This window comes from Mchenga conophoros, linkage group LG3 (genome assembly GCF_057382185.1).
Source record: "Mchenga conophoros isolate Kocher_MC1m ecotype Shallow Benthic linkage group LG3, M_conophoros_male_GT1.1, whole genome shotgun sequence".
NCBI lineage: Eukaryota > Metazoa > Chordata > Actinopteri > Cichliformes > Cichlidae > Mchenga > Mchenga conophoros.
The window spans coordinates 34,355,726-34,499,904 of record NC_140528.1 but is presented as its reverse complement, the minus strand read 5'-3'; the positions used below and the strand labels follow the sequence as shown (position 1 = coordinate 34,499,904).

At 42.1% G+C, this 144,179-nt stretch overlaps 3 protein-coding genes and 1 long non-coding RNA gene across 5 annotated transcripts in view; 2 read left to right on the top strand and 2 right to left on the bottom strand.

The window, feature by feature from the left end:
• The window catches only part of LOC146578319 (butyrophilin-like protein 2), a 71,281-nt gene extending 14,964 nt beyond the window's left edge, over positions 1 to 56,317 (bottom strand). Inside the window, exons 1-4 of one of the 2 annotated variants that reach the window (XM_085258410.1) lie at positions 55,946 to 56,317; positions 52,114 to 52,446; positions 37,366 to 37,710; positions 30,033 to 30,359 (exon numbers count right to left, since the gene is read on the bottom strand). In XM_085258410.1, coding sequence (XP_085114536.1) covers positions 30,033 to 30,359; positions 37,366 to 37,710; positions 52,114 to 52,446; positions 55,946 to 56,300 — 1,360 coding nt within the window. In that variant the 5' untranslated portion in view covers positions 56,301 to 56,317. Of the gene's footprint in view, positions 1 to 30,032; positions 30,360 to 37,365; positions 37,711 to 52,113; positions 52,490 to 55,945 lie in introns of those variants that run through there. The other variant, XM_085258419.1, reaches the window with a different exon arrangement.
• LOC146578321 (uncharacterized) lies at positions 14,633 to 17,113 on the top strand. The gene is made up of 3 exons (XR_014890123.1): positions 14,633 to 14,801; positions 15,924 to 15,952; positions 16,381 to 17,113. It is a non-coding gene; the product is annotated as an uncharacterized LOC146578321 (long non-coding RNA).
• Positions 21,282 to 26,522, top strand: LOC146578320 (uncharacterized). The gene is made up of 4 exons (XM_085258277.1): positions 21,282 to 24,119; positions 25,681 to 25,797; positions 25,914 to 26,017; positions 26,120 to 26,522. Exons 1-2 carry the CDS (start codon positions 21,327 to 21,329, stop codon positions 25,699 to 25,701), a joined length of 2,814 nt encoding a protein of 937 aa, XP_085114403.1. The 5' UTR covers positions 21,282 to 21,326; the 3' UTR covers positions 25,702 to 25,797; positions 25,914 to 26,017; positions 26,120 to 26,522.
• Positions 56,318 to 68,410: 12,093 nt separating the features above from the next.
• LOC146578318 (uncharacterized) lies at positions 68,411 to 118,881 on the bottom strand. Its single transcript, XM_085267801.1, has 14 exons — positions 118,765 to 118,881; positions 118,431 to 118,557; positions 113,576 to 113,672; positions 113,336 to 113,469; positions 112,467 to 112,805; positions 111,425 to 111,526; positions 104,298 to 104,624; positions 100,717 to 101,046; positions 96,609 to 96,935; positions 95,874 to 96,203; positions 69,882 to 70,217; positions 69,141 to 69,272; positions 68,946 to 69,032; positions 68,411 to 68,433 (listed from the first exon to the last, which is right to left on the bottom strand). The coding sequence occupies exons 1-14, from the start codon at positions 118,879 to 118,881 to the stop codon at positions 68,411 to 68,413; spliced, it is 2,808 nt and encodes a 935-aa protein (XP_085123927.1).
• Positions 118,882 to 144,179: the final 25,298 nt, after the last annotated feature.

Below are 144,179 nucleotides of genomic sequence, written 5' to 3'. Positions count from 1 at the left end.
TTTGTTTCGGCCTGACTTTTCTGTTCATTTTAAGCAGCAAAAGTGAGGCGCATGTCTGTGTACGTGTGTATGGAGCCATTGGGTGCAGTCACTATAGCAACCAGGCTCACACCTGCCTGCTTAACGAGCTCTGCCTGCCACTGTACCAAGATTCATCTTAAGCACTTCTCTTTCAACTGCTGCTGTGTCCACAGTGTTACAGCCATCATTTTACCCTCAAATTGTCGCCATTATTGTTCTCTTTCCAACACCGTATCTTTCAAAGCTCAGGCATTTAAACTTTTTAAACTGTGTGGATCAAAGTGGAGGGATCACATTTGAGTCATTCAGTGATTCAAAGAATATGACCTTTTAATATTCATTCAGATGTTTTCTGACTCTAAATGTTCTTTTCTCATTTCTTAGGGTTTTCTAATTTACATTTAAAACATTTTCAGTTTTTTTCCAACTCCTTCTTCTGTGTAACCTTTAGCTTTTAGCAGTTCAGCACCTTTGTTTTCATGTTAAATTCGGGGTTTTTTTGGTTTTTTTTAATCTCATTCAATATTTTTAACTCAAAATTCAGCAATTAATTCATTTCAGTGCATACATTCAGATTCAAGCATTCACACTGCAGTTTCTTCAGAAAATGCACTTTCTAGTTATTATTATTATTCTAGTTGCTTCCGTACACTTTTTGGCACTTAACTACTTCCACAATTTTCAGCCGATTTTCACCGTTCAAATTTTAAACTATTCTGCTATTTCTGCTAATTTACGCTACGATTTTTGCTATTTTTAACTATTATACTTTTTAAAATATTAAGCTTTTTTCCTTTAATTTGTCCCATTGAAATGAATGGGAAACTTCTGCAATTCTGCTAAAATTTGCTTGTTTTTGAAACTTAACTACTTCCTCATATTTTCACCTAGAACAACCATTCAAACTTTAAAATGTTCACAAATTATTGGGCTATTCAGGTATGATTCAGCTTTTTCAAATGTTTTACTGTTTTACTTTTATGCCTCTTAAAGTTTTGAGTTGCAAAATTGTGATTTTTCACAAAATACATGCGTTGTTATGGTTGCTATGCTCTTGGCTTCCAGTGTGCCACTGAAGGTTTTGCAATTTTCACTTCATGTCCGAACAACTTCTTGCTACTTGCTCAATTTTCACTCAACTTCCACAAATTATACATCAAAACGTAGGTATTTTTGCTGGCTTTCAGAAAATGTCACTATCATTGTTGTGGGATTTATAGAATTTTTGCAAATCTCCTCAGACCAACACAAGGTCTCAAAACTCTCCATATAAAGTCAATGGAGAGCTTGTTCAAAATCATCGCTGGATTTCTGTAATGAGAGGCATATTCGAATCGTCATATCTCCTTAACGAAGCGACTTTAAGACATGAGGCTTGTCCCCGAATATCTTCAGACACCCCTGACGCTCACAATTCAAGAATTTCTTTCTCACCTATTACCGTTCTGAAATGAGTTGGACTTGTTTGAGGGTAGGAAATTCGTCCTTCGCTCAGATTTCTTCAGATTTAAAACTCTGGAAATGAACCACTTTTTTCTCTCGTCATAATTTTTTTTTGGATTTCCACAGAGACCTGAAAATTTCCATGACTGTTCACCAAAGCCTGCTGTCTCTTACGGTGAAAGAATGATATCGATACTCCAAATAGATTTCGAGTTACAAAGCGTTGTTTGAGGGCAAGTCAAGGCAGTTTTTGCTTCGCTCTACTCAGTTATGGTGCATTACAAGTCAAATATCTTTAATAATTCATATTTTAATGATAAATTGTAAACACTGGAAAATTCCCCCATCTCTTCTGAACAAAACGGTGTAAGAATGACCGCTCTAGCCCCTACGGTTTGGGAATTATGGTCATTTGTTTGAGGGGAGTCCTCACTATGAGAAATAGGCTGCAATAATCCTGTGCCTCTCTGTGCTGCGTGTGTAAAAAGAGGCACATGTTTTGGCGGGAAAAAGTACACAGGCTCTCTGATTGGTGGATTCAAATTCAGCAGCTCCCAGGCTGACCTAGAAACTTACTTCTCTCTCCCTGTGCATTTTTTTGCTGATTTTTTCATTTAACGAGTATATTTGAGGGACCCTCAGCATGTTCAGCATTTTTTCAGCTGTCCATTTTGCTTTTCCAATTTTTCTGTTTAACTGATTACTATTGTGCTAAATCATACTATTTCTGCTAAATTACAGTATTTCTGCTTTTTATACTATTTGTGCTAAAACATAGTATTTCTACTAAATGTAGTATTTATGCTTAATCATACTATTTCTGCTTTTTATGGGATTTGTGCCTAATATAGTATTTCTGCTTTTTATAGGATTTTTGCTCAAACATAATATTTCTACTAAATGTAGTGTTTATGCTTAATCATCCTATTTCTGCTTTTTATAGGATTTGTGCTTAATATAGTATTTCTGCTAAATTATAGTATTTCTGCTTTTTATAGTATTTGTGCTAAAACATAGTATTTCTACTAAATGTAGTATTTATGCTTAATCATAGTATTTCTATATATTTCTATATATTTCTGCCAGGTCCCCAGGCAGCCAATCCTCTGTGAGGACTGAGAAATTCAAATTTTCAAATCAGGGCCTGCACGGTTTCCCAGCCAATCATATATGTGTCCTGAGGCATTCAAATTTGCATATTGGGGCCTTCATGGCTTCTAAGCCAGCCAATCATATCTGAGGGCTGAGGAATTCAAATCCACAAATCAGGGCCTACACAGCTTCCCAGCCAGCCAATCATGTATGTGGGCTCCAGGTATTCAAATTTGCATATTGGGGAATTCGTGGCTTCTAAGTCAACAAGTCATCCATGTCATATATCTCTAAAAATTCATATTTTAATGATAAATTGTCAACACTTGAAGATTCCCCCATCTCTTCTGAACAAAACGGTGTAAGAATGACCGCTCTAGCCCCTATGGTTAGGAAATTATGGTCATTTGTTTGAGGGGAATCCTCACTATGTGAAATAAACTGAAAGAAGCAGGTCTATGTCTCTGTGCTGCGTGTGTAAAAAGATGCACCTGTTTTGGCGGGAAAACGTAAACAGCCTCTCTGATTGGTGGATTCAAATTCAGCAGCTCCCAGGCTGACCTAGAAACTTAGTCCTCTCTCCCTGTGTGTGTGTGTGTGTGTGTGTGTGTGTGTGTGTGTGTGTGTGTGTGTGTTTAGTGGGAGAGAGAGGACCCTGCCCTTATTTGGCAGCATGTCATTGTAGGATTTAAATTGAACATAGTTAGACTGGTTGACTGGATTAGAGCCTGTGTTTGTGTGTCCCTCTGTGCATTTGTGTTTCAATAAGTTATTACTATTCTGCTAAATCATAGTATTTCTGGTACTTTTCGGTACTTGTGCTAAATACAGTATTTCTGCTAAATCATACTATTTCTGCTTTTCATAGGATTTATGCCTAATATAGTATTTCTGCTAAATTATAGTATTTCTGCTTTTTATAGGATTTGTGCCTAACATAGTATTTCTGCTAAATTATAGTATTTCTGCTTTTTATAGGATTTGTGCCTAACATAGTATTTCTGCTAAATTATAGTATTTCTGCTTTTTATACTATTTGTTCTAAATTATAGTATTTCTGCTTTTTATAGGATTTGTGCTTAATATAGTATTTCTGCTAAATTATAGTTTTTCTTCTTTTTATAGTATTTGTGCTAAAACATAGTATTTCTACTAAATGTAGTATTTATGCTTAATAATAGTATTTCTATATATTTCTGCCAGGTCCCCAGGCAGCCAATCCTCTGTGAGGACTGAGACATTCAAATTTTCAAATCAGGGCCTGCACAGTTTCCCAGCCAATCAAATAAGTGTCCTGAGGCATTCAAATTTGCATATTAGGGCCTTCGTGGCTTCTAAGCCAGCCAATCATATCTGAGGGCTGAGGAATTCAAATCCACAAATCAGGGCCTGCACGGCTTCCCAGCCAGCCAATCACATATGTGGTCTCAGGCATTCAAATTTGCATATTGGGGAATTCGTGGCTTCTAAGTCAACAAGTCATCCATGTCATATATCTCTAAAAATTCATATTTTAATATTAAATTGTCAACACTTGAAGATTCCCCCATCTCTTCTGAACAAAACGGTGTAAGAATGACCGTTCTAGCCCCTACGGTTAGGAAATTACGTTCATTTGTTTGAGGGGAGTCGTCACTATGAGAAATAGACTGCAAAAATCCTGTGTCTCTCTGTGCTGCTGCGTGTGTAAACAGATGCACCTGTTTTGGTGGGGAAAAGTGCACAGCCTCTCTGATTGGTGGATTCAAATTCACCAGCTCCCAGGCTGACCTAGAAACTTACTTCTCTCTCCCTGTGTGTGTGTGTGTGTGTGTGTGTGTGTGTGTGTGTGTGTGTGTGTGTGTGTGTGTGTGTGTTTGTTTGTGTGTGTGTGTGACAGAGAGAGAGAGAGAAAGCCTTTTAATGGGATGATCCCATTGTAAGATTCAAATTCAATATATTTAGACTGGTTGACTGAATTGGATCTTGTGTGTGTGTCTCTCTGTGCATGTGTGTTTCCTCATGTGTACATATTTGTAATTGTGTGGCAGTCATAAATTTTTTTGCTGATTTTTGTCATTTAACAAGTATATTTGAGGGAACCTCAGCATGTTCAGCATTTTTTCAGCTGTCCATTTTGCTTTTCCAATTTTTCTGTTTAACTTATTACTATTGTGCTAAATCACACTATTTCTGCTATTTTATAAGATTTGTGCTTAATATACTATTTCTGCTTTTATAGGATTTGTGCTTAATATAGTATTTCTGCTTTTTATGGGATTTGTGCTAAAACAAAGTATTTCTACTAAATGTAGTATTTATGCTTAATCATACCATTTCTGCTTTTTTTAGGATTTGTGCTTAATATAGTATTTCTGCTAAATTATAGTATTTCTGCCAAATTATAATATTTGTGCTAAAACATAGTCTTAATTTAAAATTACAATATTCATAGTTCATCACAGTGTCTCTGGTAAATCACAATATTTCTGCTCTGTTGTACTATTTTTCTAAATCATAGTGTTTCTGTAATGTTTATGTATTTTTGGCTAAATATATTCTTTCTGTTATCTTATACTATTTCTCCTAAATTCTTGTATTTTTGAGAAGTTATCATGTTTCTGGTAAGTTACAATATTTCTGCTAAATTCTGCTATGCTATTGTATCTCTGCCAAGTATTATGTTTCCTCTAAGATATTGCAGTTCTGCTAAGTTATTCCATTTTAGCAAACTTCTTTTGCTTCTGCAAAGTTTTTACAATTTCTGCAACTTTTCAGCTTTTTCAGCTACTTTTTGCATACAGCTTCAGCTTTAAGCATCCACACTGCATTTTCGCAGGAAATGCAAATTTTTCTAGTTATTATTATATTTTATTCTGTATTCCGTACGTTTTTTGTAATCCTACTCCTTCAAAACCGTTCAACTTAGAAAAACCATTCCAACACCGTTAGATTCCTATTCTTTTGGACAACACTGCTTCCATTTTTCATATTTTTAACATTTATATTTTTAATTTTATTCAACTTTATTCAACAAAAATTTATAATGTATTTCAATGGGGAGACCCTTCAAATCCTCATTCAACTTACTCATTTTTAAACTCTTACTACTTCCACATACATTGACATAGAGCCACCATTCAAACTTTAAAACGAAGACAAGACATTCAACTATTCAACTTGCATTTATCTTTTAAATATCTATTATACTTTTTCTTCAGTTCCAGTTTAAGTTTCATGATGTTTTTTCACCCGTTTCAGAGTTTATAATGGGTGTGTATGGGACGGAATGTTGGGGCTAGAGTGAGACAGCTCAACTGCTAGAGTGAGAGGAGCAAAAAAATTAATCTTAAAATCTTTTTTAAAACTGCTGCTGTGTCCACAGCGTTTGCTCTACAGGTATGATTTTACCCTCAAAACGTAGCCATCGCTGTCCTCTTTCATCCAATGTGTTTACTATTGTACTAGGTGTTATGGTTCTTTCATAAATGTCACCAATGCACAGCCTCCTCCCTCCAACTCTTCCATAGACTCTAATGTTAAAATGGCTCAGAAGGTTCGTTTGAAAATCAGAAGAGCATGGTGTCTTTACACTGTCACCACGTCCATATAATAAACTCCACAGGCATGAAAACTGAGAATTCAGTAGACTAGAAGCTGCTGTCGCTCACGGTGAAAGAATTTCGTCAATACGACTTGTACTTTTCATATGGGAACGATTTGTTTCGGCCTGACTTTTCTGTTCATTTTAAGCAGCAAAAGTGAGGTGCATGTCTGTGTGCGTGTGTATGGAGCCATTGGGTGCAGTCACTATAGCAACCAGGCTCACACCTGCCTGCTTAACGAGCTCTGCCTGCCACTGTACCAAGATTCATCTTAAACACTTCTCTTTCAACTGCTGCTGTGTCCACAGTGTTACAGCCATCATTTTACCCTCAAATTGTCGCCATTATTGTTCTCTTTCCAACACCGTATCTTTCAAAGCTCAGGCATTTAAACTTTTTAAACTGTGTGGATCAAAGTGGAGGGATCACATTTGAGTCATTCAGTGATTCAAAGAATATGACCTTTTAATATTCATTCAGATGTTTTCTGACTCTAAATGTTCTTTTCTCATTTCTTAGGGTTTTCTAATTTACATTTAAAACATTTTCAGTTTTTTTCCAACTCCTTCTTCTGTGTAACCTTCAGCTTTTAGCAGTTCAGCACCTTTGTTTTCAGGTTAAATTCTTTTTTTTTGTTGTTTTTTTTTAATCTCATTCAATATTTTTAACTCAAAATTCAGCAATTAATTCATTTCAGTGCATACATTCAGATTCAAGCATTCACACTGCAGTTTCTTCAGAAAATGCACCTTCTAGTTATTAGTGTGAATGCTTGAAAAGCATTCACAGTATTGTTGTTGTAATCTTTATTATTATTATTATATTTTATTCTGTATTCCGTACGTTTTTTGTAATCCTACTCCTTCAAAACCGTTCAACTTAGAAAAACCATTCCAACACCGTTAGATTCCTATTCTTTTGGACAACACTGCTTCCATTTTTCATATTTTTAACATTTATATTTTTAATTTTATTCAACTTTATTCAACAAAAATTTATAATGTATTTCAATGGGGAGACCCTTCAAATCCTCATTCAACTTACTCATTTTTAAACTCTTACTACTTCCACATACATTGACATAGAGCCACCATTCAAACTTTAAAACGAAGACAAGACATTCAACTATTCAACTTGCATTTATCTTTTCAATATCTATTATGCTTTGTCTTCAGTTCCAGTTTAAGTTTCATGATGTTTTTTCACCCGTTTCAGAGTTTATAATGGGTGTGTATGGGACGGAATGTTGGGGCTAGAGTGAGGCAGCTCAACTGCTAGAGTGAGAGGAGCAAAAAAATTAATCTTAAAATCTTTTTTAAAACTGCTGCTGTGTCCACAGCGTTTGCTCTACAGGTATGATTTTACCCTCAAAACGTAGCCATGGCTGTCCTCTTTCATCCAATGTGTTTACTATTGTACTAGGTGTTATGGTTCTTTCATAAATGTCACCAATGCACAGCCTCCTCCCTCCAACTCTTCCATAGACTCTAATGTTAAAATGGCTCAGAAGGTTCGTTTGAAAATCAGAAGAGCATGGTGTCTTTCCACTGTCACCACGTCCATATAATAAGCTCCACAGACATGAAAACTGAGAATTAGGTAGACTAGACATTGCTGTCGCTCACAGTGAAAGAATTTTGTCAATACGACTTTTACTTTTCATTTGGGAACGATTTGTTTCGGCCTGACTTTTCTGTTCATTTTAAGCAGCAAAAGTGAGGCGCATGTCTGTGTACGTGTGTATGGAGCCATTGGGTGCGGTCACTATAGCAACCAGGCTCACACCTGCCTGCTTAACGAGCTCTGCCTGCCACTGTACCAAGATTCATCTTAAACACTTCTCTTTCAACTGCTGCTGTGTCCACAGTGTTTGCTCTACAGCCATCATTTTACCCTCAAATTGTCGCCATCGTTGTTCTCTTTCCAACATCTTGTCTTTCAAAGCTCAGAGATGTAAACTTTTTAAACTGTGTGGGTCCAAGTGGAGGGATCACATTTTCTTCATTCAGTGATTCAAAGAATATGACCTTTTAATATTCTTTCAGATGTTTTCTGACTCTAAATGTTCTTTTCTCATTTCTTAGGGTTTTCTAATTTACAATTAAAACATTTTCAGCTTTTTTCCAACTTCTTCTTCTGTGTAACCTTCAGCTTTTAGCAGTTCAGCACTGTTGTTTTCAGGTTAAATTCGGGGTTTTTTTTTTTATCTCATTCAAGATTTTTAACTCAAAATTCAGCAATTAATTCATTTCAGTCCATACATTCAGATTCAAGCATTCACACTGCAGTTTCTTCAGAAAATGCACTTTCTAGTTAGTGTGAATGCTTGAAAAGCATTCACAGTATTGTTCTTCTAATCTTTATTCTATTTTATTATATTTTATTATTATGGATTCCGTACGTTTTTTGTAATCTATCTCCTTCAAAACCGTTCAACTTAGAAAAACCATTCAAACACCATTAGATTCCTATTCTTTTGGACATGACTGCTTCTATTTTTCTCATTTTTAACATTTATATTTTTAATTTTATTCAACTTTTTTCAACAAAAATTTCCCATGTATTTCAATGGGGAGACCCTTCAAATTCTCATTCAACTTCCTCCTCTTTAAACTGTATCTACTTCCACATACATTGACATAGAGCCACCATTCAAACTTTAAAACGAAGACAAGACATTCAACTATTCAACTTGTATTTATCTTTTCAATATCTATTATACTTTTTCTTCAGTTCCAGTTTAAGTTTCATGATGTTTTTTCACCCGTTTCAAAGTTTATAATGGGTGTGTATGGGACGGAATGTTGGGGCTAGAGTGAGGCAGCTCAACTGCTAGAGTGAGAGGAGCAAAAAAATTAATCTTAAAATCTTTTTTAAAACTGCTGCTGTGTCCGCAGCGTTTGCTCTACAGGTATGATTTTACCCTCAAAACGTAGCCATGGCTGTCCTCTTTCATCCAATGTGTTTACTATTGTACTAGGTGTTATGGTTCTTTCATAAATGTCACCAATGCACAGCCTCCTCCCTCCAACTCTTCCATAGACTCTAATGTTAAAATGGCTCAGAAGGTTCGTTTGAAAATCAGAAGAGCATGGTGTCTTTCCACTGTCACCACGTCCATATAATAAGCTCCACAGGCATGAAAACTGAGAATTAGGTAGACTAGACATTGCTGTCGCTCACGGTGAAAGAATTTTGTCAATACGACTTTTACTTTTCATTTGGGAGCGATTTGTTTCGGCCTGACTTTTCTGTTCATTTTAAGCAGCAAAAGTGAGGCGCATGTCTGTGTACGTGTGTATGGAGCCATTGGGTGCGGTCACTATAGCAACCAGGCTCACACCTGCCTGCTTAACGAGCTCTGCCTGCCACTGTACCAAGATTCATCTTAAGCACTTCTCTTTCAACTGCTGCTGTGTCCACAGTGTTACAGCCATCATTTTACCCTCAAATTGTCGCCATTATTGTTCTCTTTCCAACACCGTATCTTTCAAAGCTCAGGCATTTAAACTTTTTAAACTGTGTGGATCAAAGTGGAGGGATCACATTTTAGTCATTCAGTGATTCAAAGAATATGACCTTTTAATATTCATTCAGATGTTTTCTGACTCTAAATGTTCTTTTCTCATTTCTTAGGGTTTTCTAATTTACATTTAAAACATTTTCAGTTTTTTTCCAACTTCTTCTTCTGTGTAACCTTCAGCTTTTAGCAGTTCAGCACCTTTGTTTTCAGGTTAAATTCGGTTGTTTTTTTGTTTTTTGTTTTTTATCTCATTCAATATTTTTAACTCAAAATTCAGCAATTAATTCATTTCAGTGCATACATTCAGATTCAAGCATTCACACTGCAGTTTCTTCAGAAAATGCACTTTCTAGTTATTATATTTTATTTTTCCGTACGTTTTTTGTAAGCCTACTCCTTCAAAACCGTTCAACTTAGAAAAACCATTCAAACACCGTTAGATTCCTATTATTTTGGACAACACTGCTTCTATTTTTCATATTTTTAACATTTATATTTTTAATTTTATTCAACTTTATTCAACAAAAATTTATAATGTATTTCAATGGGGAGACCCTTCAAATCCTCATTCAACTTACTCATTTTTAAACTCTTACTACTTCCACATACATTGACATAGAGCCACCATTCAAACTTTAAAACGAAGACAAGACATTCAACTATTCAACTTGTATTTATCTTTTCAATATCTATTATACTTTTTCTTCAGTTCCAGTTTAAGTTTCATGATGTTTTTTCACCCGTTTCAGAGTTTATAATGGGTGTGTATGGGACGGAATGTTGGGGCTAGAGTGAGGCAGCTCAACTGCTAGAGTGAGAGGAGCAAAAAAATTAATCTTAAAATCTTTTTTAAAACTGCTGCTGTGTCCGCAGCGTTTGCTCTACAGGTATGATTTTACCCTCAAAACGTAGCCATGGCTGTCCTCTTTCATCCAATGTGTTTACTATTGTACTAGGTGTTATGGTTCTTTCATAAATGTCACCAATGCACAGCCTCCTCCCTCCAACTCTTCCATAGACTCTAATGTTAAAATGGCTCAGAAGGTTCGTTTGAAAATCAGAAGAGCATGGTGTCTTTCCACTGTCACCACGTCCATATAATAAGCTCCACAGGCATGAAAACTGAGAATTAGGTAGACTAGACATTGCTGTCGCTCACGGTGAAAGAATTTTGTCAATACGACTTTTACTTTTCATTTGGGAGCGATTTGTTTCGGCCTGACTTTTCTGTTCATTTTAAGCAGCAAAAGTGAGGCGCATGTCTGTGTACGTGTGTATGGAGCCATTGGGTGCGGTCACTATAGCAACCAGGCTCACACCTGCCTGCTTAACGAGCTCTGCCTGCCACTGTACCAAGATTCATCTTAAGCACTTCTCTTTCAACTGCTGCTGTGTCCACAGTGTTACAGCCATCATTTTACCCTCAAATTGTCGCCATTATTGTTCTCTTTCCAACACCGTATCTTTCAAAGCTCAGGCATTTAAACTTTTTAAACTGTGTGGATCAAAGTGGAGGGATCACATTTTAGTCATTCAGTGATTCAAAGAATATGACCTTTTAATATTCATTCAGATGTTTTCTGACTCTAAATGTTCTTTTCTCATTTCTTAGGGTTTTCTAATTTACATTTAAAACATTTTCAGTTTTTTTCCAACTTCTTCTTCTGTGTAACCTTCAGCTTTTAGCAGTTCAGCACCTTTGTTTTCAGGTTAAATTCGGTTGTTTTTTTGTTTTTTGTTTTTTATCTCATTCAATATTTTTAACTCAAAATTCAGCAATTAATTCATTTCAGTGCATACATTCAGATTCAAGCATTCACACTGCAGTTTCTTCAGAAAATGCACTTTCTAGTTATTAGTGTGAATGCTTGAAAAGCATTCACAGTATTGTTCTTCAAATCTTTATTATTATATATTCCGTACGTTTTTTGGCATCTAACTCCTTCAAAACCGTTCAACTTAGAAAAACCATTCAAACACCGTTAGATTCCTCTTCTTTTGGACATGACTGCTTCTACTTTTCTCATTTTTAACATTTATATTTTTAATTTTATTCAACTTTATTCAACAAAAATTTATAATGTATTTCAATGGGGAGACCCTTCAAATCCTCATTCAACTTACTCATTTTTAAACTCTTACTACTTCCACATACATTGACATAGAGCCACCATTCAAACTTTAAAACGAAGACAAGACATTCAACTATTCAACTTGTATTTATCTTTTCAATATCTATTATACTTTTTCTTCAGTTCCAGTTTAAGTTTCATGATGTTTTTTCACCCGTTTCAGAGTTTATAATGGGTGTGTATGGGACGGAATGTTGGGGCTAGAGTGAGGCAGCTCAACTGCTAGAGTGAGAGGAGCAAAAAAATTAATCTTAAAATCTTTTTTAAAACTGCTGCTGTGTCCGCAGCGTTTGCTCTACAGGTATGATTTTACCCTCAAAACGTAGCCATGGCTGTCCTCTTTCATCCAATGTGTTTACTATTGTACTAGGTGTTATGGTTCTTTCATAAATGTCACCAATGCACAGCCTCCTCCCTCCAACTCTTCCATAGACTCTAATGTTAAAATGGCTCAGAAGGTTCGTTTGAAAATCAGAAGAGCATGGTGTCTTTCCACTGTCACCACGTCCATATAATAAGCTCCACAGGCATGAAAACTGAGAATTAGGTAGACTAGACATTGCTGTCGCTCACGGTGAAAGAATTTTGTCAATACGACTTTTACTTTTCATTTGGGAGCGATTTGTTTCGGCCTGACTTTTCTGTTCATTTTAAGCAGCAAAAGTGAGGCGCATGTCTGTGTACGTGTGTATGGAGCCATTGGGTGCGGTCACTATAGCAACCAGGCTCACACCTGCCTGCTTAACGAGCTCTGCCTGCCACTGTACCAAGATTCATCTTAAGCACTTCTCTTTCAACTGCTGCTGTGTCCACAGTGTTACAGCCATCATTTTACCCTCAAATTGTCGCCATTATTGTTCTCTTTCCAACACCGTATCTTTCAAAGCTCAGGCATTTAAACTTTTTAAACTGTGTGGATCAAAGTGGAGGGATCACATTTTAGTCATTCAGTGATTCAAAGAATATGACCTTTTAATATTCATTCAGATGTTTTCTGACTCTAAATGTTCTTTTCTCATTTCTTAGGGTTTTCTAATTTACATTTAAAACATTTTCAGTTTTTTTCCAACTTCTTCTTCTGTGTAACCTTCAGCTTTTAGCAGTTCAGCACCTTTGTTTTCAGGTTAAATTCGGTTGTTTTTTTGTTTTTTGTTTTTTATCTCATTCAATATTTTTAACTCAAAATTCAGCAATTAATTCATTTCAGTGCATACATTCAGATTCAAGCATTCACACTGCAGTTTCTTCAGAAAATGCACTTTCTAGTTATTAGTGTGAATGCTTGAAAAGCATTCACAGTATTGTTCTTCAAATCTTTATTATTATATATTCCGTACGTTTTTTGGCATCTAACTCCTTCAAAACCGTTCAACTTAGAAAAACCATTCAAACACCGTTAGATTCCTCTTCTTTTGGACATGACTGCTTCTACTTTTCTCATTTTTAACATTTATATTTTTAATTTTATTCAACTTTATTCAACAAAAATTTCCCATGTATTTCAATGGGGAGACCCTTCAAATTCTCATTCAACTTACTCATTTTTAAACTCTTACTACTTCCACATACATTGACATAGAGCCACCATTCAAACTTTAAAACGAAGACAAGACATTCAACTATTCAACTTGTATTTATCTTTTCAATATCTATTATACTTTTTCTTCAGTTCCAGTTTAAGTTTCATGATGTTTTTTCACCCGTTTCAAAATTTATAATGGGTGTGTATGGGACGGAATGTTGGGGCTAGAGTGAGACAGCTCAACTGCTAGAGTGAGAGGAGCAAAAAAATTAATCTTAAAATCTTTTTTAAAACTGCTGCTGTGTCCGCAGCGTTTGCTCTACAGGTATGATTTTACCCTCAAAACGTAGCCATGGCTGTCCTCTTTCATCCAATGTGTTTACTATTGTACTAGGTGTTATGGTTCTTTCATAAATGTCACCAATGCACAGCCTCCTCCCTCCAACTCTTCCATAGACTCTAATGTTAAAATGTCTCAGAAGGTTCGTTTGAAAATCAGAAGAGCATGGTGTCTTTCCACTGTCACCGCGTCCATATAATAAGCTCCACAGGCATGAAAACTGAGAATTAGGTAGACTAGACATTGCTGTCGCTCACGGTGAAAGAATTTTGTCAATACGACTTTTACTTTTCATTTGGGAGCGATTTGTTTCGGCCTGACTTTTCTGTTCATTTTAAGCAGCAAAAGTGAGGTGCATGTCTGTGTCCGTGTGTATGGAGCCCTTGGGTGCAGTCACTATAGCAACCAGGCTCACACCTGCCTGCTGAACGAGCTCTCTCTCTCTCTGCCAAGATTAAATCAAAAATGTGTGTTATATCTAAGCAGTTGTAGTAAGATTAACTTTTTCAATAGGTACAATAAGACAGGTTTGACAGGCTTTTGCCACAGATTAACAGTATGTCAGTAGTTAGTATAGGCTAACTGAATAGTGCCCTGAATTATTGCCCTGTTAAATTCAAGTTGATTGTGTATTGGTGGACTTGTCTTCTCCACACAGGTTTTTCAGATCTGGGCAGTTTGAGTCAGTTGATGACTTTAAAATAATCTTTTCTGACTGGATAATTAAAGCTCACAGCATCTACCTGTCTGTAGTGTATTTTCCCACATTTTAAATAATCTAATCTCATTTAATGTCTCTGTTTTTAGTCTGTATAGTTTATCTCCCCACAAATACGCTCAAAGTAGTCTTAAAATAAAATCCATAAAACAGTTCAAGATGATGACTTTTTATTTGCTCATTTAATGCCAGTTGCCCTCTTTCCTGAGTATAAGCGAATGAGTGACATAAAGACAAAAAGTACCAATTTGTATGCTGGTGAGTCTTGTGTATTTTTTTCTCTGTCTCTCTATGACAGAGAAATATATATGCTCATTATTGATGTTCAAACTGATGCTCAAATTTCCAAGCACCACCTGAACGCCTCATCGGTCTTTAACTAATCACTACACCAACGGTTGTCATTCCGCTTTGCTCTCTGCTGTGGTAAGTACAATACATTCAGTACAGCACTGTTTTAATTTTATGATGGTAAAAATACATGTTTGACATTTAAACTCACATATCAAGTCTTTTTAAAGTTCAACAGAGTTCAAAGAATAAAGAAAGCAAAAAAAGAATAACCTTTGCTACCATTTATATAGGTTTATGACTTTTGCTGTTAGCAGCAGTGCTAACGCTAGCTTCAATGCTAATGCTAGCTATAGTGCTAACATTAGCCTTAGCAGTTGTTAACTGACAAAAAGAATATTCTTGTGATATTCCTGTGATATTTATTGGCGGTCAGTGAGACAAAAGTAACAAATGAGATTTATTATTGCCATTGTGGCTCAGTTTTAACAGTAAGAGTACTTCATGACTTTTGCTGTTAGTAGCAGGAATGCTAACGCTAGCTTCAATGCTAACGCTAGCTTCAATGCTAATGCTAGCTATAGTGCTAACACTAGCCTTAGCAGTTGTTAACTGACAAAAAGAATATTCCTGTGATATTCCTGTGATATTTATTGGCGGTCAGTGAGACAAAAGTAACAAATGAGATTTATTATTGCCATTGTGCCTCAGTTTTAACAGTAAGAGTACTTCATGACTTTTGCTGTTAGTAGCAGTGCTAATGCTAGCTTCGATGCTAATGCTAGCATCAATGCTAACGCTAGCTATAGTGCCAACACTAGCCTTAGCAGTTTTTAACTGACAAAAAGAATATTCCTGTGATATTCCTGTGATATTTATTGGCGGTCAGTGAGAAAAAAGTAACAAATGAGCTTTATTATTGCCATTGTGCCTCAGTTTTAACAGTAAGAGTGCTAGTTCTACCAGCAGTGCTAACACTAACTGAAGTGCTAACGCTAGCAGGAATGCTAGCGTTAGCAGCGATGCTAAGGCTAGTAACAGTCTAACAGTAGCCTTATATAAGTACTTAAATAAATACTTCAGTTAATTAGTTTGAATTATAAAATGGCTGCTGTATCAGCTGGTGTGCTATATTACTCTATAATTACCCTGCTGACTATAAGTTCAGTATATCATGTCGTGTGGGCTTTGTTTTTTTGTTAGTCTGATAACACTGTACAGACAACTAACATGTTATTTCTTGTCTTACACTTTCAGGAACTTGACTCACATCTGTGCTTTGCCTGGTAGGTGTGCACATACTGTTAGAGAAGTACACCAAAATTTTAAAAAAAGAGTCTGACTAATATAAGCTTTAAAGTGATGGGTTCAAACTTTGTGCTAGACCTTTTAAACACATTTTTATAATAAATACACATAAGTTCAGCTTAACAATTGGGCTAAAATATTTTTTTCGTACATTTTTGCACATTACATGTGATTAGTTAACAATTCACTCAATCATATTTGTATTTAAAAATATTATTGCTGAATTTAATTAAATATTTATTCTTTTAAAAAGTGCCAAATTGTGCAACTTTTTGCACATGGCAGCCGACAACAGTTTAGCTTGAATATTTGTTTTGTCCTTTTTCAGTAGTCACAATTAGTTCATACAATTACCATGTGATATAATTTTATTAAAATTATTTTTTTTCTTGTTTTTTGTTCACAGTGTGCAGAAGAAGAACAAGGACCAGATCTCCAGTCTTCTATCTCACATCCCAACCCCCCAACCCCTCTATCTTCTGTCCTACTCCACCTGTTGTCTCTGCCTTCTTTCCATCTGTATTTCACCCTGTGGTTTGTGAGAAATTTTGCCAAACCAAGAATCTTATTGCGGTTTGATTTAAAGCCGTGTCTCTCCTGCTCTGTCTGTTCTCTCTGCTAAATTTTCTCTCTACCTGTTTTTCACTCTTTGGCTTGCTGCTGAAAAATGCACAAGCCAATAAAACAATAAAGAGTGCATATTTTGCCTCAACCTGAGAACAAACTGAACAAACAAAGAAAACTCTGCGGTTTGATTTAAAGCCGTGTCTCTCCTGCTCTGTCTGTTCTCTCTGCTAAATTTTCTCTCTACCTGTTTTTCACTCTTGGCTTGCTGCTGAAAAATGCCAAGCCATTAAAGCAATAAAGAGTGCATATTGCCTCTACCTGAGAACAAACTGAACAAATAAAGAAAACTCTAATTCACGGTTTGATTGTGATTTCCCAGCCGTGTTTCTCCTGCTCTGTCTGTTCTCTCTTCTAAATTTTCTCTCTAGCTGTTTTTCACTTTGCGCTTGCTGCTAAGTTGTGCCAAGCCAATAAAGAGAGTGCATATTATTCTCTCGACTGACAAACTGTCAAACAAACAAAGACATCTGTTTCTGAGAAATAAAAACTGAAATATAAAGACAAAGAAAACATCTCCTGCTCTGTGCCACTCTTATTTTATAAACATATTTTCTAAAGACTAAGAGAAACACTTGTGTAAAAATGCCAAGGAAGCAGAAAAAGTCACAAGCTGCAAAACAACGCTGGAAGAAGTTCCATGAGTTTCATGAAGTACCAACATGTGAACAAGCTGAGTGTGATTTTCCTCAGAGCTCTGCAGAAGACTTTGTGTCTGCAAAGACCAATGCTGATGGTGTCAAACAGGCAGGTCAACATGTTCCTGCACATGTACAACAGGTATCCTATGCAGATGCTGTAAAGATTGGATTGCAGCATGAATTTAATGATCATCAGGTAAACCATAGAGACCAACCTGAGGTGTCAAGTGCCCCACAGGTGGGTTATGCTGATATTGTAAAAAGAGGCCGTCACAGTGATGTGGCAGGACCATCTCATGCAGAAAGAGTGAACTTTGAAAACCAGCCCTCTGTTACACATATCTGTGCATCTCACAGCCAGGCTCATCCCAAATATGGAGACTCCAGAAACAAGCAGTGCACATGTAACTCACTCACATTTCTTGCTTTCCTTCATGAGAATGATAACATGACTACAGCTGACCTTAATCTGGTCTTGGATAAAGGTGATGTGATGTACAAAGAGGCCAAGAAAAGATTTCCTAAAAATATTCATTTGGCTACCGATGAGCTGCCAGACAAAGTTGATGCTCACAGGTCTATGTATCATGTCGACATGACACAGCCTTCCCGGTATGGGACATTTGAAGAACCTCCAGAGGAGGCAGTAGATACCTTTCTCAGCTTAGAAGCAGGACTGAGCTGCCTGTTGTCAGATGTGCAGTATGCCTTACTGATTATGAGTGGATTGTGTATCGCAGTGTTCAGATCCACATCGGGCAAATATGGTTTCTTTGATCCACACTCCAGAACAGCCAGTGGTCTTCCTCTAGCACTATGGTCACGTGATCGTGGTACGGCTGTGATGGTGAAATTCACACTCCTCAGTGACATGATTAAGAGACTCCAGGATTCTTATGAAATGATGGAGATATCACCTTCTTGTAACTATGAACTGAAGCCTGTGCAGTTCTACAGTATGAGCACAGTCAACCTGAGTGATACTATCACAGACACAGTCTGCAGACCAACAGCTGCCACTGCTGTGGCACCTACTCACTCTGATACAACTGTTGATGAAGCAAACTCCTCTTCTCCAAGGAGAAACACAACCACTGATCTTACTGAGATCTCTCCAATGTCTGTTTGTACACCACTGGAGAAACAACAAGAAGTCCGTATGACTCAGTTCACATCACACGAAGCTCCTCAAAATGAATTTACTTTTATAACTACCAAAGAACTATCAAGTGACTTTAATTTCCTTCCATCAAATGATGTTTTTTCCTGTCAGTCAAGGACTGCAATAAAAAATGGTGCTAACTGTGATCTTTCTGATACAGTTATACAAAAAATCTATAAACTGACAAAAGTTAATAAACAGCAAAGGCGCAAAATGAAAAGAAGATTAATGGCATCAGACAAACCAAGAAATCAGAGAAAAGAAAACCAAAAAAGGAAAGAACGACAAAAGTACGCTTCAAATAAAGATTACAAAGAAAAGAAGAAATCTTCTACAAGCGAATCATATAAAAACAATCCTGAAGTTAGACAGAAACATCAACAATATATTAAAAGACGTTACTGTGACAATGCTGAATTTAGACAAAAACAAAAAAACTATATCACTAAAAGGTATCAAGAGAGCCCAGATTTCAGAGAGAGACAGAGATCTCGAGTGACTCAGCGTTATGCACGTGATAACGCATTCAGAGTAAGACACAGACAACTAATGAAACAACTAATGCGAGACAGGTATCAAAGTAATCTTGCCTTCAGGATTATGCACAATATGAGATGTGCAATGAAAATAAAAAGGAAATACAGATGGGTGAACAGACAAACCCAAGAGAGTGACAACAGTGTGATTAACGAGGCCATATCTGTGTTCAAATCACAAATCAAAGCTGGACCATCATACCCATGTACTGTATGTTTCAAGGCTTCATTTCCAAACCAAGTACGACCCTGCAGAAGGTCAAATTATGTCAAAAACCCACATGTAGTTACAACATGTTTGACAGGAAAGTTTGTTCATGTTTGTGATGAAAACTGCAGAAATGAGCAGTGCAATGTTCCCGATGAGAGAAAGAGAGAGTGGATTTGTCACACCTGCCACGATCATCTTAAAAATGGATCCATGCCAGCACTTGCTGTTGCCAATAAGTTGGATCTTGCTGATATTCCAGCTGAACTGTCTGATCTCAACATACTGGAGAGACATCTCATAGCCAAGTGCATACCATTTGCCAAGATCATTCCTCTTCCCAAAGGCAGACAAAGAGCAATTAGAGGAAATGTGGTCTGTGTCCCATCAGAGGTACAGGAAACTGTTGAAACACTACCTCGATTGAGAATTAATTCTCAGGTCATGAGAGTAAAACTGAAGAGACGCTTGTCTTACAAAGGTCATCAGCTGTTTCAGACTGTAAGCTGGTCTAAACTTGTGCAAGCACTGCATAAACTCAAGCAGATTCATCCACAGTATAAGGATGTGAGCATCAGAGATGATGCTGAGCTGTGTGATCCAACTCTTCCTGATGAAGATGATGAGGATGATGATGATGAAAACATGAATGAGGACGATTATGATGAGGCTGATTTAATGGAAATTGACAGCTGTGAGAAAAATGCACTGAGTGAAGCACAAAATATAAATGAACAGGACATTGACATGTTACCCTGTGATGGTGAACAATCGCATGAACAGATGAGAGATGATTCAGAGCAAGCAGATGGACTGACTAATGGTGGTTTTGCACTCGAGTCCTGTTTGCAGCCCCCTGATGTGGCTGAGGAGATATTATGTTTCAGTGAAGGAATCTACTCTGTTGCTCCTGCAGAGAGAAACAATCCAATAAGTTTTTTCAAAACACCTAAACTGGAGGCCATGGCCTTCCCTGTGCAGTTTCCTACAGGTCAAAACACACTTGATGAAAGAAGGCTGATCAAAGTATCCCCCAGTGGGTATTTCAAATCAAGACTTTTCTGCATTGATGATCGTTTTGCCAAAGACACAAACTATTTGTTCTTTGCACAGTTTGTGACTGAAATACACTTGGCTACATCCAGCATGACAGTACAGTTAAGGAAGGCAAAGCCTCTGACCAGAGATGGTAGAAAAATAACCTCAGGCATGTTACAAGATAAACATGAGGTGGAGAAACTGGTGCGAAATAAAGATGCAGTGAGATTCATGCAGCCTCTGAGAGGAACCCCAGCCTATTGGGAGAAAACAACAAGAGATCTTTTTGCCATGATCAGACAGTTGGGAACTCCCACGTTCTTTTGCACATTTTCAGCTGCTGAAATGCGCTGGCCTGAAGTGATCGAGGCAATAACAAGGCAGCAAGGTGAACAAGTGAATTTTGAAGGACTCGACTGGTCAGCAAAGTGTGACATCCTGAGAAGCAATCCTGTCACAACAATGCGCATGTTTGACAAGAGAGTTGAAGCATTATTCAGAGATTTACTCTTATCTCCCGCAGAGCCACTTGGCAAAGTCATTGACTACTTTTACAGAGTTGAGTTTCAGCACAGAGGAAGCCCACACATACACTGCCTCCTGTGGGTAGAAGGTGCTCCTGTGTTTGAGGAGGATGATGAGCAAACTGTTCTTGATTTTATAAACAAATACATCACAGCTCAGCTGCCTGATCCACATAAACAACCTGAACTGTACAAAAAAGTAACAGAAGTGCAAAAACACAGTAAGAACCACACAAAGACGTGCTTTAGGAGTTTAAGCTCCGGGTGCCGTTTTGGTTTTCCCAAACCACCCTGCAATGAGACAATGATCACAAGACCCAGTGAGGATGATGCACTGGAAGTAGAAACGGCAAAGAACAAGCTCAGACCACTGAACCAGCTGCTGAATGAACCTGAAACTGCTTCCATGAGTTTAGAGCAGCTCTTGGCAAGATGCAACTTGACACATGCAGAATATCAGAGATACCTGAATAAAATGAACACAAGGAGTACGATCATACTAAAGCGTGATCCAAAAGACTCTTGGATAAATGGCTATAATCCACATCTGCTTGAAGCCTGGAACAATAATATCGACATAAGCTTTGTTTTAGATGCTTTTGGTGCTGCAAATTATTTAATGAAATATATATCAAAAAAAGAGGGCGGGCTATCTGAGTACCTGAAAACTGTCATTGAGAACTCCCATAAGGACAGTGTAAATGAGTGCGATGAAATGAGAGCCGTCATGCAGGCATATTCAAAGAAGCGAGAGATCAGTGCACAAGAATGTGTTGCTCGTGCATGTGGTCTTCACATGAAGCAATGTTCACGTGCTGTAATATTCATACCAACTGATGATAATCCTGTGAAAATGAGTCGTCCCCTGTCAGTTCTGGACAACACAACACCTGAATCTTCCAATGTTTGGATGACATCTTTGAATGACAAATACAAAGCCAGACCTGAAACACCAGAGTATGAGGAGATGTGCATGGCAGACTTTGCTGCTACTTGCAGGATTGTCTATGGCCAACAGAAAAAAGGTAAAGATGTTTTGCCCCTTCTCAATGAGATGGGGTTTGTGCAAAGGCGCAAAAACAATAAGCCTGCTATCATCAGATTTCACCGCTGCTCACAAGAAAAACATCCAGAGCAATATTACGGAAGACTGCTTAAACTGTACCTTCCTCATCGTTCAGACCACGAACTGAAAACACCATCTTTGCCAACCTATCAGGCTTTCTATGGTGCTGGCTGTGTACAGCTACCAGGTACTGATCGTCTTGAGTACGTGCAACACATTGTCAAAAGAAATAGAGAAAAATATGAGAAAAACAGTGAGGAGATCGAGAGCGCTGTTGAGGAATATGAGCAGAACAGAGGTGTGACTGACGAATGGTGTAATCTGGCACCTGAATCAGATCTCGTAAGGTTGCCACTTGTTGAACAAGAAAGAGAGCGAGACAATGAAAATGAACAGGAAGATGTGCCCGACTACAGCCGTCAGGCTGATGCTTCAACAGAAGTCAGAGCCATCAGGGAACCCCCTGCTATTGATCCCACATTGTTACGTCAGATGTTTCAAAATCTGAATAAGAAGCAAGCCTGCATATTTTATGCAGTTAGAGACTGGTGCATTAAAAGAGTCTGTGCTCTAAATCCAGAGCAGTTTTTCTTTTATATTAATGGTGGTGCTGGAACAGGAAAATCACATCTTATCAAATGCATCTACTCAGAAGCATCTAAGATACTGAGCAAAGTGCCCAGATATGCAGACGACGTTGACATATCAAAACCCACTGTCCTGTTAACTGCTTTCACTGGGACTGCAGCATTTAACATTTCTGGAACAACACTGCATTCTCTTCTCAAGCTGCCTAGAAGCTTAAAACCTCCCATTCAGGGACTTGGCAATCAGCTGGATGAAGTCAGATCAGAACTTATGAATGCTGAAATAATCGTCATTGACGAAGTGTCTATGGTGTCAAGACATCTGTTTGCATATGTAGATGCAAGACTCAAACAGATCAAAGGGACTCGGAGACCCTTTGGAGGCATGTCAGTCATTGCTGTCGGAGACTTCTATCAGCTACCCCCAGTGCGACAGTCTAAACCTCTCTGTGTGCACAACCCATCCGAGATCGACCTGTGGCGGGAGCATTTTCAGATGATCACTCTGACCGAGATTATGCGTCAGAAAGATGATGTTGTCTTTGCAGAGATGCTGAACAGAATTCGTGTAAAAGGAAAGTTGGATGAGCTTTGCGAAGCAGATAGAGATTTGTTGTTACAGGCCATAACTGAACCAGCCCATTGTCCGACTGATGCATTGCACATTTTTGCAACTAATAAAGAAGTGGATGCACACAACTCTGCAACACTGGCTCTGCTCCACACTCATGTCATTGACATCGATGCAGATGATTTTAGAAAAGATCCTAGAACTGGCAGAATGGCACTTCAAGACAGACCATTCAAAGGAGGTAAAAACGAGTTACCAGACACACTGAAAGTTGCAGAAGGAGCTCGTGTCATGCTCACCAGAAACATTGACATACAAAATGGTTTGGTTAATGGAGCTTTTGGAAAACTACTTAGAGTAGTTTACTCTGAAAACGACCAACACATCATCAAGCTTGGACTTAAAATGGATAATGAGACATCTGGAAAGAATAACCGCACACCAGCAGACGACATGGTGTACATTGAGAGAGCAGAGGAGAATCTGAAGCAGAAAGGAGTGGTACGAAGACAGTTCCCAGTGAAGCTGGCCTTTGCATGTACAATACATAAGGTACAGGGTATGACAACTACATCAGCTGTTGTCTCTCTTAAGAGCATTTTTGAGCCCGGCATGGCCTACGTAGCTGTCAGTAGAGTGACGTCTCTCAGTGGACTGTATCTTCTTGATATGGAGGAGAAAAAAATATTCACCAACCCAGAAATCACTGCAGCACTTGAGAACATGAGACAAGCCAACCTTGATGACATGATGCCTCTTCTACACGTGAGACAAACCCTCAGCAGGTCAGAGGTTTTCACCATTGTTCATCATAATACAGAGGGACTGCCAGCTCACATTAATGACATCAAAAGTCACCATGAATTGTGTCTAGCAGATGTTTTGTGCCTAACAGAAACACACCTGCGGGGCTCTTTTGTCGCAGAGAGTCTCCACTTGGAAAATTATAATTTGTTCAAACGCAACAGACACCTGTCCTACACAAACTTTCCCCAGATGGCTAACAGAAGTGGTGGTGGAGTTGCTGTTTATGTGAAAAGTGACATTCAAGTGCATGAAAAACAGTACATCCATAATGTAACTGACCTTGAATTTCTGGCTTTAAAGGTTGAAGCACCAGTCAGTGCTCTGATTGCAGTTGTATACAGACCTCCAGACTACACTCTGAGGCCATTCCTGAAAAACCTGGTAAGCCTATTAGACTCATTGGAGATCATGGACTGTCATCCCATCATAGTTTGTGGTGATTTTAATGAGAATGTTTTATCCAGTGCAAACAAACCAATCATGGAGTTGTTTGAGTCTAGGGGATACGCACAGGTCATCACTGCCCCTACCACAGAGAAGAACACACTGCTTGACCTTATTTTCATTTCTCAGTCAGATCGATGTCTCCATTCTGGAGTCATGAAGACCTACCATAGTTACCATGACCCAGTATACTGTGTATTGTCCTGTGATGATTCATGATCTAGATCTTTGAATACAGTAAGTAATTTCTATATTTTTGAATGACTTAAGAAAGTAGAGCGCTATTTAAAAGTTGACGCCCTGCATTGCAGTATAATGTTTGAATTGTTTACATAAAATACAATTACATGAATTAAGTAATGATATCAGTAAAAGATGACAATTTTATTTATTACAGAAAATCTAAAATTCACTAACAGTAACCTATAAATGTCAGAAAAATCAAATATAGCAGTTTAAAATGAATAGTGTAGGCATATCCTCTCTGCAGCCAGGCTTCAACATCCTGCCAGGCTGCCCCAGTCTCACTGTGGCTGGGAGGGAGGGAGGGTGGACCAGAGGATTGCCCACACAACACATAAATGTTCAACAGCTTCTTCATTGTTTCTGAGAGAACAATAATGACTAAAGGTTGCTTTTTAAAAAAACAAACAAACAAACAAACCTAATTACAGCAATAATGACAGTTAAGCCACTTTATGTGTGCCTCTATTTTGAAATACTATTTACAAAAATATTATTATTTTGGTTTGTTATAAACTTTAAACTTTTTCAAAAGTACACAATTATATTTTTGGACCAATTTTACTATGAAACATAAATTTTTATGAGCTTTTATCATGTTTCTGGCCAGTGCAATCATCAGGGTGGGTCTGGGTTGATAACTGCACATTTCTGGCCAGAAATGTTTCAGCAGTGTTACATATGTAGTGCATATGTTACACTTGCTTTCTGTTACCAGCTGATACCCTACATTTGTATAGACATTTGATGGTGTGAGGTTGGGGAGTTGAGTGGGAGGGGGGGAGGGGGGGGGGAGGGTACGGTGGGAGTTGAGGGGGGGGGGGGGGTTTCCTTTCCTGTTAGGTTTCCTTTTTTTTTTCTTTTTTTTTTTTTAAGCAAGACACAGTCCTCCTGTGTCTTCTCCAATCTTCACATGTAAAATCCAACAATGTGAAGCACATAGCAGCTAGAAACTGTAATGCCACAGATCAGAGAAACTTCATCATCACCATCTTCATCGCCATACGATCAGAGCGTGAGACTTCACATCTGGAGCACAGGAGAGATTCTGTGATAAGTCTTCCTTCTAGCTTGTCCCACAAGCAGTCGGTGAGATTTACTAACAACAAAAAGGGTTAATGACATTATTTCCATGAAAACATGTATTCATTCTTTGTGAAGTGTTTAAATTGTGTTTTCACTTGACCTTAGGAGTGTTAGAGTGTATTGTAATGTCTGTACTCAGGTGTTTCCCTCTGTGATCCATCCCCTTCAGAGCCGAGACACTCAGGACTGAACAGACTGCACAGTTTCTGTGACTGAGCCTCCAAAACACCTTCTTTGAAACCACTCATGATAGAAGGGCTTCATATTTGCAGCAGCACTACTACAGGTATTCAGTTTATTACAGGATGTGTTTGTTTCTTAGGACCAGCTCTGAGTGCACACTACCTAACATATACACCTTTCTGTTTATTACAAACCAACTACTCTGGATCATACGGCCAGTTGGCAGGAATGTTGCTGCAGGAAAACATCCCTGGAGATCACCATCATTGTCAGACTGACTGTGCCTCCTCTGTGCAGTGTCAAGATCCTCCCTAAATGAGTGTGTAAGTTAACATTTTCATTATTTTATTCCCTTTGACAAGACAAGTATCACTGATATTTACATTTACAACTACATATTCCTGTTTTCTGCTCTTCTTTTAAAGTCCTCAGCTATCCTGCTTCTGTGCTGCTTGCCACACATCAAACACTGGCCGGATGACAGGGAGGATCCACTCTGAAGTCACTGGACATGATGAGGATCATATGGGACTTCATAGTTTCACAGAAACGTTGTGCTCTGTGATTACAGGTTTTAAATGGACATAATGACTGCCTCTCTCTGATCAACAGGCTAAAGGATTGTTGTCATTGTTAGTGCTCTGTACAATGTATGCTTATTTAGTATTTCATCACAGAGCAAACCTTTATTTATTTAACATATTTTTATTTTGTTTTAATGTTGAATTAACTGTGGGGATTTTTTTAAGTGGGCACTCGGGATGTCATATGGCCAGAAATGTGGTAACTGGAATTCAACGTTATGGAAGAAAAAATCTGCTAAGAACAAAACACACACAAAACCCCCCAAGAAAATTCAAATTCATTCCATGTAATCCAATCTAAAACATTTTAAACTGCTGAACAGCAACACAAACAGTGTTAAAAAACAGTGTTAACAGAATGATTATGATGATTTTGTACCAAAGTTTCAGGTCACATGGCACACCTAGTGTGTAGTGTGGGGTATCAGCTGGTAAGTATAGGTTTTTTTTTCATATTTGTGTACTTAGAGTTTAGATAGATAAAGCCTTGTGTATAATAATTAGTCATAACCACAACTCAAAGTCAGGGACTAACTAATTTTGGGACTTTGTGTCTGAGCCCAGGTTAAAACAATGTGTAAAAAAGCATTTAGTGGCATGGCTGAACAATGCTGTATGGATACTTATTTATCCATGTTCACAAAAAGGACTAATGTGTTTATTTGATTATTTGCACGTGTTAAACTGTGTCACCACCTTAGGCTTTCATTTGAGTTTACTCAAAAATCTCTATACAGTTCTCTTTTACCACTGTGTGGACTCTGTTTACATTAAAACATAAAGAAGAATGAGTAATAAAAAGATGTGTAGACAGATTAAGTAGGACGATAGAAACAGCTGTTCAGCCATGTTCTAAGAAACCAACACAATTTAAAGGTTCAGGATTGTGGTTTTAAAAGTTGAATTTTCATGTATTTCATATCTTGCTTATTATTTTTTATTTAGTTATTTAATTTAGTTATTTTTATTTATTCTACTAGTCCTTTTCAGAAAGAAGCTGTAAAATATGACTTAAGATTTTTTTTTTATTTTCTATGACATACAAAACAAATTGATGTATGTAATACTATTAAACATGATATACACATGTGTATATGTCTGAAAAACATTATGCTGTATATTAAAGTTTGCATTTTCTCCAGAATTTTTGTTCATCTTTTAAGTTCATTTCAGTTAGAAGAATTTGAACTTTTAATATTCATTCAGAGATTTTCTGACTCTAAATTTTCTTTTGTCATTACTCATTTTTTTATTATTTACATTTTAAACATGTTTAGCTTTTTTCCAACTTCTTCTTCTGTGTAACCTTCAGCTTTTAGCAGTTCAGCACCTTTGTTTTCAGGTTAAATTCGGTTTTTTTTTTTTTTTTTTTTAAATCTCATTCAATATTTTTAACTCAAAATTCAGCAATTAATTCATTTCAGTGCATACATTCAGATTCAAGCATTCACACTGCAGTTTCTTCAGAAAATGCACTTTCTAGTTGTAACAGCACTGCAGCTGGAACTGCTGACGGGGCTGGAGATGAACTGGATTCTGATTTCAGGGACAGTTTTGGCTTTCAGTCGTCATCAAAACACTTTGTTTCATTCATGTTGCTCTGAAGCTTTCCTTTCTTCTCATTGACGTGTTATGAACCAATCACAGCCCTTTCCTTTACAGCGCTCTGCTTTCACCCCTCCCTGAAAGCCCAAATTCACTCTGTTTAGTTCAGCTGGAGCCGAGATGACACAGAGAGCCTTTGGTCCATGAGATCTATCTAGGAGACATCAGTAACATCAGCTTTGTGTCAGCCGTCCTGTAGAACGCTTCCATACAGCTGCTTCTGTCTCTGAGTATCTCTCAGCTTCAGCTGGGACTCCACCCAGGTGTTGGTTGGTTGTTGGCACAGAGCTGCTGCAGTGACTCACAGCTGCTTTCATCCAGTTTAGATTCAATGGTGACTTTAAGCGTGTTTCATGTATGAAAGCCAATAAAGACAGAATGAGTGGTCAGAGGTGTCTCCAGTCTCCCGGCTGGAGCGGCTCCGCCGCCTTCTTCCGGGGCACAGGAACGGGCACCGGGCCCTGCAGAGCCCCAGCGGCTCCCACGCGAGGTGTGGGGACAGGCGCTGTGGCAGGCTGCGTACTAGCTGGTCGCAACCTGGGGGCCGGCACAGGCGCCTGCACGGACTGGATGTCCTCCACTCCAGCGCCATTGGGGAGCGCCGGTGGGGGTGGCGGTGGTGTCGGGCAGGACCGCATCAGCGCCGCCAGATTCTCCATCCTCTGCAGGTGGCGTTCAGTCTGGTCCTGCAGCTCTTCACGCCTGCGGCGCCACACCGCCGCCTGCTCCTGCTGCGTGGCCGCCAGCTCGGCCACCATTCTCGCCAGCTCCCCCCTCTGCTGGCCCACTCCTGGCTCTGCCGTGCCTCCCGTCCTGGGTTTCGGCACCACTGTAAACATACACGGCAGACCCAGTGGCATTTTGATGCTTTTTATTGAATCTTTGACGGTTGCTGTCAGATACTCAGATACAATACTCAGAGCTGCAGCTCTCCCGCTGCCCGCTCAACACCATCACAACAACCCAATCACAGGACCCAGTACAATATTTAATTCGGCGGGGCGTGATTGCGGATGCCGTGCAGGTGCGTCCGCCTCCTCTGCACGGCACCGCAGGCCACGCCCCGCCACATGACCTTTCTGTGTTTGGAGCAAGAGATGAAAGATTGGCATAGTTCAAATTATATATGTTCTGTTATGTGTATATTCAGATGGATGTGTTGGTTTATTTCATTTAATCCTTTATGTTTATCTTAGTGAAGCTGTTGCTGTATATATTTATATACTCATGGCAACTTGTTTGTTACTACAGACTGCTGGCAACACTGAGCATCTAGGTGGCAATAAAACAGCTGGTGGTGACAATCCAGCAAAGTGGAAGCCTGTTGTCCTCCTTCCTGTATCCTGACCGATACACCTTCTTGTTAGCTGCTGAACCTTAAAGAACTAGCCCTCACCAAGTGCTCCTCAACACTGTGGGACGTGTGAGGCTGACATTAATATGTCTTAAAGTGGGAGATGAAGAAATGACTCCAGGGCCCAAATCATGGAGACAAACATCAGTCCACACTTCACTTTGTTTCCTGTCTCTAAAGTGGGAATATTTCAGTGTGATGAACAAACGGCCTCCAACAAATGAAGCTGATTTCCTTTTCCTGTCTTTTCTCCAGCGGCCTCAGCTTCTTCCTCTTTCCCCTGTCTTCTTCTGCAGATGCTCCTCTGTAGCTTCAAGCTGTTTCTCTTTACAAGGAGAGCTACAAACCTTTGCATCCAGCCACAAACACCCCATGGGCTCCTCTGGATCATCACACTCAGCATTTTCACAATAAAAGCCTCGTATTTATGGCTGCTCCACCCTGACATGTGACAACATCCAAATGACTGGATCAAAGTGTTTGAATGATCTCAGCAGCTTTAAAACTATTGATATTTATACATTTACATTGATTTGGACTAAACTAACAAAACTATTGATTTGATCCAAACTCACATCATGCCAGAGGCTTTTATTTTGAAGGTAGGATCATTTTAATGCTCTTCTTAGTTCATTTAAACACACAGTTGCTCCGCCTGACATTTTTGGCTTTTAGATCAAAACATCAAAGAATTTATTTTATTTGAATGAACTGAAAATAGATTCAAACTAAAAGCTTTTAGAGAATAAACTCCTACATGACCTCTGACCTTTGACCTGTATCTACAGCACTGACCTCTGACTTTCAGCTCCACCTTTCTCTTCAGCAGGATGTTTCCCTCCCTGCTGTAGACGGTGCAGGTGTAGGTCCAGTTGTCTCCATCTGTGGGGTGTTTCAGGGTCAGACTGAGGTCTCCAGTTTTCAGCAGGTCTTCATTCATCTTCGTTCGGTCTCTGTAAACCTGGTGCTGTTTGTGAGGCTGGTCAGAGCCGTTCTCATACACGTGGACCTTATCATCATCACTGTCCTTCCACTCCACTTTAGCGTCTTCAGGCAGGTGAAGTGTGGTGTTGAAGGGCAGCTGGACAGACTCCACCCCTGAATCCACCTCCACCTGGGGGACTGAGAGGACAACAAAGCACAACATGAGCTTGGATGGAGACATTTGTGTTGACTCTAACAGGCTGAATGCTGCTGCTTCACTGGGAGCTCACTGTTAGATAGAAAGTGGTCAGTGTGAAGAGGAGACGCAGCAGAAAGATGAAGACTGACAGGAAGAAAGCAGTGAACAGACTGTTGGAGCTGCTGTTAGTGGGACAGGACTTTATTCAGTCTCTGAGGACCAGATTTGACTTGATGAAGCAGAGAAACACAGTCTGAGTGTTTCTGTCACACTCACTTCATCACACAGCTCAGTTTGACAACATGTGGAAGAATTTGATAGAAGCCTTCCTTTAGTAAAAGCACCAAGAAAACACCATGAAAACACCTCACTACACACAAAACTGCAGTACTGGCAAATTGTACATAAAGTATGAAAAGTCAAAGTAAGGCCGCCTGAGACTGTTTTGTGGTGTTTTTCCTTTTTTGCTCCTCTGCAGGGGGTGCGGTCGGACTTTGGAACTGTGACCTTGGGGGGGTTGTTTCTTTTGTGGTTTTTGCTTGTTTTGGTTCATGCCTGAAGTTCATGCCACACCTGTTGGTGATCAGGGCTCGTCGGGGGAGCTACTTAGGAGAGAGTTGGAGCTCCCACCGGCGCGGGATCATTAAGCTAAGACTCCAAGTCAGTGTGTAGCATTAGGAAGTGCGGATCGTGTGTGTGTGTGTGTGTGTGTGTGTGTGTGTGTGTGTGTGTGTGTGTGTGTGTGTGTGTGTGTGCGCGCGCGGGTTCAGTGTTAACGGCTGCTTCTGTATTGTCCTGCAGGTGAAACGAGGGACCAGAAGGGCAGCACGCACAGGGTGTGCAGTAACACAACAGCGGGGAGCACGAGCACAGACGTCGGAGGGAAGCACGCACACGGGGTTCGAGGGAGCAACGGGGAGTTATTGTGTTTACAGCTTTCCACTGTAAATAAAGAGCACTGTTTGCATCGCAGAGTCTGCGTTTTGGGTCCTCCTTTCCCCACATCCCCACGGTCTGCCAGCGAGACCGTGACAATTGGTTTGACCTGTATTACTCAACACTGTTGAATGTATTACATTGTTTCTTGACATGTTTTACTGCTGAATCATGAAGAGAATGTTGTGTGCAGAGGACCTTGTGCAGATAATAGAAGAAGCAGACCACATTCCAGACCCCCACCTTTCAGAAGAGCAGAAAGACAGGGAGCCGAGGTCACAACTTGGGCGCCGTAAGAGAGAAAGAATGTGAATGTTTAGGCTTTTACAACTAGGTGGGGGCCACTAGAGAGTATAAAAAGCTGAGTAACCCGTCACCATTTTGAGACTTGCTGTGACCCTCTGCAGGCAGGTCTCCCCATCATGATGGTTCTAATTAGGGGTGGGTTTTTATAATCGATTCATCGATTAAAATCGATTCTGGCTTGGATAACGTAAAATCGATTCATTAAAATCCTGAATCGATTTTTTAATATAAATTTATTTTGTCCGAAATGCCAGAATCTCTGGTGACATCTCACAAAATTTCAAGAACCACCAAACAGTAAATGAGAGCAGGTACAGGGATTCTGCACATAGACTTAAACACACAGCGCGACCCGCGGATCAGAATCAGTTAGATGTCGCCTTTCTCACAGTCGGGGCTGAAAGCCGACAGCTCGCTGATCCGGGTCCGCGCTTTGTGTTCACGCCCTTTATGCGCTGATTCTAAAGCTGTTAGTTTGATCTCTCTCCAAACAATATTGACCGAATCAGCAGCAAAAGAAGATCCAAACGCTTCACATAAACATCGTCATGAATTCACTCTTTTACTGTTTTGCTTCCATTGCGATGCGCAGCTCTCTCTCTCCCTCTCTCCCTCCCCCTCTCTCCCCCCCCCCCCCCTCTCTCTCGAACAGTTTCGCTTTCTTCATTATTCGCTTGCTTGTTACACAAGTCTACTGTTGCTTACAGCGCTGTCGGCCGCTGTTTTTTCCCCTTTTACATTCTTCCGAAAAGAAAACCTCATTTCTGCTGTTCAATACTGAACAAATTTAAACTTTTTAATATTATTCAAAATGCAAAATGCTTAGCCATGTCTCTAATAAAACCGCTGTAACGTCAGAGGTAATGTTGATTAATTAATGGTTTTCTTTCGTTTTTGATGTACTGCAGAATATTTTTATAAAATCCCAGGCCAGGAAAATCACCTTCATGTTTTTCTGTGTTTTATCTTCAGCTACTTTGACACAAAGGCATCTGCTGTGATGCTCACACCTTGGATAAAGTCTTGCGAGTGTCAGCTTCCTTTTTATAGATACAAAAATATGTAAATGTCCTGATCTGAATTATATCTCTGACTGTCAAAATTTCCCAGATTTAAATCGAATTGAATCGAATTAAATCGAATCGTGGATCGAATCGATTCGGGACCTTGTGAATCGGAATTGAATCGATTCTAGAAATCAGTGACGATACCCAGCCCTAGTTCTAATGCTCATAAGTATTGAATTGTATGGAAATAAATGATTGTTGATTGAGCATTTATACACCGAGTACTGTCCTTCCTTCAGCCCAAAGATTCAAAGAATTGGGAGATTTCAACAGTATGCAAACGGCTACCAAACAGCCATCATAATTCGTCACACAATGAGAACAGGACAAATCAACAACTGACAATGACTAATTAATATTAAAATCTGTAACATAATGTATTGTTAGGAGTTTAGTCTGTTACTGTTGCTATTTTTACCATTTCTTCTTGGAGCAACTGTAACCCACATTATTTCCTCAGGGATTAATAAAGTATTCTGATTCTGATTGGTTCAGGATGACCTGCCATTATCCAATCACACATCTGCTTACCTGCATCTTTTGCTCGTTTCTCCTCCTCTTCTTTTCTATTTTTTCTAAACTGAGGACCTGATGGCTTTGAACTGTTCTTGTCCATCTTCCATTGGTTTTAATTTTGCACTCCAGTATGAACACCCATCCCTCAACCCAAGGATCACCACAACATGATCTAACACACCTACACCTTAGTTCACAGATTCACTTTGTCTAGGGTGCATTTCTGAGATTTCACACAACCCAGGATTCAAATCATGAATACATAATTGGATTGGATTATGTATTATGTTTGATTTACAACATGAATGAAATGTGCTCTATTTGGAAGCAGCTGGCCCCCCTCCCCTTTCGACGGGTTGTGTGTGAGACTTTAAATCATCAAACTGTAAATTATAAATTGTTATTGATCCCTTACCCCGAGTCCTAAAGTGTATATTTATTTTCTTACTCTTCTTATATTTATTGTTTGTTTACTTGCACCGCTGTAACTGGAGCCTCGTCGTCTCGTCTCTCTATATGCTGGACTGTAGCAGAGATGACAATAAAGTTTACTTTGACTTCAGCAGCGAGCAGGTGCACCGAGGGCTCTCGCGCTCACTTCTCGTGTATAGAATTTCGAAAAAACATCGGTGCAAATTATAAGTCTGTATTATAATGTCTGCTGTTCTCGTGTTTGTTGGTTTGTTTTTATTTTGCGTTATTTTGCGAGTTGGTTATTAGATGCTGCTCCAGCCAGTCAGAGACTCCCCCACCGCCCTGCCCTCCTCTCCAAAAGCATAAATAAGAATTCTCCCTCAACCTGCAACCCACTTCTTTAAAAGCACTAAAAGCTGCTGTACGTCGCAAACGAAGGGGCGCCCTTACTCCCAGCAAATGGGCGACAGAAAACCGATCGGTGCCTGTGCCATTCCCAATATGCGCTGGCTGACGTCGGGGCAGCATGAGTACGAGCATTTATTTATTTATTTTTGCCGATGCCCGTGATGCCGCCCCCCACCACGATGCCGCCCCGGGCAACCGCCCGAGTCGCCCGTATCTAAAACCGCTACTGATTACAGGAGTGAGGTCACTTCCTGTCTGTGACTTCCTGCCATCAACAAACACCTGACAGCCAATCTGAGACCATCCTGAGATCAGCTGCTGACTCTGTCCCTGCTCTAATATCTACTCTTGTACAGCTTCTTTAACTTCATTCATTCTTCACTGACTGCTCTGCTCACTGTGACCATTAAAATCCCCACACCACATTATTTTCACTGCACTGGTTTCATCCACTGGTTCTGATGACAGTCTGCTACATGGGCTGTAAAAGCTGAGCTTAAACTGTCCCAGTGTACAACAATCAGCCTGTCCTCTCTGCTGGTCCTCCCCGAGTCTCTTATTAACATGACACGTCTCTGAGAGCAAACACGTCTCTGCTGCCTTCAAAGTTACTTTCATATGTTTCCATTTGTCTGTACACTTTATTACATATGCAGTGAATCATCTTCTCTAAGCGCTGTATGAGGTTCCTGTATGTTTCTGACATCTGATGCTGACACTGAACAAATGTTTCTCGTCCTCTCCCTTCTTTCCTTTGACAGTTACTCTGTAACTTCATGTTATCGACTGCTCTGACTTCTTCTACTTCCAGCAGTTTGTAGCACAGCAGTGATGCTTCTATCAGAAACATGCTGCTTCTCCTTCATCCTCCTCTCATTGATCTGAATCAGCTGTTTTCACAGAGAAACGCTGCACAAATCCTTCACTCCACTATTTCTGTCAGCAGAGGACTCGCTCTATCATGGCTGCTGCTCCTTTTTCACTCATTTGTGCTTTGAATCCAATCTGTTTCTCATCATCACCATGAACAGGCTGCTCATCAATCAGCACATTAGCTGTAGATCAGCTGCACACTGATGAAGATGCTCAGACAGACGGGCTGGGCACACAGAGGACTTTATGATCTGTTCTTCAATTCAGTCCAACATGGATCATTTCTGCTCACAGTCCAATCATCTCTGGAAACTTGTGCTTCCATGGCACAGCTGGGCTACTTCAACAAATAGCGCTACACCTCTGGTTGTCAGCTTCACCATCGCTCTCCCCGTGGCTACAGTACAAGTGAGCTGACACATCCATCAGTGGAGGCTGTGGGCCAGTAAGGAGCAGCAGCTGCCTGCAACATGGGCTTTACATTGAAAACAGCCACAAGTCTGGGCCTAACCACGCCTTTGGACTTCTTCTTCATTCCAATGAGATTTACATTTCAGGGAGTTCCCCTGGAAAAAGAGCCATTTTGAAAGCTGTTTGCTGACTTCATCAATAATCTGCTTCAGTCATCCAGATGAGAATCCTGAGAATGGAGCAGCCCTGATAGCAGCTCATAGGATCACAGTGTTTTTCATTCAGCTGGTTGATTTCACAGGTTAGGAGGTGAACAATCTAACTGTGCTCCTCCTTCCACCTTTGGACCACTCATTTAGTGACAGCCAGGATGTGACAATCAGCTGTGACACAGGAAAACATGAGGTGGGAAACTCTGGAGAAGATCTGCTTTTCTCTACAGGGAGGCTCGCACATCTAATCTGCTCACCATCACTCAACTCACTTCAACAACATGCTGACTCAGTCATTTCTGCACGTTTCCTCATGTTACAGCCCTGACTTCAGTTCAGCTGAGGAGGAGATGAGGGAGGAGAGAGCAGTGGTGGAGGAGGCAGATAAGGAAGAAGAGGAGGAGAAGATCCAAAGAGGAGGCAGGGGGAGAGGCTCAGGAACAGTTAGATCAGAGACTTTGAGCCATCATGGACTCCCACTCCTTCCATCCAGCCCTGTGTGGATCAGCAGCTCCAAAATGTCTGCTCACTCATGTTCTTCCTGTCTGTGCTCTTCTTTCATTTCACTCATTATATATGAGCTGCTCCTAAATCACACTGGATATGGATTTTCTGTCCAGCCACACTAATTCTCTTCATCCTCACCTGATTGTTTGGATGCTCTTTGACAGCACATTGAAAATCCTCACAGTGACTTCTATTGCCACACTGACTGGACACATACAAAGTTGAAGGCTTCATGTGTTTGGCACAAATAATACTTTGGTAGGTCTGAGTTGTGTTTTGAACCATCTCTCAGGACCAAAGTCTTTTTGCTTCCTTCAAAAAGAGCTGAAGGCTTTTTACCTCACAGTTTGTCCTTTGATATTATTGGATGATGGACTGTGGGAAACACAAATGTGCACTTCTTAATGGCTCATATGTGCTGTGAAAGAGCTCTTTGTGATCTTGAAGCTTTTCAATAGTTTTTCTTTGGCTGTTTGTAAAGTTTTCTGTGTGAACTCTCAGGAATCTGGCGCAGTCTAATAGAAGTCTACTGCTGCGCTCAAATATCACAAAGAGCTGTGACAGCAGAGAAACACATGACCATCCTCCAAATATCATCTAGAAATAGAAATGTGTCCACTGTGGGACGTGTGAGGCTGACATTAATATGTCTTAAAGTGGGAGATGAAGAAATGACTCCAGGGCCCAAATCATGGAGACAAACATCAATCCACACTTCACTTTGTTTCCTGTCTCTAAAGTGGGAATATTTCAGTGTGATGAACAAACGGCCTCCAACAAATGAAGCTGATTTCCTTTTCCTGTCTTTTCTCCAGCGGCCTCAGCTTCTTCCTCTTTCCCCTGTCTTCTTCTGCAGACGCTCCTCTGTAGCTTCAAGCTGTTTCTCTTTACAAGGAGAGCTACAAACCTTTGCATCCAGCCACAAACACCCCATGGGCTCCTCTGGATCATCACACTCAGCATTTTCACAATAAAAGCCTTGTATTTATGGCTGCTCCACCCTGACATGTGACAACATCCAAATGACTGGATCAAAGTGTTTGAATGATCTCAGCAGCTTTAAAACTATTGATATTTATACATTTACATTGATTTGGACTAAACTAACAAAACTATTGATTTGATCCAAACTCACATCATGCCAGAGGCTTTTATTTTGAAGGTAGGATCATTTTAATGGTCTTCTTAGTTCATTTAAACACACAGTTGCTCCGCCTGACATTTTTGGCTTTTAGATCAAAACATCAAAGAATTTATTTTATTTGAATGAACTGAAAATAGATTCAAACTAAAAGCTTTGAGAGAATAAACTCCTACATGACCTCTGACCTTTGCCCTGTATCTACAGCACTGACCTCTGACTTTCAGCTTCACTTTTCTCTTCAGCAGGAGGTTTCCCTCCCTGCTGTAGATGGTGCAGGTGTAGGTGTCTGTGTCCCAATCTGTGGGGTGTTTCAGGGTCAGACTGAGGTCTCCAGTTTTCAGCAGGTCTTCATTCATCTTCGTTCGGTCTCTGTAACGCTGGTGCTGTTCTTCATGCTGGTCAGAGCCGTTCTCATACACATGGACCTTCCTGTTGTGTGGTCTGAGGATCTTGTAATTGACCATCCACTCCACTTTAGCGTCTTCAGGCAGGTGAAGTGTGGTGTTGAAGGGCAGCTGGACAGACTCCACCCCTGAATCCACCTCCACCTGGGGGACTGAGAGAACAACAAAGCACAACATGAGCTTGGATGGAGACATTTGTGTTTACTCTAACAGGCTGAATGCTGCTGCTTCACTGGGAGCTCACTGTTAGATAGAAAGTGGTCAGTGTGAAGAGGAGACGCAGCAGAAAGATGAAGACTGACAGGAAGAAAGCAGTGAACAGACTGTTGGAGCTGCTGTTAGTGGGACAGGACTTTATTCAGTCTCTGAGGACCAGATTTGACTTGATGAAGCAGAGAAACACAGTCTGAGTGTTTCTGTCACACTCACTTCATCACACAGCTCAGTTTGACAACATTTGGAAGAATTTGATAGAAGCCTTCCTTGTCACGGCTGGCGGAGTGAGCCGTGTGGTGTGGAGGGAAGGGAGGACCCAAAATGCAGCAGTGACTGATGATACGAGTGATGTTTATTTACAACGTGACAATGGCAGAAACAGGCAGTGAGGCATGACAAAACAACTGAAGAAACCTAAACTGGGAGAACTAAATGACAAACCTGAGACCATACAAAAGGGGTGCGGGGCAGAGAGACGCAGAGACAGGAACACCATAGAACGCAGACGAGCCGACAACGAACACAGACCGACACCCACTAAATATACACACACACAAGGTAATCAGGTAATCACACACAGGAGGGAAGAACAGCTGAACGTAATACACATGAGGACCGGAGGAGACAAGCTGAACACAATGACAACAGAAACAGACTTTCAGAACAAAACAGGAAATCTAGAACACGAGCCTTCAAAGTAAAGCGGGAAACACAGACTGATTTGCAACACAACGCAGGGACATGAACAGAGCACCAAGGACAGACACAGGTAGGGCTGAATATACATCAACTTCAGGTTCAACCCTAAACTAATACAAATCAGAATAAACACAAAACGCTGGGTCAACGACCCAGGACCATGACAGTACCCCCCCTCCAAGGGCTGGCTCCAGACAGCCCACAACAAAAACAGACGACCAACCCAGGGCGGGCGGCGGGGGCCCAGGACGGAGGGACCAACACCGAACAAAACAAGCTCCAGCGAACCGAGGGAATTGTCCAAAACAAAAACACACATGCTGGAGTACGAGAACAAAACACGGTTCAGGAGGCCGGCCCGGAGGCTGACAACTCAGAAGTCCAGGACAGTTCATCTTCTGAGGCCGGCCACGTCAGCGACGCAGATCCATAAGCCGACCGAGCGGAAGGCAGCGGTGGCGGAGTGGAGGCAGATCAGGGGGCCGACCGTGCACACGGCGGCAACAGGGAAACCGTTCAGGCGGCCGACCGTGCGGACAGCAACGGCGGCGACGAGGAAACCGTTCAGGCGGCCGACCGTGCGGACAGCAACGGCGGCAATGACACAAGTCTGGAGGCAGACCGTGTGGACAGCAATGGCGGCGATGACACAAGTCTGGAGGCCGACCGCGCGGAAGGCAACGGCGGCGTCTAGGAGGTCGTCCATATCGACGATGACGCTCAACCAGCGGCCCGACAGACGACCGCTGATGTCGAGGCGGCAGTCCGGGACCTGATGGCGGCCGTCGTAGCACCAGACGAGACCGAAGCAGAGGCTGGACCAGGCGAAGCTGAAGCTGGACCAGAAGAGGCTGGACCAGGCGAAGCTGAAGCTGGACCAGACGAGGCTGAAGATGCTGAAGCTGGACCAGACGAGGCTGAAGATGCTGAAGCTGGACCAGACGAGGCTGAAGCCGCTGAAGCTGGACCAGACGAGGCTGAAGCCGCTGAAGCTGGACCAGACGAGGCTGAAGCCGCTGAAGCTGGACCAGACGAGGCAGAGGCTGAAGCCGCACCAGACGAGGCAGAGGCTGAAGCCGCAGCGGGCGAGGATGATGAGGCTGAAGGCTGGACGGGCTCCTCGGGCCCCCCAGCTGACGAGTCTTGGGGCTGGACGGGCTCCTCGGGCCCCCCAGCTGACGAGTCTTGGGGCTGGACGGGCTCCTCGGGCCCCCCAGCAGGCGAAGCAGGAGGCTGGACGGGCTCCTCGGGCCCCCCAGCGAAAACAGTCTCTGGACCAGTGGGCACCGGGGCCCCTGGAACACACAGGTCAGAACCAGCAGGCGCACGGGCCTCTGGCAGGAACAGGTCAGAACCAGCAGGCGCACGGGCCTCTGGCGAACACAAAGCGGACTGCGGCTGCACAGAGCAGTGACTCAGCTCAGGCAGCGACAGCCGGATGCAGTCCTCAGCTGGCTTCTTAACCTCCAGGGGTCCAGAGTCGGCTGGGGGCTGGAACCCAGCCTCTGGGGAGGCCCTGGAGTGCGTTACAGTCTCTGTACTGGCCAGCTGTTGCGGACTGATTACTGCGTTTTGTGGTGCGTCTCTCTGCTTGACATGAACAGGTGAAAAACAGTGCTTTCCGGGTCGGATGGACTCAACTTGTAGTACTGGAGGAGTAGGTGAAGATGACGGCTGAGCTGATAATAAGGCTGATGAGTCTCTTGCCAACTGAGCTATTGACCAGGCTATGGACTGTAACATAGGTCTGGCTGTGACTGTAATGGAGGTGACGATTGAGCGGCTAACTGAGTTAGCGACTGCTGGGCAGCTAACCGAGCTACCGGCTGGGCAGCTGACTCAACAAACACAGCCCTGGAATAAACAGTCATGCGAGCTGGCGAAACAGACGGAGCGTCTTTTCCACTCACCACAGCCGGCAGTTCCGAAGTCCTATTCCCCGGCTGTGTGGCGACGCGCCGACAGCGCGATCGTCGCTTCCTCCCGGGCAAAGCCTCCGGCGGGCCGGGCAAAACCTCCGGCGGGCCGGGCAAAATCTTCGCCGCTGGGCTGGGCAAAATCTTCGCCGCCAGGCTGAGTTGGGAAGCGGTAGCGGCTGGTGGGTGAAGGTGCAGTTCGTTGAGTATGAAGTCCTGTGCGAGCGGGTGAAGAGAGTCCAGCAGCCAGGAGTGAGCGGAGATGAGCTGCTGTAGCCTGGCTTCTACAGCGCGGAGACACTCTTCCATGTCTGGTCAGCTCGTACTGTCACGGCTGGCGGAGTGAGCCGTGTGGTGTGGAGGGAAGGGAGGACCCAAAATGCAGCAGTGACTGATGATATGAGTGATGTTTATTTACAACGTGACAATGGCAGAAACAGGCAGTGAGGCATGACAAAACAACTGAAGAAACCTAAACTGGGAGAACTAAATGACAAACCTGAGACCATACAAAAGGGGTGCGGGGCAGAGAGACGCAGAGACAGGAACACCATAGAACGCAGACGAGCCGACAACGAACACAGACCGACACCCACTAAATATACACACACAAGGTAATCAGGTAATCACACACAGGAGGGAAGAACAGCTGAACGTAATACACATGAGGACCGGAGGAGACAAGCTGAACACAATGACAACAGAAACAGACTTTCAGAACAAAACAGGAAATCTAGAACACGAGCCTTCAAAGTAAAGCGGGAAACACAGACTGATTTGCAACACAACGCAGGGACATGAACAGAGCACCAAGGACAGACACAGGTAGGGCTGAATATACATCAACTTCAGGTTCAACCCTAAACTAATACAAATCAGAATAAACACAAAACGCTGGGTCAACGACCCAGGACCATGACATTCCTTTAGTAAAAGCACCAAGAAAACACCATGAAAACACCTCACTACACACAAAACTGCAGTACTGGCAAATTGTACATAAAGTATGAAAAGTCAAAGTACTTATTGTGCAGAAAAATGTTCCCATCAGTGCACTTTAACACCAATCCGATTGTTCAGTCTGACGTCACTAGCCGTGTCTGGGCCTAAACTCCGCTGCAGGTCCATATATCAAGCGATCACTATGGCATTACTGAGAGTTGAAAAACTGTCTAAAGTCTTTCATCTTTAATAAAATGATCAGCGTTCTGCTCTACCAGGTGTAACAATTGAGTTTAACATCCAGGCATCCATGAAAACGGAATTTATGACATTTAACGGGGTTAGAAGTTAGCAGGGAGTTAGCTCGCTAGCTTCTATCTAAAAACAATATAGCATGTCCTGACTGCGGGGTTTTGGAAACAAATTCAAACGTACAGCTCTGCTATCACTTGCAGCATAAATGAAGACAGAAAACTAAAAAGCAGTGACGTTTGTAGGGTTACTGAAGTTGGGCTAGCTGGTATATAATGATGTGCTACGTGACCGCTAGCGACACAGCTATGTTAGCATAATATAAACAAGCTAACTTTTTTTCCACTCGATAAAAGTTACCGTGAGTGTTCTCGGTGGCCAGGAACAAATGTAATCGCATGGCAGGATGCTGTAAAAGGACCAAACTTCAGCCAGGAGAACAACTGAGATAATCCATCCACAATACGAGGTTAGTCATTCATATACTGCTGCATGTGCTGTAGTTACATCCTAAGGTTTTAAAAACTGAGCTTAAATAAATGATTAGCGGTAATAAAAGCCGAGGGAGGTCAACAGTGATCACTGACTGTTTTAGGAGCTTTTTGAGATCAAATAGAAGAAAATACAAAACATTAAACATGTTAACAACACAAAAGCCATATTAAACACAGACTACTTTAGACCCGGAAGTAGGATTCGTTGTGTCATCACTGAACAACCGGATAGGGAAGGGGTGTTTTTTCTTTTTCTTTTTTCACTCACAAGCGGAGAGTGTTTGCTAGCGCTGTCTGTAGAAAACGCCGTTTTTACCGTTCTTCCCGATGTAAACACCACTGTTTTGTTCAGAAAAAAACATCGCGTGTATTTTTTATCATAACTCTGGTTTTACGTGGCCCATTGACACAATTCAAAAACTGGTATATAGTTTGAAGTCCGCACTTTCGACCCAAGCTGTGAAATGGAGACTGAGTCGCTGTGTTGTCTTAAATTGATCATGTGATTTTGACGTGCTGGCGCGTCCCTCGACCCCAGAGGGTTAATGAAAAGTTTTAGTTTTACACACAAGAAGACTGAAGATGAAGTAAAAACCTTGAACTTTACTTCTGTGTCTGATGTTTATTGAAGCTGTCAGCTGTCTGTCAAAGTGGACAAATGGACGCACAGTATTGGCGAAACAGTAAAGCCCCTTCATGACGAGCAGAGACATTCAAGGAGAGAAATGCTGCTGATGCTGCTGCTGACGCCTGGCTCACAGCAGCATCGAGAGATGGATGACACAAAGAAATAACACAGCTGTCCGCTCTAGAGACCACCGACAGAGTCAGCTGTTCACCAGCTAACACCTGTGACTCCACCCAGATGAAGCTTTAGCACCACACCTGCAGAAGCTGCCTGTTCACACCGAGGAATGAATGAGAGCATTTCAAGGTCAGGACCACCTCAAGAACCAGACTGTGATTTATCCCCACTCAGCACCTCACCCACCACACAGCATACAGGAACAGTCTTCCAGTCATGACACTAGATGGCTGTTATTACATTTGGCACGAGGGGATCTCAAAGAAGTGTCTCACAAAGTTGGACTGAGCACAGAAATCCTCGTTCAGAAAGAATCAGTGAAGGGAAACTCCGTCCTAATACCCTCGTACACACAATAATAACATGGACTGAACCACCACCCACAGCCACCAGCACTTTATACAGCCTCTGTAGGAATTATCCACATATCTCACTTATCTTAACTGCACTACTGTATAGTTCTGTGTAAATAATCATTCTGTACATACGATAATCTTTAATCCTACAACTGTTTATAACCCGCATAGTTCACATTTCTGTATAACTGTATATCTCAGATTCTGTATAGTTTTTCATATTTATATCCTGTTCATAGCCTGTACTCACTACAGCCTGTACATACTTATAGTTTTAGCATATTCACAACATACACTCAACAAAAATATAAACGCAACACCTTTGTTACTGCTCCCATTCCCCATGGGATGGACGTAGAGACCTAAAATTCATTCCAGATACACAATATAACCATCCCTCCAAAACAGTGGTCACAAATCAGTCCAAATGTGTGGTAGTGGGCACATCTGCTATATTGAGATAATCCATCCCACCTCACAGGTGTGCCACATCAGGATGCTGATCTGACATCATGAGTAGTGCACAGGTGTACCTCAGACTGCCCACAACAAAAGGCCACCCTGGAATGTGCAGTTTTGTCTCACACCAAAATGCCACAGATGCCACAAGCAATGAGGGAACGTGCAATTGGCATGCTGACAGCAGGAATGTCAACCAGATCTGTCGCCCGTGCATTGAATGTTCATTTCTCAACCATGAGCCGTCTCCACAGGCGTTTCAGAGAATATGGCAGCACATCCAACCGGCCTCACAACCGCAGACCTCGTGTAACCACACCAGCCCAGGACCTCCACATCCAGCAGGTTCACCTCCAAGATCGTCTGAGACCAGCCACCCAGACAGCTGCTGGAACAATTGGTTTGCACAACCAAACAATTTCTGCACAAACTGTCAGAAACCGTCTCAGGGACGCTCAACTGCATGCCCGTCGTCCTCATCGGGGTCTTGACCTGACTCCAGCTCGTCGCCGTAACAGACTTGTGTGGGCAAATGCTCACATTCGATGGCGTCTGGCACGTTGGAGAGGTGTGCGCTTCACGGATGAATCATGGTTCACATTGTTCAGGGCAGATGGCAGCTGAGAATGTCCCAGTTCTTGCATGGCCAGCATACTCACCGGACATGTCACCCATTGAGCATGTTCGGGATGTGCTTGACCGGCGTATACGACAGCGTGTACCAGTTCCCACGATTATCCAACAACCTCGCACAGCCATTGAAGTGGAGTGGACCAACATTCCACAGGCCACAATTGACAATCTGATAGACTCCATGCGACGATGTGTTGCACTGCATGAGGCAAATGGTGGTCACACCAGATACTGACCGGTTCTGGGTCCCCAGACCCCCAATAGCGCAAAAAACTGCACATTCCAGGGTGGCCTTTTGTTGTGGGCAGTCTGAGGTACACCTGTGCACTACTCATGATGTCAGATCAGCATCCTGATGTGGCACACCTGTGAGGTGGGATGGATTATCTCAATATAGCAGATGTGCCCACTACCACACATTTGGACTGATTTGTGACCACTGTTTGGGAGGGATGGTTATATTGTGTATCTGGAATGAATTTTAGGTCTCTACGTCCATCCCATGGGGAATGGGAGCAAAAACAAAAGTGTTGCGTTTATATTTTTGTTGAGTGTACTTCATACCGTGTACATTGTAACATACCATAATAGACCCATTTCTGTAATGTACTCACATATCTATATTATTGCTAATATATATTGTCCATCCATCCATCCATTCGCTTCCGCTTATCCTTTTCAGGGTCGCGGGGGGCGCTGGAGCCTATCCCAGCTGTCATAGGGCGAAAGGCGGGGTACACCCTGGACAGGTCGCCAGTCTGTTGCAGGGCTAACACACAGGGACAGACAACCATTCACACTCACATTCACTCGCACATTCACACCTAGTGACAATTTGGATTAATCAATTAACCTATCCCGACAAGCTGCATGTCTTTGGACGGTGGGAGGAAGCCGGAGTACCCGGAGAGAACCCACGCAAACACGGGGAGAACATGCAAACTCCACACAGAAAGACCCCAGCCTGATGGTGGAATTGAACTCAGGACCTTCTTGCTGTGCGGCAACAGTGCTAACCACCGTGCCACCGTGCTACAATATATATTGTAATATATCTATATCACTAAAGCACTTCTGGATGGATGCAAACTGCATTTCGTTGCCTTGTACCTGTGCATGTGCAGTGACAATAAAGTTGAATTCTATTCTATTCTATTCTATTCTAAGTGTCACGGTCCATTTGTCTGCCCGGCCCTCCCAGCAAGGCTTCCTGCATTTTTGTTTTGATTTCTGCTCTCCTGTCTTTCCTCTGCCTGGGCGGAGGTCTTGGCGGGCTCCCGCCTTCGGCTCACGCACCTCTGAGTAATCGCGGACATGTGGCTCATTATCCAGCCTTCCTCAGCTACTACTTAAGACGCTGGTTCAAAGCTTCTCGTCGCTGGATGTTGTTAGACACACATCAATGACACCCTGGCTCTTGTTATGTCTCGTGTTTATTCCTAGCGTTTCCTGGTTCTGATTCATCTCTCGTTTACCTGTACATAGATTCCTGGACCCGTCCTGTAATATGACCTCCTCTCCTCTCTCCTTCCTGTGCTCCTCATTTCTCCTTTACATTTCTAGACCATCATCCTCTCTTTTCCTCCACTCACTGCTTTCCCACCTGTCTGAACACCTGTGCTGTAAACTGACCAAAGATGAACCCGAGTCTGATCACATGACTCATCGTAGTGTTCTCATGTCTCCAGCCATCTCTCCTGTGTACACTGATACCATCATTGATCCTTTTCCTGCTTTAACAATGAATGCTGTGTTTTGATGCATCTGTACAGATTTGAACATAACTGTGTGATCAGTGTTTGTTCTGTGTGTGAGTTTAAAGTCAAAGCTCTCAAACCTGCAGCATCAGGAGGATCCACGGCTGTACTGTTGGTACCAACACTGTCTGACTGACAGGTTTTAACTTCAGCTGTTTTCTTTCTTCTGACATCCTTTCAAACCACACACTCACAAACTGCAGTTGTTCTGTCCTCCCAACTGTTGTTCATGAGATCTGAGTTTGATTTCATCTTTTTATTGTTTCATGTTTTAAACATGAAGCTGGACCCATCGTACTTCTCCGTCTCCTAAACCCACTCCGATATCTTTTATTTTCATTATAGTTTGTTAATCTGTTGTTTATCATCGTCTCCATTATGTTGCAGATGTTGAAACCATCCGTCTGCCATTTCCTGGTTTCATGTTGGTACAATCTCTGCTTCCTTCCAGCTCTTTGGAAGTTTCCCATCCTCCCAAGCTCTGTGATATTCTAGTAAAATATCTTTAGATGATTTGACCTGATATAACAACAGAATAAATGCCCCAAAATGTATTTTGTAACGTATTCCGTTACGTTACTCAATGACAGTAACGTATTCTGAATACTTTGGATTATTTCATATATTATCATGCTGTTTACAACTACATGAATGTACTATTGCTGTGTGATTTATTACTATTACTGAAGGTTACTTGCCATATAAATACCAACTAGATATTTAAACCTTAATATAAATGAGTAACAGTAGGTGGACATTAGGTAAGGCTGCACTTTTTGCAGTGATCTCGTGTAGAAAACTGTTTCACGCGTATATAAAACAGGTCTGAGGCTTGAACCGTAGTAAAGGGACCTCTGGCTAATACGTCGGGCTCGTAGCTGAAAACTAGCTTTACTTTGTTGTCTGGGTCGACTTTGCTTGACCCAGACAACAAAGTGAGAGGCGAGAGACAGAGAGAGGCGTTGAAAGGCTGCTCCAACAGAACTTACTGTTTCGGAGGAAAACACGAACACGGTGTACAGTCGAGTCTTAATAGCTTACTTACAACTGGGCTCCTCAGGCACTGTTTTTGGCTGCAGTGGTTATTATTATATTTACATGCTTCCAGCTCCCGTTTCTGCTCGGTGACAGCTCGTACTTTTCCTTTTTCTCCCTCCTCGCGCTCACAGACACATAACGTGTATGACAGTTCTCCCTGCAGCACGGACTACACTGCCCATCAGGCTACATTCTTTAGGGCGATGCCTGTAAGACTCTGCCTGTTGCTTTCATATTAAATGATTTTTTGAATAATAAAAAAAATATTTAAAAAAATATTTCTTCACGTCATTATGCAGCTGCAAGCAGAGGTGACATGGGCCGTGAGATTGAGACACAGACATTAGAGCCTCTTAATCGTGTTTTGTTTGGGTTTCCACCAACGTGGAATTACCAAAACTAGAGAGAGCATAGCCTCACATATGAGACTGGAAAAGATCACGTGTAATCCATTATTTCAAGTAACTGTATTCTCATTACCACCTATTTAAACGGTAACTGTAACAGAATACAGTTACTCATATTTTGTATTTTAAATATGTAACGCTGGTACATGTATTCAGTTACTCCCCAACACTGCTGTAATAACTCCTGATATTCTATAACTGTTTTCTTCACTAATATTATCTGGACTATATTGATCTTTCACTGCTGTGACTTCACCAGCCTCCACTGTCACTGCTCCACCCTCCCCTACAGCTGAGCTACAGACCTCCACAGATCTTTAATCACACTTTGTTTGTGACCTTCCCTCCTTTCTTCCTCATCGCCTGCTTTGCTGCTTCTAAAACAGCGTTACAAACACAACAACTTACATCATCAACACTCACATCACTTTGTACAGTTTACTAACAAATCTGAATGTCCTCCAGTCAGCAGCACTGAAACACCACTTCATCACCCCCTGTATCGCTCCTCTACACCCAGCTCTGTATCATCATTACAGGAGTGAGGTCACTTCCTGTCTGTGACTTCCTACCATCAACAAACACCTGACAGCCAATCTGAGACCATCCTGAGATCAGCTGCTGACTCTGTCCCTGCTCTAATATCTACTCTTGTACAGCTTCTTTAACTTCATTCATTCTTCACTGACTGCTCTGCTCACTGTGACCATTAAAATCCCCACACCACATTATTTTCACTGCACTGGTTTCATCCACTGGTTCTGATGACAGTCTGCTACTTGGGCTGTAAAAGCTGAGCTTAAACTGTCCCAGTGTACAACAATCAGCCTGTCCTCTCTCCTGGTCCTCCCCAAGTCTCTTATTAACATGACACGTCTCTGAGAGCAAATACGTCTCTGCTGCCTTCAAAGTTACTTTCATATGTTTCCATTTGTCTGTACACTTTATTACATATCGTTAGCTTCATAGCATAATTGCCTAAGTCATTTGACTAAGTCAATGACTTAGGCACTTATGCTATGAAGCTAACGATATGCAATGAATCATCTTCTCTAAGCGCTGTATGAGGTTCCTGTATTTTTCTGACATCTGATGCTGACACTGAACAAATGTTTCTCGTCCTCTCCTCTCATACTTAGAAAACAGGAAATACTTTGTATCAATAGGTAGCTTCACATCTGAGCAGACAAGTATCACATGTGGAGTTCCCCAAGGTTCCATCTTGGGACCCCTTCTGTTTAACATTTACATGCTCCCACTGGCACAGATTATAAAGAACAACAAAATAAACTACCACAGCTATGCAGATGACACACAAATATATATCACAATGTCACCAGGAGACTGAGGCCCTGTACAGGTTCTTGGTAAATGCATTGAGAAAATTAATGACTGGCTGTGCCACAATTTTCTCCAGCTAAACAAAAACAAAACTGAGGTAATAGTCTTTGGCGCCAAAGAAAAACGATTACAGGTCACCAGAGAACTTCAATCTATACATCTAAAAACCACAAACCAGGCGAGAAATTTGGGTGTAGTGATGGATGCAGACCTAAACTTAGAAAAACACATTAAGACAATAACAAAATCAGCTTACTATCACCTCAAGAACATTTCAAGGATAAAAGATCTGATGTCTCAACAGGACCTGGAAAAACTAGTCCATGCATTCATCTTTAGTAGGCTTGATTACTGTAACAGCATCTTTACAGGTCTACCTAAAAAATCAGTCAGACAACTACAGCTCATTCAGAACTCTGCTGCTCGAGTCCTCACTAAGACCAAAAAAGTGGACCACATCAGTCCAGCTCTGAGGTCTTTACACTGGCTGCCTGTCCGTCAGAGGATAGACTTTAAAGTTCTGATGCTGGCCTATAAAGCTCTGAATGGTTTAGGACCAAAATACATCAATGACCTCCTGACCCAGTATGAACCTTCCAGATCCCTCAGGTCATCTGGATCCGGTCTTTTATCAGTTCCCAGAGTCAGAACCAGACACGGAGAAGCTGCATTCAGCTTTTATGCTCCTTATATCTGGAACAAACTCCCAGAAAGCCTCAGATCAGCTGAAACACTCAGTTTATTTAAATCCAGGTTGAAGACTCACCTGTTCTCAGCTGCATTTAAATAAAGCACCAAATCCACACTTTTAAGCTTAAATTTCAAAACTTACATTTAACTACTGATTTTATCTACTGTTCTGATTTTATCTGTTTTGATTTTATATACTGTTTTGTTTGTTTGTTAATTAGCTTGTTTGTTTGCTTGTTTTAATCAATTTTAAATCATGCTTTTTATTTGTTTTTGTTTCTAATGTCTCTGTAAAGCACTTTGAATCACCTTGTTGTTGAATTGTGCTATACAAATAAACTTGCCTTGCATTCTTTCCGTTGACAGTTACTCTGTAACTTCATGTTATCGACTGCTCTGACTTCTTCTACTTCCAGCAGTTTGTAGCACAGCAGTGATGCTTCTATCAGAAACATGCTGCTTCTCCTTCATCCTCCTCTCATTGATCTGAATCAGCTGTTTTCACAGAGAAACGCTGCACAAATCCTTCACTCCACTATTTCTGTCAGCAGAGGACTCGCTCTATCATGGCTGCTGCTCCTTTTTCACTCATTTGTGCTTTGAATCCAATCTGTTTCTCATCATCACCATGAACAGGCTGCTCATCAATCAGCACATTAGCTGTAGATCAGCTGCACACTGATGAAGATGCTCAGACAGACGGGCTGGGCACACAGAGGACTTTATGATCTGTTCTTCAATTCAGTCCAACATGGATCATTTCTGCTCACAGTCCAATCATCTCTGGAAACTTGTGCTTCCATGGCACAGCTGGGCTACTTCAACAAATAGCGCTACACCTCTGGTTGTCAGCTTCACCATCGCTCTCCCCGTGGCTACAGTACAAGTGAGCTGACACATCCATCAGTGGAGGCTGTGGGCCAGTAAGGAGCAGCAGCTGCCTGCAACATGGGCTTTACATTGAAAACAGCCACAAGTCTGGGCCTAACCACGCCTTTGGACTTCTTCTTCATTCCAATGAGATTTACATTTCAGGGAGTTCCCCTGGAAAAAGAGCCATTTTGAAAGCTGTTTGCTGACTTCATCAATAATCTGCTTCAGTCATCCAGATGAGAATCCTGAGAATGGAGCAGCCCTGATAGCAGCTCATAGGATCACAGTGTTTTTCATTCAGCTGGTTGATTTCACAGGTTAGGAGGTGAACAATCTAACTGTGCTCCTCCTTCCACCTTTGGACCACTCATTTAGTGACAGCCAGGATGTGACAATCAGCTGTGACACAGGAAAACATGAGGTGGGAAACTCTGGAGAAGATCTGCTTTTCTCTACAGGGAGGCTCGCACATCTAATCTGCTCACCATCACTCAACTCACTTCAACAACATGCTGACTCAGTCATTTCTGCACGTTTCCTCATGTTACAGCCCTGACTTCAGTTCAGCTGAGGAGGAGATGAGGGAGGAGAGAGCAGTGGTGGAGGAGGCAGATAAGGAAGAAGAGGAGGAGAAGATCCAAAGAGGAGGCAGGGGGAGAGGCTCAGGAAGAGTTAGATCAGAGACTTTGAGCCATCATGGACTCCCACTCCTTCCATCCAGCCCTGTGTGGATCAGCAGCTCCAAAATGTCTGCTCACTCATGTTCTTCCTGTCTGTGCTCTTCTTTCATTTCACTCATTATATATGAGCTGCTCCTAAATCACACTGGATATGGATTTTCTGTCCATCCACACTAATTCTCTTCATCCTCACCTGATTGTTTGGATGCTCTTTGACAGCACATTGAAAATCCTCACAGTGACTTCTATTGCCACACTGACTGGACACATACAAAGTTGAAGGCTTCATGTGTTTGGCACAAATAATACTTTGGTAGGTCTGAGTTGTGTTTTGAACCATCTCTCAGGACCAAAGTCTTTTTGCTTCCTTCAAAAAGAGCTGAAGGCTTTTTACCTCACAGTTTGTCCTTTGATATTATTGGATGATGGACTGTGGGAAACACAAATGTGCACTTCTTAATGGCTCATATGTGCTGTGAAAGAGCTCTTTGTGATCTTGAAGCTTTTCAATAGTTTTTCTTTGGCTGTTTGTAAAGTTTTCTGTGTGAACTCTCAGGAATCTGGAGCAGTCTAATAGAAGTCTACTGGGGTACAGAGGGAGGAGCTTCTGTCAGACTCTTTCTGATGAGGAACTGAAGCCGCTCTCATGGTCTCATCAAATCATCAGACTCTGCTGAGAACAACAGTCATGTGACCTCTCAGAACAAACAGCCTGTTAGTTTCCTGCTGCCTCCATCACTCACTTTCATTCACTCTCAATCACACAACTCAAATCATGCCAGAGGCTTTTATTTTGAAGGTAGGATCATTTTAATGGTCTTCTTAGTCTGTTCATTTAAACACACAGTTGCTCCGCCTCCACATTTTTGGCTTTTAGATCAAAACATCAAAGAATTTATTTTATTTGAATGAACTGAAAATAGATTCAAACTAAAAGCTTTTAGAGAATAAACTCCTACATGACCTCTGACCTTTGACCTGTATCTACAGCACTGACCTCTGACTTTCAGCTTCACTTGTCTCTTCAGCAGGATGTTTCCCTCCCTGCTGTAGACGGTGCAGGTGTAGGTCCTGTTGTCTCCATCTGTGGGGTGTTTCAGGGTCAGACTGAGGTCTCCAGTTTTCAGCAGGTCTTCATTCATCTTCATTCGGTCTCTGTAAACCTGGTGCTGTTTGTGAGGCTGGTCAGAGCCGTTCTCATACACGTGGACCTTCCTGTCATATATGGTATCGTCCATCCACTCCACTTTAGCGTCTTCAGGCAGGTGAAGTGTGGTGTTGAAGGGCAGCTGGACAGACTCCACCCCTGAATCCACCTCCACCTGGGGGACTGAGAGGACAACAAAGCACAACATGAGCTTGGATGGAGACATTTGTGTTGACTCTAAGAGGCTGAATGCTGCTGCTTCACTGGGAGCTCACTGTTAGATAGAAAGTGGTCAGTGTGAAGAGGAGACGCAGCAGAAAGATGAAGACTGACAGGAAGAAAGCAGTGAACAGACTGTTGGAGCTGCTGTTAGTGGCATCAGTGACAACGATGAGGCCGCCTACAGGGAGGAGGTGGATCGTCTGGCTGAGTGGTGCGACAGAAACAACCTGCTGCTTAACACCGAGAAGACCAAGGAGCTCATCGTGGACTACAGGAGGAATGCTGACCCACATCCACCCATCCACATTAAGGGGACGGCTGTGGAGCGTGTGAGCAGCTTCAAGTTCCTGGGAGTCCACATCTCCGAGGATCTCACCTGGACGACCAACTGCTCCAAGCTGGTCAAGAAGGCTCACCAGCGCCTCTTCTTCTTGAGGACTCTGAGGAAGAACCACCTGTCCTCAGACATCCTGGTGAACTTCTATCGTGGCACCATCGAGAGCATCCTGACCAACTGTATAACAGTCTGGTATGGGAACTGCTCTGCCTCAGACCGGAAGGCGTTGCAGAGGGTCGTGAAAACTGCCCAGCGCATCGCCGGAGCACCACTTCCTGCCATAAAAGACATCTACAGGAAGCGGTGTCTGAAAAGGGCTGGGAAAATCTTCAGAGACCCCAGTCACCCATCACATGGACTATTCACCCTCCTGCCCTCTGGGAGGCGCTACAGGAGCCTCCGGACTAAGACCACCAGGTACCGGAACAGCTTCTTCCCCACAGCTGTCAGACTCCTGAACTCTGCCTCCTGACATCTGACCCACATTAACTCATGGACTGGACATACACACACACACAACCACCTACACACACACACACAATGGACAACCGTACCCTCAAACACACAATAATAACATGGACTGAACCACCACTCACAACCACTAGCACTTTATATAGCCTCTGTAGAAACTATCTACACCCTCACTTATCTTAACTGCACTACTGTATAGCTCTGTGTAAATAATCATTCTGTACATTCGATAATTTTTAACCCTACAACTGTTTACAACTTGCATAGTTCCCATTTCTGTATAACTGTATATCTCAGATTTCTGTAAAGTTATTTATTTCATATTCTGTATAGTTTTTCATATTTATATCCTGTTCATAGCCTGTACATAGCTTGTACTCACTACAGCCTGTACATACTTATAGTTATAGAATATTCACAACATACTTCATACCGTGTACATTATAACATAATAGACCCATTTCTGTAATATACTTACATATCTATATTATTGCTAATATATATTGTAATATATCTATATCACTAAGCACTTCTGGATGGATGCAAACTGCATTTCGTTGCCCTGTACCTGTGCATGTGCAATGACAGTAAAGTTGAATTCTATTCTATTCTATTCTATTCTATTATGACATTGATGCTTGAAGGGAGTCAAAAGTACTCTGCATCTTGGTGCAGGAGTTCATGGTTAGTGTTTCATAAGTAGATTGTGGCTTTGCAACATTAAAAAATGCATTTAGTTATCCACATGATCCTCATTGGACCAGTAGTCCTCTTTAATAATTTGGCAAAGTGATTTCAGTACTGAGATTAAAACAAAAAGTTAAATTTGTCACACAAGGGGTCCAAACACTCAATTTTTTCTCCATAACCCCTCATTATGAAAGTGGTAAAACCATCCATTTTGACGACTCTGCCACAAGGTGAAAAACATATTGTGGGGAACTCCAGGCCTCGAGGGCCGCTGTCTTGCATGTTTTACATGTGTCCTTAATCCAACACAGCTGATTTTAATGGCTAAATTACCTCCTCAACATGCTTTGAAGTTCACCAGAGGCCTTTTAGCGAACTCGGCTGGCGGTGTTCCAGATCTACTGGCGTTTAGATCAACTGGCGTTGGTCGAACAGATGTGTGGCAGTCTTGCGTTTCAGGAGCTGCTACCGACAAACCAGCAAAAAAAACGCCAAATGTGTCATCTGTGACACTTGTGAGGTTATCTCAAACAAACTCCGTCAGTCGTGATGCTGTTGAACAACAAAATGTTTAAAAATGTGGCGAGTTTACCTGGTGATATCCTCATGCGCGACGCGATCGCGAAAACAGCAAACAATTAACACCACGCCGATGTTGTTCACAGGACAGCAAGAGTAAACGATTGGGAGACTTGTCGTCGTTATCGTTCCCCTCGCACGGTTTATTTCTCCGGTTTCAGCGTTTTTGCTTCGCAACTAAAGCGAGCAGTTGTCCACTATTGAATTAAGTAAAACCAACAACATATTTTTTTCGATTTCTTTTTCTATTTTTCTTTATCTATTTCTAGTTTTTTTATTTATTATATTATATATATATATATATATATTGATATTTTTTGATATATTTATATATTATATTTATATATTTTTTTATTTTTTCTATTTATTTCTATTTCTATTTTTTTCTATTTCTTTTTCTTCTGTTTCTATTTCTATGCTAATTTCTTATTTAGTAACTGGGGTAAAATGAGTAATATTAATAGAGTGTGATTGCCAATCCAGTAACTTAATTTAATGTTAATGAAAACTAACATTACGTCAAATTGTTGAGTTATAATTGTTGTTTAACTGAATCTTGATGTCAGAGGCCTTAAGCAGAATGCTGTGACAGCAGAGAAACACATGACCATCCTCCAAATATCATCTAGAAATAGAAATGTGTCCACTGTGGGACGTGTGAGGCTGACATTAATATGTCTTAAAGTGGGAGATGAAGAAATTACTCCAGGGCCCAAATCATGGAGACAAACATCAATCCACACTTCACTTTGTTTCCTGTCTCTAAAGTGGGAATATTTCAGTGTGATGAACAAACGGCCTCCAACAAATGAAGCTGATTTCCTTTTCCTGTCTTTTCTCCAGCGGCCTCAGCTTCTTCCTCTTTCCCCTGTCTTCTTCTGCAGACGCTCCTCTGTAGCTTCAAGCTGTTTCTCTTTACAAGGAGAGCTACAAACCTTTGCATCCAGCCACAAACACCCCATGGGCTCCTCTGGATCATCACACTCAGCATTTTCACAATAAAAGCCTCGTATTTATGGCTGCTCCACCCTGACATGTGACAACATCCAAATGACTGGATCAAAGTGTTTGAATGATCTCAGCAGCTTTAAAACTATTGATATTTATACATTTACACTGATTTGGACTAAACTAACAAAACTATTGATTTGATCCAAACTCACATCATGCCAGAGGCTTTTATTTTGAAGTTAGGATCATTTTAATGGTCTTCTTAGTTCATTTAAACACACAGTTGCTCCGCCTGACATTTTGGGCTTTTAGATCAAAACATCAAAGAATTTATTTTATTTGAATGAACTGAAAATAGATTCAAACTAAAAGCTTTTAGAGAATAAACTCCTGCATGACCTCTGACCTTTGCCCTGTGTCTACAGCACTGACCTCTGACTTTTAGCTCCACTTGTTTCTTCATCAGCATGTTTCCCTCCCTGCTGTAGATGGTGCAGGTGTAGGTCCAGTTGTCTCCATCTGTGGGGTGTTTCAGGGTCAGACTGAGGTCTCCAGTTTTCAGCAGGTCTTCATTCATCTTCGTTCGGTCTCTGTAACCCTGGTTCTGTTCTTCAGGCTGGTCAGAGCCGTTCTCATACACGTGGACCTTCGTGTTGTAGTAATTGTCCATCCACTCCACTTTAGCGTCTTCAGGCAGGTGAAGTGTGGTGTTGAAGGGCAGCTGGACAGACTCCACCCCTGAATCCACCTCCACCTGGGGGACTGAGAGGACAACAAAGCACAACATGAGCTTGGATGGAGACATTTGTGTTGACTCTAACAGGCTGAATGCTGCTGCTTCACTGGGAGCTCACTGTTAGATAGAAAGTGGTCAGTGTGAAGAGGAGACGCAGCAGAAAGATGAAGACTGACAGGAAGAAAGCAGTGAACAGACTGTTGGAGCTGCTGTTAGTGGGACAGGACTTTATTCAGTCTCTGAGGACCAGATTTGACTTGATGAAGCAGAGAAACACAGTCTGAGTGTTTCTGTCACACTCACTTCATCACACAGCTCAGTTTGACAACATGTGGAAGAATTTGATAGAAGCCTTCCTTTAGTAAAAGCACCAAGAAAACACCATGAAAACACCTCACTACACACAAAACTGCAGTACTGGCAAATTGTACATAAAGTATGAAAAGTCAAAGTACTTATTGTGCAGAAAAATGTTCCCATCAGTGTCTGTGGATCAATATTACTGCTGCACATGTTTAAGGCTGAGCTCATTTCAAATCCTTTCTATTGTGTTGAATCTGCAGTAATGCATCATATTCTATAAAATCATATGTTTGTAGTGGCTGTCCTGTGAGGACCACGTCTCTCTAAACAAACAGCTGTTAATGAGCTCACAAACACAGGCCTACAGCTGGATTTGAAAAAGTCCATTCAATAGAAAATCAATCTGTCTTCCTGTCTCAATAATGTGAATTATTGTTTGCAAGATGGTTTGTTCCACAATGGATTGTGTTGCTGCACGGACTCTTTAGAGTGACACACGAGTAAGGATTGTTAGGTTGGCTGTGTCCCAATTCAGGGTCTGCACGCTTGAAGTACGCATTTTAAGTGCGATTACGTCACCGCCACGTGACGACGGCTGTCCCAATTCAAAGTGTACTTCAAATGCATACTTCAAATGCATACTCCAAATGCGCCGTCGATTTCCCCAAATATCAAGCGTGATCCGGTGCACGCTTCGTGGTCCCATATATCCCACAATTCATAGCGCGGTGGTGGGTGTGGATAATTTTGCCGCAAAATACGGCAGAAGGGAGCGGCCGAAGAGTGAACTGTCAATAGTAAGTACTCATGATGTCACTTATTTATGTGCGAATGTTTAATAATGAAAAAAATTAAAACATTGCTGTTGGCCACATGTCGGCAAAGTTATATGACATTAGTGATGTTTGTACTTTCAGCCTCTACATATATATATATATATATATATATATATATATATATATATATATACACATATATATATACACATATATATATATATATATATATATATATATATATATATATATATATATATATATATATATATATATATATATATACACATATATATATACACATATATATATACACATATATATATATATATATATATATATATATATATATATATATATATATATATATATATATACATAATAATCTGACAATACTATAACATTGGCCATATTATATTTACATTACCACAGTGAGATGACTTTAGTCTCATGAACAACAAGAGCTAATTGTTATTTACTAACTACTCTTGAACTGACTGTTCAGTACAGAAATGAAGCCCAACAATCATGTTTTACAGTCCTCTGGTCTCAGCCTCAGATACTCAGCTAATCAAAGTGATGTCATGACAAAAATGCATGACCAACAAAACATTTTTTCTCCTTCATTTATGTCATACTATCTCGCGTTTCTCGCGGTTAGTATCATGGTTGCTAGGCAACCTGAACAGCACAACGAAGGCCAGACCGTCCCATTTCACAAGCCTCTCACTTCTGCACTTCTCGTACTTATAGTACGCACCGTACGTAGTACGCGTAGTGCGCGTACATCAAGCGTGCAGACCCTGAATTGGGACACAGCCGTTGTATGTTGCTGTTGCACATGGCACAGGACCAATCTGAGTCGCATGACTTCTTAATAAAACTTACTACCCCGTTTTGGTAGGAAATAGATATTCTGGAGTCTGTCGTGAATGAGACCAGAATATAACATGGTGGCAGCGGAGCGGATAGCGGAGCAGGTAGCGGAGTAAGCTGCACGGCCGGAGTGGAACCCCGGGAGACGCCTGTTGGAGCGGTGAGCAATTAGCGGCTAATCGAGTTAGCACCGCCGCGAGGCATTGAGGGCCTTAAAGCGCCGCCGACGCTGGTATTGGACTCCAGTAACCTGTCACGGACATGGAAGACCTGGAGGGACGAGTTTATGCTCTATGTGGAGCTGACCATGGATTCAGACGGCGAACAGAAAAAAGTAAGCCTGTTCAGTTATCTCGTTGGTGAGAGCGGCAGGGAGCTGCTAGACACGCTAATGGGTGACACGGCGAGAGATCGGTGGACAGTTAAGGACATTATTGAGAAGTTTGACAATCATTGCAATCCTGTAGTTAATGAAACTGTGGAGCGTTATCGGTTCTTCACGAGAAACCAAGGCGCCAGTGAGACAATCGACAGCTATGTGACGGAGGTAAAGCTGCTGACAAAAACGTGCAATTTTGGAGTAATAAGGGACTCACTGATTCGTGACAGGATTGTATGTGGACTTAACAACCCGAGTTTGAGGGAGAGACTGCTGCGTGAGAAAAACATGACACTGGATGCATGCATACAGCACTGCAGAGTTGCGGAGCTGTCACGGGAAAACAGCAAAAACCATTTCGGGAGCTGCAGTGGAGGAGGTGCATGCTGTGCGTGGAGCTGCGCGCCAGAAACGGATCGGCGACGCAGTGGACTGTAAGTTTTGTGGCAGAACACATGAAAAAAAGAAAGAAAAATGTCCAGCATACAGGAAGAAATGTAAAAAGTGTGGCAGAGAAAACCACTTTGCAGTTAAATGCATGGCACATTCAGAGCAGAAGAGAAGGACGAATGTACACAACATGACAGCATGTGAGAGTGATGAGTATGAGGACGTTCTCTGTGTTACAGAGGCAGACACACATGATTCAACTACAAAGAACACTGACAAAGTGAGAGGCACTCAACTCTTTGCAGGCATGCTGATGGGCAAAGAGATTGTAAATTTTCAGATTGACTGTGGTGCCAGTTGTAATGTAATGCCAATCTACATGCTAAGCCCGAACACACAGTTGGAGGACACACAGACAGTGTTGATGATGTACAACAAAAGTAAGATAAAGCCGTTTGGAAAATGCAAAGTTAAGCTACGTAACCCGAGAAATCAGAAACTGTATCGGTTGGAGTTTCAAGTGGTTGACAAAGACTGTAAAGTACCACTGCTGGGCAAGAGAGCCAGCGAAGCGATGAAACTCATAAAAGTGCACAATGAAAAAATCTTGAAACTGGACAGCATCATTACTTCAGAGCACCCAACAGCCAATGAGTGGAACATGCGTCAGATTAAGAAAAGAAAGAAAAGAAAGTGTACTTTATTGGTCCCCGTGGGGAAAATCCCTCTCTGCATTTAACCCATTCACTCAGTGAAGCAGTGGGCAGCCATTGGGCGCCCGGGGAGCAGTGTGTAGGGACGGTACCTTGCTCAGGGGTACCTCAGGGTAGCTGTTCAGGGGAATCGAACCCCCGACCTTCCGATCATGGGGCCACCACTCTACCTAAAGCAGAGTGTGCCGATGTCTTCACAGGAGATGGCTGTTTGGAGGGAGAGTTAAGGCTCCAGGTGGATGAAACTGTGAAACCAGTGCAGTTACCAAAACGGCGTGTCCCTATTGCAATGATAAAGCCGTTAAAAAAGGAGCTTCAAGATCTTCAGCACAGAGGGATCATTACACCAGTAGAATGCAGCACAGACTGGATCAGTGGGATGGTTGTGGTCCAACAGCAGAGTGGGGATTTAAGGGTGTGTATAGATCCAAAACCCTTAAACAAAGCCCTACAACGGAGCCACTTCCCATTGCCCACCATTGAGGACATTTTGCCAGATCTGTCAAAGGCTAAAGTGTTCTCTGTCTGCGACGTGAAGAGTGGATTCTGGCACGTGAAACTGGAGGAGGAGTCGAGCTACCTGACAACATTTTCGACTCCGTTTGGACGCTACAGATGGCTGAGGATCCCAATGGGGATAAGTCCAGCTCCGGAAGTGTTCCAGAGGAAGCTCACACAAGCTTTGGATGGTCTGGCAGGGATCTACATCATTGCAGATGATGTGCTGATCACGGGTCAGGGGGACACAGATGCTGGAGCAGTACGTGACCATGACAAGAAGCTGAGACAGTTTTTGACTCGTTGCGGGCAGAAAAACATTAAGTTAAACGCAGACAAGTTTAAACTTAAACAGAAGGAAACTACGTACATTGGACATCAGCTGACATGCAACAGTCTGAAAATAGACCCAGAGAAGGTTAGCTCTATAGAACAAATGCCCAGACCTACAGACGTGAAGGCAGTACAGAGACTGTTAGGTATGGTGAACTACTTAGCAAAGTTTTGCCCACATCTGTCTGACCACTGCGACATATTGAGACAACTGACACACAAAGACAGTGAGTGGAACTGGATGACTCGACATGAAGACGCATTTCAGAGACTGAAAGAGGCTATAGCATAGGCTCCAGTCCTGAAATACTACTGCCCAGAGGAAGAGCTGACAGTACAATGTGACGCTTCTGACAAAGGGTTAGGTGCAGCACTCATGCAGACGGGTAAGCCTGTGGCTTTTGCGAGTAGAGCACTTACACGTACAGAGCAAAGTTATGCCCAGATCGAAAAGGAGCTTTTGGCTGTAGTTTTCAGCATGGAGAAGTTTCATCAGTACACATATGGTCGTAAAGTGGTGGTACACAGTGATCACAAACTCTTAGAGACCATTGTAAGAAAACCGCTGTTGAGTGCACCCAAACGGTTGCAAAGGATGCTTATGCGCATTCACAAATATGACATAGATGTGGTGTATGTGCCAGGCAAAGACATGTTATTAGCAGACACGTTGAGTAGGGGATATCTTCCAGAGTGCTCACCACAGGGCTCCATAGAGGAGGAAATAGAGAGCATTAACATGGTCACTCATGCACCCATCTCACCTGACAGACTAAACAGCATAAGGACTGCTACACAAGAGGACAAAGCACTACAGATCCTCATAGATACAATTCACAGAGGTTGGCCGACTGGCAAAAGAGACACTGACGGTGACATCAGACCATACTTCTCATTCCAGGATGAACTGAGTAGTCAGGATGGACTTGTGTTTAGAGGTGAACGTCTTGTTGTCCCGACTACCATGAGACAGGAGATCATAGCTAGACTACACTCGACACACCTAGGTGTAGAAGGTTGTCTAAGGAGAGCCAGAGAGTGTGTGTATTGGTTAGGCGTGAATGAACAAATTAAGACTTATGTGACTAAGTGTGACATCTGCAGGTCAGTTGACTACAGACAGCAGAAAGAGACCTTGGTCCCACCTGAGATCCCGACTAGACCATGGGCTAAGGTGGGCTCGGACCTGTTTATTCTTGACAACAAGGACTACCTTATCACAGTGGACTACTATTCAAACTTCTGGGAAATTGACTATCTCCCGGACACTAAGTCCACCACAGTGATTAGAAAGTTGAAGGCTCACTTTGCCAGACAGGGCATCCCGGACATTGTTGTTTCAGATAATGGACCACAGTATACGTCCGGTGAGTTTCTGAGATTTAGTCGACTGTGGGATTTCCAGCACAAAACATCTTCACCAGGTTACCCTCAGAGTAATGGGAAGGCTGAATCAGCAGTGAAGACAGCAAAGAGGCTGCTGCTAAAGGCAAAAATGGCGGGGCAGGACCCGTATCTTGCGATTCTGGACCATCGCAACACACCATCACAAGGCCTGGAGACCAGCCCAGCTCAGAGGCTGCTCAGCAGAAGGACACAGACGCTTTTGCCAACCAGGACGAGCCTGCTAAGGCCAAAAGTCATTCCAGCCCTGCGGGAGTTGGAGATGAAACAGAAGCGCCAAAAATTGTGCTATGACCGATCAGCACGAGACATGGACTCTTTGAAGCTAGGGGACAGTGTCAGAGTTCAGCCTTTTGACCGCCATTCCACTTGGAGCAGGGGAGTGGTGATTGGGACTGTTGACCCGAGGTCCTATGAGGTTCAGTTGGACTCTGGAAGTGTCCTGAGGAGGAATCGGAGGCACCTGAGACATGCAGGCGTGATGGATCAAGAAAATGCCATGACAGACAGACACTGGGGCACTGAGAAGGTCAGTGACAGCTCCTTCAGAAACTCGTGGGCACAGATCAAGACTGACGAGGTATCAGGGGGTGTCAGGACAAGGTCAGGCTGCAAAGTGGTTCCACCACTTCGGTACAAGGACTATGTTACATAATGAGGACTTCACAGCCTTTATTGTTTGAGGGGACGAGTTGTGTATTCTGTGGAAATTGATGTTCCCTACAGCTTGCAGAAATGTACATGTTTGAATAGTGGAATGCTTTTGTATTCTTTGAGTGTTTCATATTGTTTTCTCCCTCAGTAAGAAGAAGGACAAATCAAAACAAAAAAGGACTTCTGTTTTTTCCAAAAACAGAAAAAGAGAAGGGATGTAATAATGTGAATTATTGTTTGCAAGATGGTTTGTTCCACAATGGATTGTGTTGCTGCACGGACGTTTTAGAGTGACACACGAGTAAGGATTGTTAGGCTGTATGTTGCTGTTGCACATGGCACAGGACCAATCTGAGTCGCATGACTTGTTAATAAAACTTACTACCCCGTTGGGTAGGAAATAGATATTCTGGAGTCTGTCGTGAATGAGACCAGAATAAAACAGTCTCTCTCTATACTATCCAATAAAGACCAAACATCTTTAAACTGACAACAGTTGCCTGTTTAAGCTGCCGTCAAAGAGTTTTCACATTTTGGACACAAATATGAGCCTTTAAACTTTTTTCAGAATGTGGGCTACACATGCTTAGATCTGTTAGATTCTCCACATTAAACTTAATAACTTACACAGCTCAAATAGCATATGTGCTAACACTTTTAGCAGTCATATATGCTAACCCTACTTTTTAACTCACTGACTCATATTGAAACACTTCAAATTAATCACACACGAGTATTTCCCTCCTGGAAATCTTTAAATATTATTTACTTGTCACTAAACTTGCTAACATTAGGGAACAGAGCACGAGATAGTCTGAAGCTCTGTGAAGCTCTTGTTTGTTAACGGTATATGCTGCTTTCAAGTGCAGAACAACAAACTATTTGAACTGATCCAACTTTATTAACAGAGACAAAGCTTTGTGCATCAGTTGCTGTTTGCTGCTATAGATATAATCCAGCCGATGTGGAGATTTTCACACTTCTGCTAGAAATCATCTTCTAGTTATTGTGACTCAGATATGACTGATTATAGATGAGGACCAAAGAAGGTTTTTACTGAGATTTGAACTGACTTAGCTTAGCCTGTGTTTTAGCCACATGCTAAACAAACACATGTTCAGAAACTAGAAGATGTTACCTTTCAGATGAAGTCTCACACATGAACTTTGCTCCTACAGTTCATCTGATGAAGCTTTTACATTTGGGTGGAAATCAAATAAAAACCAAAACAGCCACAAACATCAGACAAGCTAACACTGTAACATTATTGGATGGAGCTACTGAGACTGAACTAGGATATGTCCTTCAACGCACATATTAAACAAATATGTAAGACTGCTTTCTTCCATTTGTGCAGCATCTCTAAAATTAGAAATATCCTGTCTCAGAGTGACGCTGAAAAACTAGTTCATGCATTTATTTCTGCCAGGCTGGACGACTGTAATTCATTATTACAGTCTGCAGACTGAGAGACAGCTTCTTTCACCAGGCCATCAGACTGCTGAACACTTCATAGACACCTCAGCTTCACTACTGGAACTTCAACATTATGCACTTCGTACTGTACAGTAATGCCACTGTTTTGCACATGTCTCAACTCTGTATATTTTTATATATTTTATTTTATTGTTTACTCTATTTAATTTGTAAAATATGTATACACACACACACACACACACACACACACACAGAAAACATATTTAGTATACACATCCAGAAATGCATATACTATATGCATATATATATATTGTACATATATTTATTAGTTTCAGATTTAGCCATTCTTATATTTTGCTTGTTTTACGTTATTGGATTTTGCACAACTCTGTTGCTTGTGAAGCTCGCACACAAGAATTTCACTCACATGTACTGTACCAATGTACCTGCACATGTGATGTGACAATAAAAGTGATTTGATTTGATATTATCAGGATGTCCAAAAAACTCGCTGACAAGCCTTCAGCTAATCCAAAATGCTGCAGCAAGAGTCCTGACAGGGACTAGAAAGAGAGAGCATATTTCTCCTGTTTTGGCTTCCTTTCATTGGCTTCCTGTTAAATCCAGAATTGAATTCAAAATCCTACTCCTCACATACAAGGTCTTAAATAATCAGGCTCCATCTTATCTTAATGACCTTGTAGTACCATATCACCCTATTAGAGCACTTCGCTCTAACTCTGCAGGCCTACTTGTTGTTCCTAGAGTATTTAAAAGTAGAATGGGAGGGAGAGCCTTCAGTTTTCAGGCCCCTCTTCTGTGGAACCAGCTTCCAGTTTGGATTCGGGAGACAGACACTATCTCTACTTTTAAGATTAGGCTTAAAACTTTCCTTTTTGCTAAAGCATATAGTTAGGGCTGGACCAGGTGACCCTGAATCCTCCCTTAGTTATGCTGCAATAGACATAGGCTGCTGGGGAATTCCCATTATGCATTGAGTTTTTCCTTTCCAGTCACCTTTCTCACTCACTATGTGTTAATAGACCTCTCTGCATTGAATCATATCTGTTATTAACCTCTGTCTCTCTTCCACAGCATGTCTTTATCCTATCTTCCTTCTCTCACCCCAACCGGTCGCAGCAGATGGCCCCGCCCCTCCCTGAGCCTGGTTCTGCCGGAGGTTTCTTCCAGTTAAAAGGGAGTTTTTCCTTCCCACTGTCGCCAAAGTGCTTGCTCATAGGGGGTCATACGATTGTTGGGTTTTTCTCTGTATCTATGAAGCGCCTTGAGGCGACTTTTGTTGTGATTTGGCGCTATATAAATAAAATTGAATTGAATTGAATTGAATCTCCTCCTTGAATCGCTACCTAATCGTGGTGGAGGGGTTTGTGTGTCCCAGGGATCCCAGGGGCTATGTTGTCTGGGGGCTTTTGCCCCCTGGTAGGGTCTCCCATGGCAAATTGGTCCTGGGTGAGGGACCAGACAAAGAGCGATTCAGAAGACCCTTATGAAAAGAATATCGAGGGAACAGTTTACCCTGCCCGGGATAGGGTTACCGGGGCCCCGCCCTGGAGCCAGGCCCGGGGAGGGTGCCCGAGGAGGGTGCCCGAGGGCGAGCGTCTGGTGGCCGGGCCTTAGTCCATGGGGCCCGGCCGGGCACAGCCCGAAGAGGAGACATGGGCCCATCCTGCTGGAAGGTGCTCCACCTGGAGACTCTGTTGTCCTGCTGGGAGACTTCAATGTTCACGTGGGTAACGACAGCAGGACCTGGAGGGGCGTGATTGTGAGGAACGGCCTCCCTGATCTGAACCCGAGCGGTGCTTTGTTATTGGACTCCTGTGCTAATCACAGTTTGGCCATAACGAACACCCTGTTCGAACATAAGAGTGTCCATAAGTGCACGTGGCACCAGGACGCTCTAGGCCGTAGGTTGATGATTGATTTTGTAATCGTATCACCAGACCTGCGACCATATGTTCTGGACACTCGGGTAAAGAGAGGGGCTGAGCTGTCAACTGATCACCACCTGGTGGTGAGTTGGATCAGGTGGCGGGGGAGGACGCTGGACAGACCTGGTGCACCTAAACGCGTAGTGAGGGTGTGCTGGGAACGTCTAGCAGAGGCCCCAGTCCACGAGATCTTCAACGCACACCTCCGGCAGAGCTTCAACAGCATTCCGAGGGAGACTGGGGACATTGAGTCCGAATGGACCATGTTCAGCGTCTCCATTGCCGAAGCTGCTGCATTGAGCTGCGGCCGCAAGGTGGTTGGTGCCTGCCGTGGTGGTAATCCCCTAACCAAATGGTGGACACCAGAGGTGAAGGGAGCCACCAGGCTGAAGAAGGAGTCCTATCGGGCTTGGCTAGCCTGTGGGACTCCGGAGGCAGCCGACAGGTATCGACAGGCCAAGCGGAATGTGGCTCGGGCAGTGGCTGAAGCAAAAACTCGGGTGTGGGAGGAGTTCGGAGAGGCCATGGAAAAAGACTTTCGGACTGCCTCGAAGAGATTCTGGCAAACCGTCAGGCGTCTCAGGAGGGGAAAGCGGTGCTCTACCTGCACTGTGTATAGTGCTGGCGGAGCGCTGTTGACGTCGACTGAGAAAATTGTCAGGCAGTGGAAGGAATACTTCGAGGACCTCCTTAATCCCACTGACACATCTTCCGAGGAGGAAGCAGAGTCTGGGGATGAGGGGAATGACCCGCCAATTTCCGGGGGCGAGGTCACTGAGGCAGTTAAACAACTCCTTGGTGGCAGAGCCCCTGGTGTTGATGAGGTCCGCCCCGAGTTCCTGAAGGCTCTGGACGTTGTAGGGCTGTCCTGGTTGACACGCCTCTGCAATGTTGCGTGGAGATCAGGGGCAGTACCTGTGGACTGGCAGACCGGGGTGATTGTCCCCATCTTTAAGAAGGGGGACCCGAGGGTGTGTTCCAACTACAGAGGGATCACACTCCTCAGCCTCCCTGGGAAAGTCTATGCCAGGGTGCTGGAAAGGAGAGTTCGTCCGCTAGTCGAACCTCGGATACAGGAGGAACAATGCGGTTTTCGTCCTGGTCGCGGAACACTGGACCAGCTCTTTATCCTCTCGAGGATACTTGAGGGTGCATGGGAGTTTGCCCAACCAGTCTACATGTGTTTTGTGGACTTGGAGAAGGCATTCGACCGTGTCCCTCGGGGTGTCCTGTGGGAGGTGTTGCGGGAGTATGGGGTGTCTGGCCCATTGTTACGGGCCATTCGATCCCTATACAACTGTTGTAAGAGCTTGGTTCGCATTGCCGGCAATAAGTCGGACTCGTTCCTGGTGGGTGATGGGCTCCGCCAGGGCTGCCCTTTGTCTCCGGTTCTGTTCATAATTTTTATGGACAGGATTTCTAGGCGCAGCCAAGTGGCTGATGTCATGGTCCTGGGTCCCCTGACCCAGCGTTTTTAGTTCCTTGTGATGTTTGTAATATTGTACTTGTGTGAGTTATTCTATGGTTTCTAGTTTCGATCCCTTGCCCTTCATGTTTCTCTGTGTCCCCTCTGTTCTGTGTAGTCTGTGTCTGCATGTTTGAGTTCCCCTCTGTGTCTCTCGGTTCTTAGAGTCCTCTGCCTTATGGTTTATGTCTCTGTGTTTCTTAGTTGCTGTCTCCACTGTGTCAAGTTTGCGTCTCTGTATGATACTTCCTGTTATACTTTGATGGTCCGTGTCTTATGTGAATGTGTCCTGCTTTGCTTGTCTCGTCAGTCCTGATTTCTCCCAGCTGTGCCCTCCTTCTGTGTCTCATTCCCCTCGTTACTTCCCAGTGTATTTAAACCCTGTGCTTCTCTGAGTCAGTGTCGCGTCGTCCCTCATGCTGTGTGGATCTCCTTGTGTCTCTCTGTGAGTGCTTAGTTTGTTGTTCCCAGTTTAGTTTGTCTGTTTTTTCCCTGCCAGCAAATAAAACTGTGTTTTGAGTTCACCTCCCCGAGTCTGTGAGTCCTGCAATTTGGGTCCAACTCCTGCCTGCCGCACAGCGATTCATGACAGCTGAGGGCTTTCGCTTTGGTGGCCTCAGAATCTCATCTCTGATTTTTGCGGATGATGTGGTTCTGTTGGCTTCATAGGGTGAGGGCCTCCAGCTCGCACTGGAGCGGTTCGCAGCCGAGTGTGAAGCAGCGGGAATGAGTATCAGCACCTCCAAATCTGAGGCCATGGTTCTCAGCCGGAAAAGGGTGGAGTGCCCACTCCGGGTCGGGGATGAGTTCCTGCCCCAAGTGGAGGAGTTCAAGTATCTCGGGGTCTTGTTCGCGAGTGATAGGAGAAGGGAGCCGGAGATCGACAGACGGATTGGGGCTGCAGCTGCAGTAATGCGGATGTTGCACCGGTCCGTCGTGGTGAAGAGGGAGCTGAGTGTAAAAGCGAAGCTCTCAATTTACCGGTCAATCTACGTTCCTACCCTCACCTATGGCCACGAGCTGTGGGTAGTGACCGAAAGAACGAGATCGCGGCTACAAGCGGCAGAAATGAGCTTCCTGCGAAGGGTGGCTGGCCTCTCCCTTAGAGATAGGGTGAGAAGTTTGGCCATCCGGGAGGGGCTCAGAGTAGAGCAGCTGCTGCTCCACATCGAAAGGAGCCAGCTGAGGTGGTTCGGGCATCTGACAAGGATGCCCCCTGGGCACCTCCTGGGTGAGGTGTTCCAGGCATGTCCCACCGGGAGGAGGCCCCGGGGCAGACCCAGGACACGCTGGAGAGATTATATCTCTCGGCTGGCCTGGGAACGCCTTGGTGTTCCCCTGGATAAGCTGGAGGAGGTGGCTGGGGAGAGGGAGGTCTGGGCCTCTTTGCTTAGGCTGCTGCCCCCGCAACCCGGCCTCGGATAAAGCGGATGAAGATGGATGGATGGATGGATGAATTGAATTGAACCACCATCATGAGTCTGACCTCTGACCTTTGACCTGTATCTACAGCACTGACCTCTGACAGTGAGCAGCACTTCTTTCTTCATCAGAATGTTTCCCTTCCTGTTGTAGATGGTGCAGATGTAGGTGGAGTGGTCTCCATCTGTGGGGTGTTTCAGGGTCAGACTGAGGTCTCCAGGTTCCAGTAAGTTTCTTTTCATCTTTGTTCGGTTCTTGTATTCATCGTCCTGTTCTTCAGGCTGGTCAGAGCCGTTCTCATACACGTGGACCTTCCTGTCATCTCTGTCCTTCCACTCCACTTTAGCGTCTTTAGGCAGGCGAAGTGTGGTTTTGCAGGGCAGCACGACAGACTCCATCCCTGAGTCTACCACCACCTGGTAAACTGAGAGGACAACAAAGCACAACATGATGACATCAGCAGCAGCTGTGATGGTCACATGACCTCCCTGTCCCCTCATTGTCTTCTAGTCTCAGTCAGATTGTGTCTCAGTTTGTTCCTGATGTGTTCCTGACTCGTTCTTTGGTAACTAGTCTGCAGCATCCTGTAAAGTGCTCCAGACATGTTGGATGAAGAGCAGAAGAACAGACAGCCTGAGCCTCCACAGTCGGCCATGTCTCACACACATCAGCACAAAAACCATGAAGATCTCATGTGTCTGCTCTGAACATCTGAAGCTCTCCACCACATGACTGAGCACAACTCAAGGAGGAACATTTACTGAAGCTGCTGCAACATTTACTGTCAGCACATGTTTCCATGTCAGCCTGCTGTTTACCACCACAGAAGAAGAACAGCTTGTACATGTCACTGATCCGCACCACGCATGTGCGAAAGGTGTCTACTTCCACTCGAAGCATTTCACGATAGTTACGGGTCAGAGTATCTGTTAAGATGTTATCAATATTAAGTATCTTTCAATATTAAGTATGTTATCAATATTAAGTATCTCTTAAAATGTCTGCAATAATGATCTGTTTCTACAGCACTGACCTCTGACATGGTGCAGCACTACTTTCTGTCTCAGGATATTTTTGTCCCTGTAGATGGTGCAGATGTATCCTCCACTGTCTCTCTCTGTGGGGTATTTCAGGGTCAGGCTGAGGTCTCCAGTTCTCAGCAGGTCTTCATTCATCTTAGTGCGACCACAGTAAAGGTTGTCCTGGTTCTTAAGGTTGTCACTCCTGTTTGAATACACATGGGCTACCATGAGTTCTGGGTCAGAGCGAGTCCACTCCACTGTGGTGTCCTCAGGCAGGTCAGGTGTTGTTTTGCAGGGCAGGATGACAGACTCTGAGCCTTCCTCCACCTTCACCTCCACCTGCTGGTCTGAGACAACAATGAACCACAATATCAGTTGTAGAGATTTCTATGGGCAATGCATGGTCGATTTTCCCACAGACAACCACACTGGCCTCCATGTGGAACAGAGGCCAACAGTGAGTATTGGTTCCCACCTCTAGCCTACACAGGCCCCAAGGGTAAAACTTTTCTGTGAGCGTCAGTAGTCATGGTAACTGAACTGCATATGTACATTTTTTTCTTTTTGGGTCTGTCCTGCACACAGTAATACAATATAATAATTATAAAATAATATAGTTTGACTCTCTCTTTTTGGGAATGACAATTCAATTGGAAGAAATTCCTGCAAAAACATTTTATTCGTAATTTTGCATTGCATTTGTTCACAATTTGGTACTTTGCACATTACCAGCTGGTGAGGTCATGGCTACACTGTCCCCATGGACACCAGAAAACATTAATTCGAGTTTGTCATATTTTACAGTGAAGGCTCCCACAATCATATAACCTCCTATGAGGAGGTTATCATGGGTCGTAGACTGTCTCAAACCATCACTCATAAGGCTACTCTGTTCATACAAACCACCAAAACACTAATAACACATTTACACGGCTGCTGTAAACCCTTCCTGTCTGAAATGCGCAGTTTCCAAACTCTGAAACTTTTCCATATTTTTGGAGTTTCTTACCAAGGAGTAGGAACGGCAGCAACTTTTTCATCATTCTTCAAAGCAGAACAGCCAGCACAGAGTCCTGATCACTCCAATGTGAATCCACATCTTAACACTCAGCCATTCCTGCCTCACTGCTAACGAACAGAGAGTATTTCCTGCCCAATCTCTGATCCAGTAAACCGGTTCAACATGCTCCGAGTCTTAGTCTGAACTTGAAGTTGATAAACTCTCTGGGGCGTGGGTGGTGCATGAGTCACCGTGGAAAGAGCAGAGCCTCCATTTGGTTTCAGTTTGGATCATGTTTATCCTTTCATTTAATTAAAGAACCACATAAGTTTGAAATAATGTCACATATTTATCAGAGAACCATCAGCGGCTGATACGCAACATTAAGGTGGATGTGAAAAAAATACCGCTGGTCTCCAGGTGTGGCTGGTTGTGGGAGAAGTGCTCAGGGACCCTCCCCAAAGTGCAACACCACAAAAACATGTTGCTGCTTCACTCACATACAGTGGCGTTTCTCCCAGATCACTTTATACTGCACGGCCATCTAGTCCTATCGATCATTCTGACGTGATGAATAAAAATGTGAATTTTTTTAATTAGGAGAATTATTAAATAATTTCTTCTTACCGTGAAAATATAAAAGTTCCTCAGTACCTGCTTTTTTCCTCAACATTTTTACTAATATATAAATTTACAGTGATGAACTCGACACACTTTGAGGAAGTAATTTAAAGTAGACGTCCATTAAAAACACAGTCACCAAACTTTATTGTGTTTTGTTGGTGTTGCACTTTGTAGATGGCCTTAATAATGAAGATGAGTGTGGACTTTTATTGGTGCTTATACCACGATGGTGTCAGGGCCACAGCACTCGCATGTATGGAAGGGATAGACACCTGTAATTCATATCTCAGAGCAAAACAATCAAATATTATCACATCTCTGTATTTAATATTCTACCCAAAAATACCAAAAAAATAAAAATTGATAATACAAGTTTATTTTCATCACATAAACATGTAAATAATCTCCACAGTACTGTAGATGACAGACTGATGAAGGAGTCCTCAGAAGGATTGAGTTTAACAGCCATTTGCCTTCATGACACATTGCTCAGAGATTTTGGTCCATGTTGAAAATGTATTTTTCTGTAAACCACAGAGAGGGTTTGGAAACAGCAGGTCAGCATTTTCTGAAATAGCAGCCTGGCTTATTTAAACAGCCACACTTGTTGGGGTTGAAAATGATTAAATAAAGCCGTTTTATTATTTTTATATACACAATGCCGTGCGTTTGTAATCGAGTTGGTGATTCGTGTTTTTAGGGTCAACAGCTTCATCCAGAGCTATGACTGGGCTGAAATATTGAAGAGCAGACGTAGAGTGATTAAGGGTCCTTTTGCTGCATGCTTACACATCACACTAGATAATGGTTATAAAGATATTCTCTGGACCAAAGGGAGTCTGAACAGAATGTCCTGAACTAGATCTTAGAATCAGCAGCAGGATAATATTAAATAATGAAGGCTAGGCAGGAAGGTGATTTTCTTTTCTCTTTCTTACAGAGGAAGGAGCAAATACGAGGCGAATTTGGACATGAACGAAGAAAGGATCCGTAGGGATACAGCAGACTGCCATGTTGGTTCTGGAAGAAGATGGACATAATAATGCTTGTTATTGTCGCAGTATAAAAACTGTACGGCCCAATCAGAATCATCCTTTGTGTGAAGACAGATGGTTGATTTCACACAGAGGTCCAGTGCTGTAACTTGTACTTTCACCCACTGAAGCAAATAAATCTTTTTAAAATGTCAGATATTTTTTCTGTACTTCCTTCTGAAAAAACTTGAACACCTCTGAGAGAGGTTACACCTCTGTCACAGTTTCCTTTACTTCACTTTGAGTTCAGTCTGAAACACTGTCTGAGACCAGAAAAATAAAGAGTGGAGAGCCGCTTCACCAAGAGGTCTCTTCTCGTCTGCTCGTGTGTTTTGTGGATCACAGAGTTCCCAGTTTCTCTGACTGCTGACTGTTTCTGATAGGAAACCCTTAACACTAGGAGTCCCAGGCTTCTACCTTTCTACCTATAAAACCCGCCACCAGCCAAATGGCTGGTAGGCTTTTAGCTAAGCTTTAGCTTCAGCCAAGTGGAAGCTAAATTGGCTAGTCATTCATATGTATATTAGGTAGTTAAAAAGGAATTCAGGAGGGAGGGGAGTGGGGGTGTGTGGATGAGGGGGTGGGGGAGCTGCTAAAAGCTGTGAACTTCCTTTTGTGTTTCATCTTGATGCATTCTCAATCATCCAGGGAAATAAATCTCCAAAAGTCACCAACTTGGAGTGTTTCAGTTTGCCATCTTAGGGAGAAATCAACACACATGGGTGTTTGTCCTTTGTTGCTGAGATTTATTGATAAAAACAGTACAAAAAACCAACCATTTGTACACATATTTACAAATAATAATGAGAAACAAACTTACTAATAAGCTGTTGAACTGCCGGTCAAACAGATATTTCTACTGTGTCAGAGATGATGAATGTTTCCGTGTTCCTCTTTATATTTTCCATCAGTACACACACGTCATGACATTGCTCAGTCAATCAGCTGCACAATATACACAATATAGAGTTTAAATGTAAATTAAAAATATAAAAATGTAAAAAGCATTGGTCAACAGAAAGCTTGTTTGAACAGTAAAGTTTTTAACTGCTTTTTAAAAGATTCCACAGAGTCAACCAAACGTAGTTGTAGAGGTAGACTTTTCCACAGCATTGGTGCCACAGACCCCTTTCGTCTTCAGACGTGTTCTGGGAGAAACAAACAAACTCTTAGTCTGTGAGCGGAGACGGCGAGCAGTAGTGTATTTTGTGAGAAGCTTGGATAAATAATCTGGGGCTTGGCCATTTAGTGCGCTGTACGTTAAAACAATAATTTTAAAACGAATTCTAAAATCTATTGGGAGCCAATGTAAAGAACATAAAATAGGAGTGATGTGAGCTCGCTTGCTAGAGCAAGTTAGTAGTCTGGCTGCTGCGTTTTGTATAGCTTGGAGGCGAGAAAGTGATGATTTATCCAAGCTGGTAAACAGGGAATTATAATAATCTAAACGCGATGACACAAATGCATGGACAATTTTTTCCAGTTCAGCTAAGGAGACCATATGTTGCAGTTTAGAAATATTCCTTAAATGAAAGAAACAGGAACAAGACAGAGATTTTACGTGTATATGACTAGTTAGGAGTGAGAACGTGTTGATGTAGCATGTAGTGGAGGTGGAACTCCTTTCTAAAGCTTTTCTAACATCAGCTACAATCAACAAACAACAACAAAACAAACTGGATGAGCAGGATTCCAGTGAACTTACTGTGATCGTGGGTAATGCTGCAAACCTTTATCACATTTTCACAGAAAAGAAACTAAATATATATCCTCCTTTAAAAAAAACACACAATGAAACACAGACATACTTATTTATGATAAGATCCACAGAGAGAGAGCCAAGCACGTACACAACATAGCATTGATGAGAAAAGAGTAAGAATATACAATCACAGGTTTACATAAGTACACAGTTGCGACTGAGGCCCTGATCAAATGTTCAAATAAACTGATCATAAAGTCTGTGTCTCTGTTTTATTTCAGGGAGTGCTGAGGAGGGTCTAACATGAAGTCACAGTCGTGCTCTCTGGACAAGATGTGGCTCATTTTCTCACATTTGTACAGCTTTTGGGATGTCAGAGTGCTGCACTCATCAATGCATTTGACTTCATCAACTTCAACTTCATCTTCAGGTGTGTGTGAGAAACCAACTCACCATAAACTGTTGAACTGCATGCCAGTGAAACAGAGACATTTTTGTTATTTGTGTGTGTCAGAGAAGATGAATGTTTCAGCGCTTCTCTTTACATTTCCCTTAAATACACAACTTTGTGTGTGTTTGTGACACTGACTCAACTGTCATCCCCTTTTCTCCTGTACAGCTAGTGCACATCTATAAAGGAGAATCAGAAAAATAAAACTTTTTTTTCTTAATGTGTCACTTACTCTCTATGGTACAGATCTGGGTCCACTCTGCAGTCATTCGACCCTCCAGTACTAACTAGAGATGGCACGATACCATGTCCGAGACGATACTGATATCATAAATTTGGATACCGATATGAATCCGATATAGTGTTTTTTCAATCAATAAAACAGTTTATTTAAAATCTTGCTGCTTTTTGTATAAAAAAATGGTAAATGGCCTGTATTTGTATAGCGCTTTACTATGGACCACAAAGCGTTTTACACTACATTTTGTCATCCACCCATTCACACACACATTCACACACTGGTGATGGCAGCTACATTGTAGCCACAGCCACCCTGGGGCGCACTGACAGAGGCGAGGCTGCCGGACACTGGCGCCACCGGGCCCTCTGACCACCACCAGTAGGCAACGGGTGAAGTGTCTTGCCCAACGACACAACGACCGAGACTGTTGGAGCCGGGACTCGAACCAGCAACCTGCTCAATCAACGTAATCAACTTTAATTTAATGCATGTATAAAAAATTGAACCGAAATCGATTATATTCCTACAATAATTAAATAGATTCAAAATCTTTCTACAACAGAACTGCAGACTGCACAGATGGCACCTTCCCAAAGGAAAAAGTACTACAGCTTACTAGGGTATATTAGACTTAATAGTTACTATATACAGTAATGGATTTCTATACATTTTACATCAGATTAAAACTTTGGTTGTAAGATTCAGATAACTATTTATTAAAAGCTAGACATTTTAAATGAAAATAAGAAAGAAAGATATTTCTTTGTGCCCCCCTTTCCCTGTTGATGCCCCACCTGCCCCCCTGGCAAAACTTTGCTAGACAAACTTGCTTTAGTTCTTGGGATAACTTTCTGGGAGATGAAATATTGGTTTGGTAGCGAGGCTCCAAATGCTCAACCCGACTGCCGACAGGTCTCGCACGCCACAGCTGCTCTATCACGTGAGGCATACTGCTAAGGTTATGAGCTGAGTTACGCTATGGGATATTTAATGGATCGGATTACATTTTTTATTTCTCTCCGATATCCGATCCAGTAATTTAGGTCAGTATCGAACCGATACCGATACGTAATATCGGATCGGTCCATACCTAGTATTACCACGGGAGATTCAACCTGTTCGGACTCTCTCATTGGTAAGTGTGCAGGACTGTACCAGCTGTAGTTGATGGTTTTCCTTCGAGCAATTCTTTAATGTTTCCTTTTCATCAGCAATGAAGTTTTGTTGATGGTTTTCATTTGCTTTAGCAGCTTTGCCAGAAGTTAAATCTTTATTGAAATCCAGTTTTAGGTTTTTATCTGCATTGACTTTTCTCCCCTGAAGGTTCAGTTAGTTTGATGGAGTCCATAAAAGGTTTAAAGGCACTTACTGGGATTTCTAAAATATCCAGATTTTACGAATTATAGACAAAATTTATATACAGTATAATTATGATCATTTACAGTATAATTGATTGCTTTATTTATTATTTATTCATGTATTGAAATATAAGAAGCAGAACAGTGGAGGCAATCAAAACACTCGCTCACAGAGAAAGAAGGATGAGGGCTTTTACTGGATGTGACTGAACTGTTCAAAAAAAGAAATGGATCAAGAACACAAGAAGCATGATGGAGAAATCATGTCTGCTGTGGCTGCTCATAGGAACTCTGTAATGGTCCTCTCTCTCTTGTTTCTCTATATCAAACATCCGGTTTGCGTAGGAGGTAAACAAGACAGCTGTTTCCTCCTTTCTCTGCTTGAACCCCATCAGTCTGTGTCCTGGAAGTTACTGCTTTTCTCTATTGTTTTGTTAAATGTCAAACTTTGAGGTAATCTGGATGTCGTTTCTCTTTAGCTCTGACCTGTCCTCTGTACTGGGTGCAAGCCAGCACCAGCAAGGTGTTCCTAAGTAGGGCTGGGTTTCGTCACTGATTTCTAGAATCGATTCAATTCCAATTCACAAGTTCCCGAATCGATTCAATCTAGGATTCAATTCAATTCGATTTGATTTGAATCAGGAAAATTTTGCCTCAGACAGTCAGAAATATTATAATTCAGACACATTCAGTACATTTCTATATTTTTATATCTATAAATAGAAATCTGACACTTGCAAGACTTCAGCAAAGGTGTATAAGCATCACAGCAGATGCCTTTGTGTCAAAGAGGATAAAACAGAGAAAAACATGAAGGTGATTTTCCTGGCCTGGGATTTTGTAAAAATATTCTGCAGTAGATCAAAAACGAAAGAAAACCATTAATCAACATATGAACATTACCTGATGCTGCTGAAGTGAAGCAGAGCAAAGTTACAAAGGTTTTATTAGAGACACAGCTGAGCGTTTGCAATTTTGCATAATTTTAAAAAGTTTAAATTTGTTGAGAAGCCCATTGAACAGCAGAAATGGGGCTTTTTTTGGAAGTAAGTAAAAGGAAAAAAAACAGTGTCTGACAGAGCTGTAAACAACTTGTGCGTAACAAGCAAGTGAATAATGCAGAAAACAGATTTTTAGACGGGAAACTGTTCTTGGAGTATACACAGAGAGAGAGAGAGAGAGAGAGAGAAAGCTGTGCATGAAGTGATTTTTACCGTGGTGGAAGCGCGAAACTAAGGGAATTCATGACGATGTTTATGTGAAGTGTAGTTTGGATCTTCTTTTGCTGTTGGTTCAGTCAATATTGTTTGGAGAGAGATCAAACCTGCAGCTTCATAATCACAAGAAGAGCGTAAACACAAAGCGCGGACCCGCCGACGGATCAGAATCAGTGAGTTTTCAGCCATGACCGTGTCATCGGGTGAGAAAGACGACATCTCACTGACCCATCGGCAAACATGCAACCTCCACACAGAAAGACCCCGGCCTGATGTTGGAATTGAACTCAGGACCTTCTTGCTGTGCAGCAACAGTGCTAACCACAGTGCTGCCTTGGTTACAAAACATGTTCACTAAAATTAAAAAGCAATTGTTGAAGAGATAAAATGGTCCTTTCTCGTTTTTATAAATATGATTTTTAACTTACAGTTATTATGCATTTCTTGTATAAAATAAAAAAGATAAAATGTGAGTTACTGCTAATTGTTGTATGTTTATGTAATAACAAATCCCATTCACATTTAAACACTGAATTTAGGCTTGGACATTATATTTAACACTTAGTGTGGAGTTGTCATGTTTTCCCTGACAATTCTCTCTGGACACTCCAGCTTCCTCCTACAGTCCAAAGACACACATGTTACTCCTAAAGTGGCTGCATATCTGTGTACGTGTGCTGACCCTGTAACAGACCTGTGACCTATCCAGGATGTATCCTGCTTTTCACACATCAAAGTTGGGATAGGTTGATAGGTAGCGTTGGCTGAGGAAATCCAAATCATGTGACGTCACCCTGAGATGCTTCTGAGAAACAAACTCACTAATAAGCTGTTGAACTGCATGCCAGTCAAACAGATACGTTTACTGTGTTTGTGTTTCAGAGATGATGAAAGTTTCCGCGTTCCTCTTTACATTTTCCATTAGTACACACCCATCCTGACATTCCTCCTGTCAGTCAGCTCTCTGGGTGGAAGAGAACAAAACACATAAATAAATGTTTAAGACAGGAGCTACTTAAACTGTTAATGTTCCTTTATTTGTTTTGCACACAGGTTTATCATTAAAAATCTTACCAACAATGACATAAACTACTTATCTTTATAATCTTTATAGAGAAATAAATAAAGTTGAAATTCGTATGTATTTCTTATGCCCAGCAGCAAAGCCAGACTGTGACTTTAGGCCTGTCTTCTTACAATTACTTGTGTGTGTGTGTGTGTTCTGAGTTTTCATCAGAGCCAGAGGTCAGCTACTCTTCACTGAAGTTTTCCACCAGTCCCACCACATTACACAATATGACACACATTAGCTGGTTCAGTGTTTAAATGCTGTAGGCCACAAATGGTGCATTTTTCTGATTATTACAGATACAAACACTTTTTATCCCCTCCTTGAATCGCCACCTTATCGTGGTGGAGGGGTTTGTGTGTCCCAGGGATCCCAGGGGCTATGTTGTCTGGGGGCTTTTGCCCCCTGGTAGGGTCTCCCATGGCAAATTGGTCCTGGGTGAGGGACCCGACAAAGGCAAGGCAAGTTTATTTGTATAGCACAATTCAACAACAAGGTGATTCAAAGTGCTTTACAGAGACATTAGAAACAAAAACAAATAAAAAGCATGATTTAAAATTGATTAAAACAAGCAAATAAACTAACTAACTAATTAACAAACAAACAAACAAACAAACAAACAAACAAACAAAACAGTATATAAAATCAAAACAGATAAAATCAGAACAGTAGATAAAATCAGTAGTTAAATGTAAGTTTTGAAATTTAAGCTTAAAGTGTGGATTTGGTGCTTTATTCAAATGCAGCTGAGAACAGGTGAGTCTTCAACCTGGATTTAAATAAACTGAGTGTTTCAGCTGATCTGAGGCTTTCTGGGAGTTTGTTCCAGATATAAGGAGCATAAAAGCTCAATGCAGCTTCTCCGTGTCTGGTTCTGACTCTGGGAACTGATAAAAGACCGGATCCAGATGACCTGAGGGATCTGGAAGGTTCATACTGGGTCAGGAGGTCATTGATGTATTTTGGTCCTAAACCATTCAGAGCTTTATAGGCCAGCATCAGAACTTTAAAGTCTATCCTCTGACGGACAGGCAGCCAGTGTAAAGACCTCAGAGCTGGACTGATGTGGTCCACTTTTTTGGTCTTAGTGAGGACTCGAGCAGCAGAGTTCTGAATGAGCTGTAGTTGTCTGACTGATTTTTTAGGTAGACCTGTAAAGATGCTGTTACAGTAATCAAGCCTACTAAAGATGAATGCATGGACTAGTTTTTCCAGGTCCTGTTGAGACATCAGATCTTTTATCCTTGAAATATTCTTGAGGTGATAGTATGCTGACTTTGTTATTGTCTTAATGTGTTTTTCTAAGTTTAGGTCTGCATCCATCACTACACCCAAATTTCTCGCCTGGTTTGTGGTTTTTAGATGTATAGATTGAAGTTCTCTGGTGACCTGTAATCGTTTTTCTTTGGCGCCAAAGACTATTACCTCAGTTTTGTTTTTGTTTAGCTGGAGAAAATTGTGGCACAACCAGTCATTGATTTCCTCAATGCATTTACCAAGAGCCTGTACAGGGCCTCGGTCTCCTGGTGACATTGTGATATATATTTGTGTGTCATCTGCATAGCTGTGATAGTTTATTTTGTTGTTGTTTATAATCTGTGCCAGTGGGAGCATGTAAATGTTAAACAGAAGGGGTCCCAAGATAGAACCTTGGGGAACTCCACATGTGATACTTGTCTGCTCAGATGTGAAGTTACCTATTGATACAAAGTATTTCCTGTTTTCTAAGTATGTTTTGAACCAGTTTAGTACAGTTCCTGAAAGACCTGTCCAGTTCTCCAGTCGTTTGAGTAATATGTTGTGGTCAACTGTATCAAATGCTGCACTGAGATCCAGTAAAACTAGGACTGACATTTTTCCACTGTCTGTATTCAGACATATGTCATTAAACACTTTGGTCAGAGCGGTTTCAGTGCTGTGGTTCTGTCTAAAACCTGACTGGAAGGCATCGTAGCAATTATTCTGTTTTAAGTAATTGAGCTGTTGAGAAACTGCTTTTTCAATGATCTTACTTAAAAATGGGAGATTTGAGATCGGCCTGTAGTTGTTCATTTGTGTCTTGTCAAGATTGTCCTTTTTCAGTATAGGTTTAATTACAGCAGTTTTTAGTGATTCTGGAAACACACCTGATAATAAAGAAAAGTTGACGATCTGTAACAGGTCTGACTCTAAAGTCTTTGAGACCTTTTTGAAAAAACTTGTTGGCAGGACATCTAAACAGCAAGAGGAGGAGTTCAGTTGACCTAAGATGTCCTCCAGGTCTTTGCTGTTAATAGGTTTAAACTGTTTCATGGTATTTAAACAGTTTTTTGGTGGACACAGTACATATCCTGGATCTGCTGTTGATGTACCAATAGCTTGTCTAATTTTTTGGATTTTTTCTGTGAAGAATTTGGCAAAGTCATTGCAGGCCATGGTCGAATGAAGTTCAGCTGCCACTGACACAGGAGGGTTTGTTAGCCTGTCAACTGTAGAAAATAAGACCCGAGCATTATGGCTGTTTTTAGTGATGATGTCAGAGAAGTAGGACCTCCTTGCACTCCTCAGTTGTAAATTATAATTGTGAAGTTTCTCTTTATAAATGTCATAATGAACCTGGAGGTTTGTTTTTCTCCATCTGCGCTCAGCTTTCCTACACTCTCTTTTTTCATTTTTCACCAGTGTGGAGTTTCTCCATGGAGACTTTTTCCTTCCAGAGATAACCTTCACCTTAATGGGAGCAATAGTGTCCATTACATTTAACATGTTAGCATTGAAGCTATTGACGAGCTCATTGACTGACCCTCTGGACAGGTCAGGTGTTAATGGGAAGACCTGGTTAAAAATTGCACTACTGTGTTCAGTTATACACCGTTTTGTGATCACTGTTGTTGATATATTTGTGTGGGCTGAGATTTTACTTTCAAAGAAAACACAGTAATGATCAGACATGCCCACATCAGACACAGTAACCTTTGAAATGCTCAGGCCTTTGGAGATCAGTAGGTCAAGAGTGTGTCCTCTATTATGTGTGGCCTCTGTTACATGTTGAGTCAGCCCAAAGTTGCCCAGAATGTTACTCAGGTCTTTAGTCCCTTTGTCCTGAGGGTTGTCCACATGGATGTTAAAATCCCCAACAATAATTACACAGTCAACATCAACACAGATCACAGACAGCAGTTCACTGAGGTCATTAAAAAAGTCTGTGCAGTATTTGGGAGACCTGTAAACATTAAGAAACACAACTTTGGATGGGGCCTTCAGCTGTAAAGCCACATATTCAAAAGACTGAAAACTTCCAGGAGATAGCTGCTTACATTGAAATGATTCATTAAATAAGACAGCAACCCCCCCTCCTCTCCTGCTCACCCTGGCCTCACTGATAAAACTGTAGTTAGGAGGGGTCGTCTCGATGAGAACAGCTCCACTGTTACTTTGGTCCAACCAAGTTTCAGTTAAAAACATAAAATCAAGGCTGTGCTCAGTGATTAAATCATTAATTAAAATTGTTTTCCCAGCTAAAGATCTAACGTTTAATAAAGCCAACTTAAGTGTTTTAGAGGTATTACTTGTCCCCTCGTGTTTGGGAGCAGTCTGTGGCACACAAGGTATGTTTACTATGTTTAAAGATCTTTTAGAGTGCAGCTCTCTGTGTTTTGACCAGGCCACATGTCTCCTGTCACCTAAAAGTACAGAGATTTTAAAACCTTCTAGTAAACAGGGTCCCAGCTTCTCCTGGGAAAAGTCACCACTGCCATAATCCTCACAGCCCGGACCCTTCACACATCACACATCAGACTGCGGAGACAGAGCATGAAGATGGTAAGGAGGAACTAAGGGGGGCGAGGCTGGGCAATGTGACTTCGATTGCTCTGTTGAGGGTGGGGCTCGATGGCGAACCTTTGGCCGCTCTGGTGGGGGGTTTATGGGGGACAAAAAGGGATTGGGACGGGGGGTAGATCTGAGCCCAGCATTGACCCGCTCCATCATCTCCTCAGTGAATTTCAGGTGTGGGGAGGAGGGAGAAAGGGAGGGGGAGGAGGGTGATGGCCTGTCAGGGGTTTTGGGGACTGGGGAAGGTCGTGGTCCCTTGTCCTGGTCGTTGGTGTTGTTGAGAGAGTTGGAGGCAAATAGGGACCCCTCTTCTTGCCTTAGATGTCTCTCCTTTCTGAGGCTCTTCCTCAGATGCCTTAGGTGTCTCTCCTTTCTGAGGCTCTTCCCGGGTGGGGGCAGATGGAGCTCCTCCTCAAGGTTTCTGCTGGGCTTTGTCTGTTCTTGGAGTACTGTTTGTTCCTCTTTATGAGATAACTCCTCGTTTATCTCAGCCTTGGCACCAAGCACAGATGGATGACGTATGGAATAAAACAAGTTGGAGGTGAACAGTTTCACCCCTGACTTGTTAAAATTAAATCCATTTGCTTTAAACAGATGCCTGCGTTCCCAAAAAATATTAAAGTTGTCGATAAAATGCACTGAGTGGTCGGCACATGCTGATATAAGCCATTTATTCAGTGTAAACAACCTGCTGAATCTCTCGTCTCCTCCTCTGACCGGCGGTACAGGTCCACTGATGAATACAGCTGCATTCAGAGAGTTTACAGTATTTAATAATCCAGTAAAGTCCCGTTTCAGAACCTCCGACTGTTGTTCGGACACATCGTTTGACCCTGTATGCAGAACAATGTTTGTCACAGTTGGATATTCATCTGCAATTTGAAGAATTCTCTCCTTCAGGTTGTTGACCATATCCTTAGGAAAGCAGAGGACTTTAGTGTTCTTACCGCACATCCTTTGTACATCCTTTACGGCAGAGTCACCCACAATCAGAGTTTCAGGCCTAGCCTTTAGCTTTCCCTGTGGCCTTTCACTTTTCAACAGATTTTCAGACCTTACTTCGCTGCTTTTAGATGGATGGTTGTCCGATATAGATCCAGGGTCCTTTGATAGTGGAGCAAATCTGTTCTGCAGTTTCACATTCAGTTGTTTTGGAGGTTTGCTGTTATTCTTCCTATTCACGGTTGTCCAGTCCCGTTTCCTCCCGTATACAGGGGTAGAAGAGCTTCTCTGTCTCGTAGGAAGTGAAGGCCAGTCGGTTTCAGAGATTTCAGCTCGCTGTGCCCTGCCTGTGGTACGTCCTCCCCCTTCCAGGAGACATGATTTATGTCTTGGTTTTGCACCAAGACAGTCCAAGGGGGGATTATCACTTGAGGATTTATAATAATGCACAGAGTCTACTTTCTTGGTCATGTTATCTGTGCTCCTTAGCTGTGTACTAGCTTGCTCATCGCCATTGTTTTGAATCAAAGGCAAAGTTGTTTCATTTCCACACAGTCCATTTACCTCCACGTTTACTTCTAAGCGATGAATTTTTGTCTCCAGTACTGCAATCTTCTGCAGGAGGCTGTGGTAGTTATCTGTGGAGAGGGAAGGCATCTTGTTGCTAGTTAGCCTAGCGGTTAGCCCCTTTCCAGGCTATTGAGGCTGTTCGGTGCCCAGACGCTGTAATCAGGCTTCAGCTGTGTCTAGGCCACAGACACACGGAGCGCTGAGGATAAGGTAACTATAAAAATGTTGCTGTTTCTGTTAAGAACACTTTAGTCCTAATGATCTATAAGTGTCCAGAAGCTATCGCAGGTAAGCTCATAAGGAAAAAAGGGAAAAAAATCAGCATAAAAATCAATAAAAGAAGCAAAGAGCAAAGAGATGAAGCGTCCACACTCACAAAAGGGGAGGAGCAAGAAAAGAGCGATTCTGAAGACCCTTATGAAAAGCACATCGAGGGAACAGTTTACCCTGCCCTGGATAGGGTTACCGGGGCCCCGCCCTGGAGCCAGGCCCGGGGAGGGTGCCTGAGGGCGAGCGTCTGGTGGCTGGGCCTTAGTCCATGGGGCCCGGCCGGGCACAGCCCGAAGAGGAGACATGAGCCCATCCTCCCGCAGGCCCACCACCCGCAGGAGGCGCCATAGGGGTCGGGTGCATTGTGTGCCGGGTGGCGGCCAGGAGCGAAGGCCCTGGCGGACTGACCCCCGGCTGCCAAGACTGGCAATAGGGACATGGAATGTCACCTCTCTGGTGGGGAAGGAGCCTGAGTTAGTGCGTGAGGTTGAGAGGTATCGGCTAGATATAGTCGGGCTCACCTCTACTCAGGTGCTCCACCTGGAGACTCTGTTGGCCTGCTGGGAGACTTCAATGCGCACGTGGGTAACGACAGCGAGACCTGGAGGGGCGTGATTGGGAGGAACGGCCTCCCTGATCTGAACCCGAGCGGTGCTTTGTTATTGGACTTCTGTGCTAACCACAGTTTGGCCATAATGAACACCTTGTTCGAACATAAGAGTGTCCATAAGTGCACGTGACACCAGGACGCTCTAGGCCGTAGGTCGATGATCGATTTTGTAATCGTATCACCAGACCTGCGACCATATGTTCTGGACACTCGGGTAAAGAGAGGGGCTGAGCTGTCAACTGATCACCACCTGGTGGTGAGTTGAATCAGGTGGCGGGGGAGGACGCTGGACAGACCTGGTGCACCTAAACGGGTAGTGAGGGTGTGCTGGGAACGTCTAGCAGAGGCCCCAGTCCGCGAGATCTTCTTTTTTTTTTTTTTTTTTTTTTTTTTTTAAATGACATCAGAAACAGCAGTATGCGACATTACGTGATGGCAGAGCTTCAGTTCATCCTTTGTCATTTTTTTTTTTTTTTTTTAATAAATAGGACAGGGGGAATGAATGAGAGAAAGAGGGGGAGAGAAAGAAAGAAAACCAAAGGGGAGAAGAGACGGTGAGAAGGGGGGGGAAGAGAGAGAGAAAAAAAAAAAAGAACTCCTGGGTCACCTGTATGGAGAAAAAAAAAAACAAACAAACAAAAAAAACAAACAGAGGAGACAGCAAACAACAAAGAGTAACATAATAATAGAGAAAACAAAGCACCATCACAATAAACTAGCTAGTCATAGATATCAATATTTACTAAATAATAAACGATATTGTGCAGCACGCAAGATAGACAGCGCACAGTGTGCTTTGAGGCAGCAGCCAAGAAAGCTTTAGTCCGCGTCTGTGAATACCCATGTGTGCATACCTGTGTGGATCAGCATGCTTGCATTCCAAAGGTTTCTCCATGTAATGATCTGCTAGGGAGTGTGGGGGGGCCACAGCCCCGTCCTCCAGGGTAGTCCGCGAGATCTTCAACGCACACCTCTGGCACAGCTTCAACAGCATTCCGAGGGAGACTGGGGACATTGAGTCCAAATGCACCATGTTCAGCGTCTCCATTGCCGAAGCTGCTGCATTGAGCTGCGGCCGCAGGGTGGTTGGTGCCTGCCGTGGTGGTAATCCCCGAACCAAATGGTGGACACCAGAGGTGAAGGGAGCCACCAGGCTGAAGAAGGAGTCCTGTCGGGCTTGGTTAGCCTGTGGGACTCCGGAGGCAGCCGACAGGTATCGACAGGCCAAGCGGAATGCGGCTCGGGCAGTGGCTGAAGCAAAAACTCGGGTGTGGGAGGAGTTCGGAGAGGCCATGGAAAAAGATTTTCGGACTGCCTCGAAGAGATTCTGGCAAACTGTCAGGTGTCTCAGGAGGGGAAAGCGGTGCTCTACCTGCACTGTGTATAGTGCTGGCGGAGCGCTGTTGACGTCGACTGAGAAAATTGTCAGGCAGTGGAAGGAATACTTCGAGGACCTCCTTAATCCCACTGACACATCTTCCGAGGAGGAAGCAGAGTCTGGGGATGAGGGGAATGACCCGCCAATTTCCGGGGGCGAGGTCACTGAGGCAGTTAAACAACTCCTTGGTGGCAGAGCCCCTGGTGTTGATGAGGTCCGCCCCGAGTTCCTGAAGGCTCTGGACGTTGTAGGGCTGTCCTGATTGACACGCCTCTACAATGTTGCGTGGAGATCAGGGGCAGTACCCCTGGACTGGCAGATCGGGGTGGTGGTCCCCATCTTTAAGAGGGGAGACCGGAGGGTGTGTTTCAACTACAGGGGGAACACACCCTGTAGGGGGACGCTGCAACGGTCCGTCGTGGTGAAAAGGGAGCTGAGTGTAAAAGCGAAGCTCTTAATTTACCGGTCGATCTACGTCCCTACCCTCACCTATGGCCACGAGCTGTGGGTAGTGACCGAAAGAACGAGATCGCGGATACAAGCGGCAGAAATGAGCTTCCTCCGAAGGGTGGCTGCCTCTCCCTTAGAGATAGGGTGAGAAGTTTGGCCATCCGGGAGGGGCTCAGAGTAGAGCAGCTGCTGCTCCACATCGAAAGGAGCCAGCTGAGGTGGTTCGGGCATCTGACCAGAATGCCCCCTGGGCGCCACCTGGGTGAGGTGTTCCAGGCATGTCCCACCGGGAGGAGGCCCCGGGGCAGACCCAGGACATGCTGGAGAGATTATATCTCTCGGCTGGCCTGGGAACGCCTTGGTGTTCCCCCGGATAAGCTGGAGGAGGTGGCTGGGGAGAGGGAGGTCTGGGCCTCTTTGCTTAGGCTGCTGCCCCCGCGACCCGGCCCCGGATCAAGCGGATGAAGATGGATGGATGGATAAAGTTCTCTTAATTAAGTCTTTAAGATTTAAGATATTTAAGGTGAAGTAGCTGTTGTAATCCCCACTTTCTGAATGGGTGTTTAAGATGTTATATTATACACATGTGTGCACAGAATAAGGGACATGGTGCTGCAGAGATTGCTGTTGCTTAGTGTTTAGCACTCCCACCTCACAGTCAACAGGTTTTGGGGTTTGAATCTATCGAGCCTTTCAATGTGGAGTTTACATGTTCTCCCTGTGTGGACACTCCAGCTTCCTCCCACAGTCCAAAGGCACACGTGTTAACCGTTCATCCTAAAGTAGCTGTATATCTGTGAATGTGTGCTGACCCTGCAACAGACCTATGACCTGTCCAGGATGTTTCCTGCTTTTCACACTATCACAGCTGGGAAACGATGATAAGTAGCGTTGGCTGATTAAATCCAAATTATATGATGTCACCTTCAGGTGCTTCTGAGAAACAAACTTACTAATAAGCTGTTGAACTCCTGTCAGTCAGCTCTCTGGGTTTATCAACCACAGATGTGTTGTTTATAACAAAACTCTTAATGTTTGTTTGCTTGTTTTGTACACAGGTTTATCTTAAAAAATTCTAATCCCAATGGCATTAACTGTTTAATGAAATAAATCATGTAATGTAAAAAATAAATAAATCACATTTTTTGCTCACGGTAGCTATACCTGAGCTCATGAGCAAGTGAGCTAATTATGTCGGTCAAAGTCAAATGTATGAAAACAAATTGACAAAAACATTCCTGATGCCACTCAATCCACACATGCTCTTATCTCACAGGCTGTGATCCACTGAAATAAACTGAAGCTGTCTCCTTCTCTCTGATGCTTCATATTAAGGTCTGATGCTGGTTTTATTAAGTGCCTGAAACGGGCAGAAATATGTGGGGCCTTGTTCAAAACATCTGGGATGAAGAGTCAGTGAAGACAAACATGATGGAGCTCAGTCAGAGAAAACAGTTTCCAACTGCAAAATAAAAATAAATAAATCAACTGAGAAAAATTTACAATTACAGAATTGACATATTTAACATTTTATTAGTCGTTCCACAAAAGCACTGTGAGTTTGCCTTTGTTTGTAAGTACTGAGCTCAGTTCTGTCGCACTTTTCCAAACAAACATCCCAGTTAAGTTAACGAAGTGAACACAGACCTGAAAGACTTTAGTTGCATGTTTCATTCATGATAGAGCGCTGTGCAAGTCTAATGTCATTAAAGTTTACTCAGAAAAAGTGAAACAGGTGATTCATTGTCCAGAGAAAAATGATGCAAAGAGGAAATATTTAGAGGTAGGCAGGATGATGACAGCGATGCTAATCAGGTGTTGAAAAACAAAAACATGTCATTGCAGCTCAGAAACCTCTCAGAAACTAGCTCATCCAAAACCTGCTGAACTGCATTTCAGTCAAATAAAGCATGTTTTTAGTCCGTGCACGTGTGTCAGAGGTGATGAATGTTTCCACATTCAGAGATTCCTCCTTTCAGTCAACTGGTAAGTAAAGGCAAGTAAAGTCCATGTTGTTGATCAGAGCAGCCTCACAGGGTTAAAATCAGACCTTTCAGTTTTGAACACTTTCAATTTGTTGAGCTTTTTTATCGTAAAAAAACTGTTTGTTTGTTTTTCTTCAGTTTTAACAAGGAAAACCTGCAGCATTTTTCTGTTAATCCAAGAGAGACATGTAGACATCGTTATGTAACCAGAAGATTCAAAATCACTGAATAAATGCTAGAAACTTTCTAACTGACAGACAGACTGCTGTGAATGTTGCTCTCACTCTGAACTGATAATAGCCTGAAAATGCACCGTGCACACATATAAAAACCAAAGAACGGAGGAAAAAAATTAATGGGAACATAATTCATGCCACACAAAAAACATAAAGGCACACACTGGAGAATAAAGCGCTCGAAAGCAGTGCAGAAGTCTGACCTTAGAGTTCATCTGTGACCTGAGTGATGAGGATTATTCAGAGCATGGCTCACAGGTGAGAAGAGTTTAAAAACTGTAGTTTGTACACAGGTTTAACTGTAAAAGTGTTGATCTCAATGACATAAACTGTTTAAATAAAACACCACACATGTCACCCATCTAACTGTGGATCTGTGGCTCATTCAAGGCAGTGTGAAGAACTAAAGAATTAAAAACAAAGAAAAACTATTCTGATGTTACTCAGACAGATTTGTGATCCACTAAAATAAACAGGAATATTTAAATGGAACTGAGTCTGGTCCACCACCTCCACACTTGAAATTTTAAACATTTTAAATTGTCTTTTTAAGACATGTTTATTAATTATTCAGCAGGTTTATTTTGATCAAATGATGATTTTTTTTCATCTGTCTCAGAAATTTAAAATAGAGAAAAAGAAGAGAAAGGGTTAATTAACAAAAACCAATCAGTCAATCATTCATTAAAAAAGTAAATGAGTGAATAAATAAATACATGAATAAAAACAATATTATCTTATTTTTAACATTCAGAATCTGCCTTCAGACAATGTTCTTTAGATTCTTAAAGGTTGAATCATGAGTTTGTTTTGAGTAGAAAAAGATTCTGCAGATACTTTCTGTTTCTGTTCTTTGTGGAAAAACAGGAACAGCAGCTCTGAGCAGGACATTTGTGGAGGTAAAAGTGAAAATCTGATCAGCTGTTTTCTCTCACACAGCCTCACTAGGAACCACAAAACTCTAAATTCAACTTAATTTGAGTCCCTTTGTTACAGACTTTAGTCCAAGAAGATCAGTACCGTCAATTTGATTTTAATGAATATTAACATCACGTGTTCTACAGACAGGATAACTGATGTAAAACGTTATTTGTGGATGTTTTTATGTCAGATTTGTTCATATTTAAAAATCAGCTTGAGCATGAAAGTGGTCGAGTGTTTTTCACCTCTCCAGAGCACCAGCACAAAAGGGGTCATAGGTTTTCTCCATTTTCTTTGTACTATTTTTGAATCGTTACCTTACAGTATAAAGCACCTTGAGGCAAGCAGTGTTGTGATTTGATGGCTATATCAATACAATTGCATTATTTTAAATCATGTCAACAGGCCAACATCAGACCACTGACATTTCTAGTATCTATACAAATAGAAATATTAGAGCTCAGTGTGTATTTATATTGACTGGTTGTCAGTGATGCTTTCTTTCTAACAGTGTGGAGTTTTTAGACAGAAAGTTGCAGCACACTCTCTGGATATGCAGGGTCAGTTACTACTTTATAAGTGTATTAATGACATGGCACTGACCTTAATATCCACTGTCAGGAAAGCTGGACATAGAAGGAAGACACAGATGGGGGAAAGGTGAATGGAAAAGTGGGATGAGGAAGTTGGACCCGGCGTTAGGGAAAGAGGAGAAGAAAAGAAAGGGAGATAGAGGATGGAAGAATGTGGACCTGGGCCGAGAGAAGGAGGACAAAGGACAGGGAAAGGAGAACGGGGAAAGCTAATGGGAACATCGGGGATAGGGACAGGGGGACAGGAAAGGTGGACAGAGAAGTGAGACAGGAATGTGGGAAAATAAATGAGAAAGTTGGAGATGGGAGGATGGGTATAGGGAAAGGTGGACCCGGGATGAGGGAAGAAGGACAGAGAACAGGGGAGGGAGATGGAGATGTCGGAAGAGGAAAAGTGAGTGAGAAGGGAAACTGGGGGCGAGAATGAAGGAGGAAGGAACCTGGATGAGAAAAGAGGACAGAGAATCAGCCAGTTCTCAGTCCCGAGGCGTTCCTTAGGTACGCGAAAGGTGACATCCGGCGTTCCTATCCTGGGTTCTGGCTGAGACCTAACCCTAACCTTATCCCAAACTAAAACCTTATCCCTAGCCATAAGCACCACTTTAATGACATTCGAAAGTTTTTTCTAAAGCGCTTTGTGGAAAATAAATATACATGTGTAGATAAATGTTTTCATGTCTATCGGCATCCTGGAGAGGCTGTCTGCATCCACATTTTCCTTACCGGGCCGATATTTAATTGTTAAGTGGAAATCTGCCAGTTCTGCTACCCATCAACACCCTGATGCATTCAGTTTGGCAGTGGACAGCACATAGGTATTGGATTGGATTATTCTACATGGTGAAGAATCCATCCTCGACACAGTCAACAAGATTCACAGGGAAATTCCTCAATCCACTAGACAGACAGATCGCAATGAATTCACCACTCAGGTATGTTGCAGGTCTTTTGTGGTTCTATGTTTATGTGTTTCATTGTGTGTAAAAGGGCTATGGAAATAACAATTTATCTTATTTCTTAGGTGTTTTCAACCTCTGCTGCCACGCTGACGGCGTATGCGGCCAAACGGAAGAAGACAGTCTATATTCTGAGCAGCATGCACAGCGTGGTTCAGACTGATAACACTACCAAAAGGAAGCCAAACACTGTCACCCTTTACAACAAAACAAAGTGTGGCGTGGATGTGATGGACCAGATGGTTCGGGAGTACACTGTCCGCAGAGGAACACGGCGCTGGCCAGTTGCCGTGTTCTATAACATGATTGACATGGCAGCACTGAATGCACATGTGCTGTATCAAGCATGCACCGGGACGAAGGAAAGACGGGTGGACTTCCTGGTGGAGCTTGCAAGAGAGTTGGCTCACTCTCATGTAGCTGCGAAGAAGGCAAGAAAAGAACAGTTGCTTCGGACACAACCCTCCACACCAGTGGCGGCTCCTGAAAAAAATCTCAGGGGGGGCAATTTTTATGATATCGACTAAAATGACCCATTTAATGAGTACATCAAACAACACAATTTTAATTTAAATTTAAAATGAACAACCATATTCGACTTAGTCGACTAAACCTCTAAAAATCCCTGGATTGTCTGAGGAATCACTTTCATCATGTCCCCGCATTGCTAGCTCAAAAGCACCACAAAACTTAATACAATCGATGATTTTAGATAAAATATGACGGTTTTTATCTACCTCTTCGTTGTGCCTTCTTAAAGCAATCCGATGTCCATCATCTAGCTGCGCCGCTATGCTAGTTTTCCCTAGCACAGCTAGCTTTACACATATGAACTCGTGAGCTTTCATGTTTCTTGATTCGTTCGGAGAGGTGCTTTAAGTCGGTTTGTCCAGATTGTGTCCACGTCAAATCACACTTGTCACTTTTGAACAGTATGCACGGGAAACAAAAAAGTGCATTAGCTGTTCCACAGCCTGTCAGCCACGACTTGCGCTGGAACCAACTCCGACAAAAAGTCCTGTTGTATGCTTTTGACTTCTCCTTCGTTGCCTGGGTTAGTTGAATTTCGGGCTTGTCAGGTCCCAACTCTTTAACTTGCAGTTTTTCTGCCATTGTCCTTCTGGCAAAAGGGTAGGTTAGAAGCGATCTAACCGAATTTGGGGGAGGCTGTGCCTCAACCGTTAACAATACCGCTGCCATCGTCTCTCTCTGACCTTATAGCTCACTTAGGCTACTGACTGAGGTAAAATTCTAGAACAGCAAATCTTCGCGCGTTTTCTGCAGGGGCGCAATTTTAAGCGCCCCCAAACCATTTAATTCAGCGACGCTGATAGGTCAAATATTTATTATTTTCCCCTGGCAACCATTTAATGATAGGCTATTTCGCTGCATATCAAGGGCGCTTTGACGAGCGCCCCAGAAGAAGAAAAACACCGTTTGTTGGTTGAACTTTAATGAGTCAGCTGGTGAAAATGTTAAAATACGCCTGGCTGTATATGGGCACACACATAGTAAAACTATCATTGATGAATTTTTTAAAAATATATATTTTTACTCCTCCACATTTGGGGGGGCGGAGCCCGAGCGCCCCCTATGGGCCAGCCGCCACTGCTCCACACCTAGCCCTGGAAAAAGAGCCATGTGTCAGGTCAAACACAAATGCAAGAACAATCATGCCACTGTGCGATGTGTTCACTGCTACAGATACACATGTGGTAAATGCAGACTACAGATACCATGGCAGTGCCAGGATTGTGAGTGATTGCTGAAAATGTTGAAATGTACTCACTCACTTTTTATTATTATTTGTAAATATGTGTACAAATGGTTGGTTTTTTGTACTGTTTTTATCAATAAATCTCAGCAACAAAGGACCTACACCCATGTGTGTTGATTTCTCCCTAAGATGGCAAACTGAAACACTCCAAGTTGGTGACTTTTGGAGATTTATTTCCCTGGATGATTGAGAATGCATCAAGATGAAACACAAAAGGAAGTTCACAGCTTTTAGCAGCTCCAGCACCCCCTCATCCACACACCCCCACTCCCCTCCCTCCAGAATTCCCAGGTAACAACCTAATATACATATGAATGACTAGCCAATTTAGCTTCCACTTGGCTGAAGCTAAAGCTTAGCTAAAAGCCATTTGGCTGCTCTCCGGGTTTTAAAGGTAGAAAGGTAGAAGCCTGGGACTCCTAGTGTTAATGACCACAACAAGAACAACTGTTGATCATTTCTGATTGTCTACTTGCTGCATTCCTATTAGTTCCTATTATTTTTCTTCTCCTCTCTCCTCCACCTGTTACAGTGAGGGAACGTCCTCCATGATGGAGGAGCTGCTGGAAAGTGCTGAGAGTTTCCTCCAGAGTGAGACCTCTGTCACAGTTCAGAGGATCTACGGCAGCAGAGACCTTCATGGACACTAAAAGTCTCAAACACACAACAACAACATCACACTGACTCCACTCTGACATCACTGATCAATAATCAAAGAACACACAGATCAAACTGATTGATCAGCCATCAGAGGAGTCGGATCAATGGAGCTGCTTCTGTTCCTGATGTCCCCTGTTTGATCCTGGACCTGAACTCTCCCTGCAGAGGAGACACAAGACAGTCAGAGACACACACACACACACACACACACACACACACACACACACACACGCATACACATACACACACATACACATACACACACATACACACACACGCATACACACACGCATACACATACACACACATACACATACACACACACACACACACACACACACACACACACACACACACACTGTGGAGCAGGGAAATTATTTTACTGCTATCCGGTTGTTCAGTGATGACGCGATGAATCCTACTTCCGGGTCTAAAGTAGTCTGCGTTTAATATGGCTTTTGTGTTGTTAACATGTTTAATGTTTTGTATTTTCTTCTATTTAATCTCAAAAAGCTCCTAAAACAGTCAGTGATCACTGTTGACCTCCCTCGGCTTTTATTACCGCTAATCATTTATTTAAGCTCAGTTTTTAAAACCTTAGGATGTAACTACAGCCCAGCACATGCAGCAGTATATGAATGACTAACCTCGTATTGTGGATGGATTATCTCAGTTGTTCTCCTGGCTGAAGTTTGGTCCTTTTACAGCATCCTGCCATGCAATTACATTTGTTCCTGACCACCGAGAACACTCACGTTAACTTTTATCGAGTGGAAAAAAAGTTAGCTTGTTCATATTATGCTAACATAGCTGTGTCGCTAGCGGTCACGTAGCACATCATTATATACCAGCTAGCCCAACTTCAGTAACCCTACAAACGTCACTGCTGTTTAGTTTTCTGTCTTCATTTATGCTGCAAGTGATAGCAGAGCTGTACGTTTTAATTTGTTTCCAAAACCCCGCAGTCAGGACATGCTATATTGTATTTAGATAGAAGCTAGCGAGCTAACTCCCTGCTAACTTCTAACCCCGTTAAATGTCATAAATTCCGTTTTCATGGATGCCTGGATGTTAAACTCAATTGTTACACCTGGTAGAGCAGAACGCTGATCATTTTATTAAAGATGAAAGACTTTAGACAGTTTTTCAACTCTCAGTAATGCCATAGTGATCGCTTGATATATGGACCTGCAGCGGAGTTTAGACCCAGACACGGCTAGTGACGTCAGACTGAACAACCGGATAGTTAAATAATCATCATCATTACCATTGCATTAATAATATAAGCTGCAGCATTGATATTGTATTCAGAGGTTTAAACAGTGTGTGTGTCTTTCAGAAAGACTAAGTTGCAGGAGTTGACAGGAAGTTGCAGAAGGCTTTGCAGAACTGAAACCGAAAGTCATTCTGAGGAGCAGGTTAGACGAGGCTATTTGAATTACTAGGTTATTCAAATTGTCTGTTATACTTTTATATTCTTTTACTAAGCTCTTAGTAGAGGTTCTTGATTAAAACATTTATTCAACATAGTACATGTAGTTTCAGTTAGGTTATTACACATAAGGATGAGCCTGTGGTCTGGTAAAAGGTCAGAAGTGCAACGGGTGAATTGAGAGAACATTTGAGGACGACACGCACACACACACACACACACACACACACACACACACACACACACACACACACACACACACTCAGTTAGAGAATCATTTATAGGTGGAAGTTTAATCATGTTTTGCTCGGGGTTGCGAAAGAGCAGTTTGTCGCAGAACTGCTGCTGAGGTGTCAAGATGACAAGAGAGCATCCGGCAGTGACAGGAAGTACCGGCCATGAAGATAGAAGACAACGTTCTTTTAAACTGTGTTAAAAGTCATTGTGGTTTTGATTTGATGTGTGTATATATTCTGTCTGTGACGTATGAAGGGGCGTCGTTAATTCAAACCCTGATGCTATAAAAATCTGTGTATGCTTTGATTAAGTCGAAGATTAATTCCTGTCTGCGTACAGAGTCGTCTTCCCACGCGTGTATTCATTAAAATCAATTGTTTGACCAAGATCTTCTGGACCTGGTTGTTTGTACTCTCCTTCTCAATTATGTGAACCTTAACAACACACACGCACGCACACACACGCACACACACAGACCTTTGACTATGAGCTGCACTTTCTTTGATCTGAAGCAGATGTTCCTGTTATACAGTCCACAGTCATATTTCCCACTGTCTCTCTCTGTGGGCTGTTTCAGGGTCAGACTGAGGTCTCCAGTTTTCAGCAGGTCTTCATTCATCTTCGTTCGGTCTCTGTAAACCTGGTGCTGTTCTTCATGCTGGTCAGAGCCGTTCTCATACACGTGGACCTTCCTATATTTAGGTTCATAGCGTTGCCACACCACTTCAGCATCTTCAGGCAGGTTTTGTGTGGTTTTGAAGGGCAGCTGGACAGACTCCGCCCCCTCCTCCACCTCCACCTGACACACTGAGAGGACAACAAACACAACATGAGCTGTACAAAGTGTGATTGGTGTTCAGAGCAGCATCATGTGACTCTTGTTCTGCACTAAATGAAGCGATGGAGTGGCGCCTCCTTCAGGCAGAGAAACAGCTCATGGAGAGAAATAATTATTAGAGCAAAAACAAGAGTGGAGCTGCAAATAAGGCCGAGAGGAACGCTGCAGAAAACTGTTCATGTGTGAATTCATCACTTCATAGATTTCTTTGAGCACTAAAATCAGAGCTGCTTCTATTTCTAATATGACAGCTGTACATTAGAGCTGCAACACTTTAAATGTGAGCCATAAAAACATGATACTCTAGCCCACTGAGACTGAACCACCATCATGAGTCTGACCTCTGACCTTTGACCTGTATCTACAGCACTGACCTCTGACTTTCAGCTCCACCTTTCTCTTCAGCAGGATGTTTCCCTCCCTGCTGTAGACGGTGCAGGTGTAGGTCCTGTTGTCTTCATCTGTGGGGTGTTTCAGGGTCAGACTGAGGTCTCCAGTTTTCAGCAGGTCTTCATTCATCTTCGTTCGGTCTCTGTAAACCTGGTGCTGTTCTTCAGGCTGGTCAGAGCCGTTCTCATACACGTGGACCTTATCATCATCACTGTCCTTCCACTCCACTTTAGCGTCTTCAGGCAGGTGAAGTGTGGTGTTGAAGGGCAGCTGGACAGACTCCACCCCTGAATCCACCTCCACCTGGGGGACTGAGAGGACAACAAAGCACAACATGAGCTTGGATGGAGACATTTGTGTTGACTCTAACAGGCTGAATGCTGCTGCTTCACTGGGAGCTCACTGTTAGATAGAAAGTGGTCAGTGTGAAGAGGAGACGCAGCAGAAAGATGAAGACTGACAGGAAGAAAGCAGTGAACAGACTGTTGGAGCTGCTGTTAGTGGGACAGGACTTTATTCAGTCTCTGAGGACCAGATTTGACTTGATGAAGCAGAGAAACACAGTCTGAGTGTTTCTGTCACACTCACTTCATCACACAGCTCAGTTTGACAACATGTGGAAGAATTTGATAGAAGCCTTCCTTTAGTAAAAGCACCAAGAAAACACCATGAAAACACCTCACTACACACAAAACTGCAGTACTGGCAAATTGTACATAAAGTATGAAAAGTCAAAGTACTTATTGTGCAGAAAAATGTTCCCATCAGTGTCTGTGGATCAATATTACTGCTGCACATGTTTAAGGCTGAGCTCATTTCAAATCCTTTCTATTGTGTTGAATCTGCAGTAATGCATCATATTCTATAAAATCATATGTTTGTAGTGGCTGTCCTGTGAGGACCACGTCTCTCTAAACAAACAGCTGTTAATGAGCTCACAAACACAGGCCTACAGCTGGATTTGAAAAAGTCCATTCAATAGAAAATCAACAGTCACAGCTGGATTCAAAGGCTTGAGCTCTGTGTGACATGGTTACCTGTCAGCATCTACAGGGGGATTCAAATATGAAGGAAACATGAAGGTGGTGCATTAGAAAAACTGCTGCTTCAACTTTGTACAGTCAGCCAACCAAGTGATTTCTCAGAGATGTTAATGTGAAAGTGCTGCTGTTCAACTTCCTGTTTTATTAAATTAATCATGGCAGGATCTGACGTTTCCTGTCCATCATCAAGGCTTTCTTTGCTAACGTGCTAAAGGAGTTATTTAAAGCTTCTTCACACAGCACTCTGACTCCTCTACATCACACATATTAGCCCAGTGCTCAGTAAGCGGAAACTGAGCTGTTACCATGACAACACACACACACTCACCTAACACACATTGATCTGCTTCATAGCTCTCTGCTCAACACTGTTTCAATAAAACTTTCAAAGGTACACTAATGGAAACTCAGAGACAAGTCAGAGGAAGTCAGCGTGGAGCTGCAGCATTTTAAAGCAGAACAAATGGCTCCACCTTCCCTCCACCTTTAATGCAGCCTCATCTCCAAGGACAAAGCTTGTTAGGATGAAATGTGCTGTTGCTCAGCATGTAGAACATGTGTCCATGTAGCACAGCGAAGCCCCAACAGCAGCCGCCTGACCCTTTGCTGCATGTCCACTCCTCAGTCTGTCTCCCTGTTTTCCTGTCTCTGTCTCACTGCTCTATCAAGACCAAACATCTTTAAGCTGACAACAGTCGCCTGTTTATGCTGATTTAAGATCAAACCTAGAAAGTTTCACACAGGTTTTCTGAGTCCTGTAGATACAGAGCAGAATGAACTTTAGACACATGGGTGAGAAAAATCATGACGAGCGATGAAATTACACACAGATGCTGATTTTTAGAGACTTTAAATTTTGAAAGTTGTTAAGAGAGATTATTAATATACTCGGCAGTAAAGCCACTGCTGCAGAGGATTTATTCATGTTTAGCTGTTTTAATTCAGAGAACCAGATCTGGCACAATAACCACCATCTGCCTCACTTAACTGATTCATATTTGAGACAGAGTCACAGCAAAGCGAGTTTGATGGCAGAATTATTCATACTTAAATTATAAAGGTTACAGTACAAATCAGATCATTACTTTAATATCTTTGTATCATCAGTGAGTGACACATTATTTTCACTGGTTGTAGAGTCTTATTTCTATTTAATGCATGTCTAAAATATTTTCTCCCTCTTTGAGACATTTACTTTGTGATCTGGTAAATGCTCCTTCAGCTTCATGCTGCTGCTGATCAATCAGCTCTGCCTTTCTAACTCACTGAGGACCTCCACTGGTCTGGAGGACGTAATTATTATATTTTCACTCTTGCTCATCTTTGATGAATCTTTACTTTCTAAGGTGTTTAATAAGATGATTATTACTCTGCACGTTTTCAGTATGAGCTTTGTTCTAGTAAAGTCTGCGTATTACCAGCAGGGCCCTAGAGTGCGACCAAATTTTTCAGTGGTGCGACTAAAAATAAATATTTGCTCGCACCTGTGCGACCAAATATTTATTTTTAGAATCTGCGCTAGATTCTGAGCTGCAGGTTTTGTCTCTCTCCAACCAAAATTCGCCGAGCCAGCAGCAAACTGCGCTTCACATTTGATCAATGTCGTCATGAATTCCCTCTGACTTTTGCTGTTTTGCTTCCACCACAATAAAAATCACACTTCCTGCACAGCTCTCAGTGTGTACTTCAGGAACAGTTTCCCGTCTCAAATCTGTTTTCTGCATTATTCATTCGCTTATTACCCACCAGTCTACCGTTGTTTACAGCGCTGTCTTTTTCTTTTTTCACTTAAATGACCTCGGACAAGAAAGCCTAATTTCTGCTGCTCAATACTGAAGAAATTTAAACTTCTTAAAATTATGCAAAATTACAGAAAATTGCAGAATATTTTTAAGGTTATCTGCTATAAAAAGCCAGACCAGGAAAATCTCCTTCATGTTTTTCTGTGTTTTATTCTCAGTTACTTTCACACAAAGGCATGTGTGGATGTAGCTGTGGGTAATAAGAAAAGATGAAAAGAACTATTGATAACTTTTTTGTTAAGTTAAGGCCTGATCTGTCTGAAATTCATAGCCAGTGCTCTGACATGGTGCCATCAATCTTTGAAAGCTGAAAAAGCACAGTGTATCCAGGAAACACATTATATGCTGCAATAAATGCACTGCCCAAGTGTCCCCTCTCCCCACGGCCTTTCAGCAGCATGCAGCAGGTCATCAGAGGAGGCCAAGATGATGATTAAGTTTAACATTTTCTACAATATTGACAAAGCACTTTAAGCACAAGTTTGTTAGTTAATCATTTAGAGATGAATATTGTCTGTATGGACTCCCCCCCCCCCCCAAAAGAAAGTGCACATGTAAAACTGCGGTGTTAAGCGATGCGGTTAATACATTTGAGTACGCCTAACTTTTGTGCCAGTACGCCTAAATTTTTAAAGTTAGGCGTACCGGTGCGCCCATGTCAAAAGGTTAGTCTAGAGCCCTGACCAGGATCCCTGTTTAACTGCTGGAGGCTCAGAGTGTAAATGGTAATGATGGAAAATCTTCCATCACTGTAACCTTCACCAGGTGCCGAGTGGAGATATTCGTGTAAATTTTAAAGAGATGTTTCTCAGCACAGTTAGCGTTCATTAGCTTCTTCTTAGCATAACTCTCTTTTCTGGATTAATGTGCATGTTGTAACTGTCACACTGAAGAAAGAGAAGCTCTCTTATTTTCATGCACAGAAGAAAAACTGGTGCTTTGGAGATGTTTTAGAGGGGGCGGACCCACCAGAGATATCCTGAAAGTATCACATAGTTAACTGCAGAAGTCTTAACATTTGGAAATCAAGCTGAAGACAGCTGAGATGACTAATGCTTCTTCTGTTTTATGTTTCATAGTCCTGCTGAAACATGTTGTAGTTATTCTGACGGAGCTATGACTGTTTTTTGCATCTAGTTAAATATATAATAAATAACATCAAACTTCCTGACACTGTAAAATGCATTGAATAGATGGATGGTTTGATTTGATCCCACAGTCACCTGACCTGTATCCACAGCACTGACCTCTGACTTTCAGCGTCACTTGTTTCTCCATCAGAATCCTCTTCCACCTGCTGTAGACGGTGCAGGTGTAGGTGTGGTTGTCTCCATCTGTGGGGTATTTCAGGGTCAGACTGAGGTCTCCAGTTTTCAGCAGGTTACTTTTCATCTTCGTTCGGTCTCTGTAAACCTGGTGCTGTTTTTGAGGCTGGTCAGAGCCGTTCTCATACACGTGAACCTTCCAGTGGTAGTAATCATGCTTCCACTCCACTTTCGCATCTTTGGGCAGGTGAACTGCGGCTTTGAAAAGCAGCAGGACTGACTCCACCCCTGAGTCCACCTCCACCTGGGGGACTGAGAGAGAGAGAGAGAGAGACTGCATAAGAGGAGCAGAATGAGGAGGAAGGTAGTTCATCTTTGTGTTGTAGGTTTTGAGATTTATGGTGGGAAAAAAACCCTTTTTATTACAATAAACATGATGTTCCGCTTAATCGCATTCAATTATAATGAAGACATTTTTTTGCTTTTCTGAGGGAACTTCACATTTAGGCCCTGTTCAATCTGATCTCTGCAGGCTACCACCATGTTTAAAGTTTACTGAATCCAGAAGTTGAGTTATATAAAGGAGACTGAGAGCTGTGTAATCCATTATTGTATTTTGTAGTTTCTATAAAATGACCACAGGAGGGCGACAGATCCTGGCTGAGTTCTTCTTTGAGTTTCTCCTGCATGCTGTTGGGTTACTCACCCTCTTTTTTCATTTTAATCTCCTCTCTGTCCTCCTGTGTTTACCTGCTCCTCTCTCAGGTGCTCCACCTGCATCGAGCTGTGTGTCTTCCCTCAGTTTAGTCTTAGTACAGTGCTGCAGTATTTGTCCCTTTCCAGAATCCACACAACACAAGTAAATTCCAAACATAGTTTTGAAATGTGGATTTCATTAATTAAAGATCAAAGCTATCCAAAGCTATCTGGCCATGGATCAAAAATCCTGAATGAACTGTGATGAAATACATTTCACTGCCACAAGCTGCTCTGATTACTGACAGACCTGCTGAATCAAGGATTCACTTAAATAGAAGCTGTCAGACAAAGTGAATCTCAAACAGCAGCACATCATGACACGATCTAAAGAAACAGCCGAGAAACAAAGTCAGTGATGTCTGTCAGTGTGGAAATGCTTACAGAGACATTTCTAAGGCTTTGGGACTCCTGTAAAGTCACAGTGAGGACCATCATCATCCACACATGGAGAAAACTCAGAAACAGATTAGTTCAAGAGTACATCAACGACTCATCCAGGAGGTCACAGAAGAACCCAGAACATCTAAAGACGAGATAAAAGCTGAACTTTATGGAAGGTTTGAGTCCCGTTACATCAAGCTAACAGCATTTCATAAAGAGAACAGCAACAGTCAGACATGGTGGTGTGATGGTTGAGGTTGCTTTGATTCAGGATGACTTCCTGTAACTGATGAACCATGACCTCTGCCTTCCAACAAAACATCCTGAAGGAGAACATCAGGACATCAGTTCATGCCCTGAAGCTTAAGAGCACTCAGGCAGCAGGACAATGATCTGAAACATGCCAGTAAGTCGACCTCTGAATGGCTAAAAAACAAAACAAAATGAAGGTTTTGGAATATTTGATAAAATGGCCTAAAACACACAAGATTTAATAAAAAGCTGCATTTTCTATTTCCTCAGGTTGTCTTTCTCTAATAGTAAAATTAGTTTGATGGTCTGAGACATTTAATTGTGACAAATATGGGAAAAATATGAAATCAGGAAGGAGCCAATAGTTTTTCACAGCACAGTATGAACTCGGCAGTCCAACATTTTACTGTTGGTCGTCATTTCACACCTATAAATATCTGGGAATCTTACTTGATGACTCGCTTACATTCAAACCACATGTAGAGAATCTTGTGAAAAATCTGAAGTTAAAACTGAGATTTTATTTTCAAAATAAGTTGTGTTTCTCTTTAATACAAAGAAGCGGCTTGTTGCTGCAACATTCTTGCCTGTGCTGGATTATGGTGATATTCTATATATGAATGCTTCTGCTCAATGTCTTCGAATGGTTGATTCTGTGTATCATGCTTGTCTGAGGTTCATCACTAACCGTAAATTTCAGACTCACCACTGTGAGTTATACTCTCAGGTAGGACGGCCTGCTTTGGTAAGTCGGAGGAACTCTCATTTATACAGTTTTATATATAAGGTGATACTTGGGTTGCTGCCTTCTTATATATGTTCCCTGCTTGTAATGAAACATGCTGGTTGGTATTCTCTTCGTCCGCATGGCTACTTGTTGCTTTCTGTTCCATTTGCCCGAACTGAACTTGGTAAAAGAGCTTTTGTCCATTTAGCACCCTCGGCCTGGAACAAACTGCAGAAGGAAAATGACTGAATTCATTTCATTAAGTGCTTTTAAATCTAAACTACGAATCCTTGAGGCCAAGTCCATAACATGCAACTGTTTCAATTAGACTGATTGTTATTTTAACTGAATTTTTTTTATTTTTTTTTAACTTTATTGAATTTTACTGAATTTTATTTTATTTTTTCATTTATTGTTGCATGCATGTTGTTGCTGCCTGTGTTTAATTGCGTAATTTCTGTAACTGTGAGACACCTGCTGCTGCCTATCTGGGCCAGGTCTCCCTTGAAAAAGAGGTTTTTATTAATCTCTGGACTTATGCATTTGAAGCTCATTCTGTATCTTACAGGAGTTATAAGAGAACTGGGACATTTTTGTGTTTTCTTGTTTCTGAGTGTTGAACCAAACTGGGTTCTAAAGCCCTGTTGGATTTCTGCTTTGATAGATTCACAACAGTCAAAGAGTCAAAAGTAAATTTAGTTTTAAAACTGTGGTTTGCATTTTTAAAGGTGGAAAGTGTTAGATTTGTATTGTTGATTGTCATTTATGCTTAGAAATATCTACTCATATATGCTTAGAGTTTTATAATTAGTTGTAGATTGGTAGAGGTTTGATCCTTAATAGTCTGCAAACTTTGTGTGCATTCCAGAGTGCTCTGGCATTCACACACAACTTAAGGTCAGGAGAGAGGTTATATCTTCTCTTACTGATTTATGGTATAGGAGGACACCTACTCTGTATCTGTTTAAGTATAAGAGCCTTTTGTTCAGATGGACCGCTAGACTCCTGGCACCAGCTTTGGGGAGTCTTCACAGGTTCACATTCTCCCACACACACACATATACTTACACACACACACACTTACTCAACGCACAGGCAAGGTACTCTTTGTTTGTATGTGGACGTCATATGTTAATGAACCTATGCATATTCATGTAACCACAATAAAAGGAGTGCTATGGGGAACCTGGCTGAGAGTCTGACGGAGGTCAAGTGGGTGGAACGACACTTGGCTCTGGGCAGGCCTCCCTCATGCATGAGTAGCCCAACGAACTTTGCCTACTTGGTGTTCAATGCTTTCGTGGTGTAGTTAAATTGTCTCGTTCCAGCGGTGGGTAGTGGTAGGTGGTGCTAGACAGACCCAACAGAAAGTTCTAAACATTTGTTTCAGACAGTAAATCAAGTGTGTAGCTGACTCGTTTCCTCTCAGTTCTACATCACTGACCTCCGACATAAAGCTGCACTCTTTCCTTCATCAGGACTCTTCCCCTCCTGCTGTAGACGGTGCAGGTGTAGGTGTCTGCATCTTCTTCTGTGGGGTGATTCAGGGTCAGACTGAGGTCTCCAGGTTCCAGTAAGTTTCTCTTCATCTTCGTTCGGTCTCTGTAGACCTGGTGCTGTTCTTCAGGCTGATCACAGTTATCCTCATACACGTGGACCTTCCTGTTTTTTCTGTCCGTCCACTCCACTCTGACGTCTTCAGGCAGGTGAAGTGTGGTTTTACAGGGCAGCTGGACAGACTCCACCCCTGAATTCACCTCCACCTTTGGGACTGAGAGGACAACAAAGCAACAAAGCTCATTTTCTCTGACTGAAATATTTAACGTCAAAGTAGTGTCATGCTACTCAGAGTTAAGAAGTCAGTGAAAACAGAAAATTGAAATAAAATAGAAATAAACATTTGAGGATAAATGATACGATATACTTTATTGTCCCCGCAGGGAAATTTGTTGTGGACTCAAGTACTGACACAGAAGCTGCCTACACAGAGTAAATACACAACAGAAAAACAAGAAATGATTTTAAAAAATGACTTTAATAATACAATTCTTGAATCACTATAAATGACAGAGTGATAATAATATTAAAATGAAGTGTGTAAGTGTTATTTATTATCGGTTAATAGAAAACAAAAGAGCCTGTGTCTGTTACACTGTTTCAGCTGTTTTTGTTCACATAAGATCAGGTTGTTATTATCAGTCAAGTTTATCTGATATATGAAAAAGTCATTTAAAGGTTGTTTCCTGTGTGTTGTGAAAGCTGATTGAGACTCTTGTCTGTGTGGGTATCATATGGTATGTGTGACTTCTGAGCTTACAAGCAAAAGGCCTAAAATGTAAAAACATTAAATTACTTTATTATTTTCAGTTTTTAACCTAAGCTCAGTATAACAAACACACACAGTGTTATTAAATACAGCAGCAATGATGTTCCTGTATTTGAATGTATTGGAAAGTAACGCATTACATTAAATTACATTTGGCAGTGATGAGCAGCCAGGCTGCAGCCTCTGTTTATACCTGCTCATGTTTCTACAGTAGAATCACCATGACGACCACTTTTTGTGCTGCTTTTCATCTTTGATTTTGGTTTTGTGTTCATACCTAAACCAGGGCTGTCAGCGGTGACGCGTCATCACATTTACATTTTTTAATGAAATTAACCTATCTAGAGCGGAGACCGAAGTCCCCCTGGATACCTGTTACTGCAGCTGAGACAGGGTAAAAGGACTGGACGCTTGTGTTTAGAGAGACACAGAGTGCTAAAACAGAGTTTATCTTTGAATGTCTTTGACGAAAGTAAATCATCTTTAACTCTGAAGACATCATCTGAAGAGTCGCTCTGGGGAGTCCTGTTAGATTAGAATATTATTTTATGCCATGTTATACCCCTAACTAAAGATTGTGAATTATTATGTAGTTTTAGTTTGCATTATTCTCCTGAATTAGAAGAAGCTGATAACTATTGCATTCGTTAAACTGATTTGCATTACATTAGACTGCTGATTTATTGTGGATGAATGATATTGTTTTATGATGCATTATACTGCTGAGTTATAAGAAATACTGTTCGCAGAAAGTCATCGCCTTATTTTAGGCTTTTATGATAAGGTGGAGGCACCAGAGGCTATAAGAGTTTGAGCAATGCTCCACCATTTTGAGATCTGAGGCTGTCTGCATACAGTGCCCATCTCCCACGCGTGTGACTATTAAAATCATCGTTTGACTCGACCCGGCCGGACCAGTGTTGTTATTGTGGTTTTTCTCTTGTCTCCATCCCCAATATTTTGAACCATAACAGTCCAAAGTTAGAAATTACAGCAAGCACCGCCAGAGGAGCATCCACTGCCCAACACTGTGGACCCACTAAATTCAGGAGGATTTGGAATGTGGAGATAAGTTCATCTTCAGGCCTGGATGTGCTCACCGTCCTCTGTCTCTCCATAATAAACTGAGACAGTAAGAGGACGTTGATTGGTTTTTCATCTGAATTATCAAGATTAAAATCTCAATGCTAAATAGATGTTGAATTAACCTTATAATACTAATGAAACCTGACGACTGGAATAACACTGTTTGATAGTATAAATGACTATTGATCTATTTATAGTTATATTGAAATATGTAGCTGCCAGTAGTACTCGGCCCTGCACTCTGATCTATATTAGGTAAGAATATGTTGATTTATTCAGTATTTGAAGGTCCAATTGAAAAAACCTTAATAGATTTTTTAAACAATGTAGGAGTCAAACAGTTGTGTCTGTCTGGTTGTTTTAAGAGATCACAGACTGAAACTGGTTTCCATCATATATAAGTTGGCTAAGTTGTCATTGGCCAAGCTAGCTGAAACAGAAGGAGAGAAGTAATATTTCATAATATTTCATAAAACCTTCATACAAATTTTATCTTTCAGCCATGTTTAGATTATTTTACAGTTCTGCACTTTGTACATAATTTAATTTATGTTTTGTTGAATTTCTGGATTCTTAAAATATACATTTAGAACATTTGTAATGTAGAGCCAGCACCGCTAATTTGTTCTTCTCTGGATTGTTAATAAGCAAGTTTGGCATAAATAGTAATTAATGCTTATTTAAAGTGGGAGTGGTGTGTAACTGCATAAATACACAGTGGGTAACTGTAAACTTCTGTATTCTTATACACACCTGACAGGTCAGCTGGTAGACGGATTCTAGTAGTGGTTAAATGGTTAAATGGTTTGTAATAAAGCAGCAGGTCTTTTAATTGTATCACAGGGTGAATTTGTGAAGGTGACATTTTACTGGACTTTATAATAAAAGTCTGGGGAATAATGTTTAAGTTATTAGTTTGTGTGTACTTGATTTACATGTCAATCTTTTCTTGTCTTATTTCAGATTCCAATAAAACACATCCTTTCCATAATGTAAAAAGATAAAAACTCTAAGTTTTTATCCAAGTCTTTAAATTCTCCTTGTTAAAAATACTATTCCATGCTCTCAGATTGGGATTTATTTGGTAGTTACCTGTATAACTAATTAATCTAATAATTAATATCTAATTAAAGAAGTTCAACAGGCTACTAGTAAAGTGTCTACATGTATCACTTTGATTTGTTGCTGACTTGCCTTTTATGTGCTTTTTACTGCACTGAAAAAGAGTAAAAAGCAAATGTCCACAAACAAACTCTGAAAGACCTTCAGAAACACATCTGGCTCCTTGGAAGGAAAATACACAGAAATAAGGTGAAGCTCAAGACTTTTGCACAGTACTGTATGCCTAAATGGGATGAGCCTCTGTCATGTGATTGGTTGATTTAATATTTTTATCACTGAGACATTAAAAATGTACCTAATAAAATGACCATAGAGAGTAACAACAAAAAAAAACATACCAACAAAGTATTAAAACACCCAAACTGGCTTGAATATTTAGAGCCTGCAGTGGAGCGGCTCATGGTAACTGGATGCACACAGAGTTGGTCTGTAGCTGCTGTGTGAGGTGCTGATACCATTGCCTGGTGGCTGAGCATTTCCCCCTCTGTTGTTGCTTTGTTAGCCTTGCAGTGTTTAAGGTGCTACAGTATCTGTGCCAGGGTTCAGGGGGCTACAAAGAACCCCCTTCAATATGAACCACATTAGTTTGTGCTTCTAACTGTATCACAAACTCTCCACTGCTGGAGTTGATGCCTTAAAGCAGAGCATGAGGATGTTGACAGATGATAACATCCTTATTATCTGAGAGATGCAGGGAAATGCTTCAGACGCTGCCTGTTTGCTCAGGCCGCATGTTTGTTCCTGCAGACGAGCAGACCGTGGAATAAAATCCACAGTGAACAAAGTGAGGCAGCAGTTTGCTGATTTCTGCCTTCTGTTAAATTGTGGGACTCCAACACGTTAGTCTGTGGCCCAGCTCATCTTTTCTTTCCAAAAGGCTTTCATAATTATCAGCCTAGTAGTTTGTCAACTTTCTCGCTGACAAAGTCTTTTGGAGTTTATTCTTATTTGAGTTTCCTTCACCCGAGCAGCACAGAAATGGCTCTGCTACACTCCACATCAGATTGGGTGGAGCAAGACACCAGTTAGTCATCCATCCAGCAGCAAACTAAAAGCAATGAACTTAAAATAAATTTTAAAAAGGTTAAATTTAATAAATAAATAAACAGTTTTCTTGATTAACTTAGAGATGTCTGACATTTTTATATTAGATAAAGCCTAATGTTTAATAATATGGGTATACAGATGATTCATTCTAACACAATATTTATCCTGTTTTTAGATAAAACACACATTTTTTTCACAGCTTTAGGTACTGATTATAAAAATTATTAGCAGGAATGGACCCAAACAGCAAGACTTGGAAGCAGAAGTGGGGTTTCAGCTTCATAGCTGGATTTACAGAATAACAACGTAACTAAGAAGGCACTGGGAACTTAACTGGTAAACATCAAACAGCTGGGACCCTAACACAGCTGGAGAGATGACAAAGAACAGTGGGAGACAGACAATATAAATACCAAGTGAATCGATGAAGAGAGGACACGCCTGGAAAACATAGCTGGAAATAATCTAAATGACGAGACAGGCAAAACAAAACTGAACACGATGCACACAGGAAGAGTGACTATCACAATAAAACAGGAAACAGACGGACCTGACACAGGAAGACATGAGAAACAAGCACAGATGAGACTGACTACACAGAAGGAAGACAGAGAGGAGACAGAGAAAAGATTAAGGAGACAAGAATGAAGACAGACAGCGAGAGAAGGAGACACAATGAGAGAAAAAGGGCGAGGGAGAAAGATACTGGACACGAAAAGGAACTTTTCCCAGACATATTTTTGACCTGGGGGCAGAACTGATTGTGAAAGGAAAGGGAAAATGCTTATGAACTTGCAAATTAAAAACATGATGCATTTAAAGTAACCCTTTTCCATTTGTATTTAAGAAGAGAATTTGTTGTAGTGTGCGATGACTGAACCTGTTCCTTTTCGTGGAGATCATTTCTCCTGCCTTAAGGAAAATCCCTTCACATGGAACAGAGGAGGCTGGAGTGCAGAGAAACTGGTAGAGATGCAGTTATACAGTCTACCTGGGCCCCACAAACTATCAGCTGAAGAGAATAAATAAATTTAATTGCTGCACATTTGGCAGACTAACATTTTCAGATTAATTAAACAATAAAATATATATTTTTACAACATTACATGTAAAGAGTCAAGTGGAAGTTTTTCTAAAGTTATTTAATGATATTTATATTATGAAAAGCAGATTTTTGACATTTTACCTTTTTCCCGTTTTCAGATAAAATAAACACGCACAAAACAAAAGCAAACGGCCAGAACACAAAGCTGGAAAACCCACCCGATTGACCAAAATCAGCTCAAAATACTCCCACACAACAGAAGCTCCTCTATTCCTCGCTGGCTCCAAATCTCTCAGTAGAAATATCAGTGGTTCGCTATCTGTCACCACCAAACACTCCACAAATCCCGCGAATGATTCGCTTCCTTATAAACTATTGAATCAGGTACCGAAGCAGTTAGGCTCTAAATGAAGCTTCGGCCGTCACTGATCACGTGACTCTGGCCAAACGAATCAAGCTTCGACACAGTGCTTCTGAAGCAGTGTTTTGCTTTTTTGGACACACGCACCGGAGCGTCAGCTTCAAGCGAGCCATCACTACTCTTAGGGTTTGGTTTTCATCCACCTTGTCCCTTGTTTCACCTTTATGTTAATAAAGCTCGCTCACTTCCATAGCAGTCTGCATCTTGGGTCCTTAATAACTCACACAAGGCTTGCCCCAGCAACCCGTGACAACAGCATCACTGACCCGGGACCATGACACTTATATCCTCATGTGGGACTTAAATCTAAAAGGTGAGTGAGCTTTTGTCATGAAGGCCAATTTGGATCAACCGGCCAGATAAGATAACACTTGCAGAATCATAGACATTGTTTAAAACTGTTCTTAAAATACAATAATACATATAATATTTATTCATGTGATTCTATTACATGTGAGGTTTTACTTTGTTGTAATAAATTTTCTTTTGTGTGTGTTTGTGTATTTAATATCTGGCTTTATGTTTGACCCTTAGAGTCTTGTGCTTTAGCTTTTCTGTTATAACACTGTGTAAACTCTGTTTATTTTGTTAATTCCTTCGTATGCAGACAGTAGTGGTGCAACAGATCACGGTTGATCCGTAATCTGAACCGATCCCACTACACGGTTTGGCACGCAGGTGATCCGAAGATTTGAAAAAGAAGAAAAAAGTATGTGTATGGTGTGCGTAGTCAGTCCAGCCAGCGCTAGCGGTCCAAGTAGCGGAGCAGAGGAGTTTGTGGCATTTAAGCAGCCCTTTGCTGGCCAGACCGGGCTAAAGCTATTACAAAAGCTACTGGGGAGTTTAGCTGCAGACGGGAGGCCGTATTCCGTTGTGCAAAACAAGGGGTTTAAACTGTGATGAACGTGCTTGAGCCACGCTATGATATCTCGTTGCGCGTCCACTTCAGTGACAAGATTGTTCCAAGCATGTATGAGCAGGAGAAGTTTAAAGTTTTGGCTGAACTGTCCCAGGCGTCTTCTGTTGCCCTAACTACAAATAGGTGGACCTCCAGGGAAACGGAAAGCTACGTGACCATGACCGCTGGTTATATCACAGCGGAGTGGTAGATACAAAGCCCTGCACTGCCCTATATTGCACCTTAATTTGTTTTTATATAATTGCGTGGAATGAATCCTGAGTTGAATGTTTTTTTAATAGGCAAAAAATACTTCAATAAGTAAATGGCGAGTTAATTTTTTGTCTTTTTTGCTTTTTCTGCTGATCCAAAAATTGATCCGATCCGTGATGAAAAAACCGTGATTCAATCCGACCCGTGAGATTTTTGATCCGTTGAACCACTAGCAGACACCATGTGGAAACAGATTCTGGTGTTAATTATCAGCTTCATCTATCTCAGTGGAGCTGACACCTGCAGAGCAGACTGTGTTGTAGTGGACAGCTCCCAGGTGGGAATGAAAGAAACTGTTAACTGGGCTAGAAGGACATGCAGGTGAAACACACACACACAGACACACAGCATACCTTTCTTCAGTAACTTCCATAAATACACTCCAAGTGCCACAGTAGCAGCAATAATCAGGATAGACAGGAGAACCCAGGCCTCAGCAGGAAAGATGTACGGCTCTGTAAGAGACCAACAACAGAACGAGGTTTACATGATTATTCTGATCCAAAGTTAATAATCACTGAGTTCCAACAGGTCTGCTGCTCATCAGGTTAAACAGCAAAGTCTACAGGAGTCACAGCTACATACAACAGGCCTTCAAGCTGGCTGTAGTTAAACCTTTACTTAAAAGCCAACTCTTGAGATTGATTACAGGCCAATCTCCAACCTTCCTTTCATCTCAAACATCCTTGAAAGAGTAGTTGTCAAACAGCTAACAGATCATCTGCAGAGGTTTATTTGAAGAGTTTCAGTCAGGTTTCAGAGCTCAGCACAGAAACAGCTTTAGTGAAGGTTACAAATGATCTCCTTCATTACACATATTAAACAAATATGTACGACTGCTTTCTTTCTGGTCACTTTCTCTAAAATTAGAAACATGAAAATATTATCAGTTGATCCAGAACTCAGAGTACTGACAGGAACTGGGAGGACAGATCATGTCTCATCCTGAATAATGAGACTGAACAGAGGACGAGCTATGCTAACAAACAGACACATGCTGATCGGTCAGTATAAATCGCAGGCATGAAGTGATCGAGCCACCACTCGCTGTGGGCTGAGAGCTGGTTTAAGTTTATTTAGGCAGCAGGTTCTTTGTATAACAAGCAGACTGCAGAAAAGGCCTCAGGAGGTTTCCACAGGTCAGTGTCACTGTCAGTGCTGGATGGATGGGAACGTTTATCATAATAACTGTGCACGTGTAATATTAATACACATAATAATACAATAATGGTGTGGATTAAACGTGGAATCCAAGCAAGGAGTTGAATCTTTGGTATAAATTAAGAGCTTTTCTATTTTACAAAGTTACTCGTCAAATGAAAATATTACTTTTAATGTTGGACAAACTAATATGATAAAAAATAATATAGTTAAGTTTTCGAGTGTGCTGCTGACCTTTGACCTGCAGCTGAACATCTGTCAGTCTGGGTTCTTCTCCCGTCACTCTGATGGTGCAGGTGTAGTTGCTGCTGTCAAAGATGTGGGGTTTCCTCAGAGTGAGGCTGAAGTCTCCAGTCTGCAGAGCGTCAGTCTTCATGGATGTTCGGTCTCTGTAACGCTGGTTTTGATCTGTCAGCTCGTCCTCTTCCTGCTGACGCTGGTGGACGGTTGGAGGATTGAGGTCGTAGCGGCTCCACACCACTGTGGAGGGTCCAGATACAAACGGGATGTGACAGGGCAGCAGGGCTGACTCCGCCCCATCGTACACCTCCAGGGTGAGGACTTGGTGGGACACTGTGAGGACGCAGAGACACACACATGAATCAGCTGTCTGTGTGACCTGTAGGTCACATGACCACCTGAGATTAGAAACTAGTTCTACAAGATTGTGTCTGTGTAAGAGTCACAAGGTAATGCTGCATTAATCATGACTCCAGAAAGAGGTTTTTCAGGACTTGCTGGTTTAAAGTGTTAAAGGCTGATAATCCTGTGTTTCCTGTGGGTGAGCTGCTGTCTTTAGTGCCTCTCTGTAGGTCAGACCTTTCACTGCTGTTCACACCTGAAGGCTGAGTGGACCTCCTGGGTTAGTTTTCAGGAGTGTGTGGGCACATTTATGAGTCTCTCAGTTCTGTAGATTAAACAGCAGCTGATCCGACTGCTCACACTTTGGTCTTAGCATCTGACATATATACAGCTACAGCACAGCTGTTTATAAAGCACATATGCATGTGCATTGTTCTTGTCCCTGCAGAAGTCTGTTAGTGTGATAACCTCTGACTTCTGACCTTTTATAGTTTCAGTAGGTTTTTGGGTGTGTTGCTGACCTTTGACCTGCAGGTCTACTGTACTCAGTGTCCGTGTGTTTCCAAATGCAGTGATGGTGCAGGTGTAGTTGCCGCTGTCAGAGGTGATGGGGTTCCTCAGAGTGAGGCTGAAGTCTCCGGTCCTCAGAGTCCGTCTTCATGGACGTTCGTCTCCTGTAACGCTGGTTTTGGTCTCTCAGTTCATCTCCTGCATCATTACGCTCATGGACGATTGGAGGATCGAGGTCATGGCGAGTCCACACCAGAGTGGGACGTGCAGGTACAGAAGTGTCCTTGCAGAGGAGCAGGACAGATTCCACCCCCTCATACACCTCCAGAGCCGAGGCATGCTGGGAAACTGAGGACACAGAGACAGAAACATGAACATGCTGTGAGTCTAAACCTGAACTCTGCATCAGTTCACTCAGAGTTTAGAGTCACACAAATCTGTGCTGATATAAAACATCAGCTACCTGAAGTCCTCAAATATAAATGAGATCCTCTGTTCTTAGATGTTATTGGACCTGAACTGAAAACATTACAGAGGACAGAATAAACCCAGCCCACGCTGTCACGCTCTTTTACATCAGTTTGTTGCTGCTCTCTGTGGTCACACATAAAACCGTCTCTGTGGGCGATCTGAAGCCTGTCAGTGTTCAGATACAGTCAGCTGTGGTTAATCTGGATGAACTGGTCCTTTAAACAGACCAGAGGCAGAGACAACAGCGTGTATCTGACAGGAAGTTTAACCACACAGTAATTCATGGATACATCATACATGGCCCATATAATGACTTGAAGAAATATAATGCATTTTGGACATTAGAGTTACTATTTTTGTTTTTGAGGATTTGTTTGTTGTTGAGTGTAATGTTAAAACAAGTTCTTGAAAAAGCAAAAAAATGTTAAATATGAAGGCGATATGAGCTGAGAGCACAAACGTGCTGAGGGACTGGCTGTGTTAGTTCAGTGAGAGCGCCAAAAACTAACGTGTCCACTCATGTCTGCATTTGGATTTTGTTAAATATGAAGAAAGCAGAAGCAGGAGTGCTGCTACGTGTCTGATTAGAAAGAGAGGACCACTTTGTTCATTTGGTAATGAAAGTATGCTGTCCTCGCCTGGAGTTTCCTCCAGCTTTCCAGCTAGACAGCGAGATAACGATGCTTCAGACTTATTTCCCTTTTTTGTGCTGATTTATTGAAGAATGTCCTCTGACCATTGCCTTCTCTTTGACCATCGTAAAACTGAAAACATACTAAATGTTGTATTAGCACTAACATCGCAAACTAGCTTGTTACATGCTTATTGCAAGCTAACAGGATAAAACGTTCATACTCAAACGTACAAATTATCACACCAACTTTAAGCAAAACAAAGAGACAATTATTATTTTATCATCACTCATACTTACGGACAAATCTCGTCCAAAGCAACAACATTTTAAGGTCCCTGTCAGCTTAAAACAATAATACTTTGGCATTACATTCAGCTTTTTTCTTTTTCGGAAAGCAATCCGAACAATACTACAAAGCAGCCACTAGAGGGAGCTCTGGGGCAGTTTACAAACTGTATAATCCAGCGTAATTTATAAAAGGCAGAACAGAAAGGCTCATCACTGAGTTTTATAATGACACCCGGTTACGCCAATCGGAGGTCACTAAAATCAATATTGAATCGTGTGCAACTTTGCTAAAACAATGTGGGACTCTGTAGTTTTCTCTGGTCCCCTCCCCAATCAGACCAGGAGTGACATGTTTAGCCGCATGTTCTCCTTAAATTGCTGGCTGTCTGAGTGGTGTCCCAGAAACGATGTGGGCTTCATAGATAATTGGCAAACCTTCTGGAGGAAACCTGGTCTTGTTAGGAGAGACGGCATCCATCCCACTTTGGATGGAGCAGCTCTCATTTCTAGAAATATGGACAAATTTATTAAACCCCCCAAAATTCAGAGTTGGGACCAGGAAGCAGAGTTGCAGTCTTACACACCTCTCTGCAGCTTCTCTCCTCCTGCTACCCCCCAAAAACCCATCTCCATAGAGACTGTGTCAGCTCCCAAACAGACAAAAAACAAACTAAAAACCAGCAACAAACAACTTAAACATAAACAATTACAAAGAAAGAACAATACAGTATCCACATCTGAACCAAAGAGTAAAACAGTGAAATGTGGATTATTAAATATTAGGTCTCTCTCCTCCAAGTCTCTGTTAGTACATGACTTAATAATTGATCAACAAATCGATTTACTCTGCCTTACAGAAACCTGGTTTTAGCAGGATGATTATGTTAGTTTAAATGAATCAACACCCCCGAGTCATTCTAACTACCAGAAATCTCGAAGCACAGGCCGAGGGGGCGGTGTGGCAGCAATTTTTCACACCAGCCTATTAATTAATGAAAGACCAAGACAGACTTTTAATTCATTTGAAAGCCTGATGCTTAACATTGTCCACCCCAGCTGTGAAACTCAGAAACCAGTCTTACTTGTTATCATCTATCGTCCACCTGGGCCTTACACAGAGTTTCTGTCTGATTTCTCAGACTTTATATCTAATTTAGTTCTGAGCTCAGATAAAATAATTATTGTGGGTGCTTTTAACATCCATGTAGATGCTAAAAATGACAGCCTCAACATGGCATTTAATCTGTTATTAGACTCAATTGGCTTCTCTCAAAATGTAAAAGAACCCACCCACCACTTTAATCACACTCTAGACCTTGTTTTAACATATGGCATAGAAACTGAACATTTAACAGTGTTTCCTGAAAACCCTCTCCTGTCTGATCATTTCCTGATAACATTTATACAGTGGGGCAAAAAAGTATTTAGTCAGCCGCCGATTGTGCAAGTTCCCCCACTTAAAATGATGACAGAGGTCAGTAATTTGCACCAGAGGTACACTTCAGCTGTGAGAGACAGAATGTGAAAAAAAAATCCATGAATCCACATGGTAGGATTTGTAAAGAATTTATTCGTAAATTAGGGTGGAAAATAAGTATTTGGTCACCTCAAACATGGAAAATCTCTGGCTCTCACAGACCTGTAACGTCTTCTGTAAGAAGCTTTTCTGTCCCCCACTCGTTACCTGTATGAATGGCACCTGTTTGAACTCATCATCTGTATAAAAGACACCTGTCCACAGCCTCAAACAGTCAGACTCCAAACTCCGCCATGGCCAAGACCAAAGAGCTTTCGAAGGACACCAGGAAAAGTATTGTAGACCTGCACCAGACTGGGAAGAGTGAATCTACAATAGGCAAGCAGCTTGGTGTGAAAAAATCAACTGTGGGAGCAATCATCAGAAAATGGAAGACATACAAGACCACTGATAATCTCCCTCGATCTGGGGCTCCACGCAAGATCTCATCCCGTGGGGTCAAAATGATCATGAGAACAGTGAGCAAAGATCCCAGAACCACACGGGGGGACCTGGTGAATGACCTGCAGAGAGCTGGGACCAAAGTAACAAAGGTCACCATCAGTAACACACTACAACGGCAGGGAATCAAATCCCGCAGTGCCAGACGTGTTCCGCTGCTGAAGCCAGTGCATGTCCAGGCCCGTCTGAAGTTTGCCAGAGAGCACATGGATGATACAGCAGAGGATTGGGAGAATGTCATGTGGTCAGATGAAACCAAAGTAGAACTTTTTGGTATAAACTCAACTCGTCGTGTTTGGAGGACGAAGAATACTGAGTTGCATCCCAAGAACACCATACCTACTGTGAAGCATGGGGGTGGAAACATCATGCTATGGGGCTGTTTTTCTGCCAAGGGGACAGGACGACTGATCCGTGTTAAGGACAGAATGAATGGGGCCATGTATCGTGAGATTTTGAGCCAAAACCTCCTTCCATCAGTGAGAACTTTGAAGATGAAACGAGGCTGGGTCTTCCAACATGACAATGATCCAAAACACACCGCCCGAGCAACAAAGGAGTGGCTCCGTAAGAAGCATTTGAAAGTCCTGGAGTGGCCTAGCCAGTCTCCAGACCTCAACCCCATAGAAAATCTGTGGCGGGAGTTGAAAGTCCGTGTTGCTCGGCGACAGCCCCAAAACATCACTGCTCTCGAGAAGATCTGCATGGAGGAATGGGCCAAAATACCAGCTACTGTGTGTGCAAACCTGGTAAAGACCTATAGTAAACGTTTGACCTCTGTTATTGCCAACAAAGGTTATGTTACAAAGTATTGAGTTGTATTTTTGTTATTGACCAAATACTTATTTTCCACCCTGATTTACGAATAAATTCTTTACAAATCCTACCATGTGGATTCATGGATTTTTTTTTCACATTCTGTCTCTCACAGTTGAAGTGTACCTCTGGTGCAAATTACTGACCTCTGTCATCATTTTAAGTGGGGGAACTTGCACAATCGGTGGCTGACTAAATACTTTTTTGCCCCACTGTAGATTTCATGTTATTAATACTCACATATTGGAACCTATTATTCAAGTAACTATTTAACCAAAATTGTACAACACCTCTTAAACCATACCTTTCACACTTCCGTAAAAGTAAAGAATGATCTATCGTATCAAAGGCTTTACGTAAATCAATGAATTTTGAGTTTATATTGTGCCTCCGAGCGTCTGCACTTTGGGTCCACCATTGCTGCCTGCACACAGCCTTCATAACAGAAGATCGCAACCAGAACATGGACCCCGCAGACATTTCCACCTCGGAGTTCAACGCCGAGATGGTGTGGATGGTGAGTCTTCTCGACCGCATTGCCCAGTCACAGGATTTACGGACTATGGCAGTCGGGCTAAGTGCAGTAGATGCCATTATTCGGCATAACACTCAGCTTTCTCAGTTTGCTAAGGACACTAAGTTGGAGAACACCATAACTGCCTGGAGAGAGCAAATCAGGGCTGGTGAGCTTGCTCTCTCACTCACTAAATCTTCCCCATCACTGCTTCAGCAAGACACACACTCCCCACCTGCCTCTACGCTGCCACGGACTTCCTCTCCTTCAACACACCAGCCGGGACATTGTTCACCTGCCCGTTCGCCTGCCTTTTTCCTGGCAGCTATGTGGTTGGAGGATCAGGAGGAGGTCTCCATTTCTCCACCGGTTCCTGTTCCCTCATCTAGAAGGAAACAATGCCACCGTCACTCCTCTCCTCAATCATCTGTTCTGCTACCTGTTGTTCCTGCTGGGGGTTCTGGAGTACCGCTCCAGCCGTCTTCAGTCTCCGCTGGAGGGTCCAAGTGGCCCGTTCAGCCTTCTGTCTCCGCTGAAGGGTCCGAGGAACCGCTTCAGCCGCCTGTTCCCGCTGGAGGGTCCGAGGGACCCGTCCAGCAGCCTTCCTCGCCGTCGCCTGCAGCGCCTTCCTAATCTGGTCCAGCCTCCGAGTCTTCAGCTTCGCCTGGTCCAGCTTCAGCTACAGCTTCGCCTGGTCCTGCTTCAGCTTCAGCTTCAGCCTCGCCTGGTCCTGCCTCACCTGGTCCTGTGACGGCCACGCTGCCGTCCGGACCACATCCTGCGGCTCAACATCGCCGGCCTTCTTCCAGGCCTCTGATTCAACGTCCTCGTCCTGTCCAGCCACCTTCCAGGCCATTGGTCTAACCACCAAACATCTGTCTATATTCTGCTCATCAATAACTCGTCTTCGTTCTTTCTATTGATCTGTCCTTACTGAAATGACTCCACCCTGATGACTCCACCTGTGGCTCAGCAGGTAGAGCGGGTCGTCTGCTGACTCCTCCCACTGGCGTGTCAGTCTCGTACCAGAAGAAGCTTTGAAAACAAAAATTTAAAAGTGTTGAGCAACAAGTGTCACAGCTTTTTGAATGTATCAACTTCTTTAAAACATTTGGGCAGCCGTCGAGCTTTAAGTTGCATTTAGTCGACACAAAGTTCCCACAGTGACAAACATGAGGTCGATGACCCCCTACGAGCAAACACTTAACTTAATCATTCAGACTTTTAAGTTAGTTTAACTGGTTTACTTCTCTTCATAATGTTTAATGAATCTTAATGTTTCTGAGCTCCAGTTGGCACAGCTCTCTCTTCTTCTATTCACAATATGAGCTCAGATTGTTCCAGTCACTGCTCTTCTCTCACAGTGGGTGAACCTGACAGTGTTACAGTCGTCGCCCACAAACTAAACACACAAGAATCTGTTTCAGACAAACACTTTAGTAACACACACACACACACACACACACACACACACACACACACACACACACACACACACACCCCTGTAACATTTCATGAAGTGATGGCAGTGAACATTTCTGAATCCCAACCATAACACAACAAACAAAGTAAACACAGTGATGAGATCAGAAGGTCCACACTGACTGACGTGTCTCCTGTACATGTTCCATGTTTGATACTGATCACTGATGTTTAATGACTCACGTGACGCTCTGACAGGAACAAAGAATGTAGAAAAACCTTTAATGAAACCTGAGGAACAGTGAATCCACTGATGACACTGTCACGGCGGGGTGCGCCGATAAGTTTAGTTTACAGGACCCAGAAGCAGACACTTCTGGAGTTGATGACTGAACAGAAGACGATCCTTTATTTAGATGTTGGCACATGAAACAGCATGAAGCTATGAAAACTAAGAAAACTGTGAACACTCAGAAAACTAAAGGACTAAGAAGTGAAAATACTACAACAAAGCATGAACACTGACTAAACTATGACGTAACACTATGGGGATGCAAACAGACGACCTGACAACGAAACATAGAAAACAGAGGACTTAAACACACACATGAGGTGATCAGGAGAAGTGGAGACACACGAGAACACAGCTGACTACAATGAGACATAATGACCGTACAGGGGAGAGTAACACTAACTGCAATGAACAAAGAACACCAGACTCTTCAAAATAAAACAGGAAACAGAGACATAGACATGGAGATAAAACATGACATGAACTTAACATAACCACATAGACATGAAGCATGACAGGTAGACGCACGAACCAGGCAGACTGAGTACAGGGGAGATGACAGAAACGACAACATGAACTTGACAACATAAGACACACACACATAAAACACATGAAGGGCAAGGGAGGCTTAACACAAGGGTAATATAATAACAAACGAGCTTGGATAACTTAATGAACCTAAACAAACAAACATCAAAATAAACTAACACTCACCGACCCAGGACCGTGACAGACACAGAGTGGGTGGGTTCAGTATGAGATGAGTCCGGCAGCACTGAGGGTCCACAGATGGGAGAGGCTGTCCTTTAAGGAGGTTTGACATGTGACACATTTGTCTTTATGGTTTATACTAAAGAACAAACTGCACTAACTCATAGATTTGACCTGAGGAAGAGTCGACTTTAACCCCAAACGTTATCAAACTAACCTAAATCTAGCCGAGTAGTTCTGCTGCCTGAACCTGACCAAAGTGTAACTGAAACACATTAAAATACTAAACTGACTCTGACTGCTGTGAGTGTTTGAAGAAAACGTCTGTGTTTCACAAAGCTGAGAGGTCAGCGGTCCCCCACAGGCTCTCTGTGATGGTCTGATCAGCTTCAGTCTGAAAACAGTGATGTACAAAACGATGGAGAACACAGCAGGTGCAAAGACAGACTTGACGAAAAGGCAAAAACAAAAGTCCGAGGAAATAAACCAAAGGAGTGAAAGGGTTAGACCAGGGGTGGGCAATTCCAGTCCACGAGGGCCGGTGTCCTGCAGGTTTTAGACCTCACCTTGGGTCAACACACCTGAATCACATGATTAGTTCGTTACCAGGCCTCTGGAGAACTGCAGGACGTGTTGAGGAGCTAATTTAGCCATTTAAATCAGCTGTGTTGGTTCGAGGACGCATCTAAAACCTGCAGGGACACCGGCCCTCGTGGACTGAGATTGCCCACCCCTGGGTTAGACCCATACGAGTAAGGACGTTAGCGTGCTGCCCAGCTTTCGTCACGCACATATTTATAATTATATGGTCCTAAGTTTTAGTGCAGACACTCACAAAGTGTTTAGTAACTTCAGATCCTGCAACAAGCCCAGCTCCAGTTTCCTTTGGTGACTTGAACTCTTCCATTTCACAGCTGTTGTTAATTTTTCTTTATCTCCTGTACAGGCCAACGCATCTATTTGTTGTCTTAGGTTGTTAGTGTTACACAACATTTTCAGATCTAATAGAAATAAAATGAGTTTCATAATTCATTGACTTTATTGTCTTTATTTATAACTGGCATCATTGTTTCATTCTCTTATAGAGTCTTACAAGAAAGGCAAAATTGTTTTCCATTGTGCTTTATTAGCTGCTTCAGTAAAAACAAATCAACAATGCAACAAAAAAACAGTTTGCAAAACAACAAAGTGGAAAACAGTGATTCATCACTTGGTTGCTTCAATACAACACGTGGGCACATACATGCAGGACTTTTGATGATAAATGACACAGCTGCTCTTAAAAACTACATTATGGCCCCACTGTGTATGTGTGTGATAGCACATAAGGGCCATTTGTGAAGCTAACATAAGTAACAAAGTGATGTTACTAGTATTAAATTGATTTGGTTAAAAACTGTGATCAATACAGAGAATAAAGTAATCTGCCAGTACAGAGGCCAGCAGGGCTTCTGGAAGGACACACTGTGTCTGTGTGTGTAGTTATTAAGGTGTTAGACCTGCTTTCTGCTGCTCTCTGATTGGTTATCAGTCGTTGCCTCAGAGTTTTTGTGGGGCGCCCCTCATTAGTGTAAGTACAGACTGAGCTGTTGGAGCTTCGTGTAACTGCAGGTAGTTAAAATAATAATGAATAAATAATAAAAGTGAGTTTGCACAGTTTGGGTTTTGAAGACGCCTCAGATTGATGTGATTTAGTGTAACGCTTGTGCTGTTAATGATGCTGTCGAGTTCAACTCTGATGGACCCTCATCTGGATGCATCACACCAGCTGCTGTTTTTCTCCTGTGATGTGAAAGGACAAATGAATAGAAACACCAGGCTGTGTGACCTATAAACTAACTGGATCATGTGCACACCTTTGATGGAGATTGTATGATTATAACTGAACAGCCTGTTGTGCAGCGTAAGCATTGTTCAATGAACTGACACATTCTGTGGATGTTGGCTGTGCACCAGGACATCAGGAAACCAGAAACAGGAACCTTATAAATGCAAATAAAACACAAACAAGAGAAAAAATCACTGCCAGGATAAACTGAGGTATGTGGGCTCACATGAAGCTTCCAGAGAAACCTCTAAACCTTCACTTTAAAATGCTCCGCTGCATCTCTGCTGACTTCCGGTTTGGCGGGTCGTGTGATGGCTGTGTAGGATAGTTGCTCCCGACATTTTTTCTACCCCAATTTACCTAACTCGAAACATAAAAAGTTTGGATTTATCTTTGTGGGGTACTATACCAAGGAATAGAAATGCCCAGAAAATCCAAGAAAAAGGATGTAGGAGAACGTACTGAAGCGGAAGAAGATGCTTCGTCGCAAGCTAGCAGCAATATGGAAGAAGACCAGCAACCCGATGCTAACGCCACAGCGAAGGACCACCCAGCTACGATGGACATGATATTAAAAGAATTACGTGCTTTTAGAAAAGACACAAATGATCAGTTTAATGCTATAAGGGAGAAGGTCGTCGGCATTGGTATAAAACTCGACGAAGCAGAGGGACGCATAGACGTAATGGAGACTCGAATCCAGGCCTCGGAGGAGCTGCTAATTGAAATAGCAAATTTTCAGTTGCGATGCGAATCTAAGCTACTGGATTTAGAGGGACGGTCACGTCGCAAGAATCTTAGAATATATGGCGTGAGGGAAGGGGAAGAGGACAAATTTCCATCCGTTGTCAATTTTGTAGAGGTTCTATTTGAAAAGACAATGAGTCTCTCCCGCCCCACGGTGTTGGGAATTGAAAGAGCACATCGAGCCGGTGGCAAAAAACCCCCGGAAGGAGCCCCTCCACGCTCAATTGTAGTTAAACTCGCAAGTTATCGTATCAAAGAAGACATTATTAAGAAGGCCTGGCAGGCTAAGGGCTTCAACTTTAAGGATTCTAGGATATATGTGGACAATGACTATGCCCCGGAGATACAAAGAAGAAGAAAGGAATATGCGACAGCGAAGAAGGTGCTTAAAGAGAACAATATTCGCTTCCAGACGCCTTTCCCGGCCAAGCTAAGGGTGTTCTACAGAGAGGGAATTGTGACATACAACACGGCGCACGAAGCGACTACCGATATGGTGAAGAGGGGATTATCGGTAGAAGTTGTGAAAGACAGAGACTCATTCTTGGATCAAATAAAACAGCACACTTGGCAAACAAGTACGAAGAAGAAAGGTGGAAACTCGACCCCAAAGCTGGGTTTCAAGGAACGCCTTCAGATATTTAGGCACCAAGATGACAGTGGATAAACAGCAAGTGTGTGACGGAGCACTATACTAGAGGTAAACTCAAGAATATTGAGACCTAAGATGAACTGAGAATATGAATTTTATTTCGATTAACTTGTTTTGTTATATAATTAGTTAATCTTATAAAGAGGGCATATAAAATTACATTAAAGTCGGGTCATTTATTTGCACAATAAGTTGGACCCTACAGACCACTGGGCTTTCGGCCTGTGTGCCGGAGAGGGCACTCTTCCACAAGTGGACAGAAGAGTTTTTCCCTCACCAAATATAGCTAATATAGCGATTATGTTTTTGGAAGTCAACATGATTATATGTTTTCGTTGTACAATGTTTTTTTTTTGTTTTGTTTTTTTTCTGTTCTGGGGGAGTACTTTTTGATCTTTGGCTATGTACAGAGATTGGAATTATATAAGGTCGTACATTAATGCCCTGTAAGGTAACTAAAATAGTGTCATTTAACGTAAATGGTCTGGGGAGCCATATTAAAAGAAGTAAAATTATGTCAAAAATAAAAAGAGAACAAATAGAAGTTGCCTTTATACAGGAATCTCACTTATCGAAGCTCGAACATGATAAATTAAAGAAATGGAAATTTAATCAGTATTCCTCTTCCTGCCCTCAGAGCTCTAAAAGGGGTGTGGTAATTCTAATCTCTAGTAGGTTAAATTTTGAATGCATCCAAGAAATCAGTGATAAGGAGGGGAGGTTTGTGTTAGTCAAAGGGTACCTGGAGGGTATACTGATTACTCTTATAAATGTATATGCTCCCCCAGGATCAGAGATAAAATTTTTCAAAAAGGTTTTTGAACTGATTGTTGGAGAGGCACAAGGTACTCTGATTTTGGGAGGAGATTGGAATGTTCGCCTCAACCCGTCCTTGGACTCATCAAACCCACACGCTCCGGGATTGAATAAAACAACCAAAAACATCAAATTAATCTTAAAGGACGTAGGGCTCATAGATGTATGGAGAGAACTAAACCCCAACAAGGAGGACTATACCTTTTTTCTCACCCTCATTCATTTTATTCTAGACTGGATTATTTTTTTATGTACCAAAAAGACTTTAGCAGGGTGATCAATTGCAGGATAGGAGAGATGGATTTATCGGACCATGCCCCATTGTACCTGGAAGTAGTGCTTGGATACGAAAGAAGAGTTACATCCTGGAGATTAAATACAAGTATTCTAAGCACGATGAAAGAACAAATTAGTCAAGATATAATAGATTATATAGCGGAAAATAATAATGAAGAAGTTTCCCCGAGTATTCTATGGGACGCCCTAAAAGCAGTGATAAGAGGAAAACTCATAGGTTACAGCGCTAACTTAAAAAAGAAGAGAAATGAGCATTTAAGAAAACTCCAGACACAACTACAATATCTTGAAGATGCCCATAAAATAAGCGCAGTTACAAATTTACAATTAGAAATACAAAAGAAGAAAAACGAAATCGATGAAATTTTTTCAAGTGAAATACAAAAAAATATGGTTTTTTTAAAACAAAGATACTATGAGGTAGGAGGCAAATCTGCTAAATTACTGGCCTATAAATTAAAAAAACAACAATTAGAAAATACAATATATAAAATAAAGGACCCTCAAACAAATAACATTGTGTATAAACTTGAAGATATACAGTCAGCCTTCCTAAAATTCTACAAAGAACTATATACACAACCTAGAGTGGACACTAAAGGTATGATATCTTTTTTAGATTCATTCGACTTACCAAAGTTGAATGAAAAACAGAATATAACCCTAATCGAGGACATATCTGAATTTGAAATTAAAAAAGCTATTACAAAATTGAAACCGAATAAATCCCCAGGCCCGGATGGATTTCATCAGATTGGTATAAAGAAATGAAAGAGGTACTGATTCCTTTGATGAGAACATCATTCAACTATATTTTAAAGACGGGAGTAATTCCCCCATCTTGGAATGAGGCTTCTATCTCTATAATAGCTAAAGAAGGAAAGGACAGGCTTGATTGGGGAAATTACCGCCCCATTAGTGTTCTTAACCAGGACTTTAAGATATTTACATACATTCTTGCCAAAAGAATTGAAAATATTCTTGTTCAGATAATTAGTTTGGATCAGACTGGTTTTATTAAGCAGAGACAAACGCAAGATAATGTTCGCCGAACACTACACGTTATTGATTATGTTAGGAAAAATAAAATTCAGATGGTCCTTATGAGCTTAGATGCAGAAAAGGCCTTCGATCGGGTTAATTGGGAATTTTTATACAAAGTCATGGGCAAGTTTGGATTCCATCAATCGTTTATCAGGATTATACAAGCATTATATAAATCACCAAAGGCAAGAATCAAAGTTAACGGGGCGCTTTCAAATGTTTTTAACCTACAGAGAGGGACACGTCAGGGTTGTCCTCTAAGCCCCTCACTCTTTGCTCTCTTCATAGAGGCCCTGAGTCAAAGTGTAATACAAAGCAATAACATTACTGGAGTAATTAGGGGTCGAGAGCATAAGATTTCCTTGTTTGCTGACGATATTTTGATTTATTTGACAAATCCAAACACTACTTTCCCCAAGCTATTGTCACTTCTGGAGATCTTTAGTTCAATATCAGGTTATAAACTAAATATATCGAAGACTCAGATATTAACTTTTAACTATGAGCCCAATTATGAAATTAAGGCTAAAGCCAATTTGAAATGGGAGTCGGAGCAGATGAAGTATCTTGGAGTAAATATTACTAAAGATCTGTCTAAGATATACAATGCAAACTTTAATCCTTTAAGTTATAAAATAAATGAGGATATTAAAAGATGGAATTTATTACCATTTTTAAATTTTGAATCACGTATAGATACAGTTAAAATGAATATCTTGCCCAGGATGCTCTACCTGTTCCAAACACTCCCAGTTGAAATAACTGATAAACAATTTCAGGAATGGGATAAAATAATCTCTAGGTTTATATGGCAGGGGAAAAAACCACGGATTAAGTACCAAACTATTCAGTTGGCTAAAGACAAAGGAGGGTTGGGGTTCCCATGTTTGAAAGACTATTATATTTCTGCTCAATTGAGGACATTAGTGTGTTGGTGTAATGTAGATTATCAAGCGAGATGGAAAGAACTAGAAACAGTGACCTTAAAAGATTCTCCAATTCAGGCAATTCTAGGGGATGTGACACTTATTAAAAAACAAATTCATCAAGGAAACCAATGGATTAACCTACCTTTAAAACTCTGGTTACAATTTCTTAATAAGAATGATTGGATTGAAGAGGTTAGGATTTTAAGATGGTGCGCTTTTGACAGTGATTTTTTACCTAATGAATTAGACGTAAGATATAAAAAATGGTCTGGACAAGCTTTAACGGCGTATTGTATGTTTTACGATAAGGGAATTCTTAGGGACTTCCAATCAATAAAAGATCAATACCAGTTAAGTAAAACGGACTTTTTTAGGTTCTTACAAATTAGGCATCATCTATATAATTTTATACCTAAGAGAACAGATCTTTTTTCTTTACCTGTTCTGAGTATATTTGTCAAGGCTTATCAGGCTGACACAGGCCTTAAGGTGATTTCAAGATTGTACAAGCGTATACAAGAGGTTAAGAAGTGGAATACTACCTACATCAAAAAAAAAAATGGGAAAGTGAAACAAATATAGCAATATCAGACAACATTTGGTATGAGCAGTGCGCTTTTCAGTGGAGAATTTCTAGTTCTAATACATGGAGATGTTACGGTTGGAAGAGTATCTGTAGGTTTTTTATTACCCCTGCACAAAGTAAACATTATTTTAATCACTCTAATTGCTGGAGAAATTGTGGGGCCCAAGGAGTAAAACATTTTCATCTGTTCTGGTCTTGCCCAAGGATCAACATTTTTTGGGTATTGATCCACTCTGAGTTGCAGATTATTTTTGGTATGCAGCTTCCCTTTAATTGGGACGAACTTTTGTTTGGATATTTATACTCAGTAAATGTAGATAAAATGTCTAAGCAGTTGTATGGTATCCTGAGTTTGGCTGCCCGTAAAATTATTACCAAGAAATGGCTTAGTGCGAAAATTCCATCACTGGGTGATTGGCATGAGACTGTACATGGGATGTTTAAAATGGAAAGAATTACCTTCATTAAAAGACTCCAGTTTGATATATTTAGTGAAATTTGGGGTAAATGGAAACACTACATCCGGTTAAGGAGACCCGAACTTGTTTGAATCTCTGTAACTATATATGCCACATTTTTTAATCGTTATGTGTTTATATGTATATGTTAGTATGTATGAGACTATAAGTGAACACATATGTAAGTAGGTATGTGTATGTATGCCTAAGAATATGGGTGTGTGAGTGAATATGTGTGTGCGAGTACATACACACTAGAGGCTACACCCATCTGTTTTTTTGTTTTTTTATTTTATTTACGTCTGTTCTTGATTATATGTTTATTTTGGATTATTTGTGTTTATATAGGTTGTTTAATAAAAAGAGAATAACAAAAAAGAAAAAAGTGAAGTGGCCACAAATGGCCACCATAGAGCCCAGAGGGTTAAGAGTGTTTAAGAAACTTGAGGGAGTGAGATAAACAAATACATGTAACTACAAAAGAAAAAAATGGGAGAGAATAAGAGAAATGATGCAGGGTTTAGCTTCGTGAAACTTTTTTCAAATGCAGCTTTATTAAAAAATGTTTGAACATTTAAAAAAAAAAAAAAAAAAAAAAAAAATGCTCCGCTGCATCTGAAACGTCCCCCATCACACAGGCTCCACCCACCTGGCACAGATCGAAAGATAAACCAAACCACAGCATTTTTTCAGGCATTATTTTAACCCTAAAAACCTGTTTGTGGTCAACCCGGCATCACAGTTGTTTGGTTGGTGTGTGTGTGTGTGTGTGTCCTCCTCAGGGTTCAGCAGGATAAAGAGAGTCACTCATTGTAGCTGTCAGTCCGTCAGCTTTAGCTCAGGACACGTTTGTGTCTCAGTGTTACGACCCGGCTTGAAATGACCGTAACAAGAGCGGGGTGTCCCGTGACTTCCCACGCCCAAACAGACACAGCATCGGACTTTTAACAATAGTTTATTGACAACAGTGGCACTCACGGTAGTGGGAGTGTATAATTTCGGGGTGAGCTAAGGCCAACACAACAAACAAAACTCAACCTGGGCTTCGGTTCCCCTCTGACCTGTTTAAGGAAAAGAAAAGAAAGAAATAACACAGTCTGACCTCCCTGGTCTACAAACACAGGAGAAAAGAAGGCTTCCCAAAATAATCGGCAGCTCACCCCTACTTGCTCTGCACTTCACACACATGCCCGACCTTTTAACCAAATAGCTATTGCTACGGCTGCTCCGTCTGGACCTGCGGCAAGTGCATGGGAAGTCTGCCACCCCCCCCGCACTTCAGCTCTTCGGTCGCCCTTTTATAGTCCATGTCCACAGCAGGAACCAGTTACATCAGGCCGCTCCTTAGGTCCACCAATCACAGCCGAGCCCCTGCACAGGTGAATTTGCATACACACATTAAGAAACAGATAACCCACCAACACAGGCACGTAACACTCAGTTTCTCAGTGTTGTGAGTTTTGCAGAGGAGACGGTGGTGAAACAAAAGCTGAAGAATGACGTTTGTTAACAGGAAGGGAAGAAGAGAGAGGAGGGTCCAGTGATACAGGAAGGTGGAGGTTAAAAAAATCTCCAAAAATGTAAAAGAATTCAGACAAACAGAACCTGAGCGCTGATTAAATCCATGGTTTGGGGTTAAATGGTGTTTCTGCTGAGACAGACGCAGACAGAGGGGTGATGGGAGCCGTGTTTCTCAGTCAGCCATGAAAGTCAGTTATCAGACTGACCCCCAGTGATCAGGACGTCTTCTTTAGTATGGCGACAGCCTGAAAAACAAGGCACCAGAAAACAGTGATTAGCACTGACCACGTGTTTGTGCAGCAGTGTGCTTGACAGCAAGGAGCCGTGACCGTCACACAAACTGTGCTATCAGCTGAAGGTTCACAGTGTGAGATGTTCAAATATGCGATAAACAGGATAAAGTGTAACACGATCCAGCTACAGTCTCACAGCCACCCTCTGCCTCGTGTTTGTGCTAGCACAGTTTCTGTTTAGAGGCTTAGAGGTGAAAGGTCAGAGAGCGAGCTGCTGCTAATGTTAAAGCTCCCGGTTTCAGCATCGCTGCAAACAAGTTATTATAGAAGGATCACCTTCAATCTGCAGCACAAAGATGCTAATCAGCTGAGACTGTGTGAAGCTTCCAGGGAGATGTGTGTGAAACCCACCAGAGTGTGGACCCTCAGTCTGACCCAGCAGAGTCACAGCAGGCCTACTGTCAGCAGCAGTGTTTGTGCTGCTGTGACACGTTTGATGCAAACATGTTTTCAGACAGAAAAAGAAAGGAGCTCGGAAAAGTGGAAGAGGAGGAGCATCTTAACTGCTCCTCTGGGCTGCACTTCGATGGAACCAGTTCTTTCACTGGGACTGTGAAAAGGCCCGGTGACAGAAACACTGGCTATGTGGTCTGGACACAGCAGCACAGAGACTTCACTGATCTCAAGTTCTTCCTCCAGCAGCCGATGAAAGGACGAGCATCAAAAAGCAGACGTCACCAGGAGCGACGTGTGGTAAGAATCTCAGAATAAACAGACGTCTGAGCAGCAGAGTGATTCATTCACACACAGCAGCTCAAATATGAGCTCAGGTGAAACATACTGAAGATAAACCTGCGTGCAACATCAAACTGATGCTCCCATCAGATCCCCTCCTGATCTCTCTGTGGCTGAGACCCCCACTCCCACATGTTTCCACTGTGTCCTTCTGAAACAGACCTTGATGGTCATGTGACCACAGAAGTATTCAGGGAGTCGGCATTTCTCAGACTAAACATCAGCGAACAAACAAAGAAAAGAAGTTTTGGTTTAATCGCTGAATCTTATCACAGAGTCTCGGCTCCTCTTATCTCTCTGGGCTGGTGAGGGCGCACCAAACATCAGCTTCCAAAGAATTCACTGCCTCCTAAAAACTGTTTCAAAAGAGAGAAAGAAATCAGGGACAAAGCTGAGGTCAAAGGTCAGAGATAAGGAAATAAGCGAGGATGCAGTGAGCTGGAAAACTTGTGACCAGCACCGACGTTATTGGACTTCCTGCTCCATAAATCTGTTTGGTCCTCGTTTCCAAAAGAAAACAGATTATTAAATAAAACCTCATGAAATCAAATCACTTCTATTCAATGTTTGTTATTTTTTAAGTATTTCTTTATATTTATGAAGGAAACCTTCAGTGATGTCCACCAGTAAAATGCTTTCATGTGTATTTAGCTGTGAGTGCAGACAGACCTGCAGGCCCGTATTTGTGCACATGGTACTCTGCTGATTCTGAAATGTTGTTGCACTGCTCGCCTTAGAAAAGAAGCTGCACACATACAGCTCAGCGCTGGTGGGGAAGGGCTGATGGACGACCTCATGTAAACAGAAAGGAGGTGGCACCATGCAGAAACCCTTTGAACTGCAGGGTGGTGGGAGACGAGCAGCAGCACAAAGACACAGAGTGCAGACGTGATAGTGACGTTCCTGCCATTCCCTCTGACACAGGCCCCGCCCTGCTGGGTACAACACAGGCCCCGCCCTGCTGGGTACGGAGCAGCCAGAGCTCCTGGGATTCATTCAGAGCAGAGGAATATTTAATGACTGCATTTAAAAGACGCTCCCTCCCACCACGCCACAGCCATCACTCGCGTTGTAAAGACACATGAAAATAGCATCACTGCAGCCAAAGTGACCTGTTTTAGCCTCGTAGGATTGAGCTCTTAAAGCAGCAGCTGTCAACTGCTCAACCAATGAAGAAAAGAAAAGTCAAATATTTTCACTTTGAATCTTCTTTCTGTGAAGCTGTCCACGTGCTGCTCACACTTCTGCAGCTGCAGCTTGTATTTCTGAGCGAGGGCTGGGGCGTGAGCGGGATTTCCCAGCTGGCTGCTTGTTTTTGAACACAGCACAGAGGAGCAGATGGAGGCATTTAGAAATATTCCCAAAGCAGTCAGGCCGGTCTTCTTTTGATTTGATCTCAGTGTGAATAAAAGCGATGGAGCAGTTTTGTTGTTAGGATTGAAAAATGATTCAATTGTTTATCAAAGATTTAAATGAAGCTATTTCATTACTGTATTTCTACACAATGCAAATGTGCTCATAGACGAGTTGGTGCTCCGTGTTTGAGGCTTTAAAGCTTCGTCCAGCGTTACTGTCTGGATTTGAAATGTTGCAGGATGACGTCGAGTGCAGAGGGTTTGCAGCAATGCTCACACAGACACATAATAATGGTGAGAATAGTCTCTGGGTCAGGACGTCCCAACAACATATCCTGAACTACACTGTGGATCTAATGGAGGCCATGGAGGGAGATGCTTTTCTTTCCTGTCTCTCACAGGAGAAGGAGCAGAAACCAGGCGAGGTCAGACTGAACGGGGAGGAGTCACAGCAGACTGTGTGGTTCTGGGAGAAGACGGCCATAATAATCTTTGTTACTGTCACATGAGCTGTACGGCCCAATGAGGGTCATCCTTGGTGTGAGGCAGACTGTTGTGTCACACTGCGCTCCAGTGCTGTGAACTTGTCATTTCAACTGCTGCAGCAAATTCAATCTTTTTAAAGGACAGAAATTTCTCCTGAATTCCTTCTGGAAAAATTGAATTTGACATTGTCCAGCTTAAGCATGGCGCTCTGAAGGAATCTGCACTTAATGCCACCATACTGTATCTCAGCCACTGCCTGTGATTATCTCACAGTCACGCTTTGATCTGCAGACACGATTCATCGTACTACAAATAACCACGGCGAATAGTTCCTCACAGGCTGAAGCCATGCTGGATTTGAAGTCCCTCTGTCCTCTCACAGTCAGTCAGGCTCTGTGGGAGCTGCTGACAGCTTCCTCTGCAGCATCAGGCTAACAGTCAGCTGCTGCCTGAGCCTGCAGACCGGTCAACACTTCAACGCTCAGAAGTCGGTGGATATGTTCCCAACAGTCAGGTCTATCCATGCCTGCTGTCACGCAGGGAACTCCAGGCTTTGTGTGAAAGACGGAGGCAGTGTTTCCTTAGCGTTGCAGTAACTGCACCTCTAAATAAACAAGCCCACTCTGCTGAGAGATGGATGGGTTTCTGGTCTCCAACACAACAATGTTCATGCTGTAGCCACACGTTACTGCTGCGTCAGCGTCCCCTCGCTTCCCTCTCGCCAGTTTCAAAACACCAGGCTGGAGGCTTTAAGATGGGACTGTGTGAGTGACTGGAGGCTTCATCCATCTGCTACATACAGCCTGTGCTCCTTGTTTCCATCTCAGATGTGCTCTTACTCCAGTCCATCTACAACCACCGTGCACTATAGTGAACTCTGCTGCAGGGTCATGTGTGCTGATCTGGAAACCGTCTGTTCCTCTTTCCTCATTTTGACTCTGATTGAATATCACAGCATCTTTACACATCTGTGCTCCAGATGTTTCTACATTTTTATTAATATGAAATATTTGGGAAGCATTTTTATTCCTAAGAAGCAAATTAAAAGTCTGTTATTCACCTCAACACACCGCCTGTGTGTGTGTCTGTGTGTAGATCTGCAGTCATTGTTGTGCAGTGAGCTCATGTTCAGTGAAAGGTGCATTTAGCTTTAGGGTCATAGGTCACTCCCAGTGTGACAAACGTTTTGAAGCTTGTGACATGAACGTGCATCAAACTAGACTATGTGGAAATAAACCGAACGCCAGCAGGTCAATGATAAAGTTAAGCCCACTTTAGTAATTAGTTCCCAAAACACAAAAGAACATCAGTAACATTAATAACTAACGCCTAACATTAAGCGCTCACACCTCCAGGTGGTTCAAGGGGACAGTTGGGGGGAAACTGGCCCCAGCAGGGCGCAGCAGCAGCACTCGTGGTTGTGAGATCAGGAAATCCAAAGCGTCCAATCAGGTCCCCACAGTTCATTCCTGGTTCTTTGCCTTTACCTGCTCTCACAAACTAAACACTGTGTTTATATAAGCTGTCCTGTCTGACAGCTTTTCACATCTGAATTATGATCTGAATGTTCTGTTGGAACAAACATGTTTGTCTTTGCAAGAGCAGAAACTCTCTGCAGGCTCCTGTTGGTGCTGTTTATCTCTTTATTTATTCATTTCTATTATTATTATTGAGATTATTACTCACAGCACATGTGCAATATAACACTGTGAGAGCTGACAGGCTGGAAACAGGAAGCTCTTTGTGACACTGTGATAAATGAAGCCACAGCTTCAATGAAATGTTGCTCTTATTTTACACTTTGGTTGGAATCATCTGGATTACAGACGTTTTTAGATCAATCTCAACTCTGTGTTTTACTTGGACATCACATCAACATTTATGTTGCTCATTGAAACGACAGAAATATTTGAACATGTGAAACTTTAACAACATGAAGAAAAAACGTTTGTTTGTCAGATGTGACTCTTTCTAAAAGTTCATTGTTCAGCTGTTAAATTAAAGTGTGATCATCAAAAACATGGTTCAGCTTTCAGTGAGTCACATTCAGTGAGTGCAGCCAAACATGATGGCAGACTGCCACAGATCACTGCTGAGGAAAGAGGAGGCGTTCAGCTTCCTCATAGTTTCACACCTGCATGAAGCAGCCTCACCCTGACAGCTTCAAATCACTGTGTCAGCTGATCACTTCCTGTCCTGTGATTGGCTGGCTGGACTTCATCCTGCTTGCAGGGATTTGAACACTGTGGACGTCCAGTTCAGTGAAGAGTTAAATCCATGGAGCAAAGATCAGCAGAGGGTTAGAGATGAGTTTGTGCAGGGATCATAAGGGTTCCCTCAGATGTCAGGTGAGCTGATGAGGACACCGTCCAGAGGTGGTGTCATTGATTGATTGGTAATTTATTTCAACATGTGAACAGTATACAAGTACATTTAGAAAAGAAATGAGAGAAAAAAAAATACTATACAAATTACATACAAAAAAACATTCTGATTAATTTACATGTTGAAAGGGAGTGGGAAGAAGTATACACTTATTTAATCCCACCCCTGTCCCATAAATTATCAGTGAATATTTAGTCAGCTTCCTTACTGATATAATTTGTAATAAAAATAGTGAACAGATTTCTGATATACTATATACTATAATATCACATCATGAATTTTTTGTTTGTTTGTTTTTAAATAGAGACATTCACTTAATTTAAATATTTTCCTTTTCTTTATAGATTGAGAAGATCATATTTTTATAACTCTTTTTGAACAGTTTTATGTTTGGACATTGCTTTAATTCCATATTCAGTTTGTTCCATAGTTTCACTCCATGAACAGAAACACAAAAGCCTTTTCTTGTAGTACGTACCTTCATTGTTTTGAAGTTACAAAAACCCCTTAAATTATAACTTCCTTCTTTCAAAAAAAACATACTCTGAATATTACCTGGCAGTTCTTTATTTTTTGCTTTGAATAGAATTTGTGCTGTTTGGAATTTCACTATATCGTCAATTTTCAATATTTCAGACTGCAAAAATAGTGAGTTTGTATGTTCCCTATAACCTGCATTGTGGATGATTCGAATTGCTTTCTTTTGAAGAGTAAAAAGTGAATGTAATGTGGTTTTATAGTTATTGCCCCAGACCTCTGCACAATAGCTTAAGTATGGTGAAACCAGTGAACAGTAGAGAATATGAAGTGATGTTCTGTCGAATACCTGTTTTGCCTTGTTTAGTACTGCAATGCTTCGTGATACTTTGGAATGAATATATCTTACGTGAGCTCTCCAGTTAAGTTTTTCATCTATTATTACCCCCAGAAATTTATTTTCACTGACTCTTTCAATATCAACACCATTTATTTGAATCTTTGCATTTGTATTTAAACTACTATTTCCAAATAACATAAGTTTAGATTTATTCAAATTTAATGATAATTTGTTTTTATCAAGCCAGAACTTCACTTTACTTATTTCATTAGTCATATCCTCCAATAAATTCTGCAGATCATCACCAGAGCAAAAAATGTTTGTATCGTCAGCAAAGAGAACCATTTTTAATACTTTGGACACTTTACAGATGTCGTTAATGTACAAGTTGAAGAATTTTGGACCCAAAACTGACCCTTGGGGTACACCACAAGCAATGTCCATACATAAGGAGCAACCACCATTTATTTTCACAAACTGCTTTCTGTCACTTAAATAACTCCGGACCCAATCTAAAACTACCCCTCTGACACCATAACGTTCCAGTTTTCTTATTAATATATCATGATCTATAGTGTCAAATGCCTTTGTCAAGTCTATGAATAACCCAGCCACATATTGCTTTTTGTCTATGGAATTTGTGATGTATTCTATTGAATCTAATAGTGCCGATGATGTTGATCTGCTTGATCTGAATCCGTACTGACTCTCAGTGAGTAGTTTATGTTTGTCTATAAATTTTTCCAGTCTGTTTTTAAACAGTTTTTCAAGAACTTTTGAGAATTGAGGTAGTAAAGAGACAGGCCTGTAGTTTGTGAAATGGTGTTTGTTTCCAGATTTGTATAGAGGTATAACTTTTGCTATTTTCATTCTGTCTGGAAATCGACCAGTTTGAAATGATAAATTACAGATGTATGTAAATGGTTTTATAATAGCCTCAATGACTCTTTTAACCATTATCATATCAATATCATTACAATCCAAAGATTTGTGATTTTTACATTTTTTGACAATTTCAAGAACTTCATTTTCATCAACCAAACATGGAGAGACTCGCCCACGACAAGTAGCAATAAAAGCATGTTTTAGTGTTATTTACTGGAATTATCTTCAAATGTTCTGTTTCTTAACTTGTCTACTGACGACAGCACAGAGAGACTGAAAACACCTTATGGATCATCAGTCCATTCAATGGCTGTTATCAGCAGTAATTAGAGGCCTGCTACACCTGCCATCTTTCACCGTGGACGCCAAAAGGTTTCACACTTGTCCTTAAACTTCACGTGTTCTCACTGGTGGCAGTAAATGCAGAGAAATAAGGCTTTTATGAAAACACTGAAGAAAAACAGCTTCCTTGAAAAAGACTAAAGCTACAGTTCAGTACTGAATATGACATCAAACAAAGCAGCTTACAGCTGTTTATAATTGTAACGAATGATTATGATACGATTCTGAACTTGTTTGAGCACAAGCAGACATTTTGGACTTTTAACAGTATTTTCATGTTTTTCCCTGCAGATAAAAACCTGATGAACATTCACACACAAAGTCATGAAGCAACAAACAATAAATGACAGAAAGTTTCTGTTTTTCACTTTCTACTATCGAAATCTTCATTTTTGTACGACTACAGTTCAAACTGGACAGAGTGGGCGACGAGCTATCAGAGCTTTTGCTGTCATTTGATTTCTTCCAGTTTAAAGAGTCGTGCTGACAGATTTCTTTCTCTGTCACAGCAGCTTCTTCTTCATCCTGTAGAAAAACAGTTAAATATGTGACTTCTTTACACTGACAGGAAGTTTCACTGGTCCCACCCACTTCAGATCAAAGTGGGCTGTATGTGGCCACCGTGTAAAATCAGCTGGACCCTCCTGTCTTAGCTACATGAGTGACTGGACCCCACACTCTTCCATGAGTGGGTCAAAAACCACCCGTGTCAGAATCACTGTGTTTTTATTTCTCTTTGTCATTTTGGTCAGAATAATTATTTTCATTATATTTTGGTCCACACGTAAACGATCACATGTTTGAAAAAGTTTCTATTTGACGTTTTTTACACTTTGAAAATGGAAACAAAAACAATGACACAACAGCGGAGCAGCTGTTCAGCTCAGTGTGATGAGCAGGTGCTACATGGCCTGAGAGCATTAGGCCTGAATTTGAATCCACCCTGCTGCATGTCCTCCCCCCTCTCTCTCTCTCTCCCCTCTTTCCTGTCTATCTACACTGTTGCTATCAAATAAAGGAAATTACCCAGCAGCAATAGAACAATGTCAACATCCACTGACACACACTGAAGTGTGTGTGAGAGAGTGTATGTGTGTGTACCTGTCTTGGTTTGTCACAGCTCCACACACAGACAAACGCTCCCAGCTGTTCACAGCTTCACCACATTTCTCACACCGACTGCTGACTTCACCATCTTTGTTACTTGGATGTGAAATCTTGTTGTCTTTGTTTTGCTGTCTGATTTGTTCTTGTGGTCCAGTTGGGGCTTTGGTCGGCCCACACCTTCCCCTGCTTCAGTGATCGGGGTTTGCAGTTGGGAAACCTTCCAGTCGACGTCTCGTTTGTGTCGTGGTGAGCTCCTCTGAGAGCTCAGTGAGGACGACCCATCACGCACTGATCATCCCATTGTTGAATCCATCAGTGTCTCCAGTGGTCTGAAGGAAGATTAGTGAAAGTAAAGAACTCCGTCACGTCTCTGCAGTTGGTTTTCTTCACGTACAGCTGCTCACAGACTCACACACAACAGCAGAAATGTTGTTGTGTAAAGAGCACTAGACGGAGTCAGCTGTTGTCACTCACCATGCACAGCAGAGTTAGTGCTTAGTTTCAACTCAGCCTTTTGCAGAAGTCTCCAGTTAGTGTTTGTCTTTGTCAGGCAGGAGTCAGTTTGTGAAGCAGTTCATGAAACACAGCGAGCTCCATTCTTAGAAACAAAGTCATCCTGCTCTGATTCTGCCATAAAGCTCTCACACAGACTGAACTCTGCAAACACTGGGGTGAAAATGTTTGAGTCCTTTCTGATTTCCTATTTTATGCATGTTTGCCACGATTCAATGTTTCAGATCATCAAACAAATATAAACATTAAACAAAGAAAACACAAGATGCAGTTTCTAAATGAAGGTTTTTATTATTAAGGGAGAAATAATCCAAACCTACACGGCCCTGTGTGAAAAAGTGATCGCCCCCTAAACTAAATACCTGGTTGGGCGACTTTTACCAACAACAGCTGCAATCAAGTGTTTGTGATAACTGAGTCTTTCACAGAGGAGGAATTCATCTTTGCAGAGTTGGAGGCTTTTCAGGGATAAACCACCTTTTTAAGGTCCCCCCACAGCATTTCAGTTGCATTCAGGTCAGGACTTTGACTCGGCCACTCCAAAGTCTTCATTTTGTTTTTGTTGAGGTGGACTTGCTGCTGTGTTTGGGTCATTGTGCTGCTGCAGAACCCGAGTGGTCTTCAGCTTGATGTCATGAACTGATGGCCGGACGTTCTCCTTCAGGATGTTTTGGTAGACGGCAGAATTCATGGTTCTGTTTACCACAGCAAGTCTTTCAGGTCCTGAGGCACCAAAACAGCCCCAGACCATCACTCTGCCACCACCAAGTTTTACTGTTCATTTTCTGAGATGCTGTTACTTTTACACCAGATGTAATGGGACACACACCTTCCACAAAGTTCAGCTTTAATCTCGTCAGTCAAGATGTTTTGGCAAATGTGAGACGAGCCTTTTTGTTCTTTTTGATCAGTTTTCTCTTGAACTCTTCCATGATTGTTTAGTCTCTGTCTTATTGTTCAATCATGAACTCTGACCTTAGCTGAAACATGTGAAACCTGCTGTTCTTTAATGTTGTTCCTGGTTCTTTGGTGACCTCCTGGATGAGTCATCGCTGCACTCTCTTTTCTCCATTTATGTGTAATGGTTCCCACTGTGGTTTACTGGTGCCAAAGCCTTAGATATGACTTTGTAACCCTTTCCAAACTGACAGATGTCAGTGACTTTGTTTCTCAAGTTTCTTTAGATCATGGCTGTCATGTAAAGCAAAACTGAAAACACTGAACACAGGACTAGGAACTGTCAAAATAAAACAGGAAATACGAGACATTCACAAGGGTGCGGATTTGACACTGTGACATGGAGACATGACAGACTGAGGGGAGACAGAGAGGGAACATGGAGCACAGAGACAAGAGTAACTAAAACGAGAAACATGAGCACAGGAAGGGCACAGAGACAGAAACCTACAGACTAGGAAATATAAATATAACACAAGCAGAAAACAAAGGGAACCAAAACCATGAAAAACAACAAATCAAAGAATATAAGTTAAACCAGAATGACACAGACTGGCCCACAGACCCAGGACTGTGACAGCAGCATGATGTGTTGCTTTGTCAGTCAGCTTCTATTTATTTAATTATTTATTTATTTTATTTCATTTATTTATTTTGCCCGTCACGTTTGGTTCTTTAGCAATTAGAATTATTGTCTTGTCCTTTTCCCTGGGGTGGAGACAAGCAGACCGCCCCAGGCCCCTTAGTAGCAGGGAGGCCCCGCATCCCAGACCCCGACCAGACGGCCAACTCCTCCTCCCAGCCCCCCGCCCCGATGGCTAACAGAAGACCCCATAGCTCTCTCCGCCCGCTCATATGTGTTCTTGCTGAGTGCTGTTCTAAAGTGCATTTAGAACACGGACGGGTGCTTCCAGCCAGAGAGCGACAGGTGTTGGCACGGCCCCTGCTGAGAACCCTCAATGTCTACGGGCATTTAAAATTGAGAGGTTGGCACCGGCACCAGAGGTGAGGCTGAATACACAGACCATCTTCTGGACGCCGTATAGGGTGCCCACCCCCACAGCCCTATATGTATGTGTTATGGGAGTATGAGTAATGTGGATGTCTAGGTTGTGGAATAAAATTGAGGCACAGGTGGCCAGAAGGTGACTATTGAAGTGATTTCTTGATTCAGCAGCTCTGTCAGTAATCAGGTGTGTTTAGTTAAACTGAACTCAGCTTTCTAAAGAAAGTTCATCACAGTTAATTCATGATTTAACAAGATGGGCAGTTACTTTTTTACACAGCACCAGGCTTGGATGACTTTTCTCTCTTAATCAATGAAATCATCATTTATAAACTGCATTTTGTATCAACTCAGGTTAACTTTGTCTTTGTCCAAATTACAGACAGGAGCCTCATTCACAACAAAGGTGTAAAACTAACTCAGAGGTTTTTGCATCTAAAGTCTTCATTTGGTCTGTAATTACTCTTAAATGTTAGAAACTTTTTGGCATTTTCAAAAACTTGTTTATTAATGTTTGTCTTTATTATAAATGTGTTGTTTTGTGGGAACAGCTTTAGGAGAAGTGGAATTTAACAGTAAAATATATGAACATGTTTAACATGTTACTCTGACCTCTTCTAAATAAAACTGTTATGATCCAGGAGTGAGTGGAACCAAATTCAAACCTGACACAGTCTAAACAAACACACCAACAGTTTATTAGGTTTCATGCAGACGTCCAAAGACCACAAACATCTCCAGGGGAACAAAGTGAAAATCAAAATCAGAGAAAACAGAAGAAGCTTCAGAGTCCAGGAGTGGAAGCAGACGACCAACAGACAGGAACTTAGAAATAAAACCTCAGAGGGGAGCAGAAACAGTTCAGGAGGTCATCCACAAGGTGGAGCCAAGAAGAGGAGCACTTCAGGGGAATGGACAGGCTGCTGAGGCCGTAGGCAGCAGTGGAGGTGGAGACTTTCAGGAGGCCGAGGAGGAGGTGGGTGAGAGCAGAGCAGTATTCCAGCAACACTGCAGTATAAGGGACCAGCAGAGGCAGCACCATCCACTGGACTTCACTGAAATGAAAAGTGTTGTGTTTAACAGGAAAGCTGGGAAACGAGACCGAACACCATCACAGACTTTTGATGTGATATTAACAGAAACAGGCTCTTTCTAAAAAAGTTCATCTGGATTTGAACATAGTTTCATACATCAGGAATATCAGGCTGAAGTTTTCTGTATTTAAGCGTTAACATGTATGAAAGCAGTCTGATGGTTTTTAAAGAAAGTGTCTCGTGTAGAGCTGCAACGATTCATCGAGTGATTCCAATAATTCGATTATAAAATTCTTTGCTTCCATGTTTCACAGACCTCCAATAGAAACGTGTTCATGAGCAGCGTGTGAATAAAAGTCTGAGCACATTAAGCCCACACAGCCTCCAGTGTTAAACACAAACACTGATAACAGCAGCAGTGATGATGATGTCACAGTTTAACGTGGAGGCGGAGCCTGTTTACACACTAAAATAATGGATAGCTGCAGGCTATCCATTAGCAGGCTATCCGTGTGTGAGAAGCTGTAAATCAAATATCTTCTACCTGCAAAACTCCTTCAGTTTTATTTCTACAGCAGCAAATGACAACAACAGTCACCTGCAGGAGTTTCTACTGTAAAGTAAAGACTCGACAACAACAGAGAAACTCCACCAATCAGACCACCCCCCTATGAGAACGGTGACGGTGGATCATCCTCGTGTTCTTACAGCGTGGTTACAGCGTGGCTATGAAATCTCCACCATGTTAAAGAGTTTTTGGACACTCGATGGGAAACTGCCCGCTCAGGCCCAGCAGTTTGCTTCAATGACCTGGAGAAGAAGCAGGAAATCCTCCAAGGTTTCCAACATGTTTCAGTCCTGCAAATGTGCAATACTACCTGCTGCATTATGAGCTTCAGTGATGAGCACAGCAGTGGACTCAGTGAGTGTTTCCATCACATCCAGGCCCAGAAGACTTGGAGGAAATGAAGATTTTGTTCTTCCACTTATTTCCTGTCATATTCTGCACTTCTTACTTCTTTCAGCTGCCCATGAAATAATGAAACTTTCTGCAAGAAAGACAATAAAGATCAGTTTGATGGTCAACATGAAGTTTGTTTTTGTTTGACAGCATCAGCTGTTGCATCAAGTAAGGAGTCAAAGGCAGCAAAGAGCTGTTTGTGTTTGTGGATCACTGCGGCTTTATTCACGTGTCCTCTCTACAGAAGCTCACTGGCTGCTGGGAGGACCCGGACATTTCCCTCTGGGTTGTTCGGCTCTGTTGGAACTTTGAGGAAGAATAAATCTGATAAAAGCTGGTCTTTAATAACTCTCTCTGTAATGTTCAGTATATGTGTGCGTGCTGTGATTGGTGTTTTCCCTGTGAGTGTTTGATGTGACACCTGGAGCTTTAGCTCACCTTGAAAACACAGGTTATGTTTGTGGTAGCGTGTGTGTGCGTGTCGTTCTGTGTGTGAACACGACAGCTCGAATAGTTGTGAATGAACTCTGATCAAACTTTGTAGGGGTGTAGAGCGGGCTCATGTTAAACATCTGTTCACATCTGGCTCACATCCACCCAAGTCTTCAAGGTCGACTTCATGATTTATTGATGGAAACAGAAAAGCCTCAAACTTAGAAATGTGATGAAGACGCTGAATCAGCAGAAAGAGCAGAGCAGGAAGCAGCAGCATCCACACAGGTGTGTCTCAGGTGAGTCCTGCTCCCACACTAAACACATAGAATAGAATAGAATAGAATAGAATTCAACTTTATTGTCATTGCACATGCACAGGTACAGGGCAACGAAATGCAGTTTGCATCCATCCAGAAGTGCTTTAGTGATATAGATATATTACAATATATATTAGCAATAATATAGATATGTGAGTATATTACAGAAATGGGTCTATTATGTTATAATGTACACGGTATGAAGTATGTTGTGAATATTCTATAACTATAAGTATGTACAGGCTGTAGTGAGTACAAGCTATGTACAGGCTATGAACAGGATATAAATATGAAAAACTATACAGAATATGAAATAAATAACTTTACAGGAATCTGAGATATACAGCTATACAGAAATGGGAACTATGCAAGTTGTAAACAGTTGTAGGATTAAAGATTATCGAATGTACAGAATGATTATTTACACAGAGCTATACAGTAGTGCAGTTAAGATAAGTGAGATATACTGTAATTCCTACAGAGGCTATATAAAGTGCTAGTGGTTGTGAGTGGTGGTTCAGTCCATGTTATTATTGTGTTTGAGGGTACAGTTGTCCATTGTGGGTGTGTGTGTGTTCAGTCCATGTGTTAACGTGGGTCAGATGTCAGGAGGCAGAGTTCAGGAGTCTGACAGCTGTGGGGAAGAAGCTGTTCCGGTACCTGGTGGTCTTAGTCTGGAGGCTCCTGTAGCGCCTCCCAGAGGGCAGGAGGGTGAAGAGTCCATGTGATGGGTGACTGGGGTCTCTGATGATTTTCCCAGCCTTTTTCAGACACCGCTTCCTGTAGATGTCTTTTATGGCAGGAAGTGGTGCTCCGGCGATGCGCTGGGCAGTTTTCACGACCCTCTGCAACGCCTTCCGGTCCGAGGCAGAGCAGTTCCCGTACCAGACTGTTATACAGTTGGTCAGGATGCTCTCGATGGTGCAGCGATAGAAGTTCGCCAGGATGTCTGAGGACAGGTGGTTCTTCCTCAGAGTCCTCAAGAAGAAAAGGTGCTGGTGAGCCTTCTTGACCAGCTTGGAGCAGTTGGTCGTCCAGGTGAGATCCTCGGAGATGTGGACTCCCAGGAACTTGAAGCTGCTCACACGCTCCACAGCCGTCCCCTTAATGTGGATGGGTGGATGTGGGTCAGCATTCCTCCTGTAGTCCACGATGAGCTCCTTGGTCTTCTCGGTGTTAAGCAGCAGGTTGTTTCTGTCGCACCACTCAGCCAGACGATCCAC

Excerpts from the sequence above, each read along its gene's own strand:
- LOC146578320 (XM_085258277.1), top strand. The coding sequence starts at position 21,327 with ATGAAATATATATCAAAAAAAGAGGGCGGGCTATCTGAGTACCTGAAA. Across the intron at positions 24,120-25,680 it reads GGCCATTCCTGAAAAACCTG|AGCCGAGACACTCAGGACTG; the intron begins GTAAGCCTATTA and ends CATCCCCTTCAG.
- LOC146578318 (XM_085267801.1), bottom strand. The coding sequence starts at position 118,881 with ATGGCCTGGAAGGTGGCTGGACAGGACGAGGACGTTGAATCAGAGGCC. Across the intron at positions 113,673-118,430 it reads GATTGAGGAGAGGAGTGACG|TTTCCCAGCATGCCTCGGCT; the intron begins GTGGCATTGTTT and ends CTGTGTCCTCAG. Across the intron at positions 69,273-69,881 it reads AGTGCTGCACCATGTCAGAG|TTTACCAGGTGGTGGTAGAC; the intron begins GTCAGTGCTGTA and ends TTGTCCTCTCAG.